The sequence below is a fragment of the Triplophysa rosa genome, linkage group LG18, assembly GCF_024868665.1.
Source record: "Triplophysa rosa linkage group LG18, Trosa_1v2, whole genome shotgun sequence".
NCBI lineage: Eukaryota > Metazoa > Chordata > Actinopteri > Cypriniformes > Nemacheilidae > Triplophysa > Triplophysa rosa.
This window is the reverse complement of record NC_079907.1, coordinates 13,654,778-13,798,956: the sequence shown is the minus strand read 5'-3', so window position 1 is coordinate 13,798,956 and position 144,179 is coordinate 13,654,778. Positions and strand designations below refer to the sequence as shown.

General features: G+C 39.9%; 4 protein-coding genes across 17 annotated transcripts in view; 2 read left to right on the top strand and 2 right to left on the bottom strand.

Annotated features, from left to right (window-relative positions):
• baiap2l1a (BAR/IMD domain containing adaptor protein 2 like 1a) overlaps nucleotides 1-19,620 on the bottom strand; it is a 28,062-nt gene extending 8,442 nt beyond the window's left edge. For all 5 annotated transcript variants that reach the window (XM_057358676.1, XM_057358677.1, XM_057358678.1 and 2 more), the window contains exons 1-10: nucleotides 19,394-19,620; nucleotides 18,683-18,758; nucleotides 18,444-18,530; nucleotides 8,225-8,286; nucleotides 7,515-7,586; nucleotides 6,832-6,966; nucleotides 4,368-4,520; nucleotides 4,054-4,209; nucleotides 3,767-3,881; nucleotides 3,477-3,690 (exon numbers count right to left, since the gene is read on the bottom strand). In XM_057358676.1, the coding sequence (XP_057214659.1) occupies nucleotides 3,477-3,690; nucleotides 3,767-3,881; nucleotides 4,054-4,209; nucleotides 4,368-4,520; nucleotides 6,832-6,966; nucleotides 7,515-7,586; nucleotides 8,225-8,286; nucleotides 18,444-18,530; nucleotides 18,683-18,758; nucleotides 19,394-19,444 (1,121 nt within the window). In that variant the 5' untranslated portion in view covers nucleotides 19,445-19,620. The remainder of the gene's footprint in view (nucleotides 1-3,476; nucleotides 3,691-3,766; nucleotides 3,882-4,053; nucleotides 4,210-4,367; nucleotides 4,521-6,831; nucleotides 6,967-7,514; nucleotides 7,587-8,224; nucleotides 8,287-18,443; nucleotides 18,531-18,682; nucleotides 18,759-19,393) is intronic.
• tmem130 (transmembrane protein 130) lies at nucleotides 18,789-24,641 on the top strand. Of its 5 annotated transcripts, none has more exons than XM_057358685.1 (8): nucleotides 18,789-19,138; nucleotides 20,787-20,869; nucleotides 20,955-21,126; nucleotides 21,229-21,371; nucleotides 21,489-21,573; nucleotides 22,309-22,511; nucleotides 22,955-23,073; nucleotides 23,815-24,641. In XM_057358685.1, exons 3-8 carry the CDS (start codon nucleotides 20,987-20,989, stop codon nucleotides 23,971-23,973), a joined length of 849 nt encoding a protein of 282 aa, XP_057214668.1. In that variant the 5' UTR covers nucleotides 18,789-19,138; nucleotides 20,787-20,869; nucleotides 20,955-20,986; the 3' UTR covers nucleotides 23,974-24,641. The 5 variants fall into 5 exon arrangements, with proteins under 5 accessions (XP_057214668.1, XP_057214667.1, XP_057214665.1 ...); XM_057358684.1 differs by lacking the exon at nucleotides 18,789-19,138 and adding an exon at nucleotides 20,601-20,715; XM_057358682.1 differs by lacking the exon at nucleotides 18,789-19,138 and adding an exon at nucleotides 20,605-20,707 and having other exon boundaries at nucleotides 20,958-21,126.
• Nucleotides 24,642-31,382: 6,741 nt separating this feature from the next.
• nptx2b (neuronal pentraxin IIb) lies at nucleotides 31,383-38,044 on the bottom strand. 2 transcript variants are annotated; one of them, XM_057358877.1, is made up of 5 exons: nucleotides 37,208-38,044; nucleotides 35,265-35,484; nucleotides 34,828-35,075; nucleotides 34,171-34,350; nucleotides 31,383-33,780 (listed from the first exon to the last, which is right to left on the bottom strand). In XM_057358877.1, exons 1-5 carry the CDS (start codon nucleotides 37,622-37,624, stop codon nucleotides 33,553-33,555), a joined length of 1,293 nt encoding a protein of 430 aa, XP_057214860.1. In that variant the 5' UTR covers nucleotides 37,625-38,044; the 3' UTR covers nucleotides 31,383-33,552. The 2 variants fall into 2 exon arrangements, with proteins under 2 accessions (XP_057214860.1, XP_057214861.1); XM_057358878.1 differs by having other exon boundaries at nucleotides 35,265-35,478.
• Nucleotides 38,045-41,401: 3,357 nt separating this feature from the next.
• Nucleotides 41,402-121,608, top strand: trrap (transformation/transcription domain-associated protein). 5 transcript variants are annotated; one of them, XM_057358721.1, is made up of 72 exons: nucleotides 41,402-41,414; nucleotides 42,407-42,587; nucleotides 42,810-42,859; nucleotides 42,944-43,054; nucleotides 43,145-43,249; nucleotides 43,490-43,573; nucleotides 43,677-43,733; nucleotides 43,822-43,947; nucleotides 44,462-44,539; nucleotides 45,089-45,177; nucleotides 45,321-45,417; nucleotides 45,521-45,659; nucleotides 46,008-46,086; nucleotides 47,002-47,236; nucleotides 47,345-47,675; nucleotides 48,731-48,828; nucleotides 48,974-49,162; nucleotides 49,411-49,602; nucleotides 50,107-50,272; nucleotides 50,359-50,615; nucleotides 50,697-50,897; nucleotides 54,094-54,245; nucleotides 56,008-56,207; nucleotides 56,478-56,695; nucleotides 56,996-57,193; nucleotides 57,269-57,529; nucleotides 57,612-57,773; nucleotides 57,887-57,983; nucleotides 58,173-58,294; nucleotides 58,671-58,841; nucleotides 59,536-59,604; nucleotides 61,046-61,066; nucleotides 61,644-61,763; nucleotides 61,996-62,115; nucleotides 62,309-62,473; nucleotides 62,571-62,752; nucleotides 62,878-63,076; nucleotides 66,506-66,634; nucleotides 67,199-67,465; nucleotides 67,870-68,076; nucleotides 68,675-68,833; nucleotides 68,917-69,048; nucleotides 69,178-69,288; nucleotides 69,370-69,516; nucleotides 72,405-72,618; nucleotides 73,330-73,455; nucleotides 74,361-74,507; nucleotides 75,690-75,895; nucleotides 77,458-77,579; nucleotides 77,960-78,173; nucleotides 78,715-78,894; nucleotides 79,207-79,353; nucleotides 81,425-81,544; nucleotides 82,228-82,515; nucleotides 82,775-82,912; nucleotides 82,995-83,098; nucleotides 83,400-83,535; nucleotides 85,689-85,880; nucleotides 88,754-88,949; nucleotides 89,131-89,396; nucleotides 93,036-93,136; nucleotides 97,310-97,511; nucleotides 98,663-98,824; nucleotides 104,361-104,451; nucleotides 104,554-104,753; nucleotides 105,818-106,079; nucleotides 113,187-113,412; nucleotides 113,578-113,795; nucleotides 116,543-116,727; nucleotides 117,503-117,706; nucleotides 119,320-119,514; nucleotides 119,815-121,608. In XM_057358721.1, exons 2-72 carry the CDS (start codon nucleotides 42,488-42,490, stop codon nucleotides 120,097-120,099), a joined length of 11,520 nt encoding a protein of 3,839 aa, XP_057214704.1. In that variant the 5' UTR covers nucleotides 41,402-41,414; nucleotides 42,407-42,487; the 3' UTR covers nucleotides 120,100-121,608. The 5 variants fall into 5 exon arrangements, with proteins under 5 accessions (XP_057214704.1, XP_057214703.1, XP_057214702.1 ...); XM_057358720.1 differs by having other exon boundaries at nucleotides 48,968-49,162; nucleotides 75,693-75,895; XM_057358719.1 differs by having other exon boundaries at nucleotides 48,968-49,162.
• Nucleotides 121,609-144,179: the final 22,571 nt, after the last annotated feature.

Sequence of the window (144,179 nt, the reverse complement as noted above, 5' to 3'; positions counted from 1 at the left end):
GTCTGACAATGTAGTATGGAATGGGCGATCATATTAGGCTAATTGAAAACATAAATAGGACGTCAGCAGATGTCATCTCCTGCATGAGATAGTACTGAAAACTGCAGTTTACCATCATTCACAATTACAACTTTGTGAATAGACTGATGTTGTCTTTCAGACAAGCTCAACATTAAAATGCGCCACTTTTAATGTTATATTATTGAAGTTATATTCGCTGACAGAGAGACAGAGAGCCGCGACTCCTGATACGCGGACAGTATGAAATGCGTGCATCATCCACACTCGCGGCGCTTGCTTGCGCATCCAGTGTCAAAGCACAAAAACGTGTACACCAACGAACAAGTGGCATTTTAATGTCATACGAATAAACAGTTTTTAAGTGTAATGCACCGCAACAGTATGGTGACCTCCAAATGACAGTTACGCCACTGCATGCGCGAGTCATTTTGCGTTTGATCACTGACCACCGACATTAGAAACGCTGAAGAGCGATCACGCATCACAATGAAATGAGATTAATGATAACGGTTGCATTAAAAACTCACGCAGGGAATCATTATTTACACAGCCATGAAAAGATTAATGCAGAACTTAAAAACATACAACCGCTGAATGAAGAGAAAGAGAGATGCGCTTGCAAAACTGAACATTGATCAGGCACAATATATTTGTCTATTAATTTTCCTATTAGCCTACTTTCGGGGATCGACAGGTAACGTCTCAAAGATCGACCAGTCGATCACGATCGACGGGTTGGCGACCACTGGTGTAAAGTGTTATCATGTTACTATAATAATTAGGCTATGTTATATAACTATTGTATTAATTAATTATAGTAGTCTACATGTTGTTGTCAAGCAGAGAAAGTTTGCAAATAGTTTTACACAAAAAATATCAGCTTTAGTCAAATCGAATGATTAACAGATTCACACAAATGTAAAACATTTAAAGGGGTCATAAGGCGCGAATACGTGTTTTTCTGTGTCTTTGGTGTGTTATAAGTTGCCCATGCATGTATTAGACATTTTAAATTCCAAAAATGAAAGTGTCGGAACAAAAGATGCATTCTATCTAAAAGCAAATGCTCACCCAAACCTGCCTGAAAGGTCTCGTGTAACCACACCCCACAAATCTACGTCAGTTCGTGGTATGGTTTGACTAAGACCGCCCAAATGTATACGCAAGTAAAGTGGGCGTACCTGTCAGTAGAATTGCTATGGTAAGAGGTGTTACATTTCCCTCACACGCTTGGGCTTGCAGTATTCAACCATTCACTACGCACTGGTTAACTGGCCAATCATAGCACACCTCGCTTTTCAGAGCGATGAGCTTTGTAAAAAATTCACGCGTTTCAGAGAGGCGGGGCAAAGAGGAGATAAAAACATGTACAGTATGTGGAAAATACAGCGCTTTTAACCTTAAATCATGTATACACATTGCATTACATCTAAAACAAACCATAATATTAGTTTTAGCTGTGTCACATGACCCCTTTGAGTCATTTTGACTTGAACTTTTTAGCAACATTAACTTTTCTGAGCTGGAATAATGGTTCCATGTTTCTGACCATTTAACCCTGTTAATATTGGGAGAAATATGGCGAGGCGTGTTTGACATACCGCGCATTTCAGAAGTGAATGCATACGTCATATGCTGACTCTGTAAACATTTACCATGAAAACATCTTCACATAGCAAAAGAATGACCTCCCTTCATACCAACAGCTCACTGATGACCTCATGGAAAGTGACTTAAAGGCGCAGTTCTTGAAAATCAGCGGCCACTAGCGTTGTACTATAGTTTTGCAATGAATCTCTGAGTCATTTACTCACCCCTCCCTTTCGAAGTATGACGGTGGCCGCAACAGTAAAAAAAGATGTCGTCTACTGAGACAGCGGATAACAGTGATACAAGCAACGATGTTTCTTTACAAAGGTAAGGCAATATATTAACGTAATTAATCATTTAACATGTATTCTATTGCGAAAGTTACTGTTACAATTCTATAATTAGATACTGTATATTTCTTGCGTGCTATCTAGTACACGCTGAGAGTAGTGAAGTAACTAAAGTTAGCTAATCGTAAATAGCAACGCTGTTCAAAGCGTTTGATCTGACAGCGACATAGGCAGTTAGGTGTAAGTTAGTAGACGTTTGTCTCCCCCTTTGTAAAGTCAGGAACAACCGGAGTACGTACTGCAGGGACGGAAAAACATTATTATTCGGAGGTTATATGGCCATTTGTATAAAATGCTAACGTTACCGTTTCAACAAAACAGGTGTTTGGTAAACATTGAAAAAGTGGAAACATTGAAAATGTTGAATTATCTTACCAGTCTAACGTTAGCAGAAAACAGGCAACTTCGGCATCACCTTGAAAACATTTGTCTTTCAACAGTGCCTTCCATCTGGTAATAGATACACCGATGTTTATCCTGGATTTCTGCCGCCGTTTGTCTCGAATTCGTCTGGCAGCATCACGTTTGCGCTTCTTTGACAGAGATTCACGCTCTGTCGGCTCTTGTGCACAATACGCATGGTCCTCCATTTTATCAAAACTTCTAAGACAGAATAATCAATTGCTTCAGCTAGACGACGACGACTTCTCCTTCTCTCCGTACTATGACTTACTACTTTGTGCGTCTTCAACTCAGTGATGACGCAAGCTGCGTCTAAAAAAACACACGAAGAAGACCAACATATACGAAACACGCTCTGTAGAGCTGTTTGTCCGTTAGAGCTTACTGTACAAAACATGGCTGCGCGACATAACAAATTCCATGTAGATAGGCCCGCTCCCTATGTAGATACAACTGGTTTATTCTAAGGTAATAAAAACATAACTTTTCATTACGTAAGGTTTTTATACACATCTAAAGACACAGTTTTGTATGTTATATTGCATTTCTGTTAATAGATCATACAAAACATCCCGCACTGGACCTTAACTTAAAAAGACTTTGGCCCGGTTTCACAGACAAGGCTTAGCTTAAGCCATAACTAGGCCTTAGTTAAAGGGATTTTTTACCGAATTATATCTCGTCAAATCAATTCAATACTGTCAAAGCAATAAGACAAATGTAAGTACAGTATTTGTAAAAAAAAAAGAAAAAAAAAAAAAAAAAAAAACTGTGATGCTGCATTAACTAATGTTTACTGTTAATCTTTTGATATTAATAATGTATTGGTAAATGCTAAAATGAACAAGAACCAAAATGAATGAATGATGTAGAATTATTGTTAGTTCATGTTAGCCAATGCATTGACCAATGTTAACATATACAACCTTACTGTAAATAATTTTTATAAAAAGTATTTCACATTACTAGTTTTAAACATTCAGACATATGTCTTCAGAGCAAAAAGGTTTTTTAAAATCATGAGAAACATTTCAGTTTCAAGTGACCCTAAACTTTAGAATGGTAGTGAATATACTGTATGTTTACATATGACAAGGAATGGCCTGAACTTACTGTCCAGCGTGTTCTAGTTCTCCATACAGCCATCCGTCCCGCTCCTCTTGAATCAGCAGTGTAATGATGTCTCCATCATCAAAGCTCAGCAGAGTCTCATTATTCCCTGCGGTGTGGGGGAAGATAGTTTGTACCCTGGTCTTTTTTCCCATATCCATCCCGCTAGACAAAGACGTAGATCTGGACATGCCATTTCCATCTAGACTGTCCTGATCTGTTGAATTCAAAGCAAGTGTTATTTACGTAGAAACATATCAAACAAGATGAAAGCATGAGAGCATTGGGCCTGCCTGAGTACTGCTCGGATGAAATGGGGCTTCTGGGAGCGTCCTGATAGAACATGTTGGCCAGTGGGCTCGTGTGGGCTTTGAGCGACGGGGCTGGTGGCGGATTCACTGAATTGTTCTGATGTGAAAATAAACATATCGACAAGGGTAATAAAACAATGTGAAAAATGTTAGAGTGGGATATGAGTTAAAGTCCAAAAAGCCAATGCATTTAGGCTTTTTGTATATTTGCCAATTGTGTAAATTGTGTAATGTCAATGAATGTATAGGGTGTTTTTTGTGAGACTGACCCTGCTGCTGCGTGCTGCCATAGGCGAGGTCTCGGGTATGACTGACAGTGGGGTCTGAAGGCTCTCAATCATGGTATTCACTGTGTCGGGCACTTGGGTGGCATCGGTACACTTATCCTGCCAGCTGGGAAGTTTTACAGTCAGCATCTCTTTGGCCTGTGGAAAAATCAAACGGTTTAATGGAAACCAAGCAAACCGTGTTGGCGGACCACAGTCATGTAAAAACATAAATTGACTCCCCTGGTTTAACATAAAGAGATGGTGAATTAAATAAATGTAAGCTCAAACTAAATTCTTCATTTTATGTAGGTCACCTTGTCATGAAATGCTGTTAGTTCATAAGTGAAGGCACAGTGTTTATCCACTAGAAAACAGAATCTCCTCTTCTCCTCCAACAGGGCTTCCCTGCATCCCTCTGCAATAAACGTCTGCATGTCTGTCTGCCGGGATGTGATGGTCTCTAAACACTGAAACCCATAATCAGAAAATATTGCTGAATCACATAACTAGAATCACGCAACTTGTGTCAATGATAATCATTGAATAACACTGTATCATGATGACTGATTTGCACACATGAATAATCCTTGAAAACATTAAAATACTGATAAGAAAACATTAACATAATTGTCTACATTTCTCTGAAATCACAGTAACTTGCTTTCTATCAATAAGTCAAGATACAAAATGCTCTAATGCAACCCTTGCTTATAGAGAGCAAGTGCAAACAAAAATAAATGTTTACAGTACATCTTTAGTGAATATGCAGACTATGAAATGCAACGTAACACTGCCATAATATCATATATTGTGATAGAAGTCCTAGAAATGACTGTGATGTAAAAACTGATAGTCACATGCCTCCACATAACATGATGGTGTGTTTCTAGAAGGATAGATATACAGTGGAGAATAAAAATATCACATTTAACAAACTCAGAAGAATGCACCAATATATAGGCCAGTAATCGTTATCGGCCTATAAAGGCAATTTAATAGTTTAAAAACAGCCGATTAACAGGGCCGATGTATCCTGTCGATGAAAAGAGGACAGGAAAATGCAATGAATTTGTTCTCTGTGTAAAGAAAATGTAAAGAAACATCACCAGTTTGATGTTCAAAATTAATAGTCATTATATGAATTAATAGCAATTAGGAAGTTAAGAAATAATTTAATCTTCAGAATCGGTATTAGCATCGGCAGATATCACTCTGAATAATCGGCTATCTGTATCGAAGAAATTTAGTATCTGTGCATCTCTAGAATCAACATTTCAACATTTAAAAAAGGCAACCCCACATGTAGTCATTGTTTTGTGAGTAACTCGTTTTTCAGACAGTGGAATCACTGCTTTTATCCAGCAGTGCTTTAAAATGACACTAGAAACACAAAGAGCTGTATCCTTCTTTACAGGATAGCCCTTCCTCTAATACCTCTGGGTCTAAGTTGTCATAGTGACCATGAACGTTTCTTGTTTCCTTGGAGTTGTTTTCTGTCATTCGTCAAAATCATTTTTACGTCTAGTGGTGGATGACTAAAGTTTTATGTTACAGCATGGCATTTAAAACCGTTTGTTATTACTTTAGGATTTGTCAGCGGCATAAAATGACACGTTTTTGGAGGCGATCCCAGACACAAATGACGTTATATGATAAGCAATAAAGACGCGCCGTTCAAATGACGTCATAATGTAGGTAAATGAATGAACCGGGCGATACTCAAACCGTTTTGGTGAACAAATACTTTCGTGTTGAGTAACAAGTTTTTATAAATGCTTCTCCAGCCCCACCCAGAATGATGGTCTGGAGTGTGCTGTTGTGCTTACAATAGTTTCATAAGACTTTCTCATTTCTCAGTTAGACTCGCTGTGATTTGTAAATAGCAACCAAAATGATGGATGGACTAAAAGCACACCATTGTTGGTTTCTTTGTTAATTTCAATTTGCCTTCATGCCTCTGTCAAAACAGGACTGAAATACATTCATAAGCAAACATGTTATGTAAACAGATTTTCACTGCTATTTGTTCAAAGAAGCAATGACCCTTTTAAAAGAAGCTCAATGGTGATGATGAGCTAAAACAAACTAGTATTTAAAAATTAAAAAGTGCATTTTTTTCAAATGTTACAATTAAGTTCTGTCCAGACTGGACTATTGCAATGCGCTACTAGCTGGACTTCCTGCTTGCACAACAAAACCTCTACAGATGATCCAGAATGCAGCAGCAAGAGTGGTCTTCAATGAACCGAAGAGAGCACACGTTTTTACCAAAAAGGTAAAAGATCGCTCTCACGTACCTTCTCTGCGTCGGTTACACATTTGTGGAATGATTAGCAGATGATCAGCAGATTCTGTAGCCATCTTTAAGAATCGGCTGAAAACACATCTCTTCTGTCAGCACCTGACCAATCATTTCTGACTTCTATATCTTTTCTACTCTATCTATATATATACAGTATATATATTTAAAAAAAAACTTAGCTCTGAATACTGTAGTAGGCTTTGTGAGACATGTCTTATTGCACTTATGCTTTTTGTTGTCCTAATGCTGACCTAATTGCTTCCATTGTTTACCCAACTTGTAAGTCGCTTTGGATAAAAGCATCTGCTAAATGAATAAATGTAAATGTAATTTAAAAATATTTTCACCTCTTCCAGTTTCTTATGTACAACAATAAATAATCCAATGCAGGCTAATTTCCAGGAAAATTATTAAGACTGATTTTTGTCCAACTATTAGGTCCGATAGCATTATACAGTAATACAAGATGCACTTACCTCATTTTCTTTGACTTCATATTTAGACGAATGCTTCCCTTGACTTTTTCTGCGCATTTTCTTCAGGTCAGCTTGCGATTTGTCCAAACAGTCTTGTCTTGTTTTGTGCTCTGACTGATATCTTTTGAAAGTGGCCTAGATGGATTGTAAAATCAATGAATTAATGAAACATTCCAGCTCACGCAGGTGCATGTCATATTTGCATATTACATATCGCTGCTGTCCTTCTGAAGCCTTGTATCTCCATATTTTGTGTGGTTCTTATTTTTTTGCCAAAAATCATTATTATTTGTCACCCTTTATATTTGTCACTGGGTTTTGCAATATATAACCAATAAAACGTATTAAAAAGTCAACTTTGACACACAGTGTTTTTTCCATTTCCTGAAAAACTCATTTGGACATCCGAGGTTTCGGAAGGACAGCAATGATATAGGCCTATAAGACTAAGATCTGAATCATATGTTGGCACCAATAGCCCTGTGGTTAGCGCGTCGAAATATAGCGCCAGTGCGCTCACGGCGACCCGAGTTCGATTCCCGACTCAAGCGTCCTTTGCCGAACCTGCTCCCCATCTCTTCCCAACGATTTCCTGTCAGCTCTATACTGTCCTATCCCAATAAAGGTGTAAAAGCCCCTAAGATATAACTTTTAAAAATAGATCAAAATCATACCATACTTACATTCATGTACTTGATGTCCATATCTGTTTTCTTTTCCAGTTCGGTGATGAGCTCTCTGTGGAACTTCTTGAACTGATGCAACAACATCAATGACAGAGGAATAAAATCAATAATGGTGATATTACATTGAGGTAAATTCCCCAAATCAGAAGCCGTGACTATGTAAAGATCTAAAAAAAGGCTTTTCTTATCTTCTGGGGTTAAATATTCATAAAGGCATTCTTTGTATGTGAATACCAATGTGAATACCAAAGATTTTCTGATAAAAAATGTTTTTCAGGGTGTACAGGGAGAAATTCTCTTAAAGTCTCTTAAAGAGAGCGAAGGGTCAGCCATTTTTACAGTCACATACCACAGATAAACTCAGTTCAAAGAAAAGCACACACCTTCCCTAAAGCAACAAGTGCTGGTATATGATTTATATAAATAGGAAAGTATAGTACAGATCTTCAAACAAACCTTATTTTCAATCATGCGACTATAAATGTTTGAGAACAAACAGACTTATGTCTTATTTCTTTAATGCTAATACCATATTTAGCCAGACACCTTTTCTCATTGTATTCCATTAGCGCTTCTCTCACTAGCACTGCCCTATGAAAACTCTTTTTATATATTTGTATTGGGACACGAGAGCATTACAAAGTCCAATGTCACCTAACCTCTAGCTGCCTAGTAGTTCAAATAAAAAAGAAATAAAACTGACTTACAGATTCCTCCAGTTCCAGTTGGACCTTCTTATGCACTTCTGAAATCTCCATCAGAACCACACCTGAGAGAAAGTGAAACATTTATGAGTCTTAAGCACTGTTGTAAATATTTCTAGGCATGTTTGTACCTCAACTTGAATAAACACTTTAAAGCAGCCTTCAAACATCTTTCCAAAGACATTCCATTCCTGATTTATCTAGACTTCACAAACCCCAAGTAATTCCCATCCATCCTTGTGAGTGAGTAAATAAAAACGTTTTCATATTTTAGTTTTCTGGTCTAGTTTTCAGCTTTTCAAATAAATTTGGCAAATATTAGTCTGACCTTGAGCCATGCAAGAAACTTTTATCAAAGGCATAGATAACTGTCAGCTAACACACATATCATGACATACGCTTCATCCAACATCTTTACCATCAGTGTAATAATGACCAAGAGAACGTCTTTTAAAATGTAATGTTTTTGGCAATACATATAGACTCTTATTAAGCCACCAAAATGAAAATACCAGAAACAAAACCACGTTTTTGTGACAGGTGCAGGTAGGGATGTAACGATTCACTCAGCTCACGATGTGATGCGAGTCACGATTCTGATCTCACGATGCGATTTATTCACGATTTACTCACGATTTATTTTTACAAAATGAGTTGAAACAAATTAGAAATGAACAACTTCCCTTGCATTCTTTCTTAAATGCTTCACGTTTCTTTGTATGATAAAATAATGTTTTATTAGTAAAACTAAACTGCAATTTTATAACAAATTAATAATAGAAAAAGTCTCTTTAATATAAATAAACTAATACTGTCTGAGCTTTTCTTGGATTTTTTGCATTTAAGAAATATCAGCATGTCCACGTTTAGATTTGCAGTGAAAATAGCGGCCCCTGCTGTTCAAAAAATGTATTGCGATTCAGTTCACACCTCAACCGATTTGAATCGTCACTCATTATAACGGATTTTCAACCGGCTCACGGTGAATCGTTACATCCCTAGGTGCAGGTGGACTAAAAGATGGAGACTAGCTCACCTCACAATATCCAATGAACATAAAGCTTAAATTCTATTGTCATAGGGACAAAATGTGGCCCATACTGTGTATATCTACTGTATAATCAGTTGAGTGACATTTCAGCATGTCAGAGCACCATTAGCTCCGTTTACAGTTGGGATTGTTTTTATAAACAAAAGTGAGTGAAAGCAAGATGTGCATTATGGCTGACACACACAGTAGTTTTAATAGCATTATTAGCATGGAAAAGTCAGCAGGGTGAGCTGGTAAATGCGGTCTTTGTACTGAGAGTGCCAACAGATGCCCAGAGATGACGCATAAGGGAGCACAACCTTACAAAGATTACAGAACCCTGCAAATGGATTACCATTAGGTCTCCAAAATCCCCAAAACCTACAGCTTTTAATGTTATAGATTTAAAATCAATATGAAATGTCAATATGAAATCTAAATTGACCAGATTTGTTTTTCAAAGGGATAGTCGCCAAAAAAAAAAGAAAATTCTATCATTTACTCACCCTCAAGTTGTTCCAAATCTGTATAAACTTTGTTGTTCTGTTAAACACAAAAGAAGATATTTAGCAGAATGTGGGAAACTAAACAGTTCTGGGGCACCTTTGACTACCATAGTGTTTTTTTTCGCTATTATGAAAGTCAATAGTGGCCAAGAACTGTTTGGTTACAAACAATCTTCCAAATATTGAAAGATTAATAAAAAAAATTGTGTTCAACAGAACAACAAAGTTTATACAGATTTGGAACAACTTGAGGGTGAGTAAATGATAGAATTTTCATTTTTGGGTGAACTGTTCCTTTAATGCATGTTCCTGTTTTACCAGTGCCTGTCATTAGTGCAACTTTACTTTTCAGTTGACGTTATTAATCTCTTTTTAGCCCCTTTTCTCCAACCAACTTGTTGTATTCTGGTATTTAGTGCCACTTTCCATGATCCAATCTGATAACCGTCCAACACAATCTTACAGGAATTTGTAACTATTTGAGGTGGCTAATTTGTCCGATCGTACAGTTTGATTTCGCGCCAGTGATGCTGGGTTTAGGGGTGGGGTTAGAGGAGGGGCTTCAGTTTTGCATTTTCTAATAACCACACATTTTTGTACGATTCACAATGTACGATTTCATACAAAGTAGCCACCTCGTAAAACAGTTATGGATACCTGTGAGATCAGGTTGTCCCGTCATCAGGCGCGTATTAACGCACAGGCTTGCCTCGGCTGCAGCCTAGGGGCCCCACCTGTTTAGGGGTCTCTGGTTGGCCATTTTTTTTATTTTTAAGAGTAAATATTACGAGATCATGTAAATTACATGTCATGCAGTGTGTAATGTTGCCGTGTGTGAATGTAAGCAGTCTGCCAAGTTTTAAAGCCGAATGTGAATGAATAACAAAGTTATTGGCTTGGAAAAAAGGGAGTCGACTCAAACGAGTCACGCAAACGAGTCGTCTCCAAGTCCGATTCGCGAACTTCCGTGGATTTACATCACTACATACAGTCCCCGCCTACGTTTTGCTAGGACTGCCCATGAAAACGTCTCTCTTCTCCCACAAACACTGTAGCTCGTGAGCCTCGTTTGAGGTAGACCAATCATAGCAGACTAGACCATCTGACCAATCACATCAGAGTAGGCTGGTGGAAAGGAGGGGATTAGATGGATGATTCGCCGAAGGAATCATTTGAGAGTCAGTCAAGAAGTAAGGTAAGAAAAACTGCCTATTATAACAAAATAATCGTGTTTTACACCTTGTTGGACAATACATAAACCAAAACAGGACCTTTAAAATCAAGGAATATTTACTCTTTAAATGTACTTCAGCACAAACAAAAAATAGACCCTCCTTGACCCATAAAAAATAAAACAAAAATTAAGCCGGTAGTTGGATAGATGTGACATTTGGGTCACATCTGTCCAATCAACTGCTGGTGAAATCATGTCAATAATTTTCATTTACTTCACTGCAATTGCTAGATGGCATAGCGGCAAAATGTCCGAAAGAAAGTATAATAGTGGAGCACAAAAACGAAAGAACAACGTGACTAAGATAGCAGCAGGAGGACTGGCAGTTCGCATTGGCTAACATCGGCGCTGCGGTTGAAACAACAGCTGCTGCAGCAGTTAGCTCATCATGTCATCGTTAATATTTCAGGGAGTCATTATTATTTTATAATTAGAGATTAGAGATTGGAGATTAGTATTTGCTGTCTGAATGTGTGTGTATCCGAGTGCGATTGTTCCCGACGCCCCTCGCGGCGTTGGTTTGGTGTCTCAGCTTGATTCTATCGAACCCTGATGCGTTTGCATTTATCTTATGTCATCACGAATGTGCATGACACATAGTACACACTATAAATTAACTTTTCTATTGTATTCTCTTTTATATTTACTGCAGTATATCTTTGTTCTATGTTTGTTCTAAAAAAAACTTCCAGATAAACCCACAACCCCAATACTGTATATGTGGCATTGCACAGTCCTGCATACAATTTCCGTTCATTTTCAATGTCTTTACATATTGAAAATAACAAAAAAATATAAAAAAGTAGAAATATCTTAAAAGTGCAATAATGGTCAATAATACATTGCTCACTGAATTTAATTTACATTTATATTATACTACCAGGAACGTGTTTTTTTAAATATTAATATAATATTGGTAATATTATAACTAAAGCAATAATAATTCTCAAGGGTTAGGCTATAGAATCATAATGTTGAACTGTGTAAATGTACATTTTTATATAGTATATCAATGAACATTATAGTATACATAATGGAAAATGTAGTCAGCCTGTCATTATATTTTAAAACAAACCATGGTACACAACGGATTATCGATAGTATACAGAATATCATTAAAATACATTATGAAATGATATATATACAAGATAGTAAAAGTCATGGAATAGTTATACATGATAGTATACATAAGTGTGATGGTTTCGCTTTAGTTGAAAACTGTTTTATTTAAACATTATTTAAACTATTTTTTGCTAGATCCTTTCATTGTGATTTTTCCCGCCAATAGGGGGCGGTGTGGCTCAGCAACGTGACATCATCAAATGCCGTTCTTTCTCTCGCCTCTGAGCTTTCAAGTGCACAAGTTAGTTTTGCAACGGGTTAATACGGAGAGAAAATTGTGCCTAAACTTAACAAACAAATCCAGCGTTTTGCAAACAAACGCAACCTTTTATGCAAAAGAAATAAACTCTGAAACAAACAGAAAGCGTTTTACAAATACATAATGCAATTCGAGAGAAAATGCAAAAGGTGTACCATATAAATGTACTGTGTTTAAGTCTCACCTTTTTATGAGATTCTCTCAGCTTGATTTTCTCACAAATGTTAACGTGCAGATTTTCTCACAAATGTTAACGTGCCGATTTTCTCACAAATGTGACCGTGCAGATTTTCTCACAAACGTTGCCGTGCAGATTTTCTCACAAATGTTAACGTGCAGATTTTCTCACAAATGCATGTGCAACTTCCTCTTACAAAACAGCAGGTGGTGCTATTGGGAATTTGACACTAGTTTCTATAGGAAGAAGCCATGAACATTACCTTGCGTGCCACCCTTGCCAGTGCCAGAAACTGAATTAATTTCATTCATTAAGTTTCATTCAGTTAGTCTCATGAAATTTATTGAAACTGTTAATAATAATCAGTTGCTGTTCTTAATAAATAAATAATGAATTATGCATTGGTTTTAATATACAAATAACGTACAACAAACTGGATGCATTTGCAATGTTGTCACCCCTTCCACCCCATCTCATTCTCTCGTTCTTGTTTCCCAACGGTTTACATTCACAAAACACACTACTTTTACAAGGATACTTTCGGGAATTTTGACATAATTTTGTGTTTATATTAGGGCAGGCACTAGACATGGGCAGGGGTGGGCTGAACCCACCTAAATGTCTGTCTTGCCCACCCAATGAGAATCAAAAAATAACACCAAAAATTGTTGTATTTTCTATTGGCTGAAAGCAACGTCACTCTTCACTCCACTGCTCTGGCTTTAGTTTGTAACAGAGAAGCATGCTACATGCTACAGGTGGAAGCAAAATACTGTGCAAAGGAATTTTAGACGCACTGCACATATGTAAAATTAAGCATGTAAAATTAATTGTGCAGTAAAATAAGATTCATTTATTCGTTTTTGCGGTCTTATTTTGTGCTGTTAACAAACAGCTATTATTTGCTTGCAATATATAGGCTAGATTTTAACCTATTGACTTTCAGTAATGACTGAAAGCTCCATCTTCCGAAGCTCCCGCTTCAGAAATAAATATGTGTCTCTCCATCTCAAACACCCCAATTCACGCTGCAGGTGGTAGCGAAACAATGTGCAAAATAGTTTAGTTTAGGCGCGATGTGCGCTCACGATACCAAATGAAAAACAGCAGACACGATGTAAAGTTCATTGTGCAGTGTAATAAGATTAATTCATTCAATTCATTAAACGAAATTAAACAGAAATCAGTGATCGTTCAGAGATGGGGAATGTTCTTAGCCCGCTTTCTTTTGTAGGCTTCTATTTATGTTCAGTTTACTTTAATGTGTAAAACATCAATGAAATTACTATATAATTTATACACAATTACTATATAAAAGGCAATAATCAACAAGAATTATTTTTTGTTTTAACTCGCAACTCGTAACTCGCAGTCTTTTGTAATGAATGCCTGTTTGTTATATTTATAACATCATTGTCACGGTCCTGCCTTCTTGTTCATGATTTTCTAGTCGTGTGGCAGGATCGTGACAGGTCCCTTTGGTTTAGTGTGAGAAAGCCATGGGGTGTTTATCTTTTGACACTCCATGTGTTTTCTCTGTCCTGTCATTGGCCCCGCCCCTCTCTTTTCCTGTATTGCTTCCCTGCTGTGTTTCATTACCCTCACCTGCCCTGTGTTATTATCCCTAGTTTGTGTCCCCTATTTGATGCCCTCTTGTCTATTGTCCTGTGCGTGTTCGTCTTGTTGGTGTTCCTGTGCCTCAGGTTTGATGTTGTGTCATTCTGCTCCTTGTCAAGTCAAGTACCTTAGTGAGTGTTTAGTTTAGTTAATGTCAAGTGTTTCCTAGCTTAGTTCAGTTTTAGTGAGTCTGTGTTCTGTTGTACTGTTATTCTGTTTTGTTATTTAACCCCATTGTAGGTCTTTGTTTTATGTTTAATAAATCCTTTTTGTTACCCCTTACCGCTGCCTGCATCTGGGTTCTCTCCTCCCAATTCGTGACAATCATAAATCATTTAAATCCTGCATGTATTGCAGTCATATACTGCAGTGTTTGTTGAATTCCAACAAAAGCAAACCTCAAGAGTGACTGAGAGCATGATAATAAACTAATTTTTAAAAATCTGGGTTATTTCATAAAACTCTTTTTTTACTTTTTCTAACATGTACAAACATTAGTTTTGTGTTGCTTAAAACTAAATATGAACTTGTTTTTTGCGGTGTTTCCGTTTTAAAAATACAGATCGTCTTTTCTGTTGTTTTGACCTGTTTTCTCCAGTTCATTTTCTCCAAATAAATAAAAAGAAATTATATGAAATTTGGGAGAAATGTTGTCAGAAGTTCACAGAAATAAACAAAAATGATCATTTTACCAAAACACATTCTTATCAGAACAAAAAGAAAATACTTTTGAAATGGACTCTTAATTTTGTCTGCAGCTATACTGTCTGTGTGGTTGGGGTATATGCCCACCCAGGATATCTGTTAGTCCACCCTTCTGCACCTGAAAGGAACCGGGCCTGGTTTATATGTCAATTTTTTGTAAGATTTTAGTATTTTGCACGCTTTCTGAGATGCGACTCGGTTTTTAGTAATTTTTCTGCATGGAAGTTGCATTGATACATATGTTTGACTTTTATCAATAGCAACTCATAGATAAAAAGTATTTAACATTATGTCAAACACTATGGCATTAAAGTAGAGAGTTTTCTAGGCTATAAAAGATGAAAAAGCAAATAAATCGTCGTGGCAGTTGTTTCAGTCAGTCGTCTACATTGTTTGGTTGCCATATGCCTATTTAGGTTTAAAATGAATGCTGCTATTTTTTTTGGCTATTTCAAGCTAATTGGGCAATTTTTGCAATAAAATAAACCAGCACAAAAAAACTGTAATATAAATGTAAGTCAAACATTTGAACTATCTGCTGTTTTGGGAGAAGTTGCATAATTGAGAAAATCTGCATGGTCACATTTGTGAGAAAATCTGCACGTTAACATTTGTGAGAAAATCAAGCTGAGAGAATCTCATAAAAAGGTGAGACTTAAACACAGTACATTTATATGGTACACCTTTGCATTTTCTCTCGAATTGCATTACGTATTTGTAAAACACTTTCTGTTTGTTTCAGAGTTTATTTCTTTTGCATAAAAGGTTGCGTTTGTTTGCAAAACGCTGGATTTGTTTGTTAAGTTTAGGCAAAATTTTCGCTCCATAGGTTTATCGTGAAAGTAGTAGCAAAAGTCAAGGCGGGAAGATTTGAAACTGCAGTGACAGATTTGAGAGGTTGTGGATGCAATTCAAATCTGAATCTAGGAAAACGTGTAAATATGTGCTATGCATTTGTATCTGCCAATGTATTTTGTAAATGCCAGTTTACACATTTGTGACATATTTTATGCAACTTCAAATTCAGAAGACAGATTTGTGAGTTTTGTCCATGAGTGCAAATCTCAACATTCAACTTCAGTTTTTTATTTTACAAGTTTTCACATTGGGGCTGTGAGTGTACATGTTAGTTTACAGGTACAAATACTTACTTTACAAGTTCACAAATTAAAATTTACATGCTCTCAAGTTTTGCTACTGAAATACCTTCATATATGCGCAGCGCAGAGTAAACAACACTTGGCCTTACTGTATGTTTACTTACAGAGCTTTCTGCTGCTTGCAAACAGACTATTTATCAGGACTATTTTTAAATCTGGAAACATCGTTTTACCATTCATTTGCCGCTCTGATTCCACTCGCAACGCGCAAAACAATGCAGGCTCACTCTTGCTCAAATCCAAGGTAAATTACCAACGCTATCATCTCTTACATGTGTTATATTGAAGTAAATACATTGTAAACGGCTAAAGCGCAGGGTTCGGTACCCTGGTGACCACCTTAATCCGCCCCTGCCCGTCCTACATTTTTGTTGTGAAATATCTTGTTTCACTCAAAGTTGGATTAAAAAGCGAAATGGGTAAATAACACCAGAATGGGATTCATCGCACATCCTCTTTGTGATTACGCATATAATCGGTGTTCTAAATCATTTTAAAATTCACATTTTTGAAGAATGTATATCAATATTTATGTTCCATGAGATTTACGATAGTGACTGATAGTACCCTTTCTGTAAATTGTGCCCTTTAAGCAAATCTAAAATGCCTTGGGAAAGCACGTGTTCCACTTTAGACACCTCAAAGTAAATACATTTAAAGAAAACCTCAATAGTTAAACATTTCAATAAACGTTTGGGTCTTGATTCTACTTTGTATTTCATGGGCAATTTACCTAGGGATATTTTTGTTTACAGCAGCATTTGTTTGGGTTTGCTTGCTGATGTTAAAATGCTTTCCTAAGTTCAATTTAGATGCACAACTATTGGAAAGCATCACAATGATTGAAAAATAAACAGTGCAGCTATAAATCACAGAAAGAGGAAAAAAGTATTTCAGTATCAGTTTCGGAGGATTAGAGTGAAAGTGCTGAAGAAACATTCACGTCTGACAATGGCAACCCAGAACCTTCTTAAAATGGCAAATGCATCTACCTAACACAGCCCAGTATCTGTAACATGTTTATTGAGAATATCACATGTCTACATACACCGCGGGCCCCCTTACATAGAATTCGCCATTTTGTTTCTACAGTAGCCATAATTGGACAAACTGCTTTACAGAGCATGTTTTGTAAATACGTTATCTCTTTCGGCAAAGAAGTGAAAACGTGATGACATCTTAGTTCTGTGTTAAAGGCGGGGTAACCGATTTCCTAATTACGCTTTATACAACTGAGTCGGGCCGAGTACCAAAACAACCTTGTAGCCAATCAGCAGTAAGGTGCACGGTGCACAGTGCACAGGACGGACATTAGCCGAGTGCTGACGAAAGCGAAAGATGGGGGTAGGGGTGTGTTTGTTTTGGTGATTTGAACATCAACAACGGCTAAGAGAAATCAGACACCCCGCCTTTAACCACCATAGTGCTTCGAAAGGGAGGGGTGGAGTGAGCCGTTGGTTGCAATTCTCGATCTCACCACTAGATGCCACTAAATTTCATACACTAGACCTTTAAAAGAACAAAAGGTATTTTGCATTTGGATGTTCTTGGGCTTCATTTTAGAAGAATGAGTCAGCGTAGGAAAGGGGTGGTGACCAGACTGAGCACCTCTCACATTCCTGTCATACAGTTTCAAATGTTTGGATTTGAGCCACAGAGAAATCACTGTGTTAAAGGAATTGTCCTGAGACTTGCTTTCACCTATTCTGGACCTCAGGCTGATAATGTTCATATGTCAACAAAGTGTCAAAAGCAACCACAAGCCATGCCTTATATACACAACAGCTTATCATAATAGAGGCTAACATCACATCCGCTTGCAGAAACAGATATGAGCCATGGTCTTATGACTCCTGCATCGAAGCCGTTTGGATCATAATGTTTTTTGGGGGGGGGTTTAGGTGTGAGTTTGGATGGTCCTTTGGAGCATTTGAGCCATGACGACAAAATCTCGCAGCACAGCTGTTTGTTTTGTGTGTTTGCTGCCAGTCTGTGCAATACATGTGAGAGAATTCACACGTCTGGTGGTCATCTAAGTTGTCTGGGAGGGTTTCCTAAACGTTTCACAAATCGCACACATCTGTTTTTGTGCAAAATACAGATAAATGTGAAGACTTGAGCTTAATACACGATTGTCATTTTCTCGGCCCAATCCCAAATGACCAAAAAGATAGCAATATGTAAATCTGATTAAAGCTGTCAGACAATATAAATTCAACTGTTGCCGAGTCACAAGAGACAAGAACCAAACCTGTCTGAGGTGTATCACGTGAATGTGGCTTACGCAGACTTTGTATTAAAAAGAGGAAAAAACTAGCACTCAGTATTCCAAGACACGACAATGACTCATCAAACAGAAAATGTTAAGTCACTTTGTGCAGACCACGACTGTATCAGCAAGTCATACTCACCCAACTCTCTGGAAACCGGTGATACTGCAGCACTTTCCCCAATCTTTGAGACAGCGTCAAAATATACCTTTCCAGCCAGGGTCATCGCTGTAAGACACAAATAGCTCAAATTGATTAACAGGTATGTTATTGGAAGTATTCTCATATTTTTGCCATTTGATCCATCATTTTATGTTATTGTAGCATGTCTTTCATTCACATAGAGCAACTCCTTGATGTGCATGAGATAATGTGGTTACCTGCCACTGATTTCTCATAGCTCTTCCCCAGGTTGACTAGATTTCGCAGCCCTGGATTGAACTGCTCCACCACATTCTGGAAAAGCAGGAAACTTTTTAAAGTTGTTGCAGAAAGCTGTTTGTTGTGGCTGAATGAAGCTTCAGCAGCTTCAACTACTGACACAGTAAAATGCATGCGCTGTCCTTAAGACTGCCCAACCATGTCATTGCTAACTGAATGTACAACAGAGATTTATTACACCTTTGTTTGACTAATTTCTAAATATAGCTCCATTGTTGCCGTTTAATCATTTACTTTTAATTGCCTTTAATTCAATTTCCTTAGGAGATCAAGGTCCATGTAAAGTCAATCCTGGACCCTGTGCCTCTCTATTGAAATGGCCGACAATGTAAATCTGGGCAGTTCCTCTGTTAATTCCCCAGGCACACACCCAAGGCAAAACAATGAACTGTCAGGTATGCAATAACAGAATCATTGCAGCACAAACAGGTTTCCGACCCAGAAACACAACAGAGCAACAGTAATACGCATTCGTGCTTATATTTTGTAACTATGTTGAACCTTTTTCATTATTAAACTCAGTTAAACAACTTTCACAAGTCTGAATTGTATAACAATGACGAATAAAGAAAGACGAACTAAGCTGTCGAACGCCTCTCTCGCGCGCGGTACTTTGATGTCATACACCGAACAGTTAAAGTGAGTTGTACCTTATACGTGCTCTCGGTGAGTTTATTCACGTCGTCCGGGATTCGAGACATTTTGGCAGGTGGTCCTAAAAAGTCCTCAGTGATTATGTGTTTGTTTCGGCTTCCCAGTACGAGCGCTGAGCTTTCGTCGCACCTGTTAAAATTATGTGTGAACGCGGATAGAGAAAGGGGCGCACATGCGCGCTCTCGGTGAATACAACACCGCACTGATTGACTGAAGGAAGATGAAACCTTTCTGAGCAGCAACCTCATGCCACGCGTGGGATAGGTGGGATCGGTGACGTCACCGGTTGACTTTCTCCCATTGAACACAATTTTACAGTCGAATTAAATACTGGTAGCCTACATGGCTATTGATATGTAACTTATGATAGACCTTGGCATTTTATAGTACATGCAACATTATTTCAAAACATTGAAATAACAATATCACAATAGCCTAATAATAATAGAATATGTGGGGAGAATCAACATTGGTAAAAATATATGGAAATTTTGTATTTATTTATTATTTTATTTATTATTTATTAACAGTTCGTTACTATTACTCTAAATACTGAAACTTGACTTGTTTTCGAGCTCATTTGGTGTTGCCTATAAAAATAGATTACAACTGTAGCTTTACATGTTTTAATTTGAAAGTCACGTGTAAATCGAAGACTGATATCAAATTGATGAGGTATCAAATTAATAAACTATTCGGGACTGTCTGCAGTACACAAATGTAAAGCGCCACCCTGTGGCCATTTCACCCCTAAGACAACCACGTGTTTTGGGGCGTTTACTATTGTATTACCATAGTTTTACTACAAATACTATGGTTAAACTGTGGTTATTGTAATGAGAGACTATAAAGTAAATTTGTTGCGATTATGGATTTACTAGAAATAAAACCAAAACAATAAATGTTTACATTTTCATAAAAAGAGATGTCTTCTTTATTCATGAACAAAATATACATTTGTATTTAAAGACATTAACATGAATATATATTTATATTATATTTGAAATGGTATGTTTTACTTTTTGTGCCAAGTCTCTGACGTTTGGGTGGAATTCGTGGATTTGTTACGTTTCTGCATGAATTATATTCTTTTGCAACACAATACACATCCTTTATATAAGGACAAGAATTCACGTGGATGTGATTTCAAGCCTTTACCAAAGAGTGTGAAAAGACATAAATGTTGAACTCTGTTGTAAGTCACAAGCCGTCGTTTAAACCCATTTGAAGAGCCATGCTGAAGAGTCCACATGAACTGGTGAAACACAGTTTATAGTTCAGAGTAAAATGAACATGGGCCCCCATTATAGGTAATCAGGTTAGTTTTCAGTTCTTGTATTCATATTGAATGTGGAATATTTCAATCATCTGCGCATTTATTTCCGCCAGGATCTGGAGTGTTCTGCTTCACACTTTTCTCTCACTCGTCTCTGTTGCTGTTGGCATACCCGACAACTTAATCCATTCATCTGGTAAGCTGACTAGTCCTCTAATGTCTTTTGGCTTGGCTGTCACTTTGGTGTTTATTTTTGCCACGTTGTTTCTATTCTGCCACAGGAGATGTGACAGGAAAGATCACCTTCCGTCAGATGGAGGGGAATTACACATATTTGCGGGACAGTGGCGCTCTGGCCTCATGCGTACCCACCCTGGTTACTTTTGATCTCCTTGACCTAAGGCATAACTTTCGCTCTGCGGTTTTCAAATACACATGGGACTTTGGCAATGGGTAATCTATGTCCTAGCCATTGTTTCACTTACGTAACTAATTTATACTAACCTTAACCTAAAACTAAATCTAAACCTTTAACTATACTGTCATTGTTTTTAGGGAAGTGTTTGAAGGCCCAGAGCCTTTTGTGCAGTGTAGCTACACCACACCTGGGAATTACACATTTAAATTGAGGATTGGAGCCAACATAACCAAACAATCTAGAATTACCGGGCTGTACACTATAGATTTGACTGTGTTAGGTGGGTGCAACATCACTATCACTTGTCATCAGTACTTTTATTTAAATCGGTACAAAGTACTTACAGTGTTAACATGTCAAAGATCAGCTTCCGGCTAAGTCTCCTTTTGTTTTGTAGATGCCATACAAAGCATTGAATTGAGAGGACCATTGAGTTATAACGTGGACCAAAGTAGTAGTCTGTCCTTTCATGTTGGAGGAAGGTAAATACATTTAAAGTATAGCTCAACTGAGAACATTATTCATTTTTTCTGGATTATTTTATTATGGGTCAATGACGTATTGGGATTTTCCACATGCCAATTTTAAAATACAAACAAATAATAATATTCATTGCAGTTATTCTAACATTAAGAATGTGGTGTACACATAAATGCAGAATTTTTTTTTAAATTAAGCGATTTTAGTGTTTTTCATTTATGAATTGGCCATAGCCTTAAAAATGTCATGTTGTGCAAACGTGATTTATCTTACAGTTAATTAATTTCCTTGACATGCTTAGCAATTTTTTACAAATCTTTAGTTTTTAAAGTGCTTAGAAGCAAAGTATTTGCATTTCTTTGAGTTAAGTAATTATATTTTTGTCTTAAATGAACAAAATGAACAAACTTATTTTTCCTGAAAATCACATACAACTGATGCACTCGTAAAATAAATGTGTTCATTTTAACACACTTTATGTGTTACTTTCAACACACATTGTGTTGATTTCTAACACAAGTTTTGTACACATTAATGTGTTGTCCTTAACTGAACACACAGCTGTTAGAGTTAAAGCATACTGTGGTGCAGAGATTCATATTTCAGCCACAAAATGTTATATATTTTATTTTTAATTTAATACAATTATTGATATTATTGGTCGCACCACATGAGAAGTTGTCGTTATATGTCATTGACACTTAATATATTTTGTTTTTTTCTATAATGTGTTAAAGTCCTCCGGTTTGGTACTGCTGGAGAGTTTTGCCTGATTGTCAATCACCCAGTCCAATGTCCTGCGAGTCAGTCAGACTTTACGAAAACATATTCAATCTGAGCTACACCTTCACATCAGTAGGAACGTATTGCTTAGAAATCAGCGTGAGAAATAATATCAGCAAGCTTCAGACATCCTACAACATCCACGTGCAGGACAGCCGTAAGTATAGCACATTCATTCAAAACATTTTTGTGTGTATAAACAGTCACTATGGAGAGTTGCCAGTACTGATTGTTGGCATGTTGTTAAACAAAGGGAAAATAATTGAAATTTGAAGCAAAACTGCATGCTTATTTATGCATCTGACAAGTTCGTTTATCTGCATTTCCTGGGAATTAAACCCATGACCTGCTAGCGTCATGCTGTACCAGTTGAGCTACAGAAAAAGTGGCCTCACAATGAATTGTAATTTGACAGCAGCAGTTTTATATCTGATTCATTACTCATGCTGCACGCTGCTGAACAACTACCCAGCAGAGCACTTCTTACATTTTCAGACAGATTTTTGACTTTGATTTTTATTTGATTTATTGGTTTTATTTCAAAATAAACAATGTTGGTAATTTTGGTAAGCTCACAAGTAAATAATCATTTTTCCTCAGCTGTGAATCACCTCATCTTTATTTTGCCCTGTGCTGCAGTGATTTTTGCTACTCTCATATTCATCTCTGTCTCGGTGTGTTGTCCACTGCAGGAATCGGGTTTTGTATGTAACACACTGGTGAGTGATTCTCATCCTGAAAGATAAATATTTGTATTTGTTGTCTTTATGTACATCTGGATCGCACCATTCAGGTTTGTCCACTAGAGGCTGATATACACCAGTTTCGTGAGGATTCAGCCCTTTGGATTTACAGCCTTTTTATTAGATATGTTAGATAAGTGTTGGGCCACTAGTGACAATGGTTGTATTTGGCGTTTTTCTAATATGATATTTGATCACATATCCTATCAGCATAACAGTTTAAGTAAAAGGTTGAATTGAAAAATAATTTTTGGTACATTTAGCCTACTTTTGCTTTAAAGGGATAGTTCACCATCATTTACTCACCCTCTTGTTATTTCAAACCTGTATGACTTTCTTTCTTCTGCAGAACACAAAAGAAGATATTTGGAAAAATACACAATAGCAGTGAATGGGTGCCCCTGTTGTTCGTAAAACCAACATTTTTCAAAATATCTTCTTTTGAATTTTTGGGTGAACTGTCCCTTTAATGACAAGAGTAATTTGTGCCAACCGATGATTATCCCAGCATGCTTTGAGAATGTTTTAATTTGTGTCCTTCTAGGTAAGCATGAAAATTACACATTTTGTACAAAGGAGCTGATTGTCGCAAAATGTACTTTAGTCACACATAGTGTGGAATTTGTAATACTTCATTAACATTCGTAGATTTGATTCCCAGATTGTCATGGTTTTACCAAGTTACATTGGTGTACATTTTGTCTTTTTTTGTATCAGGAATCAGATATGAGTTATGATGCTGTCACAGACATTGAGATGCATGCCAAGGATGCAGCTTCCCCATTGAAGGATAATTGTCCATTACAAACATCTTCCAGAAGAAATGAATCACAGTCCCTTCTTCATCAACAAGGGATGTACAGTCAACCCTGTTAATTCCATCTGGTCGATAGTATTTTTTACAATGAGCTTTCATTGTATTATCTTGCTTTATTAAATAGCCATTCACGGTTATCAAGTAGGCCTACCCTATAGTGTCATTAAGATCTGTATGACTTTTTGAAGATATTTTGAAGAATGTTGGTAACCATTCAACATTTGCCCTTATTGACTTCTACAACAAAAACACTGACACATTTCTCAGAATATCTTCTGTTGTGTTCCACAGAGAAAGGGGTAATACAGGTTTTCAACGGCAGGAGAGTAATGAAATGATGACATAATTTTTTATTTTTGGGTGAACTATCTCTTTCAGAACAAGACAGAAGTGGCCATTTTTGAATCAAGTACACAAAATGTGCACTCACTAATGTTTCTTCCTGACCTTAGCTGTTGTTCCTTTTTTTCTGCTACTTTTTTGGACTTTTATTTTACACTTAAGTGGGTTTTATACTCCAAAAAGGTGTAAACTCTTTTAAATGGTTTTAGAGGTTGTTTATGAGGGTGTTGCAATTCAACAGTGTTTTTGGTCTATTCCGAGTTCAATTTTTAAACTTGAACATAATGTACAACAAGCACTGCTGTATAGAAAGATCATATGTCTTTGCTAGTGATTATTATGAGTTCCTACTGAAAGCTCTTTCTACTGGAATAAATGAATCTGACCTGTATATTCCTGCTGTGATGATCAATGACATTTGCCATCTGCACTGTGAGGTATCAGGAAGAGAAGTATTACAGCTCCACAAGGGACTGAAAAATACCTCTCTGGGTTAAAGGCTATATATGTGTAATGCATCATACTTCTGGTAATAACTGTGCCCTTCAGCGCAGCAGTAGCCGAGGAATTACTCTTGTCCTTGGAAGTGTAGAAGTAGTAGTGTGCATGTAAAAGGACACTGTGTTTCTTTAAAAAAAATCCAGCTTTTTCAGACCAATTAGTTTAACAATGTTATGATGCATATTTATTACTACAAGTATCTAGTGTTAAGGTAGTAAAGGCCGGAGTCAGATGCAGGGTCAAACAAGGGGTTTATTACAGAGTAATCCACAGAATCACACACAAGGAGAAACACCTTAAATAAAAGCAGGACAGGCTCGAGCGCTCTGCCAAGCAAATATGAGGGGAATGGTACAATAAACCTAGAGTAGCTCACTAGCATAGGAAAGAGTTCGTTTAATCCGGAGGCAGATGCGAAATCCCTGAGGGAGAGTCTTTGAAAAGTTCCGTGTAAATAAACCCTGAAGGGAGAGTCCGTGAAAAGTTCCGTGTAACAACCCAGAAAGGCGTATCCGTGAAACGCTCTGTGTAACAACCCCGAAGGGTGATTCCAAGAAACGCTCCGTGTAACAGCCCCGAAGGGCGAATCCGTGAAAAGCTCCGTGCAACAACCCCGAAGGGCGAATCCGTGAGATGCTCCGAGCAATTAGCCAGAGGAGAGAGACTGCGTGGCAACCCCGAGGATGAATGGTGACACTCCCGAACCGATCCCAGAGAGAGAGAGGGGTCCTCCGTTGGAGAGAGAGAGAGAATTCCCCCGGTAGGGGTGAATAGTGGTTCCTCCGGTGAGAAGTAGGGAAGCGGTAGCCTCCGGGCGTCCACGGAAATAACTCCACACAGCCAGCCAGAAGGAAACCCGAACTCACCAGACCCGCACCGCTCTGGGGAAACAGTGGAACACCGGGAAGGGTGCAAAGAGCTCTGGAGCCTGGACAAACAAACACAATTAGAGACTCGACAAGACAAGACTAGACTAGAACTAACGGCAAGACTAAAAAGGAAACAAGACTAGAAACATGCAGGGGGCTCACCTCGCCGCTGATTGAAGTCCACGATCAGAGCCTGGTCCAGGATGTCCCGGGATGGTACTCAACTTCTCTCCTCAGCACCATAACCCTCCCAGTCCACCAAGTACTGGACACCTCTGCCACGGTGTCGTATGTATAGTAACCTCCTCACCGTGTAGGTGGGGGAGCCATCCACTAGACCAGGGGGGGGGGGGAGGAGCGGGGCGATTGCTGGCAGGATAAAGTGGTGAGGAGACCACCGGTCTAACCCTGGAAACATGAAAAACAGGGTGGACCCGACCAAGAGTAGGGGGGAGTCTGACCGCCACTGGATTAACCACCTTGGAAATACGGAATGGACCAATGAACCTGGGCGCCAGCTTGCGAGATGGTGCCCGGAGAGGCAGGTCCTTGGTAGACAGCCATACCCGTTGACCACACACATAGGTAGGAGGAGAGGACCGGTGGCGATCAGTTGCTGCTTTGGTCCGTACTGCGGTCTGGGCCAAGACCCCTCTGGCCTTCTCCCAGGTGCGGCTGCAGCGCTGGACGAAAGCCAGAGCCGACGGAACTGCAGCGTCGGGTTCCTGAGATGGAAACAGGGGAGGATTATAACCCAGGGAACACTCGAAGGGAGACCTACCTGAAGCTGATGACGGGAGGGAGTTGTGGGCGTATTCTACCCACGAGAGCCGAGAGCACCAGGAACTTGGATAGTTGGATGTCAGACAGCGGAGCATTCTTCCAAGATCCTGGTTGGCCCGCTCGCACTGCCCGTTGGTCTGCAGGTGAAACCCAGAAGACAGACTCGCTGAGGCCCCGATCTGTCTACAAAATTCTCTCCAGAATCAGGAAGTAAACTGAGGACCCCTATCGGACACAATGTCGACCGGCAAGCCATGGAGGTGGAAGACGTGATCCACCATCAGTTGAGCGGTCTCCCGGGAGGAGGGGAGCTTGGGGAGGGGAACAAAATGGACCGCCTTGGAGAAGCGATCCACTACCATGAGAACCACGGTGTTACCACAGGATCGGGGAAGCCCTGTGACGAAATCAAGGGCGACGTGAGACCAGGGGCATGAGGGGATGGGTAAAGGACTGAGTAGACCAGTGGGCGGGCGGTTGGGTGACTTGCATTGAGCACAGGTCGGGCAGGCCAACACGAACTGTCTGACATCATTGGCCACAGATGGCCACCAAAAACGTTGACTGATGGCAGCCAACGTTCCCTTATTACCTGGATGGCAGACCAGTTTGGACGAATGGCCCCACTGAAGGACCTCTGAGTGCAGCGCAGCGCAGCCGGTACCCACAACCTGCCCGCCGGGCACCCTGCCGGCACTTGCACCCCTCGACCGGACCTTGTCACCCGCTGCTCGATGCCCCAGGACCCGTTTCTCCCTTAGTGAGAATGGTCTCGACCGGGGCCTCCTCCCCAGTGGCCTCGAACTGATGGGAGAGAGCTTCCGGCTTACGGTTCTTAGACCTGGGCCGGTACGAGAGGGTGAAGTCGAAACGGCCAAAGAAGAGTGCCCAGCGGGCCTGGCGTGAGTTCAATCTCCTGGCTGAACGGATATAGTCTAGATTTTTATGATCCGTCCAGACCAGGAATGGCTGTGCTGCCCCCTCCAACCAGTGGCGCCACTCACCCAAGGCCAATCTTACCGCTAGCAGCTCTCGATTACCGATGTCATAGTTACGTTCAGCAGGGCTAAGGCGGTGAGAGAAGGCGCAAGGGTGCACCTTCCCATCCTGGGCTGACCTCTGAGATAAGATTGCGCCGACCCCAACATCCGAAGCATCGACCTCAACAATAAACTGGAGCTCAGGATCTGGAATAGACAGAATAGGTGCAGAGACAAAACGGGACTTGAGTGAGTCAAAGGCTACCTGAGCATCCTGATTCCACCTGAAGGGTACCTTGATGGAGGTCAATGCGGTAAGGGGCATGACCGTTTGGTCAAAATTCCTGATGAATCGCCTATAAAAGTTGGCGAAACCCAGGAAGCACTGCAGGGCCTTACGGGAGTTGGGGGTGGGCCATTCGGTGACAGCCTTTATCTTAGCAGGATCAGCCTTGATCCCCTTCGAGGAAATTATGTGACCAAGGAACGTAACTGACTCGGCGTGGAATTCGCACTTCTCCGCCTTAACAAACAACTGGTTCTCGAGTAAACACTGGAGAACCTGTCTAACGTGCTGGGTGTGCACCTGGAGAGAGGGGGAAAAAATAAGTGTGGCGAGGGGGGCGTGGTTTAGCGAGGTCTGCGGCAGGAGAGAGAGCCGGGAGACGAGCGGTAAGTGAGTGGAGTAAATACAAACAACCAACACCTGTGTCTCATTCCAGTAAGGGCGCGGGGAGACAATATATAAAGACCCAGGAGATGCTCAACGGGGAGAGAGAGAAGGACTGCACACGGGCTGCCACGATCACGGAACCTCGTAGGAAAGAACGAAGGACTTTGCTGGATTATTATCTTCTCAAGCCAGGCTGAAGGAAAAGCCTTGGATTTATATGTTGTATGAATGGACTTTTTGTTTTCTCGTGTGGCAAAGCAATAAGAGCTCGTGTCAGTCCCTCCAACCTCGTCCTCTTCCTTCCTTAATATAGCGAACCCGCTACAATAAGTATATCATCCAAGTACATGAAGACAAATATGTTAATCATGTCACCCAGAACGCTATTGACCAGGTCCTGGAAGACGGCTGGGGCATTGGTTAGACCAAACGGAGAACCCGGTACTCAAAATGTCCCGTGGGGGTGTTAAACGTCGTCTTTCACTCATCTCCCTCCCTGATACGGATGAGGTGATAGGCATTGCGGAGGTCTAACTTAGTGAAGACCAGGGTTCCCTGCAAGAGCTCGAAGGCAGAAGACATGAGAGGTAGGGGGTACCTGTTCTTAATAGTGATGTCATTCAGCCCTCGATAGTCAATACAAGGTCGCAGGGAGCCGTCCTTCTTCTGGACTAAGAAAAAACCCGCACCAGCCGGGGAAGAAGAGCGACGGATGAGACCAGCGAGAAGCGCCTCCTGAATGTACTTGTCCATAGCCTCTCTTTCTGGTCCAGACAGGGAGTAAAGGCGACCCTTGGGCGGAGAAGTGCCTGGGAGGAGGTTAATGGTGCAGTCGTAGGAGCGGTGAGGAGGAAGAGAGGTAGCCCGGGACTTGCTGAACACCATGCTGAGATCGTGGTACTCCACCGGTACGCCGGTGAGGTCAGCGGGCTGTACCTGCGGGGCATAAAACACAGAAACAGGAGACGAGGCAGGCCCCAAACAAGACACATGACAAGACTGACTCCAAGAGAGAATAGAGCTGTTCTTCCAGTCCACATGAGGATTGTGCTGCACAAGCCATGGATGTCCCAGAACGATAGGGTTCTTGGGAGAATCGAGGATGTGCAGCACAATGCTCTCATGGTGGTTACCGGATAAGAGCAGACTTACACTGGGAGTGACGTGTGTGATGGTAGTGAGGCGGGCTGCATCAATGAAATTTCCCTCGGCCCCAGAGTCAAGTAAGGCGTGGCCAGTGTGGGGGGCAGGGGGGGTTAGAGGGGCGGCGTTGTCGCTGTAGCGTGAGTCGACCCTCTACTCAAAGAGCGAGATCAATAAGTGCCTCGAGTTCCTTAGGCATGTCCAGAGCTGCCAGCTCGTCAGCGATGCCATGATTCAGGCCCTCCAGGAAGCGGGCGCGCACTGCGCTTGCGTTCCAGTCACACGCCGCTGCCAGCGTTTTGAGGCGGATGGCATAGTCAGTTACTGACTTTCTGTGTTAGGCGGGATAACAGAGCAGCGGCTTCATCTCCCCGAGCCGTGCGGTCAAACAACTTCACCATCTCTGTGCAGAAGGAGGTCTTGGCATTCCATACGGTCACTCCCCATTCACAGGCCCGGCCAGAGAGAAGAGTCAGAACATAAGCCACTTTAGAAGTTTCTGAGGCATAGCGACGTGGCTGCAGGGTGAAGACTAAGGCGCACTGAGATAAGAATGCTTGGCAGGAATTGGGATCACCGTCATAAATTGGTGGGTTATTGGCGTGTGGTTCGGGCTCTTGGCGACTGGCGGCAGCCGCACCCAGTCGGAGTTCGTCGAGTTGGGCTGCGAGTTCGGAGATCTGGGTATTAATAGCCCCTACCTCTTGGACGGTAGCGTTTAGCTGGGTACTCTGCTGTCCCAGCATAACTCCCTGTTGAGCGAGAGCGGAGCGGAGGGAATCTGATCCTGCTGACTCCATAATGGTCAGTCCTTTCTGTTAAGGTAGTAAAGGCTGGAGTCAGATGCAGGGTCAAACAAGGGGTTTATTACAGAGTAATCCACAGAATCACACACAAGGAGAAACACCTTAAATAAGAGCAGGACAGGCTCGAGCGCTCGGCCAAGCAAATATGAGGGGAATGGTACAATAAACCTAGAGTAGCTCACTAGCATAGGAAAGAGTTCGTTTAATCCGGAGGCAGTTGCGAAATCTCCCTGAGGGAGAGTCTGTGAAAAGTTCCGTGTAAATAAACCCCGAAGGGAGAGTCCGTGAAAAGTTCCGTGTAACAACCCAGAAAGGCGTATCCGTGAAACGCTCCGTGTAACAACCCCGAAGGGTGAATCCGAGAAAAGCTCCGTGTAACAGCCCTGAAGGGCGAATCTGTGAAAAGCTCCGTGCAACAACCCCGAAGGGCGAATCCGTGAGATGCTCTGAGCAATTAGCCAGAGGAGAGAGACTGCTTGGCAACCCCGAGGATGAATGGTGACACTCCCGAACCGATCCCAGAGAGAGAGAGGGGTCCTCCGTTGGAGAGAGAGAGAGAATTCCCCCGGTAGGGGTGAATAGTGGTTCCTCCGGCGAGAAGTAGTGAAGCGGTAGCCTCCGGGCGTCCAGGGAAAAAACTCCACACAGCCAGCCAGAAGGAAACCCGAACTCGCCAGACCCGCACCGCTCTGGGGAAACAGTGGAACACCGGGATGGGTGCAAAGAGCTCTGGAGCCTGGACGAACAAACACAATTAGAGACTCGACAAGACTAGACTAGAACTAACGGCAAGACTAAAAAGGAAACAAGACTAGAAAGCTAACGACTGGAAGTCAACGAGTAGTAAACTAACGGACTGACAAGGAAGCGAGAGAATGCAGGAGGTTAAATAGAGAGAGACTAGATAGCGGGAGTGGAAACCGGTGTGAGGAGATTAGCGTGAGTGAGAACAGGTGTGTCCTGAAGAGAATAACGAGGGAGGCGGAGACTAAACACAAACACCCAGCACATGGCGAGCTGTCAAACTCTCCTCACTGTGCTAGACAAACACTAACATGTAAAAGACAGGACAAAACAAACAGGTGATCAGACCCGGAACCTGACATCTAGGGAAATGCTGTATTTAAGGACATTTTAGGTCACTTAAAGGGACACTTCACATAAAAATGAACGATGTCAATTTTTTTGGGTGAATTATTGTAATGCATTCAAGCTTGTTTGTAATGTCTTAACATTTATAGGAACTAATGGGGAGAAGTATAATTCAAAGCAACTTTTTTACAACTTTTATATTTAGACATCAGCATTAAAGGCATAGTTCACTTTAAGAACAACGGCTGCACCCATTGACTTGCAATGGTTTCGTGTCCGTACAATAGAAGTGAATGGGTACTGCCGTTGTTCGGTTACCAACATTCTTCTAAATATCTTCTTCTGCAGAATAAAGTACACTCTTAACAATCAAGGTGCTTAAAAGGTTCTTCACAGCGATGCCATAAGAACCATTTTTGGTTCCACAAAGAACCATTTAGTCAAAGGTTCTTTAAATAACAATCTCTTTCTTACTTTTTTATAATCTGAAGAACTTGTTTTTTCGCCACGAACCTTTTTTGAAACATAAAGTTTCTTCAGATGTCAAGTCATTCGGGTTTGAAACTACAAGAGGGTGAGTAAATTATGACATAATTGTTATTTTTGGGTGAACTATCCCTTCAAGAGCATTAATAAATGATGTATGTGATTACAAATTTTACCGACACATTGCAAATATATCACTTATTTTCTTTTTAGATGAAAGCTGCTCATCATACATCAAACATTACAGAAATCATGTATTTCAAAGCTCATAATGTTGACATGTGACTGCAGAGCACTGGTAAACACCATTATTTAAAGTGTTAATCATTTTAGGAATGTAAGCTGTGAGGAAGCTGGAGATTTTCTCTCCCCGCAGATAAAGGTCACAGAGAGCTGTTTACCTTGAGGAATCAAACATTATACCAACATCTAAACACTGTATTTATTAAATTCAAACACCACCTGCGAAACCTTTTAACCCAACTTACACCCATCTCAAACTCATTTTTGATGTTTAATAGTTAGATGGAGGTTTGTGAGATGTCTGTCTGTGACACAAGCTTTGGCTCAGGACTGATCTCATCCTTTAAGTCAGGCTAATGCTCTCAGAGCCACCTGTCTGACAGAACAGTGTCATCACATGTCATCTCCCTCATGTCTAACTTTCTTCTGAACAACACGGAAGAAAATATTCATGACCTCAACCACAGTTCTATCCGTTATATCTTCAGAAAACAGTCCTATCTCATTATGATATTTCCTCTTCAATATTTAGGTCAATTTAGACCACATGAACTAGGATGGAAATAAATATTAGAGCAGTGTCTGTTAGAACTTAAGTGCTTTTATTTAATGGTGCTTAAGGAATCATGTTATATTCATCGGGTTTAAACCTCAAACGAGGAAATGTAGCAGAACAAAAACAGAGCAAGATAAAAAAAAGCCAAAAAGTCTTGAAGGTTTTCATTTATTTTTCATTAGCAAAAACACAAATTCACATGTCAAGCAAACCCTGTAAAATAATTGGCACAGTAATCTAAACCAAGGCCTTATATTAAACATAAATATGGGTATCTTAAAAAATACATTACAAAGACAACACTAAATTACATTTATTCTGAAAAAAGTTGAAAAACAGTGCATACAAATATGATCATATTTAATAATTAAAGAACAAAAAAAGTTCACAATTTTTAACTGGCAGTCTTATTTATAACATTCAACGTCATTCTGCAAACAGTCAAAGATGGGCTTTGGAATTAATTATAAATGATTCTACAATGAGAATAAATAATATTTAAAAAATAAATATTGATTTATTCATCAAAATCTATTACAGCTGAAAGTTATTGCACATTAACACAAGACTGTGATTTTGACACTTGATCATAAAGGTACAACACTCCTCTACAAACATTCCTATTATCTGTTTCAAACCGTTAAATTATAAATCACAGACCAGAAGTATACATCAAAATGTGCTTAGCAGCTAGGCTACACTTTGTATAAAATAGACTTGTGGCCCTTGTTTTGTAACGAGAAAAGGTGTTTTACAATTCAATAGCTTTAGCTTTATAATGTAGGTATCCATATTTACTGTTTTTGGGTCTCCATTTGTATTTAAAAGGATAGTTTACAAAAAATTCTGTCATCGTTTACTCACCCTCTTGTCATTTCAAACATGTATTACTTCCTTTCTTCTGCAGAACACAAAAGAAGATATTTAAAAGAACTGGCACCCATTCACTTGCACTGGTTTTGTGTCCACACAATAAAAAAAGGGTGCCTAAATTGATGACAAATTCCTTGTTAACAGTATGAAGAATATACTTTAAAGCTCATGTTGATGGTATTTATACTTTATACATGAAGTGTATAATGCTGTTAAATTTATCTTTATGTTCTTTAAAAACGTTAATATATAATTTTCAATGATTGTGTTCAATAACATCAAAAGACATCTTTAACCGTCAAAGAGCCGGGTTTCACAAAGCTCGAGTGGCCATTTTGATGCGCCACCAAACACCTCAATGTTACTTTCGGTCCAGGCCACCACATTCCCAGGCATGTAGGATGAGCAGTTTGCCATAGAGACAATGTCAGTGGAACGCAGAACCCGATCCCAGATGTTAAAGTGGCTCAGCTCCCCCACAAAAGCCTGGTTGGCATCAAAGCGCCCACCTACTATATCCTGTTGAGGCCATAAACGACAGGCCTCGTTAAAACAACAACAATAATCACTTTTAAAGGATGTGCATTCGGATGCTAGCTCTACTGCAATATTGATTTCTGTCTGATGTCAAGTTTAATTAAAAATGTTTTAAAGTCCATTAATCAATAAAAAGGAATAAGAATATGTGTAACTGAAAATCGTAATTTTTTACCATAATTTTTTTTTAAATTACCATTTTAAATTTACCCAAATCTTAACTGTATCAGTTTCATTTTAATTTGATTTGTCATAATTATCAATTAAAAAATATCTGGCGACCCCCTTTAGTCTTTTTTTATGGGGGATACCTAATGCCTTTCTGGGGGGCTGCAGAAGATACTTATGTAAAAGATCTGATTTTATTCTCACCTGCTCTTGGCCAAGGATAATGACTCCACCAGGTTTGATCGGGTGCCAAGGAGCCAGGTTCTCACCTGAACCCAAGTTTTGGCCATCCTGGTAGGCTTCCCAAACCCCATCCCTAACAGTCCAAGTGATGCAGACATGGTGCCATCTCCCATCACCCAGTGATAGAGGCAGTCGCGCCACCTATTTAAAATAGGATGGTGTTAACAATATAGTCCACCTAAAAATACTCAAACCACCAGTGGTTATGTCATCCCCGGTGAGAATGCGATTCGTGAAATCCAGCAAAGGTGAAGATTATTTGTGAAAATTGACCTGAGTTTCAACCTGTTCCTGAATAAAATCTATTGTAATGGCAACAGAAGACTTTAAAAATAACTCCTACATTACTATTTACTTTATTTACTAATTATTTTAATATCGCTTTATATGTAAAGAAAGGAAATACGTGTGTAGAATGATACAGGGGTGAGTAAACGATAATACAATTTTAATTTTTTGTTTATTTTATTAGTGATTTTTTATACTTTCTCTTGTGTATATATAGAAAATGTTCAAGGCAGACGAAGGTAGATTTGCAATAGGTTTTTTTCACAACATGAATTTCCATAGATGTCATTATGTGAAAAACATGCTTTTCTTAACATGTTGGTTGTGTACCTTGTCATTGATGAGCAGTTCTGGTGGGTTACTGTCCCATTCGATCAGTACAATCTCATTTGCCTGCCCTGGCACTCCATAAGAAAAAGGGGTTCCAACACCAGGGGTTCCAAGGCTTGCCTTAAGCCACAAGCAAATAGTGAAAGCGTACATTTCTGGCAAGCTTCTCTTCACTTTTCCATAATGGTAATTTGTGCGTAGAGGAAGAGAGATTTTGAAGTTCTCTGGTGACTTGAATCCAACTTCCCCTGCAAAAAATGTGATTCTAGATTGATGAAGAAATATGGTAAAAGTCACCACAACAAAATAACCCCCTGAGCACTGTAAATCAAGAAAGCCCCACTTTTTAAAAATAAAAGAAACATTTGTTTTTGTTGATAACAATGATCCAGAATCAATGAAAATATACCAGAGAAAAAATAATGTTTTGTGCAAACCATTCTCAAGTTCAGAAATCCTGTTGGTGAGAAGATTGAGGGCATTATCTGTGCGTTGGCGATGAGCTACGGTTTCATTATGTAGCTGCGACTTCTCTGCCTTAAGTTCATTGACCTTCTTGAGCAGTTGATTCTCCAGGTCCTCTAGTCGACGCTGCAGTAGATTTCTCAGGTCATTAGGGAAGGAGGCACCAGAGATGTTGGCTCGCATTTGCTGTTGCTTTAGCAAATCAAATTAAAAGGACAAGGTTTTATGTGGATATACAGTATAAGTAGATTTGCTATAAGGGATTTAAAATAATTAAAGATCCAGTGTGTCATTTTTTGCTATTACAGTGTGGATTTATTGACAGAAATGCAATATAACATGCGTAATTACTGTATGTCTTCAGAGGTGTATGAGACCTCTATTTCTATCTACATACATCGCGGGTCCCCTTGCTTGGAATTCGCCATGTTGTTTCTACAGTAGCCCTAAACGGACAAACTGCTCTGAGCGTGTTTTGTAAATACATTATGTCCTTCGGCAAAGAACTGGAAAACGTGACGACACCTTAGTTCTGTGGCAGCCACCCTAGTGCTTCGAAAGGGAGGGGTGGAGTGAGCCGTTGGTTGCAATTCGCGATCTCACCACTAGATGGCACTAAATTTCATACACAGGCCCTTTAAAGGGATACTTCAGGCAAGAAACAAAATTTCCCCATGTTTTACTCACCCTCAAGGCATCCAAACTGAATATGACTTTCTTCTTGAAGAATAATGCAGTCGAAGTTAAAATACCACGTATCATTTTACTTCACTGACGAAAGCATGCCTCACAGAGGAGATGGCATCCTATTGGAACAAAACGAAAAATGTTGCGTTTGTCACCGGAACTTAACACGCCTGCATCATTTGCCAGAAAAACAAGCCTCTGGTTCACGCGCAGCAGAGGGATAACAGAACCTAGACATTAACGTTAATAGCGCTGTCAATATGGATATTTCTCTTAAACAAACACATCGATTTGCTTCAGAAGACTTTTGTTGAGACCACGGAGCCGTGTCGAGCAGTTCTTTGATCGATGGATGCACTTTTTGGAGCTTCAAAAAATTGACCACCATTCACTCACATTCTACCGCTTGGAAGAAAAATGATATGGTATTATTAGTTCGGCTGCATTATTCTTCAAGAAGAAAGTCACATTCAGTGAGGATGCCTCAAGTAAAACATGGGGAAATTTTGTTTCTTGCCTGAAGTAATTATGCCCCATAAAATGTTGGGTTATTTCAACATGGGTTAAATTTCTTTGTTTTGTACTGTTTGACACAAGTTAATTTTTTCAGTCAGTTGGAAGATTACCATAATATGTCATTTATCACCTTGCATGTGAAAACCTATAGCTAGTCTTTCTTGTGATTTACTGTTTTTTATATAACATCCTTTTACAAAATGTGAAGAACATTCTTTGAAAATATATTGTTAATATCAATTGATTAAATGATTAAAATCATAGCGAAATTAATGGTTGAAATCATATTGATGCTTATTATCTCATTGATCATGGGACTTTTGCTTGATTTTCACATGCAGTTCAGGTCATATGCAAATCTGCCCATTCTTCACAATAATGCTTGTATTGCAAGTAAAAACTGCAAACTAAAACAGCTTCAAGAATTTCAGACCAGTTACATGTTAATGTTACAGTAGATGAATAAGATTGAGGTGACATTTAAGTGACACATTCCAGACACTTTTGGGACACCCTAAATAACTTCTCCATTTAAAGGACAGGGATGTACTAACTAACTGATGAGATAATCATTGTTAATCTTCAACGCCTCCCTATAATTACCAAACTAGACCAGAGAAACATCCAGCACAAGTGCACAATTTAATCTCTATATGTTGCACATGCAAGACGTGACAAAACCACACTTATTTAATGATAGGCTATATCTTACCTCTAGATTTTCTAATCGATCTTTTAGACTCTGCATGGTCTTTCCAAGAATGTCAATGGTGTCATTTGAGTGTTTAGGCACATCGTCCATCGTTTCCTTATTGCTTTTCCGAAAATATTCAGAATCAGACTCACATCGTGACAGTTTAGACGTCAGCTCTTTTATCGTCCCTAACTGATTCGCAATCGTCTCCTTTTGTTGTAATATCGTCTCTCGAAGCTGCATGACAGTGTTTCTCAGTTCCTCTTCTTGAACCGTTGCGCTCTGCACAGGCGGAGGTTGCACCGGACAACTTTTATCCACGTCAATGGGGATTGCAGTACACAAAAAACGCTCTCCCTTCTTATCTTGTCCATAGACAACTTTTACGCACGTAAATGCATAGACGCACAAAACCCCGGCGGCAAAGTGGAGCATTTTCTAGAGATAATAGCCTGTCGTATTGCTGCGAAGTTCACTGATGAGATGCACGGGAGTGTAATATTGCGTCTTACCTTAAACTACACACGTCCGTTAAGTTTTGTGATCAAAAACGACCATTGCTTTTAAAGTACTGAAGCCACACTTATGTCTATTATAAAGCCGTAGCCTACTATATTTGAATTTAGCCTATACGCCTCGACTGTCCGCTGACTGTGGGAGCACCTCTCCAAATTCAAAGGCGTTTATAGGCTACTGGTTGCGCGCGCCGTTTTAGCCTATTCTCTTTCAATGACAGGTGCGACTAAACTGTTTCATTAACTAAAAAGAAGTAACAGTTAAAATACTTTGTTATCAGTGCTGACGATTTTTTCCCACGGTTTTTGTTATTTTGCGTTTGAAAAACGAAAGAAAAGAAGATGAACGTCGTCGAGACAATCAACGTACGAGTCGTGCAAACGAATGAACTGGATTGGCTGTAGTGTTTACGTCAGTGGCCCTTCAAGAGCAGTAATATAATAACCCAAGTAATAAAGAAACAAAGTAGATCCGCAAATTAACAAGAGCAATTTAAACAGCAGTTAATTCATTATTTTTTTTAAATAATTCTGCACTGTATAAATGTTTTGCTCAGTAAAAGTAAACTATTAGGTATAGGTTTAACCAAAAAAGATACTTTAAGGTTGAGGTCAGAAAAATGTTTCATTGTCTTTGTAAGTAATAAATAAAGCACTTAGACCCCAACTACACCACTTCTCACTTTTAAGTTTTACCTGCATCTATATGGATGTTGACAAGATGAAGTTAAGTGAGATCTTGATTAGTCTTACAGATCACCTTGAGAGGTCAGGTCATCTGCAGTGCAGTAAATATCATAACAGCACAGCAGCACATTTGAAGCTTACCAATTAGGCTGTCACGCTGATATAGGGATCATTTGTGATTTTTTTCTGTTTACTCTATGCATGCAGAAAAATACACATTTCGATCCAAATTTTTCAAATTCAAATATTTATAACCAAACACCCTCTGAATAAATCTATAAGTGGAAAAAACACGCTGCTTTCCAGACTGGAGGTTGAACAGGATCGTGAACTTGGCTGTTGACCAGGGGTACTGCAGAGAAAATTGATGCTTATAGGAACAACTGAAAAACATACTGCTGAGGCTCCTGAAAACCTACCTACTGGTTGCAAAAAATAAACTGTAAATAGGGCTTGTAATAAATACTGTATTGATGTTAATTCTGCTGTGGTGTATACAATGAAAATAAATAGAAAAGTTGACCAATATGACATCATTTCTTATTATCAATTTTTAAAGTTCCAGTCACTGTCCATGACCAAATGTAAGCTAAATCACTGAGCGCTAATAATAAAATATGTTCACTAGAAAGAGAGCCCTCAAAAAGATGATTCACATTGTCTGCAAGAGAAATATAATGAATAGTGAGTCCATTTGTACTTTGTGTGCTTTTGTACTGTGTAATGTAGTTAATACAGACACAAATACAGTGTCTGAAATAGTACAAAAAAGTTTTTTTATGCTTAAAACTACAATGCATCCTCTTCAAGAGCAGTAGCCTATGTTGCCCATGAATAAAGCTCTTAAATGACTAAATGTTTCTAAAAAACAGTGAATTAACAGAACCCTTTAGCCTACAAGAAGTAGGTTACTTATGAGACGAGCCCACAGACACACACTCGTGTATCTCACAGAGAAAACCCAGGAATTAACAATGATGTGTATAACCTATACTCATTAAACGGAATAAATGAGAGCTCTGTTTATGATGGGAACACATTTGCTGTGAATGCGTGACCTTCTTTAGAGACAGTTGGGAGTGAGTCATCAGATTTCCAACAAACAAATTTTCTCTATGTTTTTACTGCATTTTACTTAAAGTAGTTTTAAGGCTTCCTTTCCTTAATTTAACATGTTCATTTGAAGTTTGTATGCAGTATTTAGTATTTAGCTTGCTGAACAAAACAGACCTTCATGTGTAACAGATCTCTTGTCTAAATAGTATATTGACGGTTTCGCCGGATACATGTGCCTGGCCCAAAGTTAACTTTGTTGAACGGTCTGCACCAAATAATATACATAGCCTATTTATATTTTATTTAATTCATATTAATTTATATAAATATTTTTTGAATAATTGTATTAAATAAACAATTTGTTGAATTTTATTGTATTTTTAAAATAAACAATTTATCGTGTAACTTTGTCGCACTTAAGTAATGGTTCTACTAACTCAAAATGCTAGCTAATGTACAGTAATTTACTTGTTAGTTCTTTTGCTTGTTATTAGAAATAATCAACAGTGACTCTTTATTTGCGGAGGTGAACAGGATGTTAAGTTTGGGACACAAAAGCATGCATGTACACAGTAACGTTTGTTTATGCTCATTTTTTTGCATGTTCTGTTGGAGACAGGATTTGATTACTCCTATGCTTCGAGCCGACAGAAGGGCCATTGAAATGATAATGTAACCTTTTACCATCTGGGCTGTTAGAGCTTCACCAGGATTACATCAGCTACCACTGCTGTAAATTGTACTCACTCATTTGAAAAAGTCAGTGCGGTATAAACTACATTTCAACATAAAGCATATTGAAGATGTTTTAGTGTCTCACACTCATACCACACTCACCACACTCCACCTGCGGTCACATTATCAACTGCACTGCTCTGAAAATAAATTCATATGCATCTATATAAAAAATATTTAAACATAGAAGCAATAATCAAACTTAAAGCCATTTTAAAGCACAAGCAAAATATGTCATAAATGTAATTCTGTTGTGTTTACAATTTGCAAAAACATTAAATATAGTTTATATGGTTATATATAGCTGCTATACACGTCAGTGTCCAACTACACTTATCTTTATCTGCTTGGGCACTTGTGTTCTTGGGGGTAACTGGCTTCACCCACTAACAATGACTTCAATAGCAATTGCAAATTGTATACTTTCAGCAAAATGGCTAAGAAGAGTTAGTTTAAAAAGACTTAACATCTATACTTCCTGCAGATGCTAATTGTTGGTTTATCATGCATCGAAATACATATGTTTTTAATAGTGGCTTCGTGTATTTCTGGAGGTACCCTGTCTGTTCATAATTCTGCTTTTTGGTCCTCCTTTTCAAACTCTCCCAACTCCCCCAAGTGGTCATGTTGTGTATTTGCATAATATCTGTGCATTGACATGTTTACTCAGCATCTTTATTTATAAATGGAAGCAATAAAACAGACCAATGCAGCAGCTCTATAAACGATGTAGAAGCATCGTATATTATGTCAGTATTCCAGATAAACCTGATTCAGCTTAACGTGTCCTGTCCATAAATAATTATAATAATTTATTTAAATACATTAGGTATTGCAAAAACGAGACGAGAATCGGTTATTTAAAAACAACTGTGTTGACTGGGGTGCATTTTTTTTAAAAATTAGACGCTTATAAGCCAGTTGAAAGGAAAACTGTAAGACCATCATTTTCGATGGTCTTCTAACACTTGCTTCGTCTGGTGTGTCCTTCCGCGCGGGTCTATATTGCTGTCTAAATATGAAAATCACTGATTAGGACAACACTCCCGATACCCTGTCTTACTTCCAATAGACTCATTTGAAAGTATACAATTAAAACAGTAATGTATATAAAATACAAGTTTTCACACAACTAGCAATAGATAGGTACGACGGATTGATTTTACACCCTGCACTAAATTTCATTCGGTCTAGCGGAAGTTCATTTAAAACTCTTTCCTGTCCCCTTGCTGGTAAGTTGGTGCTGTTTTATTGGGAGTAATTTAGCAGTGTATATGCAAAATGAGCGAAAAAGTCTGATATTAGAATCTGGGTGGGATAGAAACTGCATAGGATATTTACACTAATTCGGGTAAAATGTGAAAAGGTTGAGTTCTGCGTGACTTTATTGTGACTTGATGCATGTTAGCAGGCGGCTAGTCAGTTAGCGACAGCGGGCTCTTTGTAAATGGCCTGGCGTGCAGCTTGCATACTTATAAAAGCACAAACATTTTATCATTTAGATGTGTTTAAATTGTTTTCATGTTAGCTTTTTAACTGAGGAAATTATTCACCTTTTAATGTTAGATGTTATGTGCTCGAGCGCATCATATCTCGTCAGTGAGCGTGACTGCAGTAGGCGTGTTGTTGCAGTTTGGCGCGCCCACCGCTTCCCCAAAACTAACGTTACCCATGAAGTTATAGACTAGACATTGTGCGGCGTTGGTCTGAATGACATTGTTTTATTTCTTGTTTTGTGCATTTGATATTTAGTATAAATGCAATGAATTGAAAGCATTTGTTATGTAGTGTCAATGACGACGTTGTATTGGACACAAGGGCAAGGCTCCTAGTTAGTTTCTTCATATGCGTGTCAGAACCAATCACTGACATGCCTGTTATAATGAATAATTCAGTAACAAAAAAGTTTCTTATAAATATTGTAATTTAATTGTTTGGACTGCAATGGTATCATGGTCTACTTAAAAGTGCCATATTAATATTATAGATATTGATTATAATTCAGCATCGGTATGTGTATTAAATTTGTTAAACACTCCCTCGATTGCTTTTGTATAATACTTACATTTATGCATTTCATTACAGCAAAACTAAACTATATTCATCTGGTAAATTGATAAATATAAAGTGTTCTTATAGATTATCAGGTCCCTGTACCATAATTAGGTTATGCACAGAACAAAGTGATATTTTGTTTTTCATTTGTGTTTACTGTCTTAAAAAGACGGCATGAACTTCTACTGAGATCAGCGCAGACACCAGTCTGCCCCAATTCAGCTCAATCCTGTCTATCCCGGCGGCCACCATGTCCTTTGTGCCCACCCCGAGCCCCACGGTGGTGGATCAGACCACCCTCATGAAGAAGTATTTGCAGTTTGTGGCTGCGCTCACTGATAACAACACACGTGAGTGTTTTATTTTGCTTAAAATAATTTTAAAATATGTTTTCTCTTGTATTATCTACGCCTGTTAGGACATATATAAATGTGACCGACTGTTTAATGTGTATATAATGGGCTTTGTTTCAATACACCTGTGATGGGGCATGGGTTGAAAAGTAGTTGCGCATGTGCTTGTGAACACAAGATGCAGTAACTCACAGTTTCATTTCTCCTTTTAAACATCAGCGGATGAGACCAAACTGAAAATGATGCAGGAAGTCAGTGAGAATTTTGAGGTAAGCCCTTATATCTTATACAAAGCTTGAGATGCAAGATGGTATCCTCACATGTCTTGATTTCTATTCTTTTATTCTCCGCAGAATGTAACATCCTCGCCACAGTATTCGACTTTCTTGGAGCACATCATCCCTCGTTTCCTAACATTTCTTCAGGATGGAGAAGTCCAGTTCCTTCAGGAGAAACCAACGCAGGTGTGTTACTGTTGAAGTCATATCACTATTCTTCATTGAGGTCTTATCCAATTCAATCAAAGTCGGGTGTTTTTGTCTTATTCGTTATAGCAATTAAGGAAACTTGTTCTGGAGATCATCCATCGAATACCAACTAATGAACACCTGCGGTCTCACGCCAAAAATATCCTCTCCGTCATGTTCCGCTTCCTTGAGGTCAGCTTGCTTTGCCTTCTTACCCAGATTTTTTAGCCATGATTTCTAGATGGTGACAAGTGACTTACAAATGAGTCAGTACTCTATGACAATATTTTGTGTTGAATATTAAAAATGTTACATTATTTTGTGTTGTCTGTTAATTTCATATACTTGATTTTTTTAAAGTTCTTTTAGTTTTATTATTGATTCTGACCGTGTCAGAGACACTGAACGTCACCTCTGTATTTCATCATTCAGATCGAAAGCGAAGAGAATGTGCTCATTTGTTTGCGCATTATCATTGAACTGCATAAACAGTTCCGTCCTCCGATCTCTCAAGAGGTGAGATGAAGCCCTCTGGTACTCTATTATGCAGGACAGAGTTTGCTCTTCCGTGTTTTAATATAGTTTAATAAAACGCACTCATGACTCCCATCTCTTATAGATTCATCACTTCTTGGACTTTGTGAAGCAGATTTACAAAGAGCTACCTAAAGTAGTGGTAAGCAGTTTTTGTATTTAGTCACTTAAAAGTATTTGCTTATGTTGGGCTTTTACAATTTTGTATAATAATATTTTCTTTCTGTCAGACAAGATACTTTGAGAATCCTCAAGTTATAGCAGAGAACACAGTGCCGTCCCCAGAGATGGTGGGTATGATCACCTCAGTTTTGGTGAAGACTGCGCCAGAGCGTGAGGACAGCGAGACCAGGACGGTCAGTACACACACTGTAACGCATTACAGTAACCTTAATTATCTGTGTAGTGTTGAGAAATATGATCAGCAAAGACACAATGATGAGAGCGATGTGCTTTAGTCCAGAGAATGGTACTGTGTGTGTGCTTTTGTGTGTGTGTGTGCGCGTGTATGTGTGTGTGATAAATGTACCAATAAGCCTGGGCGCTGAAAGTAAAACTGATAAGATCTGAGTGTCTGTATGCTGATATAATTTGCATTAAACAATTATTATTTGCCAGTATTATAGTTACAGCTTCGGACCATTTGTTTGCATTCATTGAATCTTTCAATGCAAATAATTAGTTATCTTTACAGTTTATAGACAGTAGAGGGTGCCAAGTGCCTGCTTATGATCTTCTGTGTAGCGTAGTGTTAAAATTCTAGTCTTTTACTCTCAACACCACTACAAACGGTCATGTATGTTTTTAAAGAAAACTGCTTTGAATCGTTTTTCTGTCTCTAACTAGTTGGTTTTATGTCTGTGTCCTCAGCATACCATAATCCCCAGAGGATCGCTGTCACTCAAAGTGTTGGCAGAGCTGCCAATCATCGTTGTGCTCATGTATCAGGTAAGGGCTCATACAAACATCCATTTACGACTGACTTAATGCCAACCATCCTTTGTAAACGGACAGTGAGGCATTTTGCTCCGTTCTAAAGGATGTTTTCAATAATCCAGAAACCCTTCTTGCCATTATTTGACTTTTTTCAACACTGTGGTGGTTGTCATAAGTGTAGCTTATTTATTTTTGTCGATGTCACGTTAAGTTTGTGTCGGAAATCAATTTAGATGTTTTGAGTCGGAAAAGTTGAAGCATGCATCTGCTGGATATGCAGTTTTCTGGATTGTTAGGAATCAACCAATCAAAATACAACGTTTGTTTTATCGTTTTGACATTTAATTGACCAGTTGTTTTTTGCACACATTTAGAACCCTTAAATATCACTAGAAAACAGACTCTGAAAATGTGCCAGACATGATTTCAATGTATTAGATGTCATAATGTTTTAATTTGTTATAGGTAAGTAATTATTGCTGTTTAAATAGTGCAAATCTTGTTTTAATGTAAAAATGCAAATTTCACACTAATTGTTTTTCCATCTGATGTCTTTCCTAGCTGTACAAACTGAACATTCACAACGTGGTGTCAGAGTTTGTGCCCCTTATCATGAACACCATCATGCTGCAGGTGTCTGCACAGGCTCGGTCAGTGACCCCTCGCATCTCTTTGAGTGTGTGTGCACATGTGATTGTGTGGGGTGTTACATCATTAATGCACTGAAATGGCTTGTGTAAATGCTGTTTAACATGCGACATTTCAGGTTTTCCTTTATTTATGTCCACAACAGGCAACACAAGCTCTTCAACAAGGAACTTTATGCAGATTTCATCGCCGCTCAGATTAAGACCTTGTCGTTCCTCGCCTACATTATCCGCATCTACCAGGTAAACTAACACAGGCCTTTAGAAACCAAAGATCTAGCTGTCTAATGAAACATGCTTTAACCAGTGACTGATGTTAAAATGTGTGTTTATACGTGTGTGTCAGGACTTGGTCGGGAAGTATTCTCAGCAGATGGTGAAAGGGATGTTGCAGCTTCTGACGAACTGCCCCCCTGAGACGGCTCACCTGCGCAAAGAGCTCCTGATCGCTGCCAAGCACATCCTAACCACAGATCTACGCAGCCGTGAGTCGCCCTTCGCACAACGTTCTGCAGATTGTTGCCAGCTAAGATATGCAAAAACGTCTGCTATTGTTGACACGGCCGCATCTACTGTTAATTATGAAGCCGATCTTCACGGGGTGCCCGTTTGATACGTAACGGCGGCATTCTCCTTGAGCATCGCCTCTCGATCAATAGCATTCGAGAAGAATCTGATACACTCTGCTAAATCATTAGTCCTGTGGAGAAGGTTAAATGAATCAATGAGAAACTCACTGTTGAGACTTGGCATTGATGTATCTCATGGTTCTTGGGGCCTCTTGCTATTGTGGTGGGCTTCAGAATTGGTGACGGCATCTGTTTTTGTTGCAGAATTCATTCCATGCATGGACAAGCTTTTTGATGAGTCGATACTCATTGGATCTGGATACACTGCGAGAGAGACGCTAAGGTAAGAACGTAGATTAACCACACCCACGTCTTTGAAGCTCATGCAGGTGCGAATAAATCTGTGATGGATTCCAAACCTAGACAATGTTGTCCAGTATAAAAAAACAACATGTTCCTATTGTAGTGAGCTCAATTTTGAGTCATGGTAGGTTTGCTTTAGATGCTAAAGGCTTTTCCAGAAGTTGATACTTAATTTTGGCCAGATTCCAAAGACGTCATGTAGTTTTCATAGAAGCTAATTTGGGATAGCTTTATTTATTATTTGGGATAGGTATTCATTTTTGAATGTTTACTCTGTATTGTATAATCTCTGTTAAAAAGTTGCCATTCATTTAAAATGCTGGCTTTAAAGACAACAAAATGTGTAGAGGCAACTCGCAAGGTTTTGGATTGGAGTCATAGATGTTAGTTTTGTCATCCCTCCCTAACAATGCTTTCTGTACTGCTGGAGGCCACAATCTTTTTCCTCCCAAGTTTCTGTGCAAAAGCAATTGGGAGCTAAAAGTTGGGTTTCCATCAATGGCAGCACATCAGAATTGATAGTTAATGGTGCGTGACTGAGCTGAGATGCCCCACTGGGCAGAGGAGATCCAGGTGTCTATCTTCATGTGCCAGGTTCTCCTGGCGCTGCCCACTGTCTGTCTCCCGGCCCCAGATGTCATATGCCTGCCAACATCTCCCACTTTTCATCCACAGCTCAGCCGTCAGCCTTCAGCAGGCAAATTTGGCGGGACTTGCGATGTGTCAAAGTCATTAGTGTCATTTATACAGAATCTTTGACTCGACCTCAACTAAAATCTGACCCAAGATATTAACAGCAAGAGTTATTTGCATTGTAGGCATGTTTGTGATTTTTTTTTTTTGAGGGCATTTTTTGCTCTTGTCTAACACAAAGAGTCTGTTGTTCACTTTTTAGGCCCCTGGCATACAGCACACTAGCAGACCTGGTCCACCACGTAAGACAGAACCTGCCGTTGACGGACCTATCCTTTGCTGTGCAACTGTTTGCAAAGAACATCGACGACGAGTCACTCCCCAGCAGTATTCAAACCATGTCCTGTAAGCTGCTGTTAAATCTTGTGGACTGCATCCGATCCAAGAGCGAACAGGAAAACGGCAATGGCAGAGATATTCTCATGAGAATGCTGGAGGTGAGATGGGTTACGCTGTGTGTTTCTGATCGTAATTGTCACAGTACACAAAAGATTATACGAAGCTGATCTGATGCGTTAATTTATACAATTATTTGATTCCTCCAGGTCTTCGTGTTAAAATTCCACACCATTGCACGCTATCAGCTGGTGTCCATCTTCAAGAAGTGTAAGCCCCAATCAGAGATGGGTGTGGCTGACCCAGGGGCATTACCAGGAGTTCCAGCCACTCCCACTGTAGCTACGCCTGCATTGCCTCCACCTGCACCCCCGACACCTGTGACCCCAGCTCCTCCTCCATCCACGGCCTTCGATAGACCTGGGGATAAAGATGACAAACAAACTTTTCAGGTGTCAGATTGTCGCAGTCTGGTTAAGACCCTAGTATGTGGAGTGAAAACCATCACCTGGGGCATCACTTCTTGCAAAGCTCCTGGAGGTGAGACGGATGTACCTAGAGCAGTGGTTCTCAACTGGTTTAGCCATGGGACCCACATTTTACCATGGTCATCAAGCCGCGGTCCACTTTTTAGGACATATGTAGTTTGTTTAAAAATACAAGTGACTGTCAGAGCCTCCGACATGTTGCGCATCGGGCTACCCGGGTTCGATTCCCGTCTCGTGGTCCTTCCCCGAACCCACCCCCTTCTCTCTCCCACTTCGCTTCCTGTCCTCTCTAACAAACAGCTGTACAATTAGAGGCAAAAATGCCGAAAACAAATTAAAAAACAAAACAAAACAAAACAAAAAAACAGTGACTGATACTAAAATACTAACACAAATTTGTGACTAACTTTTTGACTAATACTGATGAACGAACAGTCTGTAAGTTAAGTTAAGGCTATTAAATAACAGTCCCAAACTAGTTTTTTAATAAAATTGTTGGTTTTAGCCGCCACCGTTATACAAGCATATACAAAATAACATAAAGCAAAAATAACATGGCATTTTGGGGTTATGGAAACACGAGTTACTATGGTCAATACACAATATTAACATGAACTGTTAATGAAAGATGAATATGAATATCATACCTTCATGTAAATCCTTCCCAGCTAACACTTGAAGTACGTTAACCGTTACAGGATTTTTAGGTATTTTACTTTAATTTCACACGTTGCCTGCTATGCTCGTTTCTTTTGTGGTTCAGTGAAGAAAGTGCGCACTTCCACATTTGCGTAAGTAGCACTGTATAACGTCTGACAGGACAGGACAGTTTTTCTGAGGTGAAACACTTTTTATTTCGTAACAAGTTAAGAAAATAACGATAGAATAATGACACTGGCATGGGACAGCGAGCACTCACTCGCTCAGGCATCTGCCAACAGCTTTCGCGCACGTCTTTCAAAATAATAAAAAAGTCTCTCATCAGGAAGACACTTAGAATAGCGTTTTTGATTGTTGATGTTGTTTCTTAGACTCTACACTGTACTCTTAGACTGGTCAGTATTCCTTTTGAATGACTGCGTGTTTGCTTTTCGTTTTGTATCACAGAAGCTCAATTCATTCCCAACAAGCAACTCCAGCCTAAAGAGACCCAGATCTACATCAAACTAGTCAAATATGCCATGCAGGCCTTGGACATCTACCAGGTACAACCATCTGCTGATGTGTCATAAGGACTCACTTAGTTTGCTCAGATGTGCTCAGATCAGCGAGCAATTCAAAGTACACATGATGCTGAGAATTACAGTTTACAGATTATCACAGAGCCAACCCCCTTTTGGCTAGGTACAGATTGCCGGCAATGGGCAGACGTACATCCGTGTTGCCAACTGTCAGACGGTACGGATGAAGGAGGAGAAGGAGGTTTTGGAGCACTTCGCTGGGGTCTTCACCATGATGAACCCTCTCACCTTTAAGGAGATTTTTCAGACCACCGTCCCATACATGGTGGAGCGGATATCTAAAAACTATGCCCTACAGGTACTGATGCTAGGGAGGGATCAGAAATCCAAAAAATCTTGAATTGCCTATCTTAATGGGACATGAGCAGCTTGCAAGTCTTATAAAAGTTGCTTATTTCAATCAAACATTTAATGCATTATTTCTCTGATGTTGATTTGTCATATACTACTATGGGCATACGACGCATGCAAAAGTTGCAAGTGTGCATAGTGAACAAATATGTTAACAATTGTGATTGTTGTTTTATTTGCTTTTTTATCCATCAGATTGTAGCAAATTCCTTCCTGGCTAATCTGACCACCTCTGCACTTTTTGCCACCATTTTGGTTGAGTATCTTCTGGAGCGACTGCCTGAGATGGGCTCCAACGTAGAGCTATCAAACCTCTATCTCAAACTCTTCAAACTTGTCTTCGGTTCGGTTTCTCTCTTCGCTGCGGAAAACGAGCAAATGCTCAAGGTGAGCCTTTCCTCGATGTTATGACAAATAAATATGCAGAAGAAAGGCTAATAAACGCCTATATTGTCTTTGAGTCAGCTAAGATGCTTATTAAGAGTGTGAAGAAAGTAATTCAGTTTTTCAAAGCGAGGGATCGCTCACACCCTCCCGGCTCTTGCGACACTGCTATCTAACGCCTCCGCGGCAGTAGCCTTGCGTCATTAATTTTAATGCGTTCTGTCAGCCCTTTTGATGAGAAATGACACGTGTGCCTGAGATTGACAGGAAGGACCAGAGTGAAGGTCACTTTGAAATACTGGAATTGAACAGGTTCCTATAGCTCGCTAAAATTGTAATCTGATTGTGTTGAAAACGATGTGTTTTAGCCAAAGGTTTTTCTTTGCACAGCTTACTGTATTAGACTAATACATTGTTGGGAAACAAATTGGATTGATGATTTGCTTTATAAAATATACAAGTTTATTTTTCTTCAGAAAGATGATTGAATTTCTCATTCTCTTGCAGCCTCACCTTCATAAAATAGTGAACAGTTCCATGGAGCTGGCTCAGTCAGCCAAGGAGCCCTACAACTACTTCCTGTTGCTGAGGGCACTGTTCCGCTCTATAGGCGGGGGTAGCCATGACCTCTTGTACCAGGAGTTCCTGCCTCTCCTGCCTAATTTGCTGCAAGGTGAGCAGATGACCGACTGTAGGGTGCTTCAAAATGAATTGAAATGTTTGTCAGGATAAGGAGTCACTACCTTTGGCATGTCTTAGGTTTGAACATGCTGCAGAGTGGCCTTCACAAGCAGCACATGAAGGATCTGTTTGTAGAACTGTGTCTCACAGTTCCTGTGAGGCTGAGCTCTCTTCTGCCTTACCTGCCCATGCTCATGGATCCACTGGTGTCCGCACTCAACGGTTCTCAGACTCTGGTCAGCCAAGGGCTGCGCACGCTGGAGCTCTGCGTGGACAACCTGCAGCCTGACTTCCTCTATGACCACATCCAGCCAGTTCGAGCAGAGCTGATGCAGGTAAAGCCACTGAAATGATGACATCTAACACATCTGAAAGTGGGTCTGTGTTGTGACTGAAGTGTTGACGTTTGCAAACAGGCATTGTGGCGAACGCTTCGTAACCCAGCCGAGACTATTTCCCACGTGGCTTACAGAGTGCTGGGCAAGTTTGGAGGGAGTAACAGGAAAATGCTGAAGGAGTCGCAGAAGCTGCAGTACGTTGTGACTGAGGTTCAAGGCCCAAGCATCAAGGCAGAGTTCACTGACTGCAAAGCTTCCATTCAGCTGCCCATGGAAAAGGTGATGCTTCTTTATTTTCATACAGCCAGTGTTTCATTTGAATGTCACACATGATATACATTACACCTTCGATAAACACATACTACATACTCAAAAGTTAATTTGTTCACCCTATTTTTTGATTCTCCAAAAAGCAAATATATCTATCGTGAAAGTAATCTATGGGATTCTGGGGGTTTATACATGTCTTTTAGATTAGACACTATATTCTTATTTATAGGAAAACGTGTAAGACTTTCAAAGACAAACTTCATTTTTGGCCTGTCAGCTTTAGTAAGATGTTAGAAGATTTGGAATTACAGATTCCAACAATATATCGAGCCAATAATCGGTATCGGTCGAAAGCCATTTTTCCCATTATGGGCTATCGGCCAATAGTTTAAAAACAGGCGATGATCAGAGCCGATATATCCTGTCAATCAAAAGAGGACAGGAATATACAATGAATTTGTGCTATGTGTATAGAAAATGTTCAGCAACATCACCAGTTTGATGTTCAATTTTAATAGTCATTACGTGAATTAACAACATTCATAAATCCTCGGTATCGGTATAATCGGGTATCGGTATCAATGGAGTATCTGTATCTGATCATTTAGTATCTACTCTGTACTGAGTATCTGATAATTTAGTATCTGTGCATCTCTATTTGGAATCATGGGTGGCTTTTATAAAATATTTCCCTTTATAATTACTAACTTTTAGAAAGTCACATTGTTGACATTTAGAAACAACACATGGTTGAGAAAACAAAATTGTATTTTTTGGCTGAACTATTACTCCAGTAAGAAAACGATTCATATTTAATAGAACATTGCCAACACTAGGGCTGTCACGATTATGAAATTTGATTGACGATTAATTGTCTAATAAATCATTGCGATTATGGCGATTAATTGTCTGTTTTAGGGCTTTGACGATTATGGCGATTAATTGTCTGTTTTTGAGCTTTGACATTTAATTCTCATAGATTTTTGATTCAGCGATTGAAACGACCATATTGTTCTGAATACAAGACTATGTTTTTTTCTTGGAAAACATAGGAAAAAATTGGGTCATCATATATTTAAGGTTTAGGCTTTTACCTGTCAATAATACAACCACCAAATACTTGTAAATTGATCAGGTGTGAATTGAAGCCACCATTAAAATTCTATCAGTCATAGAAAAGCTTCTAGTCTGTTTTTTTCTCACTTGCAAGACTACAATAAAATTTTACTTGTGTGTTAATGAAATTTTGGTAGACTGGTTTTCACACTGAGATTTGCTTAAATATTAAATTGTACTGCATTTGTATATGTTTTAGTTTTTTTTTAAGTGATTGTGTTGTGGTGGTACATTTTACAAGTATTACCATGCTTTAGTAACAATATATACAATAAAATATGCAGATGCACTACAGCTCCCCCCAGTGTCTTCTATAGAGATGTGCAATAATTGCGATGATCTGAAACCATCGCGATGAGGTCAAACAATCGCGATGAGACGATTATTTAATAATCGTGACAGCCCTAGCCAACACTATTGAAAAATTGTACGTTGGGCGAAATGAGTTCTCGCACAGACTGTCCCGCAAGGCTTCTTATAGAGCCATACGAGATTGTCACGTTCTCCGATACGTCACTTTTAGTTTCAGGCTTGCTCAGCAGCAGTCTCTATAAAAAGAAACAAAGCCACTTACTTTAATGTGTCAATTTGCCCTCAATATGCGTGTGTGTGGGGGTTAGAAGAGCGATTCTCGTGTAATGAATCCTTGTCAAAGAGGAGTGTGTGTGCAGAAAGACATCGTCTTCCTCAGGTAATTAAATAGATCATCAGGCTGTAAGATGTGCTCATCTCCCCCCCACACCCCCCCAATCAATCTCTCCCTGCTGCGCAGACGGGATTATTTACTCCAGCTAATGGCCCTTCCTGCTGCTCCTCGCTGCTTGGGAAAACAGAAACTGTCATTTCTGTAATTGTGTTCACTCCGCAAAGATGGATGCCGCCGCCATTGCGCCGTTGCCGCTTAATTTCATTTGCATTCGCCCTGCGGTTGCCACAGGCATCAGCTGCTGTTTACAGCAGCCCAGAGACTGGCGATACGTGCTTGGACAGGCTACCACGCCGGCCTCGCTCTTCATAACTCACACTGTCCCCCACTGGACTCTATGCAGTTGTGATCAGTTTTTCCAAGACAATGCTGGTGCGGTTCGATTTCGTTCTTCCCCCTTTCCAGGTGGTTTGTAAATGAGAGTAAACACAGCCGAGTTCTGTAAAGCTCTCTGCAAATTTGCTGCTGTCTGAGACAGATTGGCTTCAGTCAGGGCTGATGGTGCTAGGATGCTAAGTCTCTCGCACTCTCTGCGTGAACGCTTGATTAATCTTCATTCTCGTGGTCGCCTTGGAGATCTCGCCCGTATTCATCTGATTTGCAAACATCATGCTTTTAAATGAGGAGAGTGAAACGTGCGCTGAAGGGCCGTGACTCCAATGTGGAGGCCTGGAGCATTTGAAAAATGACACGGCTCGTGTAGAAGGACCTCTTGGGGATCGAACATGTGTACAAGGTTATGTGACATTTATAATGATGTCTCAACACGGCAGAACAGCTCAGGACCCTTAGGAATTGTAAAACAGTGCTGCAGCACCAGGTATGGCCCTCTTTTCCTCAGCTCGTGTGTCATTTAGTTCACCTTTTTCAAGAGCACAGGAGTATCAGGAGGAAGATAACAGATCTACTAACGGGTCCTTCGCTCTGAAATGACCTGCTGCCTGTCAGTGGTCACGGCATCTTCGGTTATAATTCATCACGACAGCTCCGTGTTTCTGGTTTCTCTATTCTCGAGTGTCAGTAATTAGCTCATCTTCTCCCTCGATGTGCCCCGCCACTTTAGCTTGTCTTTTTATAATTTAGGGGTTGAAGAGGCATCCAATCACTGCTGCCGAATGTTTTAATGTGTGATGGGTCTTTAAGTGTCATCGCAGAGTATTTCACTCAAGCGTGCAAGATGAGTAGTTTCAATGTGCAACGTAACTTGAATGAAAACCGGTTTATCAGACGTGTAAATTCTTGGAGATTTTTAGCAGTTTAACAGGTCACGTTTTGGGGTTTTTAATTCGAGTCATTCAGTCTTAAGATGTTTAGTATTTCTTTTATGAATAGGCATATTTGCTCTATTTGTGTTTAACACTGATGTTTTTCTGATGTATTTAGGCCATTGAGACCGCACTCGATTGCCTGAAGAGTGCCAATACTGAGCCGTATTATAGACGCCAGGCCTGGGAGGTGATCAAATGCTTCCTGGTGGCTATGACCAGCCTGGAGGACAACAAGCATGCCCTTTACCAGCTCCTTGCACATCCCAAGTAAGACCACCACTTAAACATTTGTTTATGTGTTCTATATATTTATGTACTATACAGGTGCTGGTCATATAATTAGAATATCATCAAAAAGTTGATTTATTTCACTAATTCCATTCAAAAAGTGAAACTTGTACATTATATTAATTCATTACACACAGACTGATATATTTCAAATGTTTATTTCTTTTAATTTGATGATTATAACTGACAACTAATGAAAATCCCAAATTCAGTATCTCAGAAAATTATAATATTACTTAAGACCAATACAAAGAAAGGATTTTTAGAAATCTTGGCCAACTGAAAAGTATGAACATGAAAAGTATGAGCATGTACAGCACTCAATACTTAGTTGGGGCTCCTTTTGCCTGAATTACTGCAGCAATGCGGCGTGGCATGGAGTCGATCAGTCTGTGGCACTGCTCAGGTGTTATGAGAGCCCAGGTTGCTCTTATAGTGGCCTTCAGCTCTTCTGCATTGTTGGGTCTGGCATATCGCATCTTCCTCTTCACAATACCCCATAGATTTTCTATGGGGTTAAGGTCAGGCGAGTTTGCTGGCCAATTAAGAACAGGGATACCATGGTCCTTAAACCAGGTACTGGTAGCTTTGGCACTGTGTGCAGGTGCTAAGTCCTGTTGGAAAATGAAATCTGCATCTCCATAAAGTTGGTCAGCAGCAGGAAGCATGAAGCGCTCTAAAACTTCCTGGTATACGGCTGCGTTGACCTTGGACCTCAGAAAACAGGACCAACACCAGCAGATGACATTTCTGGAACACCATTGACTACCATAGTAGAAAAATTATTGTATAACACAAAATTAGATATTTTGAAGAATTTAGTAAAACAAACAGATTAGGGCACCTTTGACTACCATTTACATTTTTTCTTCTATGGTAGTCAACGATGCCCCAGAAATCTCAGTTGCTAACATTTTTCTAAAAATCTTTCTTTGTGTTCAACAGAACAAAGAAATGTATACAGGTTTGGAACAACTTGAGGTTGAGTAATTCATGACAGAATAAAATTTTTGGGTGATCCTTTTGAGCCAATCCCTGTTTGGGAAACCACCCCTTAAAGGGTCACATTACACAGCCATTGATCTCCACGCTGAGGCTATATGACTGTACTTCATCTGTTTACCCCAAAAGCCAGTCGCGGCTGAAATAACCATCCGACGGTTATATAGAACGAGAGCTGTCACCGCCTTCAGATGTCTTGATTCATGACATCCTCTCTCCCTGTTTCAATGTGCCACATTACGTCGGTCACCATGAAAGGGATCCTTTCAGAGGACTGAATGCTCTCTTAATATCGCAAATGCCAGGCTGGATAATGAAGTCTCATTCGAGTGGCGACGTTATGAATTTGAATTGATCTGGCCGCTGTGCCCGCCTCTCCTCCGCTTGGCCTTCTCCCTAAGCCAGGCCTTTTAAATAGCGATAATGAAATAGAGCGATCCATCACCACCGCTACTGGCTGTGGCATTATAAAACACAAGCCCGAGCACGGATAAAACACACACTCCATCACTGTGGTGCTATCAGCCCGGGTAAATAACCAAACATGAGACAAAACGTCAGGCACACACAAAGCCGGTGTCCCGCGGGGCTCAGCTGTCCAAACGCAAAGAGCTTTTTATGCCCGGTAATCAAATCAAATCGTCTGATTGGGTTATTCAGCCTCGCGTGCATGTAATGGAATGACTATATGAATGTGATGTGACTTATAAGCTAAATCTTTTTTGCTGGTTTTCAACAGCTTTACTGAGAAGTGGATCCCCAATGTGATCATCTCTCACCGGTACAAAGCCCAGGACACCCCGGCACGGAGGACGTTCGAGCAGGCTCTGACAGGGGCCTTCATGTCGGCTGTCATCAAGGATCTCAGGCCCAGCGCTCTTCCTTTTGTAGCCAGCCTGATCCGGCATTACACCATGGTGGCTGTGGCGCAGCAGTGCGGTAAAGAGTCTTTCTGGTGTTTGTTTTTCCATATTGAGGTTTATGTGATTGTTATCCCAAAAAATAAAATTCTTTCATCATTTATGTAAGACTGACTTTCTTCTGCAGTCCAGAAATTGAGATATTTTGAACAACATTGGGCCCCATTGATTTCCATTATATGGGCACAAAACCAATTTCTCAAAATATCTTCTTTTGTGTTATACGTTAAGGTGTGGTTTGTGAACTATCCCTTTAAGATCAACAATAACTTTCAATGCCATGTCTTAGGTCCCTTCCTGTTGCCGTGCTACCAGTCGGGCAGTCAGCCCAGCACGCCGATGTTCCACAGTGAAGAGAACGGCTCTAAAGGGATGGACCCGCTCGTGTTGATAGACGCCATTGCTATTTGCATGGCCTATGAGGAGAAGGAGCTGTGCAAGATTGGTGAAGTGGCGCTGGCTGTCATCTTTGATGTTGCTAGCATTATCTTGGGCTCTAAAGAAAGGGTGAGGGCTTTTCTTCTTTAGTTGTGAAATTTAACATTTAACGTTTTTTGCTGTATCATGCATCCTTTATTGGTTACACGGGACGGCATAGATCTATCAGATCAAAATGTATTACTTGCAAAAGAATAGTGCCTACAGTCAATCCTAACAATTGGATTTGAAAATCAAACCTGTATTGGGTGCAGTGGGAACAAAGCCATTAACACAGAATGTGGGCTTTTTATTGGTGTTATTGGGTTTTTATTGCATTATTGACATTTATAAGTCTTGTGTTGAATTACAATCTGATTTTCTCTTCAGGCATGCCAGCTGCCGCTGTTCTCCTACATAGTGGAGCGACTCTGCGCCTGCTGTTATGAACAGGCCTGGTATGCTAAGCTGGGTGGTGTGGTGTCCATTAAGTTCTTGATGGAGAGGCTTCCTCTCATCTGGGTGCTGCAGAACCAGCTCACCTTCCTCAAAGCTCTGCTCTTCGTCATGATGGACCTCACGGGAGAGGTATAAACATTCCCTAACCCCTAACTGTCCTGCATTTTGGGGTTACCTGCAACGAATCATAATGCTCCCTCTTAGGTATCTAATGGTGCCGTTGCCATGGCCAAGACGACGCTGGAGCAGCTGTTGATACGCTGTGCTACTCCTCTCAAGGATGAGGAGAAGACAGAGGAGCTCCTGGCTGCCCAGGATAAATCATTCCACTTGGTGACCCATGATCTTGTTCGAGAGGTTACCTCCCCCAATTCAACAGTCCGTAAGCAGGCCATGCATTCCCTGCAGGTGCTGGCTCAGGTCACAGGCAAGACTGTCACCATCATCATGGAGCCCCACAAAGAAGTATGTCATCTACTCCAATGAGATTATGAATATTAAGAAAGTACATTTTTTCTGTTTGGCTAAAGTTTACATCTCTGTCTAGGTGCTACAGGATATGGTTCCTCCAAAGAAACACTTGCTTCGTCACCAGCCCGCCAATGCTCAGATTGGCCTGATGGAGGGCAACACATTCTGCACCACCCTGCAGCCTCGTCTCTTTACAATGGACCTCAATGTGGGGGAGCACAAAGTGTTTTACACAGAGGTGAGGCTGAAACAAAAGGTGTTAAAGTGGATTTAATATAAAAAACAAAAACAAAGCATGATAAGACATTTGAAGCGCTTTATCTCTGAGCTCCAGTGTCTTTGATTCAACAGTTGCTGAACTTGTGTGAAGCGGAGGATGCCGCCCTGATGAAGCTGCCGTGTTATAAAAGCTTGCCGTCATTGGTGCCGCTCCGCATCGCCGCCCTCAGTATGTGTTCTCCTTGTCTTACCAGTTATTAGTGTTAGAAATCTCTGTTGCGCAGAGCCATATTGATATATGCAAATGTATTTGGTCTCTGCCACATTAATAATAGTGAAAAACAAGCATGTAGTGCATATGAAGGCTTAAGTTTCATAATCTTCATGCTTTTGCTTATTCTTCCTTGCGTCCGAGCAGATGCCCTGGCGGCGTGTAACTACCTCCCTCAGTCGCGAGAGAAGATCATCGCCGCCCTCTTCAAGGCCCTCAACTCCACTAACAGTGAGCTTCAGGAAGCTGGAGAGGCCTGCATGAGAAAGGTCAGCCCTCTCTCTTCACCAGCCTCCTTTTCTCTCCCTTTGTCATGTCTGTGGGTTTCTTCCGTGAGCTCTTCCTTTGCCTGCCGACTCTAATGAGTTCTGCCAGAAAAGATCAATACAGGATGGAGTGAAACGAGCAGAGAGGAAAATGAATTTGGCCTTGATGCATCATCTTGGTGCGAAAAACCGAAAAGTTGTCTGTCTCGAGTTGACAGGACTATAGTAAAAAGCTGTGATTAAGGTGCCATTATTGTGTAATTTTCCATGTATGGAGTGTGAAAGTCTATATTAAGCAGCTTTGTCTGGACTATTAAATGGCCATACATGTGGTTTTAAATCCAACTAAGGGAGTGTTTCATGTTTTTGTGTTTCTCAGTTTTTAGAGGGAGCCACTATCGAGGTGGATCAGATCCATACACATATGCGTCCCCTGCTGATGATGCTCGGAGACTATCGCAGCTTGACGCTCAACGTGGTCAACAGACTGACATCTGTCACTCGACTCTTCCCAAACTCTTTCAATGACAAATTCTGTGACCAGATGATGGTATGTCGGCGCTTTGAAAGAGTTCACAAGTCCTAGGAATAACCTCCGTCAACAACATCTGTGATATGCGAAAATCATTTTCACTTGTCTCAGATTAGAACAATACAATGAATGCGCTGAAATGTACAGGCTTAAAATGGAAGTCTAAATGGGCATTCACACAGACTCACTTTTTTTGCAACATAACAACTGGAAATCACTTGTTTTTAATATTTCTGGTGACGCGAGGATGATGATCAGCACGGTTTTTGACGTGACGTAGTTTAGTAGTTTTGTTAGTTTTACTTTTTATGCCAAAATATAGTCATGTGGAGCACAGACGGTAATACTATATGCTTTCTAATATTGAGCAAAAGTAAGAAATGTTGTCTCGGCGATAAATTAAATTCAGGAAAAATTCATAAAAAATATTCTTACAAATAAATAATAAATAAAAGCACTAAAATTAACATGAAAACTAAAAATAAAAAAGCTAATTCAAAATATTAATAAAACTACAAGAATGCTGAAAACTAAAACTCTGCCGATAGCATGCTATATAAAGCTTTGATAAAGCTTTGTTTGTCATTTATAAGTTACTGAAAATTGCTGTTTTAGAGTACAGAGGATTACTTCTTAATATACTTATGAATGAAGTAGAGTATAGTTCATTATTCTATGAGTCTAAGCCTCCATGTGTTTCCTGTTCTTGCAGCAACATCTACGCAAATGGATGGAGGTGGTGGTGATCACACATAAAGGAGGCCAGCGCAGTGACGGCAGCGTGAGTAACAGCTTGTTTTTGCAATTAAATTAAACGTACGCCAGGGTTTGTTGACTCTTGCTGCGGCATCTTTCACTCCACGCCCCTTCTCCATCAGTCAGACATGAAATCGTATTTTTTTTCATTCAAATATCTGTCAAACTTCACACTGCCAGCATCCTCATTTTTTAGCTCTGTGCATAACAAGGGATTTGTAGATGCAGAGAGCTGAACTGGATCACCCCACTCCGACTCTGTGAGTGACCATATTACAATCAATGATTAATTAGGCGCCAGCCGCCCTCGGCTCTGCTCGGAGTTCTGGATCCTGGTTATCTTGTTTGACAGATAACCTTGTAGAGGAAGAAAAGGTGAGAGGGGGCGGGAAGCTTGCTGTTTCGGATAAAGCTGCCATTCTTTTGGTCTTTTTCTTGCCCTGCCTTTCTCTAAAATGTATTGTAATTACATGCAAATTGGCCCTCTGTTCCTGCAGTTCTTAATATTCTTACAACATTGACAGAACGACCGTCCATACATGACAATGAGGCAGGGTCAGTCAGCTCCAGAGGTGTGGGGTGGCCCCGAATGCTCCTTCCGGAAGTTAGTTTAAGTCATAGTGATATAAAGAAGGTCAAATCAAGGATAGAACGCAGAACTTAGGATCTTTATGAGAGTGCATGCTCGGATGAGGCTTAAGAGTTTTTATTCTGTTGTTTTATTATTTGATTGTTGTAAAAATATCTGACAGGGGCCCAAATATGGTAAAAATATCTGACGGTGGCCCAAATATGGTAAAATGAACATGTACATTTCTTTTGTACATGTGTGCATGAAAAACACATTTTGTTATAGTTCTATTACAATTCTGGGGTGCTAATTATTGTGGTAATTTTTATTTTCATGTAGCATCAATGTTTTAGTGTATATTTAGCTCAAGTAAATTTTGAGCTTCTATCATTAATTAAGATATATTGCTATTTTCCAATAAACAAAAACACATTATAAAACATACTTTAAAATTTATTTTTCAATGTAATACAGGGAAGGTGGGATTAAGCGATCATGGGTGACTATGTCTGGAACATGATTCGTGAGGACAGTATTAGTCATGAAAGACAAAAACGATCAAATGTACACTTCTGAAGTTTTTGACGACTCATTTTTAGTAACTGTTATGTTAAACTGTTCTATGAGTAATAATACCGAAATGTATAAATGAGTGAAAATATTTTTTCGGGTTTTTTGTACCGTCGATGGTTAAAAAACAATCGTGTGATTTTCGTGTTCAGCATGTTAAACTTCATAAAGAGACATGAAACACAACTTTTCAAAACATTTTCATTGTGTAATCACATCATACACATAAGCACCATACATTGAGTCAAACGCATGCCGTTGATCCATACAGTGCTCATTACCCACACTGCTTTGCTGATTGTTTGTTGTCTCCTGTTTGGCGCAGCCTGCCATGGAAGGTGTAGAGGTGAGATGGTGGTCCGCTGTGTGGTCCTCACCGGCTCCGCTCTCATTATACTTGTGTTTTTACTTTGTGCTGGTGCAGTCTTTGTAACTATACCTCTGTGTCTGTCTGTGGTGTTGTGATTGACACCTGCGTTTCACATTGGAGGTCCTAAACCTGTTACCATATGATGCCCCTTGGAGTGTTTTTCAGGAAAACAACCTGTCTGAATGTAGACGGTCCCTCCCACTTCATATTCAAACTTTAGAAACAGTTTATATGTCGGCGCCAATAGCCCTGACATATAGTGCCAGTGCACTTGCGGCCCGACCTGAGTTTGATTCCCGTCTCGAGCGTCCTTTGTCAGTCCCACTTCCCTTTCTCTAACCAAAAGTTTTCCTGTCTGTTCTCTACTGTCCTATTAAATAAAGGCAAAACCCCCCTAAAATATAACTTAAAAAAAAAAAAAACAGTTTATCTTGCCTCTCAGACGTTTCCTGCAGATGTTCTTCAATATGTGTCACAGGAGGTACTCCAGGGTTTCCACTGATGGGTTACCACTAACCATCACTGTGATGCGTTCATCTTTATTCCCCTACAGGAAATGAGAATCTGTTCGGCCATTATAAATCTCTTCCACCTGATACCGGCTGCTCCACAGACGCTGGTCAAACCTCTGCTGGAAGTGGTGATGAAGACTGAGAGGGCAATGCTTATTGAGGTACAAAAACGTTTCCGTGCTGCATGATTTGATGACAAGAACTGTTGAGTGTAGTAGCAACTGGAGCTTGCCTTCACATTTAGGTTCTTGAGGCTTTAACTGGTCCTATTTGATTACATGGTGGTCAAAAGGCACGTTGACACAACGCAAAATAAATACATTCGATTTACAGGCCTAGAATGCTGTTTAGTCCAGTGTTACGGTTTTATTAAAGAGTCTTGTGCCTCCATAGGCGGGCAGTCCCTTTAGAGAACCACTGATTAAGTTCCTGACGCGCCATCCATCACAAACAGTGGAGCTCTTCATGATGGAGGCCACGCTCAATGACCCACAGTGGAGCCGCATGTTTATGGTATTGTTGTTTTCCTCTTTTCTTACTTCATATAACATCGTAGACTCAAATTATGCCTGTCTGATGATGTTAAAAATGCTGTTTCTCAACTTACATTTACATTTGTGGTTCAAGTTAATTATTTAAAAAGCATGCCTCTTCCTTGGTAAGCTGCAGAAATGCCTGTAACTTTTCACCATTCTTCCCTTTACAGAGTTTCTTGAAGCACAAAGACGCCAAGCCACTTAGAGAAGTGTTGGCTTCTAATCCGAATCGTTTTGTCCCTCTTTTGGTTCCGGCTGGTCCAGCAGCGACTGTGAGGCCCGGGTCACCCTCCACCAGCACGGCCCGTCTTGACCTGCAGTTTCAAGCCATCAAGGTGCCCCATAGTCTCTTCACTGAACCTATTGAGGTTTACTGTCATGTAATTCTCTTCTGTAGAGCCTGAATTGTTAATAAGTATTCTTGCACTTCAGATTATTAGCATCATAGTGAAAAATGATGAAGGCTGGTTGGCTGGGCAGCACTCTCTGGTCAGTCAGCTCAGGCGCGTGTGGGTCAGCGAAGCCTTCCAGGAACGCCACCGCAAAGACAACATGGCTGCGACTAACTGGAAGGAGCCTAAACTACTGGCCTTCTGTCTGCTAAGCTACTGCAAGTAAGTGGTTTTCAAGAAATTTGTCATACAATTTCTTTCTCTGTTGAATCTTGGTTTAATAACTATGGACACGTATAAAAGCCCCATTCCTAGGTTTAAAACTGAAGTTGTGTGTTATCCCTCAGGCGCAATTACTCTGAGATCGAGCTGCTCTTCCAGCTGCTAAGAGCCTTCACCGGCCGCTTCCTGTGCAACATGACCTTCCTGAAGGAGTACATGGAGGAGGAGATCCCTAAAAACTACAGCATCACTCACAAACGGGCGCTCTTCTTCCGCTTTGTGGAGTTCAACGACCCGCACTTCAACGATGAGCTCAAGGCAAAGGTGAGGTTTCGCATACATCTGCCACCTGTGGAAATTTATCATGATGGGAGACGCTCTCAATTATGTACTTGCGATGACCTCAGATGTTTAATTACGAGCGTGACTGATACAGCGACACAGTCCAGTGTTTCTGCGCTCCACTGTCAGCATTACAATAAGCACCTTTGTGGCTAAATTTGTGAAGAGAGGACTGTGATGCCGCTGGCCATCTAATCCGGCTAACAACCAGCTCCTGCTGAATATGTATAATCTAGATTGGGCGGCAGCAGTGGCTGGCCATGCATAACGCTTGAATCTCTAAAGCTTGAAGATTCACAGTCATTCACATCTTTAAAGAGCGCTAATGAATATCTGGAGGTTAATCCGTTTATTTACCCTCATGCCATTCAAAACCTGTATATCACTATTTCGTCTGTGAAACACAAAAGAAGATATTTTGAGACATGTCTTTGTTGTTTTGTGTCCATACAATGAAAATCAGTGGGGGGCGATGTTGTTTGCTTACCAACATTCTTTAAAATATCATCTTTTGCGTTCTGCAGAAGTAAGCCTTACAGGTTTGGAATGGCATTAAAGAACAGTAGCAGCTCGTAGTCAAATTGTCTGTGCAGTTTTGATGGCTAAGCCCGTTTTTGCTTTTCTAAATCACCCCTTGCAGCCAAACACACGTCGCATCCCGAGCATTCCCCGGGAGAGCTCAACAGCTGCATGCTCTTTTACACGTTTAAGGTGATGTTTGCAGGCAGATGGAGCCTCGTGGTTTGGATGTGATGGATCATGCAGAAGAGGGGTTGTTGTGATCTATCACTCATGTGAGCGGTAGAGGGTTTATTAGAACGAGGGGTAATAAACGAACACCTGCGGTCCGATGGCCCTCTGATAGAGCAACTTATGTTTGAACAGACCCGCTGGAGGGCACGCACCGCTGCAATTGACAAAACAAAGTAGAACCTCTGCTAAAGGGAAGCACGGAGCTAGTTTTATCTCATGGCTTAAATCACAACTTGAAAAAGTTATGACATGGTTATTATCTCTGTGTTGTTTATCTTAGCTTGATAATGTAGAGCGGGGAAGAAGTCATTAGTGTTCAGAGACACTAATTATACAACACGAGAACTGAGGTCTGGAAAGTCAAGGTTGAGGGAATTGGGATCTTTGAGTCTTTGCAAACATACGGTCATAAATAGTCCAGTGTCAGGAATATAACGTTCATCAGAGTGATTAATATCACTGAGCTGCACTGTGTCCGGCCCGCTCTGTTCTGTCATTGTCACTTCTTCTTAATGGCTTTATATCTCTGAGCTGCCAAAGTTGAGCATTTATAGAGATATAATCAAATCATGGAATTTAAAGCGTATGCTTTAAAACCTTAAACATATCAGTCAATTCATTGATCTTAAGCATTGGCAGTTTGAGGTCAAATTATGTATTTTTCTTGGAATATTGCATATCGGTAAATAAACCATGCCTATTTAAATGGCCATTTATTCATTTAGCAGGCTCTTTATACAACGTGGCTTATAAATGATGGTGAATTTACCATTTTACCAGTTTACCAGTGCTAATAATAAGTATATGTTTGCAAGTAGGGATCTATGTTTACTATGGCTGCAGCTAGGGCTGCTCGATTATGACAAAAAACATAATCACGATTATTTTGGCCAATATTGAGATCCCGATTATTTAACACGATTACTCATTAACTTTTAAAACAACATAGAAAATAAATAACTTTGCTTTTAAACTGTGAATTCAATTGAAAAATAAATGTAAAGAAATAGCACAGCTGAACCACTGTAAAAGAAGGGGGTGCGCTGTGGATTTATACCACGAGAAAAGAGAGGATCCTTGCAAAATGGAATGTGGCACAATAATCGTTTTACCTCAATTATTTTGTTTTTGTAATTGTTGAAGCCAAAATTGACGATTACAATTAATTTTCGATTAATTGCACAGCCCTAGCTGCAGCTATCGATTCTTTTACTAATCGAGTATTCTACTGATTTTCCATCGATTAATCAGGTATTTGGATAATAAGTACTTTTTCTTTATTAAAAAGCAATACTAAATATACAAGAGAAAATAAGACCGGTCTCTTAAAATGAGTAAAACAACTAATTTGTTTCCTTTTTAGAACAATTAAAGTTTTTATTACTGAAATAGCATACATTAATATCTGTGAAAACTAAACCCATTTAGTACATTCCATTGCCATATTAAATTCAAAATGCAATATAATACAAACATGAATAAAAATAGAAAGAATAATTTCAGAGGTAAACAACTAACTTCAGCTTATGCATGGTGCATTTAGTTTATCTAAATTAGTTTTAGTTTCTTTTTTTTACTATTGAATAGTAATATACTGTATAGCCTGTGACTTTTATTTTGGCAGGTTGTCGGAAGACGCTTATTTTTTAATATAAAAGTCTGTTTCTTCACTCAAACAATAAAATGTTCGTGAAATAAACTCTCAGAGCAACTCTGGAGGTGAAGTTCATGTGTTCATGTCCTCATTCAGCGCAGACAAATTCATCAGTTTCACGCGTGTAGCACGTTAAACTGTGCAGTTCATTCACAGTTTGATGGACTCAATGCAGCCGGAAAACAAGTTTCACTCGCAAAATAGACTAAAACAGTAAAATAGCAGTTCACCATTTCAATAAGCTATCACTTATTTATCAGCATGAGAAATACGTGTGAGCATGTGAAGAGACTAAAATGCGTGTGTCTCACGGTGACTGCGGGAGACTTGAGGGCTCTCACTAAATCCTTGGTGTTTCGAGTCTGACGTCATCACGCAACAGTGTTTTTTTTGGCGATTTTAACAATCATAGGTAGTTTAGCTGGTTAGAGTAAGGTTAGGGTTAGGGTAAAGGCTTCATAAGACTTTAAAGACCAAGGATTTAGTCAAAACCAACAAGCCACGCCCACGGATCTGACTCGAAACACCAAGGATTTTGTGAGAGCTGAGACTTGAGAGCCCTGTAACATGAATAGAGTTTAGCGGGCTGTGCGTCAGTAATAACGGTCCGTGGGGAAACGCAATGCTCCGTGTGTGGATTAAACAAAGCTTCGAGGCAACAAAATTTGCCTCGATGATTTTTTGTATTCGAATTACTCGAGTTACTCGAGGAATCGTTTCAGCCCTAATGTTTACAAGTTTAGAAGTAGGGAGCTGTGTTTGCAAGTTTACAAGTAGGTAGCTACACTTATGAAGATAGTTATACATCTACACTTCTTTCTTTATTTCAAGATTTTAATTCAGTGGTCAAATTTCAAAAACTGTCGTCTGTATCATCAAAATCCAATTCGATCAACATCTATTGACAACATTTTTTTTTGAGAACAGAAGTACAGTTTGTTCGTTTTTTTTATTGGTCAGTATTGATAAATTTTTATTCCACGTGGTTCGTGTTTACTGTGAAGGTGTTGCAGCACATCCTGAACCCAGCCTTCCTGTACAGCTTTGAGAAAGGAGAAGGCGAGCAGCTGCTGGGGCCGCCCAATCCAGAGGGTGACAACCCTGAGAGCATCACTAGTGTCTTTATCACCAAGGTAACCAACATTCAGCCAGCATCTCCGGTCTGTAGTGGAGTTACTCAGTCTCTGTTCATCAAATCACCAAGATCACCTAGTGTGACCTCTGGCTGTTATTTTACTGGGAGAAATGTCAAGGCCACACTAAAGGTCCAAGTGTTTGCTTTTTTTAAGTTAATGCGATGAGACCCGAAGGTGGAGGTTGATGTCTTCATTTATTTCACACTTTAAATTGATTGTCTCTGGCCTCCTGGCTGTAATCATAGCAAAGAGCAAACCAATCAGTCTGGTTGTTTCCAGGGCATGTGTTTAATACATCAGACAGGAGAGGAACCTTTGATTGTTAAATGAATAACTTTGAAACCTGTATTATGTTGGCCTTTGTGTTCCTCTCCTCATTATTTTATTTTCTCTTTCCACCAATGTATTTAAAAAAAAGAATGAGGAATTAAGTGAATTGGTGATGTGACCAAATTTGAAAGTTCTAAATTTGAAGATCTGAAAAACCTATATTGATCTAAATAAATGGTTTAGCATGATTTCTCAAAATCCGAAAGCATTTTCATATCCTCGTTCTTCCAGGTGCTGGACCCTGAGAAACAGGCGGACCTTGCAGACTCTTTGAGGATTTACCTACTTCAGTTCTCCACTCTGCTGGTAGAACACGCCCCTCATCACATCCACGACAACAACAAGAGCAGGAACAGCAAGCTGAGACGTCTCATGACCTTCGCTTGGCCATGTCTACTCCCCAAAACCTGCGTGGACCCCGCTTGCAAGTATAGCGGCCACCTACTTCTGGCTCACATCATCGCCAAGTTTGCCATTCACAAGAAGATTGTGTTACAGGTACTAGAACCAGAAACTGAAGTAGTTTACATGTCTGTTTACCATATGACACATGTGCGCCAAGTTTGATTTATCGCATTGTATTTCCCCAAATGTCAGTTACCCAATCAGAACAGACCTGTGACTTCTGGTTCATGACCGACTAGTTCTAGCATCTTAGAAGTGTATAACAAACAGGACTGTAGCAACTGTAGGAGATATAATTCATCTTAACTTAAAGTACCTCAGTTACTCAGTTCTTCAAAGGATTTAATAGCAAAGTTTCAAGGGTACCATTTAACACATCCAGTGGTTGAAATGCCTGACGTTTACACCCTGGCGAAACCAAAGTAGTTGACTTCAATTTGACTGCAGTCTAACTTCTGCTGTAAACTGCAACTCAATGTCGACGTGTTTGTGTACAGGTTTTCCACAGTCTTCTGAAGGCTCACACCATGGAGGCCCGTGCCATCGTCCGACAGGCCATGGCTATTCTGACGCCCGCTGTACCCGCTCGGATGGAGGACGGCCATCAGATGCTCACGCACTGGACCCGGAAGATCATTGTGGAAGAAGGTCACACGGTTCCTCAGCTGGTCCATATACTGCACCTCATAGTACAGCACTTCAGAGTATGTGATTATACTTCACTCATGCACACAGCCATTGAACATGTCCAGAGTTAGTGATTGTATTTATGGCCTTGTTTGTGACTAGGCTTGTCACTGTTCTGGATTTTCTCTACATGGTTATGTGTATGTAATAATATTTCGTAATTATATTTGTATATTTATTTCATATATTTATGAATTGATCATGTGTAGTACCAACAAGATATTAACAATATAAATGTTATTAATATTATGATTATTATTAATCCCAGGATATTGTTTTTCCCCTATTTGTGACCTCTGGATAATATCACTAAAAAGTATTTCTATATTTGATAATCTAATATTTATGTATTTGCTCTGAAATTCCTAAAAACAAAAATTCTCTTAGAATTGTAACCTTATTGTGTCAAGTTGTTTTAAGAAATACATATTATGCAAAAATATAAATACTGTAAAAATCTGGTTAGAAATACTTTCACACAATTGTATGCTAGATGAACAATATTTTTTTACTTTCTATTTTAAAGCAAATCTGTAAAAAACTGCAATATTTAACTGCATTTCATTTACTACTGAATTTATTAAAACATCAGGATTTGCTTTGACCCCTGTACAGGTATATTACCCTGTTAGACATCACCTGGTTCAGCACATGATCAGTGCTATGCAGCGATTGGGCTTCACACCCAGTGTGACTATCGAGCAGAGGAAGTTAGCCGTGGATCTGGCTGAGGTCATCATCAAATGGGAGCTCCAGAGAATCAAAGACCAGCAGGTCGGTCACCAGAAAATGAGACTGTTTCTGTTGTATATTTATTTGGATCTTACGCTGGCCGTTAATCAACTTTATTTTTGCAGCCGGAAGCCGACACAGATCCGGTTAATGTCGGCGAGGGCACGAGCGGATCTACCGCTGTAAAGAGAGTAATGTCTGTGGACTCGGCGCAGGATGTGAAGAGATTCCGCACGGCCGCTGGAGCTGTTGGCACGGTGAGGAAACCTTAAACCTCCCGCGGCCCGCGTGTGACCGCTGTAATCAGTCTCTCACTCCTTCAGTCTTGATGGACTCTGCCATGTTTGAATACAGCAGCTGTATTGTGTTTGTGTCGGTATGCGCAGGTCTTCGGCCGCAGTCAGTCTATGCCGGGCACTGAGGCTCTCCTTACCAAACCTGTGGAGAAACAGCACACAGATACCGTGGTCAACTTCCTCATCCGCATTGCATGCCAGGTAAAGGAAGTGCTCTCGCTTTTGTTTGAGGAAAATCTCTATTACAGCTTCTTAGGTTAAACCCTTGCTCTGCTTTCGCAGGTCAATGATAACACTAATGTAGCCGGCGCCCCCGGTGAGCTGCTGTCCCGCAGATGTGTGAACCTGATGAAGACGGCACTCAGGCCGGACATGTGGCCCCGTGCTGAACTCAAACTGCAGTGGTTTGACAAGCTCCTCATGACTGTGGTGAGTCTGAAAGTCATTACTTACCAAAAAATGAACCTTTTTCTCCTTTGTCTTTAAATGCTTTTGATTTTAAGGTTAAACAAAAAATGCCTCGATTTAAAAGTGAAACAGGATATTTAACAAAGAAAACATTGAATAGCACATTTTCCGTCAAGAGTTGATTGGGTTATGAAAAGTAGCCATTACTTGTTGGGTTTTGGAGGATAGGTGTTGAAAAGTACAAAGAATATTGTCTTGTCAGTTTAAATGAAACAAGACAAATGTCCTGTTCAAAAGTTAAAGAGTAAAGTCTTCATCCCGGAGAAGATTTTGTGGTGTTCCTGTCATTTGTCATATCTCTTTCCTCTCACATCTCTCTTCATTACCTCCAGTGCCGTTCCAAGAGCAGTTCTGATGCCAGCCAAATCGATATCCCCACTCTTATGACTGATTTTTCATTCTTTGGAGTTCACTGGTGTGACTAATTCAGCTGTCATATGAGAGAACAGATCTCAGTGTGAGCTTCAACCACCTGGACTAGTTTTACTGTAACTTCCCGTCTCTCTCTATCTCTCTCTCTCTCTCTCTCTCTCTCTCTCTCTCACTCTCTCTCTCTCTTTCTCACTCTCGGTTCTTCTCAGGGCCATATAGTTTTGCTCTTCCCTATGCTGATGTTGTACTTAGATTAAACCACTTTGATGTGGCTGTTCTTTTGCCTTTGCTTATGTGCAGATCCTGCTGGGAACTCCTACTTTAAAGTTTGGAACTCGTAATTATGATGTGATTTTGGTTCAAATTGTGCATTCGTGCTATGTTGCAATTACCGATTTCAACATGTAAAAAGCTTTGAGTAGAACGTCACGCGTCTCAAAACAACAGTAATTACGATACGGCGTGAATGCTGCATAATATAAACACATTAGGCAATTTCATGTTTGGTTTTCTCCTTTCGCTGAGGAAAAGAAACAAAACGGATTTTTGGCACTAGTGCAATAAAATGAGAATGCACATTAGGTGTGTAATTGATTCTTCGTGCATTTTGTCATTCTTGTGTTGCACTACAGAATGATGGGAAATGTTCGGTTGTCTCATCAGCGGGCTGAATGAGTAATATTATCTGGAAATCTTGGTAGCTAAAAAACTAAACTTAACATTTGCAGGGTTTTTCCTGGCTCAAAATGAGGCGGAGGTGGTGCCATCCTGTTCTTGTACACACACACGTAGGCCTACCGTACCTTTAAGTGGCTTAACCAAAGTGACTTTGAGTTTGACATATTAAAAGTTCTAATAAAATTAGATAAAAATGACAATTATTAAGTTATATAGAACATTAATTTTATTCAACCAAACAAAGAAATGTTTTTTAATCAAATAAAGCTTTTTTTTATCATTTTCAACTAACTTTTCAGCCCACAACTCAATTAACCAGTCTTACTAAATGAGCAAAGCTCATTCACATCTTTCATTCTCTGTGGTTCACTTTTAAATGACTCAAGGACCTCTTATATTCACTAGTGACTGAAAAGTTCAATAGTTTAAATTAATCGGTTCAAATGAGTCATTCTAAACACAATGTGCGTTCATACTGGCGAACTCGCTGTGTACAGTATATGCTGATTCAACGATTCAACTGCACAGCTAAAGACATTACAATGATGTATGTCATGTTCATTTTAAAAAATTTCAAGAAATTAAACGTGCTTGGATGCAAAACAAACAGCCGTGAAACACAGCCAGCTCTTGTTCTGCAACTCTTTTTAGCGCCTCGGTGTGCTGATAACGAAACAGTGCCTCCACTGTGGCGTAATGTCGCAACTGCAGTTACAAATGACAGTCTGTTAAATGCATGCAGCATTTCTTGTGAAGACTCGCAACATAATTTTGGCGAGAGCCTGAGGCGGCAGACATTTGACGGAGGCGGCCGCCTCCAATTTCTCTATGCAGGAAAAACCTTGCATTTGAAATAACAGCTTTGGTGCTTTGGTAATATTATATTTGGTTATACCAGTCTGGTTTCTTTGTGATTATTTATTTAACACCCCGATCTTTGAATGTTAGGTCTCAAAGAAAGAGTTTCCCACTGGTGATAAGGACATTCATTTACAATCATCTCATTTATATTGTTGCAAAATGACTTAAAGGCAGCAAGCTTGCATGCTTTTTTTCTTGTGTATGTGACAGTCAGCTGTCTATCCCAGACCAAATTCTGACAGTGAGTGACACGTTACATTTTTGCTTAAATTGCATTTATATTCTCTTTATATGTTGGAATCAGCCTAAATATTGTCAATCAAGAAGACCGCCATGCCTCCATCTATATTTCTTGATTTTCAGAGTGGGTTAATGATACTTCCTGTGGTATGAGTTTGACAGGCAGGTCACTCAGTGTCTGTGCCCCAGAGCTCTGTGAGGGAGTGAGTGGCTCTGTTCAGCTCTATCTTATCCAAACTAATGAACAGCACCACAAATCCGATGGGCTTTTATCATCTCATTGTGCTGGCTTGTCAGTGATTAAAGAACAGGATTTTGAGGCTGGGCTTAGCTTTGTGCACATCTGTCTACAGGTCCCCTGGCCCCTAGGGGCCACATCTAACTCTGTTGTCAATATTACACAAGTCTTACCTTTCTGTGGCCCCTGAAATCTGATCAACACTGTTTTGCTTTCATTGTACCAGGCGCATGCCCTTTTTTGACATTAGGAAATGAATAGATATTGAATAAGAAACACTAGTTTCCGTTCATTTTAACAGTGGTTTTGTCTTACTATGCACTGGAATTTGAGGAAATAGAACATGTGCATTGAACAATATTGCTGTCTTGAAAACTCCTTAAATCTATTGTTAAATCTATTGCAAATGTAAACGTGCCCGAGGTACTCTGTTTACCATCTCATCCTGTTTTTCTTTTAGGAGCAACCCGCCCAAGCAAACTTCTCCAACATCTGCACAGGGCTGGAGATTCTCAGCTTCCTTCTGTCAGTGCTTCAGCCTCCGGCTATCCTCGCTCACTTCAAGCCCCTGCAGCGCGGCATCGCGGCTTGCATGACCTGCGGGAACACCAAAGTGTTGCGTGCCGTGCACACCCTCCTGTCCAGGCTTATGAGCACCTTCCCTACAGAACCCAGTGAGTAGACCGGCCACGATTGATGTGATAGATTCTCCTGGAGGTCTCGTTTGAGCATAGCCGTGGATATATGTAGGGCAAACAATGATACCCTCATTTGATTTAAAGTACATCCGCAGTGCAGGATACAGTCTGGGGGAATCATTTTACAGGCTTGTGTTATGCTCCGCAGCTGCCAACAGACAAATAAACAGCTTGACTTTCCACAGATAAGAAATGACAAAACTGAATGGATTTGCTTGTTTTCGACATTCTTCATAAGCTGTAGATCACTAGACCTCTTAGGCGGTGTGCCATAACTTTACACTGGAAATACGGTAGCTGCATAGTTTGAGGATGTTGGTCGATTGTAGTGCATATTTTGTAGTGCACACTACATAGTTGACACTACTCAACAATGTATAATCTAGCCTGCACCTCATACCTGGTGCATAATAGATTGTAGTGCATGCTAATGTATTTCTGTGTAGTAGTGCAAACCACTTGTAGTGCACACGGAGAGTACACTGTGTAGTGTGTTCTTGATTGGAGGGTTTGTGTCTTGTAGATTTTTTACTAGCGTTTACAAAACCAAAACAAGACCCTCATTTTTATACCGTATCCTCAAAGTTTGTAGACTAGACCCATCCAGGTTGTGCTTGTTGTGTTTACTGTGAGAGGTTGGGGGCATTAAAACATTTTCTCTCAATATTTTTTGTTTCTTTTCCTCAGGCACATCCTCGGTGGCTTCAAAATACGAAGAGCTGGAGTGTTTGTACGCTGCCGTAGGGAAAGTCATTTATGAAGGCCTCACCAACTATGAGAAAGCCAGCAGTGCTAACCCAACTCAACTGTTTGGTGAGAAACTTAATAACATCTGTACTTTCAGACCAAAGATTCTGATATTCTGAAAAATGCGTTCCCCGATATCAAACTGATATTAAAGCTCATCAGAAAATCAGGTCTTTTCGAAAACGTTCTTGTTAGTTTGGAATTTCTTGTCGTTGATTGTGTTAAAGGACCAGTTTACCCAAAAATCAAAATTCTGTCATTTACTCGCCCTCAAGTTGTTCCAAATCTGTATAAATGTCTTTGTTCTGATGAACACAGACTACTATGGTACTCAATGGTGGCCAAGAACTGTTCGGTTATAAGCATTCTTCCAAATATCTTTCTTTGTGTTCATCAGAACAAAGACATTTATACAGATTTGGAACAAGCCGATAGTAACTAAATGATGACAGAATTTTTATTTTTGGGTGAACTTTCCCTTTAATTTTTCATTACCTCTTGTTTACACCGATGCATTTCCAATTCAATATTTTCAAAAGGAACCCTCATTTCACAGCTTAAATCATCGATGGAACCAAAAGGTGATAACTCTAACAGTTAATAGAAGTTATTGGTGTTTGATTTCTGCCCAAAACGGCATCATTGGTCAATAAAAGCCTTGCGATTCCGCTCTAACAGTGCTCTAGAGTTACGTTTACCCCTGATGTACTGGATGCATCTCCATCGGGGGGGGGGGACTTTTTTCATTTATCTTTCCTCCCCAGAGCCGTGTTCCAAGAAATACATTACTCATGCCTTTTTCCCCCGTAACTCGGTTAGATTTCTCCCGAAACGTCCTTGTAATACAACGACAGGGACAAAGAAGCTGCACCCAAAGTCATTAGCAGGCACGTGTCGTTCGCTGTCCCTGACAGCGTCGCACGGACTGGCACGTGCGTCGTGTTACAGTTTTCTCTCCTCTCTGCTTCCAGGAACGCTGATGATCCTGAAGTCGGCCTGCAGCAACAACTCCAGCTATATCGACCGTCTCATTTCCGTCTTCATGCGCTCGCTGCAAAAGATGGTGAGGGAGCACTTGAGCCCGCAACCCAACCCCGGAGCCGCCGAAACCAGCACAGGTGACTATTTCAGAATGTTTCAAACACTTTGCACAAGCTACCGAATGAATCCCTGGTGGCTGCTGATTCGAAGTAAACACGTCAAGCTAATTCGATATAGCACGCTTGGCTCAATTTAAACAATTTGGCCGTTGGCCCATTCTGACATTTCAGAAGGCTTTAAAGATTTTAGTGTTGGTTTATTTTGGGCAGTATATGGAAGCCAGCTGGGCTAGGTTAAGATCTATTGCTTTGTCAGGTCATCTTGGCAAAGAACTGGCAGTCTGTCTTAAAGTTAGCCTTTTGACATCAAGACGGAAAATATCTGCGCTCACCAGCACAGCCTTAATCCTCCTGTCTGCAGTCATCTGGAGGAGTTTAAAAAGTGGGAAGAAAGACAAAAAGACACGTTGTCACCTTGGAACAGAGCGCGAGGAGGAATAATCAGACTTCAGCATGTGGTGTCCATATTTGACCACTGGGTGCTGCAGGAGGGCTGATCAGATGTCCTCAGACTGGCCCACAAATCCATTCATACTGAGAAACATCTTCTGTGATTGAAGTAAAAAGTCTCCCACTGTGTTCAGTGAAATATAAAATCCAGAAAATCCCGTGCGCTCAGCGGTTCTTCTAGATGCTATTATGATTTTTAAATGGTACACGAGATGGGATTGAACAGACATGCGCACATTCGGCATGTCTAGAAGACTTCAGAACGCAATGTCACCCTTACGGCATCACCCAAGACCTCCACACAGCGTGAGCCGGAGTCGAACTGGAAATCAGCCTCTAACATATTCTCCCCCAAGGGTTCGAGTGATCAGAACAATCACATTTTACCTTGAGCAAATCAAGCAGAAAATACATTCAGAGGCCAGACTAAACTCATAATCTTGTCTCCTTCTGCTCACCGTGCCAAAACTTAATCACTTTCTACAGTTTTTTGGCAAGGCAGAATTTTGTATTTTACTATTCATATCCTCATCTGTCTTTTACAGGTTTTGATATATGTTCAGTTTGCGCATTTGAGATTTATGTAGCACTGACTGAACCTCAGCCTGAGGGTTTGAGCAAGTTGAGGTTCTCCTGGTTATTAGGTTTGGCAAATAACAGAATGCAGAAAATGCGAGGCGATGATAGTGTTTCGTGATAGTGTCAAATGCTTCTTTCTTACTGCGCGCTCTCATTCTTGTGTGCTAAATGTAGTGACAAGCGAACTGGTGATGCTCAGTCTGGATCTGGTGAAGACAAGGTTATCGGTCATGAATATGGAAATGAGGAAGAACTTCATCCAGGTCATCCTCACCTCCCTCATTGAGAAATCTTCAGATCCAAAGATTCTTCGAGCAGTGGTGAAGATTGTGGAGGAGTGGGTTAAGAACTCTGGTAACCCCATGGCCACTAACCAGGTAAACATCATGATTTAATGAACTCTCAAATGCCTTCTGTAATCCAAAATCAAATTTGTTGAAATTAAGATGCAAATGTGTTTCTGAAATCCCTAAAATTTGATCGGCCACATTTACAAGCCAGTCACATTTGTTATGTGCTCAGAAACTTCGTGAAGTAACATTGAGGATAGCTAGAAGGGTAGAAAGTTCACCAAAGGTTGTGCTCTGCCTGGCTGTGTGAAGCACCTGCACTTCTCAGAAAACCCCAGCATTATGAAAATAGGATTTAAAGGTTTGTTTTTAACAAGGTCCCTGAATAGTTAGGTCTGAAGTTAACGGTGTTCTTTGTTCATTTCAGCTCAGCTTGTTTTGTGAACTTGTCACAACACAGGATCACAGATCCAAAAAAATGTGGTTTCTCACTTCACATGCAAAGGGCAGTCTTATAATGTATAATATTTTATTTGTTTTGCTTCTATGCATTTATTATGTATTATGTGACATAACTGACTGTAAAGTTTAATGATTCATCTGGACAACCAGTATTCAATAGAAAGCTTCAATAAATGACACTTTTATAGCTTTAAAGGGATAATTCAGCCGAAACTGAAAATTCTGACGTCATTTATTCACCTTCTTGTCATTTCAAACCTGTATGAGTTTTTCTTTTGCAGAACACAAAAGAAAATATTTTGAAGAATGTCGGTAACCGACCAGCAGCAGTACCCATTTACTTCAATTGTACGGACACAAAACCAACGCAAGTCAATGGGTACTGCCATTGTTCGGTTACCAAATCTTCTTTTGTGGTGAAAATCACATTTTTAAAATTTACATTATATAAAAATTAGTAATGTTTTTATATAACATGCTGTAAGGCAAACCGTGTGCACATTTATCAGTCAACACCATTGCTGAGTATATTCTCTTTAAAACTTCAGTTTACTCAAAAACAAGGTTTGAGTCCGTCCACTCTCTACATTACAAACATGTTGACCGAGCGGATCAGGGAGCCTGAGTTTCATTCAAGCTATTTTAGGGCATGAAGAAATGACTTTCACAGGACAATGTTGACTTTCATTTTGATGATCAAAGATTAGTTTTAAAGGATTAAATGATCACCTACATGGGGACCAACAGAAACCAAGGTTGAGGTTTAAAAAGCCTAAATAAACCCTATTATTAGACATGAATCAGGCTATATATAAGACACGTCCCACTTCTGTAGGCTTGCTTTATAAACCAGCCTTGGTTTACTCTTTGAATGCATCAATGTTAAACATTTGAGCCTAAAGCTCACCCCGCTGTAAATGAGGTGTTGTGTATTTATCGCGCTGTGGCCTGGACAGCCGAACCCAGGTGTCTGTTCTGTTAGCTCAAGGCGAGAGAGCAGACAGGGAGAAAAAAGAGCCGAGCAAAGGTGCCACACAGCTCTCCCGATAGATGAAAGATAAATGGAGTGTATCAATCTGACCCCCTTTACCAGCACCCCACACCTCTCTTCTTTTAATCCCTTTTCTTTTCAGGAGCTCTCGCTCTCTCTCTTTATCTTCATTTCTCTGTTCTTCTGTCGTTCCTAGGTGCCTAATCCAAGAGAGAAGTCCATTCTGCTGGTGAAAATGATGACCTACATTGAGAAGCGCTTTCCTGATGACCTTGAATTGAATGCCCAGTTCCTGGACCTCGTTAATTACGTCTACAGGTAATTACGACGATTAATCACGGGGTCTGCCGCCTGCTCCGGCCCACCATTTATTGCCATTAGCAACGAGACTGCGGATGCCTGAGTGGGTGGCAGGTCGGGGGGGTTGATCGCTGAAGTGGGGCTGGAGGCATTAGGGGGGCCTCCCCCACCCTGGGTGTGAGAGCGTTTATCTTTTGGCAGGTACAATTCATTCTTGTATGAACCCATGGGCCTAAATCAACATCTAGTGCTGGAACACATGATGTGTGTTTGGTATTGACTTGTTTTTTTTAAAGACCTACAGTGTTTGGTCATGCCTTATTTAATAGGGTCTCAGAAGGTAAAAGAAATATCTCGCGGCATGTTTGTCTGAAGCATTACGTGTTGTTTTTTTGCAGAGATGAGAATCTCTCAGGAAGTGACATCACATCAAAGTTGGAGCCTGCATTCCTCTCGGGGCTGCGCTGCAGCCAGCCGCTGATCAGAGCGAAGTTTTTCGAGGTGTTCGACACTTCCATGAAGCGACGCGTCTATGAGAGGCTTCTTTATATTTGCTGCTCGCAGAATTGGGAGGCCATGGGCAGCCATTTTTGGATCAAACAGTGTATTGAGGTACAGACCATTCTCATATAAAGTCTTTTATTCACTTTATTTATTTCATGATCTCATCCAAACATCATAATGAGAGATTATTCGGCTAAATTTGCTCATAGGTCACTATTCGGCCCTCTTTAGTTTTGTTATATTCACTCTGATGTAACAGTTCTGTCTTTCGGCTGCTCGCACAACTCACAATCCATCTCGGCCACAATCAATGCCGCTCTGGCTGGTGAATTATTAATGCTGTCCTACACATGCCGGCTGTGTGCACCATGCCATGATGGAGCAGAAGAACATTCACATCTGGAGCTCCTCAGCCCACATCAAACCTTTAGAAATATATGCTAGTGTCATAGCCTCTCTGTGGTTCAAAACGGCAGCTGTTAAATGATGTGGGTGGGTGCCATTTAAGTGTGAACGTTAGCTGCTTTTCTCCCCGTGGAGAATCTGTGGCGAGCCGCATGGTGTGATCTTCACATAAGGAGCAGCTGTTTGCATGCGCGGTTGAGGAATGGTGGCAGTTCAGAGTTTGATTCTGTCTTCTCTTTCACAGCTGCTGCTGGCTGTTTGTGAGAGGAACACCACCATTGGCACCAGCTGCCAGGGCTCCATGCTTCCCTCCATCACCAATGTCATCAACCTGGCTGACAGCCATGACCGCGCAGCCTTCGCCATGGCGACGCACATCAAGCAGGAACCTCGTGAGAGAGAAAACAGCGAGACCAAGGAGGAGGTCAGTTGTGGCGTTTTGTACATACAAACATTTTTACACGTTTAATCTTAATCTATTTATTTTTTATACAGTGCATGATGATGACTGATAATCCGATTTCAGTGTTGCCGATTCCAATAATTGATACTTTTTCTTTTTAGCCTTTCTTAGCTAAAAAGCATTTATTTAAAAAACATGAAATGTTAAAACAACGTAAAAAAAATCCTCTTGACCGAAGTATTAAATCCCATGGCATGGGAGACCTTCTGTTGATGTAACGAGTAAACAAATTTTTCCCCACATTTGGTGTTTTTGTGACCTTTTTATCTGGAGGATGTGGAGATTGACATCGAGCTGGCACCTGGAGACCAGACCAGTCTGCCCAAGACCAAGGAGCAGGCGGAGAGAGACTCGGGCAACCAGCTGCACATGCTCACCAACCGCCACGACAAGTTCCTGGACTCCCTGAGAGAGGTCAAGGTGAGACATCACCCCAACATATGCCGCCCTCACGGCACCCTCAGGTATCGGAAAAATAAAACAAAACTATACAGCTTTGTCTTTTATTTTTAAAGATTTGTTGGAATGAGCAGTTTCACACACGAAAGCCATTTGTTGTGGTTTATTTATTATGCATTAGTTTTCTGGTTCCTTTTATCTCTACATGGCTGCTCTCTCATAAGCATCTCTATTAAGGCGTGTTTGATCAGGGTAACATGGGATTCCGTCTCCGAGTGCTCTGAGGTCACGGCGTCATTGATTTCTGTTTAATCCTGGACACGGCGCTGTTTTATATGCACCTCTCAAGCAGGCTTTAGATAAATGATGAAGTGGAAGAGTTCAAAGCCCTGACCTTCCTCCGTCGCCCACCGGAGCAGCTGTCAGGAACCAAAGCACACATTTGAGTTCTGACTTATGCTAACAGCTCGATTCCTCTTACGGTCAGAGGGCCAAACCTTTACCTGCGGTTATGCCCTTAGAATTATTCAGTGGCTAGAGGTGATGACCAGTCATGCATAGGAAAGTAAAGCAGTCCCTTATGAAAAGTCATTTTTCAGGAAGAATTTAATGTAGCTGGTTTATTTTGCCCTTGAACGGGCTGCGTCGTAGGTAAAGGGGAATTCGTAAACGTGTCTTCACTTTAAACCAGGCTTGTTATTGGTATTATAGGCCCGGTTTCGAAGACTAGTTTAGTCCCAGACTAAAATAAATGTTAGATCTGTCTATAATGAAAATAACTTGCCCTGACTTATCTTAAAATATGTCAGTGCCTTCGGTTTGTTTCAAGATACACATAAGTAATGTTTTTCTAAGGCATTTTAATAAAAATGACTAAAATATCCTAATTTTACTAAGGCATAGTCCTGGATTACGCTAAACCTTGTCTGTGAAACTGGGCCTAAAAGTATTAAAACAGTGTTCATTTCTGTTAATTAGAATGTAATAAAATATAAGACTAAATATTGTTTGAAAACTTAAATTAAAATTTGAAATGTTACCTTGGCAAAAAAAGTTGAGGCATTTAAATAATTAATTAAAAATAAATAAAAACTAACCTAAAACGGAACAAATAAAATTAAATGGCAATAAAACAAAAAAATAAAACGACAAAAGCACACAACATTTTTCCTAAAAAAAAATTTGAACTAAAAATAACAAAATAAAAATAAATAAATTAAAATTTGTGTACTGTATTCTATTGTGTTATGGTCTCTGTGTACTGTTGTTGCTGTTTCTGTGTTCTGGATGCTCCTGTCACCATAACAAATTCCTTGTATGTGCAAACATACTTGGCAATAAAGCTCTTTCTGATTTCTGAAAATAAAAGCCTATTCAAAATATTGACATTATACTATACATGTATATATATAACATAATACTGCTTACAAATCGAAAGTGAGAAAATATGCATCAGGCTTTTTTATAGGTAACTAAAAGTATTAAAACTTTTCGGTTAATTACAATTTCTAATTAAATATCAGATTAAATATTATTAGAAAAACTTGTTGTTTTAGCAATCAAATTAAATGCATTAAAGTTGAGGCATTGAAATTATTAATTGAAAATAAATAAAAACTAACCTAAAACTATATACTATAGTAGAATTAAATAACTATATAAAAAATAAATAACATCGCAAAATTAATCAAATTACCCTCACCGCCTAATTAAAATGAACAATATAAAAATAATAAAAATAATAGCCTATTCAAAATATTTACAGTAAAAAAATTAATAACTGCTTACAATTTGATAGTGGGAAGAATATGTGGGTTGTTTTAGTGGTTGTATTTTTGATTCCCTCTATGATACTGAGATTTGATATCTCAAAAGTACATTGGTAGCATTTTTTGTGAAATCTTCACAAGATTAATTTTACGATATATGAAAACGCTAAATGCCTGTTGCTAGATTTTACAACCAACACAAATAGTTGTAGCAGGTCTGTAAATCACGTAGGCATAGTTATCGCCAATGTGATGATCTCTGATTGGCTAAATGCCGGCTGATGTATGGTCTATTACTAAATAAACCTCCTGTGTGTGTTTAGACGGGAGCGCTGCTGAACGCTCTGGTTCAGCTGTGTCACATCTCCACCCCGCTGGCTGAGAAGACCTGGGTTCAGCTCTTCCCCCGCCTCTGGAAGATTCTGTCAGACCGCCAGCAACACGTGAGTACCTCTCTGTCCCAGTTTTCAACAGATGTGAGTGAAAACCTGGCCTTTTTCAACTGAACTCTTCATCTAAACGCGAGACTGCGATGGCTGCGGGTTTTCAACTGACCTTTTGTTGTGTTTAAAACAGTCTGTTTCGCTAATAATAGTGCATATCAGCGTGCGTCGTGTTGTTAATGGTGTCAGAGGTTATGACTCTATGGTTATGTTGTAGCCCTGTGAGTGATGGGGGGCACACGCGCTGTCTTCATGCCCCCATCACTGAACTTAAGCAAGCAGCATTTGCTAATGAGCGGAAATGAAACCTTTTATGCAAATATAAGAACGTAATGGACCAGATGTCTTAAGTATTAGAAATCTCATTAAAGGACTTTAATTTGGAATGACACTCAAACATTCAAAATCGAATTCTTCCACTTTTTACGACTTTGCTTTTGCAGAAAACTAGGACGTATTTACTGCGCCTGCCCAACCCAACTCGTTTTCTTTAGAGTTGGCATACCTATGAAATATTAATAATGAATTTTCATTGATGTTTGGTGTGTGAGGAAGAATGTTTGATGTTTTCAGCATCAAAAGATACTTGGGTTATTTATACTTTTATTCATTCCGGTCTTTGTTGTTATTTTCTGATCAAACTCACTAATATATTTATTTATAATATTATATAACCACTCCAGGCGCTGTCAGGCGAGATGGGCCCGTTCCTGTGTAGCGGTAGTCATCAAGCTCAAAGGGACTGTCAGCCCAGCGCCCTGAACTGCTTCGTGGAGGCCATGTCTCAGTGCGTGCCGCCCATTCCCATCAGGCCCTGCGTGCTGAAGTACCTTGGCAAGACGCATAATCTATGGCTGCGCTCCACCCTGATGCTGGAGCAGCAAGCCTTCGAAAAGGGCCTCAGTCTGCACATCAAACCCAAACAGAGCACCGAGTTCTACGAGCAGGAGAGCATCACACCTCCACAGCAGGTACAGTGATGCGTAAGCTCTTCAGTCTCTGCCATCATTGATATTCCGGGCACAGCATCTGAAGGTTCCTCTGTGTCACCTGGAATTAACTTGTCCAGTGAATTTTCAATCTCTTTATTTTTGACCTGTGTCAGCGAGTGCAGTTTGATGTTTCCTAGCATTCATGCTGCTTATGCTAAGCAGTCTTATTGGTCCGCTTCTGAATATGGATGTGTTTGTCCCCTATATTCTTTGAGGATGCATTTTTCATATTCCCCAGGAGATCCTGGACTCGCTGGCCGAGCTCTACTCCCTGCTGCAGGAGGAGGACATGTGGGCAGGGCTGTGGCAAAAGAGATGCAAGTTTCCCGAGACGAGCACAGCTATCGCTTACGAACAGCACGGCTTCTTTGAACAGGTGAGTCGGAGTATGAGTGAACCATCCCTTTTGTATCTTCGTATATATAAAGACACTGACAATAATGGTGGTTGATCACCAGGCTCAAGAGACCTACGAGAAGGCGATGGAGAAGGCTCGCAAGGAGCACAACGCCTCGCCCGCCATCTTCCCAGAGTACCAGCTGTGGGAAGATCACTGGATCCGGTAAGTTTTTTTTTTTTATGGGAAGTTCCTGTAAAACCTCCGATTCAACCCTTGAGGCCACCTCTCATTAAGCCTGTCTGACTCATCGCGCTCCCGCTCTTAATTTGACATACTGTGGTTTTGTGCCTAGTTAGGAAGAGGTGTGATACCACTAGTTTTTACTGGACCTTATTTTCTGTCCTCACTTAATGCAAAATAAAACAACCCAACATGCCCGTTCTAACAACATTCGCTTTGCGTAATGCAACATAATATAAAAAATATTTAAATGTTATAACTTAAATGTTATGTTATTTTGTAGTTGTTCTAAAGAGCTGAACCAGTGGGAACCTCTGACTGAGTACGGACAGTCTAAAGGACATAATAACCCATATCTGGTGCTGGAGTGCGCTTGGAGAGTGTCTAACTGGGCGGCAATGAAAGAGGCTCTGGTGCAGGTAAACCCAGTTAGCACACACAAAAGTGAATTTTTGAAATGAAAGTGAAGCCTTAAGCAGTGAGCGGTTGGTTGGTTGCAATTCACAACCTTGCCGCTAGATTTTACTGACTGGACCTTTAAGCAATGAAACTTTGTTACCTCAATGAGAAAACCTCTCAATTGAAACACTAAATTTTTTTTAATACAAACTCAAATATGGAATCTTCAAGGATGCTTTTGGCTAGAAAGATTTTTGACAGTGTCATCATACTTTTACTTTAATATAAGATATCAATACATCACACAAGGGCTGTGCGATTTGGGGAAAATATGTAATTGCGATTTTTTTTGACAGACATTGCGATTTGATTTGCCATTTAATGTCTCTAAATCAAGCTTCAACTCAATATTGTCAATAGTGTGCTGCACAGTATGGGTATAGTTACCCTGCTGAAAAAAACAATCAAAACCATTAGAGAAATTCTAATTGTTTCCATTAAAACCTTTACAAAATTCATTTTTGCAGTTTTGGGTTTTATTGATATAGGATTTACTGTTGTTCTATAGGTTGCCAACTGCCAGATTACGCCACACCAATAGAATCCAAATACCAGTGTACACTATTATAGTTTTCATTAAAACAAATACAACACCCATTATAACACTTAAATCCATAAAATGTTTTATTGTATTGGTGAATTATTAAAATGGTAAATAGGTTACACAGTTTGATTTATACATTTTTAAGTAGGCCTATTTGGGATTTTAACAAGTAGACAATTTGCTGAATGTTTCATTTCATCCAATTGAAATTAGTAAAGCAGTTAGATAGAATTTACATTTGTTTGAAATGCAGAGCCAGGCGTGAGTTGACAAGCCTCGTCCATATTGCCAGATGCGCTTGTGGAGACATGCGGTGTGGAGCCGGACTCAAGTATATACTTTACCACGTGAACACCACATGAGCACGCCCCTGTGGGTGGCAAAACACTCAGCAAAATGACTGCATACAATATCAGGAAACGCAATTCCGCTTGACACTTAAGTGTCCAGGAACACCTGATTCCTTTGTAAGTCGTAGAGAAGTGGTAAGGATCCCCGTCGAGTCAAGCTGCTTGTAATTTCAGCAAATAATTGCGTGTTTTAGTCCCAGTTTCTTTGTTTCTCCTATTGTCCTCAGCCATTTTGCTGGGTGTTTTGCCACCCAGGGCGTGTCCCGACATGTTCACATGGGAAAATGACATCAATGCATACCCTCTATAGCGGAGACGCGCCGCATGGGGCAGAGACGCGCGAGTATGACAGGCTGTTTGTGCGCGTCAAGTTTAAACGGCTCGTCCATGAGATGGGGCAGAGATGCGCAAGTATAACAGGCTGTATGTGCGTCAAATTTAAATGGCAAGACGCGGGAAGACACATGCCGCACAGGGCAGAGACGCAGAGACGCGCCAGTATGACAGTCTGTGTGTCCGCGCTTCAAGTTTAATCGGTTCCTCCGCGAGACGCACAACGCAGGGCAGAGACGCGCGAGTAATCTCTCTCTCTCTCTCTCTCTCTCTCTCTCTCTCTCTCTCTCCCTCCCTCTCCCTCTCCCTCTCTCTCTCTCCCCCCCTTAGTGCTAAACGCGAAAGCACGTGACTTTTATTATGCAGAAAGTGACTCCCTAACGGTGCTCGCAGAATTCTTTATGACTCTTCAGAATTGTAGCCTTGCCTTAGGTGGGTAATTTATGGGCTTCACTTCTAAAACAAAGTAGAAAAAGTGCGTGATGGGCCTGGACACATTATAAATACTCTTGGCTCTTGTTCAAGGAGACTTGGAACGAATTCATTCAGGTTTCTGTCCTGAGGTGACATCTAATTAAATTGTCCAGCCCGCAGACCTGCGCCTCCCATCCCGCCTTCCCCCCTCCTTTCGCTTTGCATCTAATATTTACGGATACGCGCTTGAATAATTACTCAAACATCTGCTGGGAAGTGATTTGTTTTCCCCGTTCCAGGGGAGGCTGCTTGGCAGTGGTGCTAGGTCTCAGGAAGTTTAAATGTCCCCTGTTTCAGGCCAGCCATAACACGGTGTTCACCTTTAAATATCGCGATAAGAACACGTAAATTCATATTGTCCAGACCTACTTTGAAAGCTCTTTGGTTCATCCTGTGGTTTTGTGTGTATCAGGTGGAGCTGAGCTGTCCCAAGGAGATGGCCTGGAAGGTAAACATGCATCGCGGCTATCTAGCCATCTGTCACCCTGAGGAACAACAACTCAACTTCATCGAGCGGCTGGTGGAGATGGCCAGCAGTCTGGCCATAAGAGAGTGGAGAAGACTGCCACACATCGTTTCTCACGTGCACACCCCGCTGCTCCAGGTGAGTAACATCACACGCTCGGGCTGACAAACACCCTTTAACCAGACGTTCTCCAGCTGCGGTTTAATGTTCTCAATGTGTTTTCAACAACTTTCTTGAGCTGGGTAGCTCAATGAGAACACCACCAGCGACCTTAAACTTAATCGATTGTCAGTTTTAAATAATGATATCTCATAAGCACAACATCTGGTCAGGCATCACCAGCAACCACACTCTCAGGCGATCGTTCTCCGGCAGCATAGAGAATGTTTAAAACAGACATTTTTCTTATAATTGCCGTCGTCCCTCTATAGAATGTCTTTTTTTTCTTTTGTCAGACTCTTTCTCTCTCTTTTAGGCCCTTTGGCTCTTCTGAGATAGTGTTGACTGCTTCATTGTGGTGTTCAATAGGCAGCTTTTATTAATATTCAGTAGAAAGAAGTGCCTCCTGACTGCCACACGCATAATCAGGCAGGACACACAATGGGACGGAGGCGAGGTGATGTGCGCCTGTAGATTAGGGTAATGGGCGAGAGCCGGCCTCGTGCCATGTGCTCCAGAGACCGTCAGCTCTTTTGGAGCTCCCCTCTGATGTGATGGCAAATATTGCAGCCAAATGGAGGAAATTAGGCATTGGTGACGGTGGTTGTGTGACACAGGCTGTTCTGGATTGTGGCTGATGGCTCTGTGGCTCCATTGACTACCATAGTAGGAAAACTTGCTTGATAAAATTCTTTCTGTTGAACACAAAAGAAGATAGTTTGAAGAATGTAGGAAAGCAAACCGTTCTGGTCCAGTTTTGATTACCATTATAATTTTTCCTACTATGGTAGTCAATGGTGGCCAAGAACTGTTTGGTTACAAGCATTCTTCCAAATATCTTCCTCTGTGTTTATCAGAACAAAGACATTTATACAGATTTAGACTCAAGGGGGAGTAAATGAAGACAGAATTTTCAGTTTTGGGTGAACTGTTTTTTAAATATGCAAGGAAAAGAAGACCAATCATATTTCAGTATACAAATCTAAATATGCCAGGTAAAGCGGACCAATCACATTTCAGTATACAAATCTAAATATGCAAGCGAAAGAGGACCAATCACATTTCAGTATACAAATCTAAATATGCAAGCGAAAGAGGACCAATCATATTTCAGTATACAAATCTAAATATGCAAGGCAAAAAGAGGACCAATCATATTTCAGTATACAAATCTAAATATGCAAGGCAAAAAGAGGACCAATCATATTTCAGTATACAAATCTAAATATGCCAGGTAAAGAGGACCAATCATATTTCAGTATACAAATCTAAATATGCAAGCGAAAGAGGACCAATCATATTTCAGTATACAAATCTAAATATGCAAGGCAAAAAGAGGACCAATCACATTTCAGTATACAAATCTAAATATGCAAGGCAAAAAGAGGACCAATCACATTTCAGTATACAAATCTAAATATGCAAGCGAAAGAGGACCAATCATATTTCAGTATACAAATCTAAATATGCAAGGCAAAAAGAGGACCAATCACATTTCAGTATACAAATCTAAATATGCAAGGAAAAAAGAGGACCAATCACATTTCAGTATACAAATCTAAAAAAGACATAATTCAGTATTATGATGATGTCATCGCTGTCGGTTGCATTTTGAATACTAGGACAATGGGGGGTTTTCAGACTCTATGCTTACATTTTCTAACCAAAAAATAGATTGCGTCTTTCTGACTTTCTGTAAGTTTAGCAGTCTGGGTTGAAATGTTATTTACATCAGGTTGGGGGTTGAGAAAAAACTGTTTAGGAATGTTTAAGGAAGATAAATACAATCGAGCCTTGCAGGCACTTTAAAAACAGCAGCAATAAAGACACAAATGGCCAGTCTTTAGTCGAACCCTCTTTGTCCCAGAGCAATTGACATCACTGATAACTGAATTTACTGATGAATGAATCTGTTTACACCTGCACTGCTGAATGCAACCATACCTGAAAACCAAGTCCAACACGAGCGATTGAAAGGACGAGAGCACCAAGACAGAGAGAGTGAAAACTGCTCGTAATTACTTTTCCTCATCAGATAGTGTTTGATTAAATACCTGCAGGAAAATTACATTTGCATGATGAATGGCCACTTCCAATGAAGGTTATAATGTGCCATCAGCCGATATTAACAGATAATTGTGAAAAATATTGTATTGCCTAATTTATTTTGTTTTGGGGGGATTTGATTTGGCAAGTCCATAGACTGATTCAAGACATTTATCTTGTAAACCAGGTATTAATGTTGAATGGATTGTTTTTTGACACGTGCTTGTGTGTTTGGCGACTGCCGTCATTTATTATCCTGGCTTCCCGAATGCATAATAAACAGTCATGATATAAATCAACTAGCTCACATGATTCTCGTTCAGTTTGCGGAGGATAGCCTTTCGGTAACTAGAAGGTGTGTATTTGCAGTCTGATACGTTAAGGTCATGCATCAGGGGGTTTGTTGAGAATGGAGTGCATCTTTCGTGGTCCGTATTCTCTACTGGTGTGGTCTAAGAGTTGTCTGAGAGCACGATTAAGCGCAGGGAATAGACGCTTCTGTCCTCACTCCCTCTCTCTGCCTGGTCTCTGAGTAAATGGCTTTTAAGATACTTTGATCCACCCATTCGCCCGGCCACCTCAAGACTGCATTACTCTTTTTCTCTCTCAATAGGAATCATAAGCCTGTAGTACAGTCACAATAATGGATTTCAGTGCTGCGTGCGTGTGATATTTGGATCCATGGATCCAAATTTTTTAGGTTTTTTTTTTCGACGAAGGCTCTTGCAGGTTTCGTCCACTCATTAGATGTTTAACATGAAGCACATCCTCATGTTTGTTTCTGGAATATTCTGATTATTCTTCAGGCGGCCCAGCAGATCATCGAGCTACAGGAAGCTGCGCAGATTAATTCAGGGCTCCAGCCCACCAACCTGGGGCGCAATACAAGCCTTCACGACATGAAGACCGTAGTGAAGACCTGGAGAAACAGACTACCCATTGTCTCAGATGATCTCTCGCACTGGAGCAGCATCTTCATGTGGCGGCAGCACCATTATCAGGGTATGCTTGAGACATGTGTACAGTTTACATATACATATTAACCTTTTCCAGAGGATTCATTATGTATGCATAAGAATACAAAATAAGAAACTAACCACTCGACATGAAACTGATGTGTGAGTGTGTAGTTTTTCCTTCCTCTAGTGAACAAAATTCTGACCCTGTATAAATTCTTTCGCAGCCATTGTGACTGCTTACGAGACCAACACGCAACATGACCCAAACACTAATAATGCCATGCTTGGCGTACATGCCTCCGCGTCAGCCATTATTCAATATGGAAAGATCGGCCGGAAACAAGGTCTGGTCAATGTTGCCTTGGACATTCTGAGTCGCATCCACACCATCCCCACTGTGCCTATTGTAGACTGCTTCCAGAAGATCCGCCAGCAGGTTAAATGCTACCTGCAGTTGGCCGGTGTCATGGGCAAGAATGAATGCATGCAGGTGAGTAAACGATCAATCTGTCCAGTATTCCAACACAATCTCACGGGAACACGTAACTATTTTGCGAGGTGGCTTATTCGTATAAATTTTATTACAACTTCTAGGGGTAGGTTGCAATAAAGGGTAAAGACACTCTCCCAGCCATCAAACCAAAGAACATCAGGTTAACTTTCATGGTATTTATTGTTCAAAATAAATATAACTAATAGATAACAAGACTTTGATTTGTTGAAATGAATGTACAGACAGGCAGGTCTTTAGTCATACAAAGCTTGTCTTGAAGCGAGTTTATGATAGTGATAGGGTGACCCCTGGCCCAAAATAACAAACATAACAATTCTACTAAGTAAAAAGGGAGAAATAACAAACCTGTTAAGATGAAAAACAATACAGAAATTTAACCTAACTACTTTAACATAAACAAAGGCAAACGAGCTTCAAACCAAAAAGGGCAGCTCACCCCTGCGAATGAACTTTCTCTATTGCTTGTGTTTGGATTGATAATGTAATGGACATAAAAGAAAACTATACAGAATTATGTTGTGTTGGCCTGCGGCTGCCGGTGCCCCGAGCTCTACGACCGGCCCGAAAATCGTAAGAGGCTCCAATTCCACCAGCTATCGGACTTTTGAAAGCAAACATTCTTGGCAGCAACCAATCACCGTCACGGGGCGGAGCCACAAATGAACTCGTATTGACTGCGGGAGACAAAGTGCGAGAGAGAGAGAGAAGGAAACACACACAGTAAGAAAAAACTTGGCATCCCAAATCACAGTATCGTAACAGTTTGTATAATATTATTAGTGCGGTTTAGTGCGATCTGCTTTCGCATCAGTGATGTTAAGTTTAGCTGTCAGGTTAGGGGTGGGGCTTCATGCTGTATGAATTTATACGAATTAGCCACCTCATAACGTTGTTACAAATTTGTGTGAGATAAGCTTGAATATTCAATTCAATATAAAAAAAGGTGTAATATTAAAATATTAGGGATTGGAACATTGGATTCATGGTGCTATTGAGACAATAAGTGGAGATTCACTGATATTATAATAATAATAATAATAATAACTTTATTTTCTATAGAGCCTTTAAAGTGCATCTCAAAACGCTTTACAAGTAAAATTCAGTACAAAAACAATCCACAGTTGTGAAATTGAACAATAAAAATAAAAACATACAAATATAAAATACAAAAATCAAGTAAAAGCTACCATAAATAAATGTTTTAAGACGAGATTTAAAAGTACTAAGAGATTTAGACTGCCTTATCTCATTCGGCAAAGCATTCCATAATTTTGGATCTAAAGAAGAGAAAGCCCTATCACCCATCGATCTCAACCGGGTTGATGGAATAGTTAAAAGACCAGTTTCGGATGAGCGAAGGTCACGCACTGGAGTATAGGGAATTAAAAGCTCAGATAGATATTGGGGTGCAAACCCATGCAAAGACTTGTAAGTAAGCATTAAGATTTTAAAATCAACCCTAAACCTAACAGGGAGCCAATGCAAAGACTCCAAAATAGGCGTGATATGATCACTTAGCCTAGATCTTGTCAGGATTCTGGCAGCAGAATTTTGCACAACCTGCAATTTGTTTAGGGTAGCTTTAGAGACCCCAGCCAACAACGCATTACAGTAGTCGATACGGGAAAAAAACACAGAGGTGTAAATCAACCTCTCAGTGACGGAGCATGTCAACATCGGCCGTAATCGACTGATATTTCTAAGATGAAAGAACGATGTTTTGAATATGAGGCTCAAAAGTTAAATTGGCATCAAAAACCACCCCCAAATTTCTGAGTTTAGTTTGAAACTCTGTGGTGGAGCCGTCGACAGTTGTATTAACTGACACAGCCTTACGTAATTGATGGGGAGAACCAATGAGCATTACCTCAGTCTTATTACTGTTGAGACAGAAAATTTTGCGACATCCATTCCTTTACCGTAGAGATACATTTAGAAAGAAAATCAACAGGTACACAATCATTGGGCTTTATAATCGTTATCGGTCGCTAAAAGCAATTTTTCACAGTTTAAAAACAGCCGATAATGACAAGTCAGATACATATTTTCAATCTGAAGAGTTGAGGAAAATTCAATGAATTTGTGCTCCGTATACAGAAAATGTTCAGAAACATCACTAGTTTGATGTTCAATATTAATAGTCATTATACGAGTTAATAACATTCTGAAAGTTAAGAAATATTCATCTTCAGAATTGGTATAGGTAGATATCACTCTGAATAATCTGTATCGGTGGAAAAATTTTGTATCGGTGCATCTCTAAAAAATCTTTTAATATATAATGTAAATATAAGCTGTGATGTACATGATGTACAAATGTTGCAATACCTTAAAAATAGAAATAGAAATAGAAAAAATAGTATAGGTTAAAAAAAAAGACAAACACTATTAAGCGAAATTTCAATTATAATAATATGGGGTTTTAATTTTTGATATTGAATCTTTTTGCAACAATTTTTAATACACTTAACAGTATTATTTAAAGATTTGATTATGCATTCAACTTATTTATGCAATTGCAGAAAATGCAATTTAGTTTTTCTGTATCTTTACTGCTGTCAGTCTATTTTACCAAATCCGGTTTACAGTGTCAACCCACCTGCTCATTTTACTGTTACCCAAAGTCTCTTGATCCAAGTAACGCAGCTCTCATTAGGCTGTGAATGACTGCATTGCTGTCAGAGTAAGAAACGCATTGCAAACAGTGTAAGGAATGGAGCTCTTGCTGCAGCATTCGCTTAAGCCTGATTAATGGAGCTGCCTCAGCTGAGCTCAAGTCATTAAACTACCATTGGATTTAATAAGTCTCTCTCTCACTCTGCTATCACTTGGACCTGTTCTGTTTCTTTTATCATTGGCTCTGGCACACTCTGAACCACTGACTCTCACCTGGCACTCTTATATTGAGCTACAGAGATGTCTATAGATGATATAGTCTGTTGTCAGCAGTTTCCACTTTTGATGTTGAAGGAAACACAAGCTGGCCTGGTCCAAAAAATGACAGGGATCCCTGAACTGTATTACAGTGTCTTTACACAAATAATTTAAGGATTTTCAGTTTATTTTAAGCTTAAAATCTCAATGAAATCACATTTTTTTGCATTAAGTACGACTATAATGATATCAGTAGTTTGTAGGTGGCTTCAAGGATACTAGTGTACTCCAAAATGTTGACAAAGTTTGCATTTAGAAGACAACATCATTCAAAACCTGACGAAAATGGATTGCCAATTTTTATAACATCATCATGCACTTCAGCTTCTCATCATGCTGTGAGGTCAACTAAACACCGTTAGCTATTTTAAACTTCCTGTAACAGTGAAAATGACGTCAATGCATAGAACCAGTGCAATTCAGAGAGTCTTAACTTTAGATACTGTTAAATTTACCGTGTCTTGCATTCAAAAATGTAAGCCATTGTTTTGTAGACACATATTTCAAGAAAAACCTTTTCTTCTTAGCCATCTCAGAATATTGAACATCATCAGAATTCTACAAAAACTGGCGTATACCATGTTTTTTAGGATGTAAAATCATTCTAGGTGAGAATATGAAAAATTCATATCTGTAAAATAGGAGGAATTTCAAATGCAATCATTGTTATTGTGTTGTCAGGGTCTGGAGGTGATCGAGTCCACTAACCTGAAGTACTTCACCAAGGAGATGACCGCAGAGTTCTACGCACTCAAGGGCATGTTCCTGGCCCAGATCAATAAGTAAGAGTTGATCCCTGGCTTTGTTCATCTTCTCTCCTCTTCTGCCTGTCACTTTATCGAGCCTTCTCTTTATTTCCCTCTCGCGCGCTTTCTTCACCTTTAATCGACGCCGTCTGCGTTATCTCAGGTCCCGTGCGATCTGGTTTGCCCTAACATTAAAGAGTCTGTGGGACAGATCATTAAGAGCTTAGTTCTTGAAATGAACATCAACAACAAAGAGTCATTATGGGCGGGGTAGATAAACATCTGCGTGTTTGTGCCGCTAATCATCACCGCTAAACCTTAGACCAATAATGAGGTCAGAAAAGATATTAGCAGTCAATATGAGAATATGATGAGTAATTAACCTTTTATAGCATGTCTGCAGCAGAGGATAATGGTGCTGAGCTCATGATGAGTGATCATCTCTTGCAGCACTTCTATTGAGTGGCATTTTCATGAGTCGATCTCGGTGACAGTCTGTCATTTAATGGGTTCACTTTTTAGAATACAGTAGATTTATTTTTATTGCGTTCGGGTTAGTTGCATTCCAATGGCAGACGTTAAACAAACAGATACGGATCAGTGACTAATACAGATTTATGAGACAATGGAAAATCTAGTTTTTTATGAAAGACAAAGAATTGTTTATTTTTGTTTGTTTGTTTGTTTGTTTTCTTATCAATATTTGGTTTTAGTGAATCTAAAAATGTCTAGTGTAGCCATTAAATAAAGCTAATATAAATACTTTTTTAAACATTTTTAAGCTGCAGATTTATAAGTTGAAGAACTGTTGATGATAAAGCAAGCTGCAATTTTATGTTTTAAACAGAGATTGCAATATAGAGGCTAAATTTATGGATTTTCTTTGTGTTATAAATATCATAAATATCTTTGTGATTTCTTGTGGTTATTCCATTTGACATCCTGAACTAACTTTGCCACTTAAAAATATTTCGGAATTGAAAGAGTATGCTGACCTTTAAACACAGTAAAGATGGTTCTTCTCTGTGTGATATTTCCTGTTTTCTATTTATGACAATAAATGTCTTCCTGCATGTTGGTTAAACCACACTGACTTTGAATTGGCAGAGTTTTTCAAATGTTAATAATATTCCAGATAGGGGTGTAACGATACACTCAGCTCACGATTCGGTACACATCTCGATACTGGGTTCACGGTACGATACACATCTCGATATTTTGAACAAAATTAAAAATTCAAATAACATTTATTTTCAAAATATTAATATTTTCAGTACTTATTTTGTTGCACATACAACTTAATAAAGAATTTTAACATTTTAAGGCTTAACTGAAATTAGAATTAAGATCAAATTTTGATTTAGTTTTAGTCAGTCTTTTGACTAAAATACAATTTAGTTTTAGTCATCCCAATTTATCATAGTTTTAGTCTATTTTTAGTCGACGAAATCTACATTATATTAGTCTACTAAAATCTATCTGGATTAACTCATTTAATTGGTGTAATTAAATGTTCCATACAAAGATTTAACTGTTTCGACATAATTTACTTGACCTTGGAATTAAATGAAACCAGGTCATTACCTTTATTTTTCAGAAAAGTTGAGTAACTACTGGATATGCATTGTTGTAACACAGAGAATATTAGACCATGAACGACATGTAGCAGTTCATTCAGTCTCATTTTGACTCGATTGACTCGTTCGTTCAGTGAAGGGCGTGTTCATTCAGTACATTCAACCAATGAAACGCTCTGACAGAGCTCACACTCAAGCGCTATTGGCTTGTGTCTCTTTGAAGCTGCGCTGTCTTTGCTTGAGACCGTAATAAATGAGAAAAATCTTTCAAAAAGATATATTACATAAACCGTTTTACATTTCTTCAATCATGCAGATCACATACTTGTTTTTTAGCAGGTCATTCGATCTTTTAATATACAGTACGACTCACTTCATCACTTCTCTGATCGAAACAGCGCTGGTTTCTTGTCTTACTTTATGTTGCATATCACGTTATGCAGCAGCTCACGTTAGCGGATAAACTAACATTGGCATTTAAAAACGTTTGTGCTGCCTTTTGTAATGAGTTTCGGGGTGACTCGCCTGCAGTCACGCTTCAAGTTTGCTGTGTTTTAACGGCGATTGTGAAGGAAAATATGACGCTTTGGAAACCACTTGGAGACACAGATTGTGTTTTGTGCTTCTCTCTCTACCGCATATGTGAGATAAGCACTCGTGACATGCTGGCGCAGAGTAGGCCACGTCTTGACCACTGAACGAATAGAATTAAACATATCGTAAAATATCCCCATCTCTCTACGATGCGCATCGTAACATTTTTGCATCTCGAAATATCGTAATACGAAGTATCGTTACACCCCTAATTCCAGAGCAAAACTGCTTTTCTTTTAGCAATGATAATAGTTGCTTTTCCCTTTTGTTGCCTTGTCACAAAGAGTTCTATTTCTAAAAATGAAAACATGATCAAGTACCTGTATCTTTTTAAATTACATCCATGTTAAAAAAAGAATTTTGAGCTTAATAGATCAAGACTAAAGTGACCGTCATTTAACTGAACCATCAACTCATTTAGATGAGGGCCCCCTTAGCAACACCTGAGCTCAGTACAGACCCCGTCTCTTCATCTTTTCCCCATCGTGGACGAATTGATGGCGACCCCAGAGCCCGGCGCTGGATTGAAATAGCTTATTAAATACACGTGCTGAATAATTAACTCAATAGCAATTTGCTAAATCTCTGCGATCAGCAGAACTTTCCTCCAGTCTCAGCAGGGCCCTGATGCAATCATTACATTTTCACTCTCTGTGAATATTAACGTAGGGATTTGATAAAGCAGCGGAGCTGTCGGAGGAAGACGTCTGTTCGTATGCTCTTCAGGCCCGACTTTCAGTAAAGGCCAAGAGCGCAAACACATTATACATGTCCACGACTGACAGAACGCTTCAGTGGATTTGGGCTCCCCTGACTCCCATCGCAATCAAGTGTAATTCTGTTGCTTGCCACGTACTCATTAAAAGTTCTCATTATACGTGATTGGTTTAGTAGGTGTGTCATGTTGGGGTAACAGTTGGAGATGTGATGGTGAGGACGGAGGATTGGTGCATCGATGACGACTCACTGTTATAATGCGCTTTATTAGTCTCTCTTAGTTTCTGTTCTTAAACTGCTTCTATAAAGGGCTCTAGGTAAGATGTGCTCAGGGGACAGATTCTCAAAGCTCTAAAGTGGCTGGTGAAACAAAATATTGGACTCGGTCAGCTGATTTTTGTTAGGTTTTTGAAATAATGGTGATGTGTTCATCAAGATACTCCTTGTTGTCTGTTGAAGTTCCTGCAAAGACTGAATTTATAATTACGACTTGTTTCGTATGCCTTCTATTTACGGTTGCAGATGTTTTATTGACTTTAAATTGCTTGTGGGTCATTCCGTCGAGTGCCATTTGCTTGTAACCCTCTTCAAAATTAAACTTGATTTTTTTTAAACAGAATCTAAGAACGTGCATATTTTACTGTTCAAAATGTGTATTGGTCAATCTCGGGTTATTGGATGCATTTTTGTAACAGGACTGAAAGTAACAGGACTGAATTTTTAGCATAGAATTAGCAAAAAAAAATGTTTTTTTAAATAAACAAACAACCTCTAAAGGAATAGTAGAGGTTACAGGACTTTAAATTGACTATTTAAATTCAACACCCCCAGTCACACCTTCAAAATCATAACATACAGAAAAAATTACTTTTAGTTTTTCTCACACGGCCTTCAGACGATCCAGATTATGCAATTTTCTGTTCTGAAAATATGTCTTGTATGTTTCAAGGTTTTCAAAAGGGCAACAGGACTGAGTAAAAACTGAAATATATTAAAATGCGTATTTTGTCTACAATATTATGGGTTTCTTCTTAAAAAAAAAAAAAAAAGAGGTTATTTACAGCAAATGGGATATAGAATCGCACTAAAATCCAAATGAACGAACTAAGATTTCTGATGGATTTAATTATTATTATTTGATGGTATCAATACATTGATAGCCAAGATGTATAACACGTTTTTCTTGGTAGTGAGGGACAGAAATGGCACCAATTTGGTGCAGTGGCCCTTATGTTCTTTAGATCGTTGTGGTGTTGACTTTACGCACAAAACATCTCTCCAAATGCATGCTTATTTAAATATTTCCTATTTCTTCTTCCAGGTCAGAGGAGGCAAATAAGGCATTCTCAGCTGCGGTGCAGATGCATGATGTTCTGGTGAAGGCCTGGGCTATGTGGGGCGATTACTTGGAGAACATCTTTGTCAAAGACCGCCAACCCCACCTCGGCGTATCTGCCATCACTTGTTACCTACACGCCTGCCGCCATCAGAACGAGAGCAAGTCCCGCAAGTACTTGGCAAAGGTAAGATCTCTTAGTGGTTTGCAAATGTACTCATTTTAAAAATAAACTAATAATGTCAACCTGACTGATTGATTGTTGGATGTCAGAACTGACTAGTTGTGACCCGCTCTGCCACACTACTCATAAAGTGGCACAAATGCCCAGCGCAACCAAATTGTGTCTCTTAAACAGTTTAACAGCCATCTTGATTGTGTCAAACGTGCCCAGTAGACAGACTCCTTCAATTACCAGAACCACCAGCAGCGCTATCCCAACCAGAGGTTAAAAGCTTCATTCAACCTCTGTCAGTCCAATCTACACCGTTCTCTGTAGCCTGACCCCTCGCGACGCCCGCATAAGCCAACCAATAAAACACCCCGTGAACTCTCCCGTGGGTCGTGACCTGTGAACAGAGGGGCCACGGTGGCCCAAACGTAGTCACAGAGAACAACGTGTGCTCGCTTTTTCTCTCTGCTTTTCAGGTAAAGTGGTCAGCTCAGACGCACAGACTGCGTATTAATAGGGCAGCATCTTTTTTCCACAGGCCGGTAATTAGTTTTTACCATTAAACCAATTTACCATAACACAGAGGCATACTCGGCACTCATTTTTGGTCCAATAAACCCATTCTGCTCTCTGATGGCTTTGTTAAATGGAGGGCATATCCGTGTCCCAAAAACACGCATCAGTGTGCTCTCTTTCTGAATTAATGCAGTTGCAGCAGAGGAGATGCTTCGCAGTGGGACCGATGAACCTCCAATGATGGATGTAATTATATTATTAGACCCGATGATGGCTTTTGTATGGATATCATACACGTGGAAGCCTGCTCGCATTGTATGCCACATCAAACAGCTCCACACCATTTGGCTTTTTCCACTGCGGGGTTTAATGCGAGGAGCACATTAGATTAGGTCTGGAGTGCCGCTGGCCACTAAAGCTACAGAGATGTTGGCGTAGTTTAGGCTTGATTAATGAGAATGGCTGTTCGCTGGTTATGGGTAATTATTCGCAAGCCGCTCGGCCTACCGCTGTCCTGCGCTTAAGGTCTCCATCAGACCTCAACTTGACGTTCCTTCATAAAAGAACCCACCAACCAAGAGTAGCTTACTGGTGGAAGTGATTTCTCGGTTCCTTTCCTTAATTGTCTGTCTCTGTCTTCACTTCCTCAGGTGCTGTGGCTGTTGAGCTTTGACGATAAGAATACTCTGGCAGATGCTGTGGACAAATACTGCATTGGAGTGCCGCCCATCCAGTGGCTGGCCTGGATCCCTCAGCTCCTCACATGTCTGGTGGGCTCGGAAGGGAAACCTCTCCTCAACCTCATCAGCCAGGTTGGACTTCTCTCTATACTACCTTTTGTTAGCCGCACATTTATATTTGACTGATCTATCCGCTTTGGGCGATACGAATCTGTTAAGTTAAATGAACATATGAAAGGCCTTGCTGTCCGTCTGATTGAGATGAATTTCTTTTGCTCTTTTCAGCAAGAGACAGTGTGCCTTTGTCAAATTTATGCGTACTGCTTCCCTTCTGCCTTTTTAATTATTTATGCAAAGCATTGTTATTAAGTTAATATCAAACGCTCTCGAACTGTGGAAACAGAACCGCAAATTAAACAAGAGACTAATTTGCCCTCCTTAATGGAGTTTTATTTCCAAGCCATTTAAAGAGCTCCTGAACTTCAAAGAGGAAACAGCTGCTCCTGGGGATGAGAGAGAGAGGCAAAGAGAGAGAATTTAAAAGTTCACCCAAATATGAAAATTCTGGCATCATTTACTGTTGTTCCAATAGCGTATGCACTCTAAAAAGTTGAACTGTGATTTAGTAGATTTTTTGTGAAATTATTCACACTCCAAACAACTGAGTATGTTTTAAAGCTGTGAAATCAATAAATTATGTTGTTTAAATTGAGTAAATGTAATTAAAAAAATTAAAGGTACAATGCGGGATGTTTTGTATGATCTATTAACAGAAATGCAATATAACATACAAACTGTGTCTTTAGATGTGTATAAAAACCTTACGTAATGAAAAGTTATGTTTTTATTACCTTAGAATAAACCAGTTGTATCTACATAGGGAGCGGGCCTATCTACATGGAATTTGTTATGTCGCGCAGCCATGTTTTGTACAGTAAGCTCTAACGGACAAACAGCTCTACAGAGCGCGTTTCGTATATGTTGGTCTTCTTCGTGTGTTTTTTTAGACGCAGTTTGCGTCATCACTGAGTTGAAGACGCACAAAGTAGTAAGTCGTAGTACGGAGAGAAGGAGGAGTCGTCGTCGTCTAGCTGAAGCAATTGATTGTTCTGTCTTAGAAGTTTTGATAAATTGGAGGACCATGCGTGTTGTGCACAAGAGCCGACAGAGCGTGAATCTCCGTCGTCAAAGAAGCGCAAAAGTGATGCTGCCAGACGAATTAGAGACAAACGGCGGCAGAAATCCAGGATAAACATCGGTGTATCTATTACCAGATGGAAGGCACTGTTGAAAGACAAATGTTTTCAAGGCGACGCCGAAGTTGCCTGTTTTCTGCTAGACTGGCAAGATAATTCAACATTTTCAATGTTTCCACTTTTTCAATGTTTACCAAACAACTGTTTTGTTGAAACGGTAACGTTAGCATTTTATACAAATGGCCATATAACCTCCGAATAATAATGTTTTTCCGTCCCTGCAGTACGTACTCCGGTTGTTCCTGACTTTACAAAGGGGGAGACAAACGTCTACTAACTTACACCTAACTGCCTATGTCGCTGTCAGATCAAACGCTTTGAACAGCGTTGCTATTTACGATTAGCTAACTTTAGTTACTTCACTACTCTCAGCGTGTACTAGATAGCACGCAAGAAATATACAGTATCTAATTATAGAATTGTAACAGTAACTTTCGCAATAGAATACATGTTAAATGATTAATTACGTTAATATATTGCCTTACCTTTGCAAAGAAACATCGTTGCTTGTATCACTGCTATCCGCTGTCTCAGTAGACGACATCTTTTTTTACTGTTGCAGCGACCGTCGTAATTCGAAAGGGAGGGGTGAGCAAATGACTCAGAGATTCGTTGCAAAACTATAATACAACGCTAGTGGCCGCTGATTTTCAAGAACTGCGTCTTTAAGTAATTCTAAGTAACTCAAATATTTCTATTAGATGTATGTAAAAAATATCATTTGTTAAGTAAATACTTATTTATTTTCATTAAATAAACTTATATTTATTATATATATATATATATTTTTTTTTTTTTCTGAGATACTGAATTTGGGATTTTCATTAGTTGTCAGTTATAATCATCAAATTAAAAGAAATAAACATTTGAAATATATCAGTCTGTGTGTAATGAATGAATATAATATACAAGTTTCACTTTTTGAATGGAATTAGTGAAATAAATCAACTTTTTGATGATATTCTAATTATATGACCAGCACCTGTATATATGGGTTGTTGACTTGACATGGCATTTTCACTGTCACGCAAGATAAAAATGAATATGATTAGTATTGTCATCATTTAAAATGCAGAAAATGGTTAAGCAGATCTTTATCTTACATGGGCCTGTTGTTATAAAACTGCTTTGTTATTAGATTTTGTAAAATTTTGAGCCAAATCTCAAAATTGTCCTATGGCTTGACTGTCTCAGGCATGGTTCAGTAAATTAAAACTTTAATAAATTAAAAAGAAAAGCATAAAAATGTTAATAAATACATCAGGCATAATTTTACAAGTGTCTATTTTAGTAAATGGCAATCTTTTTAGCCATCACTAATCTTAAAATAGTATCATTTTCAGCAGTTTTGAAAGGATGAAAGCAAATTTTGGGAAAAGTCATTGGGAAAAAATAATGTCATTTCACAATTTCATACTGAATAAATAACACTGAAAAAAAAGAGTGTAATGATGAATATAGATCTCTCTCATGCTATTAAGAGATTTTTTTCTTAATTCTTGCCATGTCACACCATAGGACATTTTAGTAAAAATGCTAAAAAAACAGGGAAAGAGTTGACTAATTAAGTGACACCTTATATTTTCTGAAACTTCAGACTTCACCCTACATAAATATGTCTATTTTTTCTTCAGAAATGGTGTTTTACAAAAAATCATTTTTTTTACTGCTTATTCGTCAACTACCCATATATATTAATGTCCCACTGAAAACATCACTTAAATGATTTTAAAAGATTTTAAGTTAATACAGCTGTTTATTTTTGTGAAATTGACTATGCCACTGAATTAGAGTGTGACTCTAAAAAAAAATGCATGAACAAGGAGGCGTTTTGAAGAATGTCATGGTTCCATCCTTTATTTTCCTAGTTTTCTGAACCCTACATTTGGGTGAGAATAAAATATTTTTTTCACTCATCATGACCTCCACTCTAGTTCTTTTTGGCATCTGAGAGCGTCCATGGGACGTAGCAGATCAGTCAGACCTGTTTTGTGAATTGGAAAAGCCTGTGGAAAGATCTGACTTATAGGAATGATTTGTTCACAAACTGCTACTTCTCTTTTGCATAAGCCAAGGAGAGTTCGGTGGAAAAAGTTTGAAAGCTCTGGCCTCATTCATTGTAAATGCATAGAAAAAGACATTCCTCAAAATTTTCTCCTTTGGTGATGATGAATAAATGATGACTTCATTTTCCTTTTCTCGGGGTGGACTGTTCCTATAACCTACTTATGAAGGTGCCAAAATCCTTCTCTCGTTCACTCCCAAACGAGTTTTGCGTGAAGCTCTGCCTGCCGTCTCTCCTCACATACAGCGACTCCTAATCTCTCCATTCAACTCACAAGCACACATACACTAGAAATGCTTCACTTTGAGATTAAGTGCACTTGAATGCCAGATAAGCACCAAATGAAATGGATATGTGTGCACACCGTCATCTCAATTAATGGAGTTGTCAGGGCCGTTTCGGGAATGACACGTATCCTTGTCGAAGGATCTTTTGGTCTGATCTAATGGGGAAAATGTAGTTGTTTTGTAAAACTCTCGAAATTTTCAAAGGATGAAGCACCTTTATCTTGGGCTCTGAATTATTTAACTGGGCTCCTCTTGGCGGGATGTTTTAAAAACGTTTGCTAAAATATTGATGAAGGTGAGCTGCGGGGTGCCTCGAGATGAAACCGAGGCGAGGAAAACTCTCAACACCTTTATGCACGCACACATGCCCTAAAATATGATGAGGCTTTTCGCCAATTTTAGGGGCGATCTCTTTCCCTTTCGCCTCGTTCATTTTTAATGCCACACTTAACAAGCTCTTAACAGAAGGCCATTGCTGCTTTTCATGTAAAAGCCCATCTGGACGCGGAGGTGTCTCTTTACGCCTAAAGGCCAGGCTGCTTTCTGAAGCAAGCTTGACGGAGATCGAGTTTCCTCTCTAATGGCCTGCTTGAGCTGGGTGCCGTGAGACCTGAGAGGGGCTGCGGCGAGTTTCACGAGGAACGCTGTCTGATGCTTCCATGCTCGTCCTTATTCCCCTCACACTGATATGGACACATTCACACCCTCACATATATCACAGTGGTGGGGGGGGGAAAGGAGAGGATGGAGTGATAAGGGCAATTCCAGTGTTATGGATGTGACATTTTCAGTCAAAACTTGAAATATAAATTCTCAGAATGTATTTATTACTGCTATATTGAAGCATTTGTTTATATTTTACTAAACTCCAGATGATTCGAGACAACAGAGTATCAGTCTATGCATGACATTTCTGTTTTAAAAGAGGGCAAATTAATGTGTTATGGATGTGACAAAAAAGGATGCATGTTTTTGAGAGACGACATACTTTGTAGGATTTCTGTGAATTAAAATGTGCAAACCAGAAGCAATAATATCCAACACATGGAGAAGGGATGACTCTTTAAAGAACATAAAATAGTTATCATATTTTAATTTTCGTGTGCTCATTTATGACGAATATGGAGTGTTACGGATGTGACAATTGCGTTACGGATGTGACAATTGTGTTATGGATGTGACCTTTGCATTACGGATGTGACAGGTGTGTTATGGATGTGACTATTCTGTTACGGATGTGACGATTGCGTTACGGATGTGACGATTGCGTTACGGATGTGACAATTGTGTTATGGATGTGACCTTTGCATTACGGATGTGACAGGTGTGTTATGGATGTGACGATTCTGATACGGATGTGACAATTGCGTTACGGATGTGACAATTGTGTTATGGATGTGATCTTTGTATTACAGATGTGACAGATGTGTTATGGATGTGACAATTCTGTTACGGGTGTGACGATTGCGTTAAGAATGTGACATTTGCATTACGGATGTGACTAATCTTTTACAGATGTGAACATTCTGTTACACATGTGACAATTCATTTTCCTGACTATGGAAAACAAAAAAAATATATTCTTTTTCACTTCGTCACCTGTCTGACATTGCTCAGCCAAACAGGTTGCCACTCTAGGCATTGGGTCAACGTTAAAAGTGCAACATAAAATTGTCTTTATAATTTTGAAAATCTAATACAAGAAAAACATTTGTCTTTGTGTAAACGCATTAGTGTCATTCTGACAAATACATGAGCTCTTAGGCCGAGCATTAAACAGTATGAACTTTTCTGTGATCTTTTTCAAGGGCACAGCAGATTTCACTGTGTGTGTGTGTGTAGTTCTGGCTTGACAAGCTTTTAGCGAGTGTCATATTGAGCCATGGTTTTAATCTGCCCTTGATGTTTGTCCATCTCCTCGTTCCCCCTACGGTTTCATTTTCAAAAGCCTGCACTATCACCGAAAAGTTTCAAAACATGTCAGCAGCACGTTCCCCGTTCTCACTCCGACCGAGCCCACAGGGACTATCTGAAATGTAATCCGCCACTGTTTCTCTTAGGTTGGACGTGTGTACCCTCAAGCCGTGTACTTTCCCATCCGAACCCTGTACCTGACGCTGAAAATCGAGCAGAGGGAACGCTACAAGAGCGGTACGAGGTTTTTTAGAGAATTCACGTTGAACATTATAAAGCACAATCAAAGTAATCTTTCCTGTCTTTTGTGTTCTTGTATTGATGTTCGTTTTGTTTCAGACTCGGGCCAGCAGCAGCCAAGTTCAGCGGCGGCCCAGACCCACTCTGCGTCCGACCCCGGTCCCATCCGAGCCACGGCTCCCATGTGGCGCTGCAGTCGGATCATGCACATGCAGCGTGAGCTCCACCCCACCCTGCTCTCGTCTCTGGAGGGCATCGTGGACCAGATGGTGTGGTTCAGGGAGAACTGGCATGAGGAGGTGAGCTTTATGTTGGAGAGTGAAGGAGTTTAGGGATTTTCACAGTATCTGCCGTTTGTTTGAGCATTGTTTATTCATATAAACGCATTTAAGGGAAACTTTTATAAATCTGTTGTATGTTGGGGAAGACTTGAAGCAACAATTATTAAAACCGAATTAATGTTGGTTGCATAATGTATTTATCCTGGATAGTCAGGTGTATTACAAACAATGCAAAACATGAACAAGATCCCAGGCTTATGTGAACATTTCCCCCTGCTTTACTTTTAAGCGTGAAAAGCCCATTTTTGTATTCCAGAAGTGCTTACCTCTTAAGGCACATCAGCCCCGAGCACAAGTTAAACATGACGTGAATGCGTTTTCTGTCCAGTTTGCTTACGTTCTTTATCCCTACGCCCTGCGCTCTCAGCGCTACATACACTGAGCGGTTTTCAGAGGACCGGCTGACCAGATGAAAGCTGACAGGGGGAACGATTGGGGCTCAGTGAGGCTGAAAAGTGCTTTTGCAGGGCAGGTGGACGCAGGCACTCTGGCGCTAATCGGGCTTTGGCGAGGGGCTCGCCGTGATTGATGGGTAAAGAAGGATCGCTGGGAGATTGGATTTGCTGTGACAGGGCCGACGTGATGATGCGTCGAAACCGGACAGAAACTGAGAAGCGGGGACACTCCTGTGGGACGCTCGCCAGTAGAGGTTGGAAGGAAAGGGCAGGGATAGAAAGTTTAGCGAGGAGATTTGGAGGTGGAAAGAAATGGAGTGTTCGGCGGAGTAAAATGTGGGTTTCATTTTGCAGACATTGATTAAGCATAGTCCCAGACTAAATTAGTCAGCGATCTTCTTCACTTGAAGTCTAGGCGTATTCTCCACAGCAAAGACTCGTAGAGGTGGGATTTTCCTGATTTCTCTGGCGAACATCTGGGCTCTGAAGGATTTCAAGTTTTATCAAAATGGGTTGAATATGTGGAAATTACTTTATCCTTCATGGTAAATTGATGAAGACTGGTTAAACATTCATTTTCTTGTAGCTTCTCGCTCGCCTCACTCTTCTCTGTGTTTCTTTCCTCAGGTCTTGCGTCAGCTCCAGCAGGGCCTGGCCAAATGCTACTCTGTGGCGTTTGAGAAGAGCGGAGCCGTATCAGATGCTAAGATCACCCCTCACACGCTTAACTTTGTGAAGAAGCTGGTGAGCACGTTTGGGGTGGGGCTGGAGAACGTCTCCAATGTGTCCACTATGTTCTCCAGTGCGGCTTCTGAGTCACTGGCCCGTCGAGCTCAAGCGACCGCTCAGGACCCTGTGTTCCAGAAAATGAAGGGCCAGTTCACCACAGGTCAGAACACTCACCAACATCACCATATTACCATATATGTGCTCAATTTGACAAAAAAGTCATTCAAATCAAAACTCAAAACCGTTTGATGTAGCTAATGCGGCAGTCTCACTAGACTTTTCATTCCATTGACTTCCATTCATACACACACGACTGTGGTAAATCATACGCAAGCTCCTGTGAAGAAATTATGCATTTCACTGTGTTCCAAAGGTCAAGTTTGATCAATTATCACCTGCGAATCAGTTTCACGTGGCAATGTGTGAACAATAGATGATCGATACACCACATCTAGTTTTGTACAATACTGCTTTAAAATGTGACCCTGGATCACAAAACCAGTCTTAAGTAGCACGGGAACATTTGTAGTAAAAGCCAAAAATACATGGTATGGGTGAAAATGATCTGTTTCTTTTATGCCAAAATCATTAAGATAATGCTTCATGAAGATATTTTGTAAATTTCCTACCGTAAACAATGGTGCAAATATGTCGATAATAAATACGTAAATCTATGATGTGTAAATAAATAAAAAATTCAACTTTTTTTTCCTGGTTGCTGTTCATATACGCAGGGCTCTGCTAGAAATGTTACATTCTGATAGTAGTATAAAGTAATTGTTATGGTCCATAACCAGTTTTAAGGCTCATTAAATTAAACAATTAAATAAAGGAAACAGACCGAACATATAAAAAAACCCACAACACCAGATTAATTTCAAAACGCCTCCATTTTAATTTAAATCAACGAAATTCAATTCCTTAAAAAAAACAATATAACAAATTCACATCAATTCTTATAATAAAAGTCAAACGAATCAATAACAAGAAAGAAAACCAAATGTAGCAGTCAACGGGTAGGAAAACTAAGAAAACAGGAACCCTAACTACACCTGTGCTCGGAATAAGGTTCTTACCTGGCTTCCGAAAAAAGAATATCAACCAGGTGAGTCTTCCGGGCAACTGCTTCCCTAGCTCAGCTCTAACTAAATAAACAAAACGTGACCTAAAAATAAATACTTTACCCGCTGCTGCTAAGTTAAAAAGAAAACGAAGTTATTACCTAAAATCCAAGCATAATAAAACAAAACAAAAATAATCCAAAGAGGCGCTGGGAGAGACCTCCACGAGAGCAACGGGAATGGAGAACCGAGAGACCGAGACAGACGCCATTGCTGCGTTAAAGCCTTTTTATATCCTCCCCGATGACGTCACCTAATTATCGTGCAGTAGGACTTTTCCACAGCTCCTCCTAAGGACTCAAAAATATACATGTCACATTTTCGTAACAGTCATATAAAAAAAATCCTAGTAATAATAAAAAATTATAGTAATAACATTGCTGAATTCTCACAATCAGGTTAAATCTCAGTGTGCAAAACCAAAATTATTTCGTTTTACGTTTAAACGCCTCAAATTACGTTAAGCGATTTGGGTCTCGAATGCAGTTTTTATTAGGGGTGCGGGAAAAACTTGATTCTTAGATGCATCGCGACGCGGACGATTCTGAATCGATTCACGAATGTCAAAAAACGATTTTCTAAATGTTAAATATTTGGCGGAACTTCACATAAGAGACGACAAAGATGGCAGAGAAAGAAATCCGACCGGCTCAGTTAACGTTAAAAGCTCATGTATGGAAGCATTTTGGGTTCTATGAAGCTGAAGGTAAAAATGGCCTCGACAAGACCCACCTATGCAAGTTGTGTCAAGCTTAAACTAAAATATTTTGGAAACATGAGAAACCATATTAAAGTCATACTCGGTTATTTATTTGTGTATAAGAGCAGCTTAGTATTTTACGAGTTATTCTGAACATGCTGCAGTCATTCACATAACAGGCAGTCATTGCACATAACAGGATGATGTTGCCTAAATGTCTGTTATTTTACATTAGTTAATATGACATACAGAAGTCTGCATTCATTTACTGCATTCTGTATGCTGCTACAGGGCACTCTTTTCCTGTCGGTTCTTTGCAATGCTGGCAAATGTAACTTTCCAGTTGACTTACCAAATCACTTCCATTTGTTCTATTAATAAAGGATATTGGAAGTAAAATCGGTCTGGGTAATTACAAATACTTTGATTTTAATAGTCACTCAGCAAGAAAAAGAAAATTTGAAAAAAGATCGAGAATCGTTTTATCATTGCATCACAGTCCTCTGAATCGTAATCGAATCGCATCGTGACTTTCCTAGAGATTCCCACCCCTAGTTTTTATGTTGTCTCATAACTGTCAGAACATCTTTCTTCATCACTTAAAGAATCACATCCTCCCTGCACATTTACACACAATCTCGCTCTTGTCTCTGATCTGCTCTGAGTTAACCACACGACTCTCTACCTCACCGGTTCAGAGAATAATTGGTTCTGTGAACCATGTGATTAGATTTAATGGAAAGATGACTACAGACAGCGCTGTGCGTGAATCAAGGTGCCGTTGACTGTAAAGAAATTACACGGTATACTTATCTAAGTCCGCATGCTAACCTATAATGTTTGTTACCATTTCCAAGGAAAAACAAAACACTAAAACAAAATAATAGCTGATTTTAAAGGCACCATGAATTCAAAATTGCCATTTTTATGGAATATTGATGATCCATATAAAAAAAATCATGTGTCATCATAATCTTCAAGGAAAAACATTATTTTACCCGTCCTCGCTACATCGTCTCAGCACAGGGGTGGGAATAAATTCACTGTCCAACTTCCATACCTTCAATTATCTAATCCCGCTCTTCTTTTTTCTTATTCCTTAAATTGTTTCTTTTTTATTCTGACTTTGTTTTTATGTTTATGTAGATTAGTGGTTCTCAAACTTTTTTGTTGTAAGGCCCCCTTTGTGTAGAGTGCATCGCTTTGCGGCCCCCCAAATAAAGACTTATAATCTTAAATGTAACATTTTTATTTAAACAAAAACATATTCGGTTATACAATGCTGAAACATCAATTCTTTTGTCTGGTGGTCTTATTTTTCTGATGTTTGATTGCATAAAATCTATGATCAATTTCTATATTTCATAAAATGCCACAAAATCTGTGGCCCCCTGGATCCATCTCGGGGCCCCCCAGGGGCCACGGCCCCCAGTTTGAGAACTACTGATGTAGATTAAAGGTGAAGTCTGCGGTTTGTTTCACTGACCAATTGGCACCAAACGAAAAATAGGATTGGTTGAGACAATATCTGGCTATGTCTGGCTCGGCTGTTTCACAAATTTGTTTGGTGCTGCTTGTAAAACACAAATCACACACTTCACATCAACTCTGTAAATACCACTTTTGGACTTTTAGTCTTTGAAAGAGGGCTGTGTTTTTTTTTTTTGTGACTTTACCTTTCAACTCCAAATGTCAGAACCTTCACTCTCCCAAAGATATTTGTTAAAAATCTCTGAGTAGGGGGAAAGTTGGCACGGCTCTTACCTCCGGCCAGTTTTGTACACATTGCACAACAGTAACCTTCCAGTACCCCTGGCTCTCTGAAAGCAGAACATGTGTTAAAACAAACCCCCCCGGCTGTCCTTTGCTTAGGAGAGCAGAATGTGTTTATACTTCCCTTTCCCCATCCACCTACAGTTCCTCCAGTAAACCTTGAATTCTAAAGTTGTTGCATCTCTCTCCAGATTTTCAGCCCTATCCAGAGGCATGTGTGTGTTTGCGCCCTAGAGGATTGTTAGGGTTGTAAAGTGTAAAACAGATGTTGTGGTGCCAGCTGTCTCTGGGCAGTGAGGTGTGGCCAGTGCCCTGGGTGCTCTCTGCCTGCCTGGCATCACATGCCAGCGGGAATGAATTTTGGAGGGGAACCAGAAGAGCAAATAGCTCCACCACACTTTTTCTGTGTATCCTTCTCTCCTTTTGCTGTTTCTACTCCCAGACTCTCCATTTCCCAAATGCTGGTTTACTCGCACATGGGCAAACAAACATGCAGCGCCATTCGCCAGGAATCCTTTAATCCGATCATAAGCATACCATGTGCATGTGTTATTGTTTAGAAGATAATGCTGTTTCTAGATATTTATGAAAAGTTTGGTATTTGCTCTGCCTTATGTCGTTTTAAACTCGTATGAACTTTTTAAAACTTTGCGCAGAACACAAAAGGAGTGAGCAAAGTGTTCAAGCTGTTCGGTTCTATTCAGTGAAAGTGAATTTACTGTACTTTCATTGTGTGAAAAAGGGCACGTTAGAAATCATTTAAAAAATCTTCTTTGGTGGAGTTCCAAAGCCCAGGTACATATAATTTGTCATGGCACGAATGTAAAATATTTGGCAACACATTACAATATGGTTGTATTTGTTAAGATGTAATGCATTAACTAACATGAACTAACAATGAACAATTTCGTTTTTAGCATTTATTAATGTTATTCATTAATGTTAGTTCATTTCAGTATAACTATTAATGTTAGTTTATGTGCGTTAACTAATGTTAACAGATACAACCTTTGATTAAAAAAATGTAGTAGTAAATGATTAAATAAACAACATGTAAATGATCAAATATACATGAATTAAACATGAATTAAAATTAATAAATGAAGTAAAAGTATTGTTTATTGTTAGTTCATGTTAACCAATGCATTAATTAATTGTTAAACAATACAACCTTATTGTAAAGTTTTACCAAAATTGTTAATTTTGTAGTCTTTAATCTTTTGTTTTTATTTACAAATGCTGCTTTAAAGACTGCTGATGGTTTTACGATATTGACCATAACCGCTGTAATTAAATCCATGGCTGTCAATACTGTGCTAATGCTGCACGTCTTTAAAAGAATAAATAATTTAGCACCCATTTTAAAATCCTACACTACAAAGAAAAAAGTTAAGTCAAAAATTCATCTTGAAATATTTTGAAGTTGTGTTTTAAAAAAATAATTTTTATAGATATTGCGATAATATCGTTACACTGTACAAACATATTTTTAAGATGAAACAACAAACAATGAATAAGTTACCTGGTTGACTTTAAAATTTGAGTTAATTCAACTTAAAAATATTAGTCAACTCAATGAATTTGATGGAAACTCATTGTGTTGGCTAAAATTTTGAAGTCAAAATTTTAAGGCAACCAGGTAACATGTTTTAAGTTGAACCAACATTTTTAACAGTGTATCGTTAATCTTTTAACATGACATTTAACAGGACACAATTCTTTTTCATGACAGACATAATATAAAGTAAGACTAACATTGTCTGCGCACGCTGATAATATTTCTGAAATGTGTTACTGTAACGAGGTTACGTTGTCGTGTGCATTGATATAAAGCATATGCGCGTGTCTGCAGGCCTGGAGCTGTTCAGGGCTCCCGTCGCGCTCTACAATGTGTTCACTCAGGCGTTTCAGTGATGGAATTTAAAGCAGAGAATTCACAGGAGACAGCTGCACAGCGAGCAGCGTGGGCAGACGCCCGTCGAGGGGCTGTATTTTTAGCGCTCGGCCAACTCCGCCGTCCCAGCATTATTAGGTGCATGAAACATCCGGCTTCGGTGTATCTCATTCACAGGTCAGAGAGCAGGGACTTTGTTTTCCACAGCAGCGGGGAGCTGAAATCCCCATGAGCTGAGCTGATCCCGGGTCAGTGAGACAGGTGGAAACGGAGCGCTGAAATCGCACTCCACCCCCCCCGCGCGTGTACGAAAACCTATCCATTTATCAGACGAGAACTGCACTGCCCAGGAGGCGCTTGTGAGCGGCATTATCTAGGAAAACTCCTTACTTCAGGGCCCAAGCGCTGCAGGGGACGGACTGCTCATTTTTTTCTAAAATGATTACGCCGAGCCAACCGCTGTGCATTCCAAGTCAAACCTCTTTCATATGCTCACTGGTCATTAAGCACCTAAACACTCTTAAAGAATGTTCAGAAAGAGCCGGATTACAGACCGTGTCAGATTTTATAAGACGTTCTGATTCAGGGTGTGGAAATGGGCGGAATCAGTGTCGCTTATGGCTGTCCGCTGCTAATCAAAATGTCACACGGACATTGACATTATTAGCGGTGTCATGCGAGAGCATTGAGGTTTCTTTAAGTGTGACTCATCATTATGTGCCGTGGTCTCATCTCACTGGATTTACTCTTGACATGAGTGCCATCTCAATGCATGAAAGCCTCTTAGGTCGAAATGTTCAAAATGTTGTCCGTCTGAAATGAAACGCCGAGTCCTCGTCTGCATTTATGGGGTTTTATTAACAGCTGTATGAAAGTGGAGCAGCTTTTAGCCTATTTGATGAAGACGTTCTGGCCCAGAGGTTGTCTCTAAAATTGGGAACGTGGCTTGCATTCCGACCGTGCGCACTCTCCGGTTTAATGCTCAATGTCATTTAGAAGTTGCATTGAGAGGTTAATCTTTTTTCGCCTCGTTCATGAACCTTGCTATCAGCACCTTCGCATCACAAGGGAGACCTGGGAGGAAGTGCCCCCCCTTCTGTTCGCTGATCCAGAGATAACATCTCTCTCTTCACATGCCTCGTCTACCTCTTTCATACCTAATGTATTTCTTTCATTGTGTCGATGTGAATGTGGCTGGTTATGTCTTAAAGGGATTTCGATTGATTCACCCTCAGTATATGACTGTGGAACACAAAAGAAGATATTTTGAGAAATGTTTTGTGACCAAGTCAACGGGAGCCAATGTTGTTTGGCTATCAACGTTCTTCAAATGATCCTGATGTGTTCTTAAGAAGAAAAAGCCATACAGATTTGGAGTGACGTGTGGTTGAGTAATGATAAAATAATTTTTATTTTCGGGTAAATGTGAACAGGCGGGACAAAAATCTGATTGGTCAAAATATTCGATTTGTGCGTTAGACCTAGAACAGACCTTCCACTGTCGCCAGTATTGGTCAAACAACAACAGAAGTTAAAACCTATCACTCCTTCTGATGAATATTATTCTTCTGTTTGCTGAATGTTTACATGAATAACTCGGAAAACCCTGAAGCCGTGTTTGCTCTCTTGAAAATACTGGAAGGGCTGCGTTGCATTGTTTTCGTTTAATTCTATTATATTTCAATTCTCTAATTAAATGTGTTGGAAAGCATATCCATGTTTGCCATTCTCATTCTCTTCCATGTTAACCATTGAAATCTCTTCATTTTGTGACTCTAGATTTCGACTTCAGCGTTCCCGGCTCCATGAAGTTACACAACCTCATCTCCAAGCTCAAGAAGTGGATCAAGATCCTTGAAGCCAAGACGAAGCAGCTTCCCAAGTTCTTTCTGATAGAAGAGAAGTGCCGTTTCCTTAGCAACTTCTCAGCCCAAACCGCTGAAGTGGAGATCCCGGGAGAGTTCCTCATGCCTAAGCCCACACACTATTACATCAAGATTGCCAGGTAACAATCAATACGCTCGCACTAGGACTTGTAGGTGGCCATTGCGAAATGATTTTTTTATTGAACTTTTGCCTCCCTTTGGAGTTCTTAGCAAGACTCCTGCTGAGACCTTAATTCTCACTGATTACTTCATCACTTACCCATCATTCTTACCTCCCTCCTAAGGTTCATGCCCAGGGTGGAGATTGTTCAAAAGCACAACACAGCTGCTCGTCGCCTCTACATCCGCGGGCACAATGGAAAGATCTATCCGTACCTGGTGATGAATGACGCGTGTCTCACCGAGTCCCGCAGAGAGGAGCGTGTGCTGCAGCTCTTGCGGCTGCTCAATCCCTGTCTGGAGAAAAGAAAGGAGACCACCAAGAGACACCTTTTCTTTACAGGTACTGCAGCCGTTTGAGATCAAAGTCAATTCGGTTTCCCTCAAATGGCACTTCTATTGTCACTTGAACATCTATAGGTCTCGGTTTTATTGTGAGGCCCGTGATGGTTTTGTGGAATAAATGTTGATATTTGAACCTATATATCTGTCAGTTGAAGGGCAGCGGGTTTGGCTTGTGCTGTTTTTAACTCGGTCTACGAACACATGCAGACAGACGTCTTCGGTCGTTGAGTTCATCTGGTATAAGCATTGCCTTTAGAACAGCATGTCCAGTTAAATATAGTTCAACTTAAACTTGGTTCCACTTCATCTGTTTTTAAACACCAGAACATGTCCCATAAACACGTCTGTTCCGTGTCCGATGGATCCTAAACCAGCGTATTTACACCGTATTTTTCTTTCAAACCTACGCGGACAATAGTGGCATGTATATATTGAGATCTGAATAAGTTTTGACTGCTGCCCATTCGCTCTCGGTGCCAGACGGAATAGCCTAGTTGCTCTCAGACAGATTGAGGGAGATGGCGAACAGAGGAGAGATTGAGGTGAGAAGTAGCAGAAAAGAGCCGTGCGGTGTTAACAGAAGAGGAATGAGGGGACGGGAGCAGAATGAATAAAAAATAAGGTTCCCAGTTCCCTGTGGAGACGGAGGGTGGAAGATCTAAATTGTATTTCTAGTGAAAGACACTTTAGAGATAAAACTGTCAGGTCGGAGGTCAAGGATGGCACACGGTTGCGGAAATTCAGTTTTGGTCTGTTTTACATCCTATCGCTTTTGTGAATCATGAGAAAATAGGTTCATTTTACACAGGCAAGCAATCTGTAAATATTTAGGTTACATAACGTCGTGGCGATTTGTTTGTTTATACAGTATATAATTGTCATGTCTTTTTTTGTTTGCTTTGGTGTCCTTCATTAAATCAATTGTAGATGTGTCAGGTTTTGTTGTTTGTTTATATTTCCCAGTGGTTGTGCGACATGCTTTTTTACTCGAGAGAGTTCTGTGTGTACGGGTGTTTTCGTGACACCTCTTGGCTCGTGTTTTTCTTGTTTTAAAACGATTGACTGAAAACGCAGCAAATGACAAGGTTGTTTAAACAGGTGAGCAGGCCTTTGGAACGCTCAGAGGCATTTTAAAACTTTCAAGGTTAAATCTGATGGTTCTTTGTTAAAGTCATATAGAATATATTAAAGGTCTAGCGCAGGGGTCACTAACTAGCGGACTCTGGTCCGAATGCGTACTGCGAGATGCGTCCGTCCGGACCTCAAAGACTTTTGACAATAAAAATATGAATGCCTAACATTATTTTCTAATGCAATCAAATTTATACCAGGCACATCAAGGTCCACTTAGTAGCAGTTTGGGTCCTACGGCGCCACGGACAGTTAACATATGCGCACTGTCGCTACGTTCAGACGTCGTTGAGTGAAGAGAGTCGAGACAGACTCGCTGCACAGCGTGCAGACAGATGTAACTGTCAGTGACTGAAAAACAATGTCCTTTTCAAAAGTTAGAAAAGTTGACGCCGAAAACCATGTTTTCCGAGATGAATGGGTCGAGAGATTTGCATTTATTCTTCCTGCATGGACATGCACGAGACCGGTTTGTCTCATTTGCTCGGAGTCTGTTGCGGTTGTCAAAATTGGAAACGGCATTATGAAATTAGATGTGGACACTTTGAAGAAACTTACCCGCAGCAGTCCGAGGTAAGGACACGGAAAATATATGAGCTCAAAGCCCAGTAGTAGCGATCTACACGGGTCCTCCCTCACTCACTTACTGCCCAACAACGAGCATATGAATGTTCCCTAAGAATACAGTGGATCTTAGGAAAACATAACAAGCCCTTTACTGATGGGAAAAAGGTAAAAGAGTGCATGGAGGCTGCGTGTGAAACACTTTTAGAAGGAAAATAAAGACATGAACTAAAATAAAATATTAAACAAACCCCCCTTTCAGCTGCAACAGCCACAAGAAGTGCTTAAATGTTATCAGAGAATGTTCAGTCACAACTTGATGCTGCTATTTATTAATCTCAGTTCAGCAGAAAACAACACTTTAGTTTTCTTTTAAAGTTGTTAATGTTGAAATGAATGTATGTTTAGTGCAGGTTTAGAGATTAGGGCATTTTGCACATTTTCCTTCATTATATTGTTTTCAGACATTGTTATGCCATCGTATAGATATAAAAAAAACATCTTTTCATATTTTTAGGTATTTAATTGTCCGGACCTCGGCTGGTAAGGAGGGTTCGTTTACTGGACCTCAAGCAATTTTAGTTGAAGACTCCTGGTCTAGCGTGTGAAATTTAGCGGCATGTAGTGGTGAGGTTGTGAATTGCAACCAATGGCTCACTCCACCCCTCCCTTTCGAAGCATTAAGGCAGCTGCACAGAGCTAAGATGTCGTCACATTTTCACTTCTTTGCCGAAGGAGATGATGTATTTACAAAACGCGCTCTGTAGAGCAGTTTGTCCGTTTAGGGCTTCTGTAGAAACAACAAGGCTAATTCCATGCAAGGGGACCTGCGGTGTATGTAGATAGAAATAGCTCATTCTAAGGTAATAAAAACATAACGCTTCATTATGTAAGGTCTTTATACACCTCTGAAGACATAGTTATGTATATTATATTGCATTTCTGTCAATAGATCCTCCAAAAAATGACACACTGGACCTTTCAGAAAGCATTTAACAAAAGGGTTTATAGCTAACATCTTCTCTAAACCTCCACCTGTTCTCTTTCTAGTCCCGAGGGTGGTGGCCGTGTCTCCTCAGATGCGGTTAGTTGAGGACAATCCGTCATCTCTGTCTCTGGTGGAAATCTACAAGCAGCGGTGTGCTAAGAAGGGCATCGAGCATGACAACCCCATCTCGCGCTATTATGACAGGCTAGCCACGGTTCAGGCTAGAGGAACTCAAGCCAGCCATCAGGTATGCCATGAATAGATGTGCTTAGGTACGAATTTATCCCAGAGGAAGTGCATGTCTCACTGGGTGACTCTCACGGAACTCGTCGGGAACATGTCTGGGGCGTTTCGCCTCTAAACGGAAAGAAACCTTGAGATAAGAAACTTTGGTTCATTTTACAATAAAAAAATGTCATTTAATTGGACTTGTTTTTTATTGTAATAAAGGAAAATATATTTCTCTAATTTGTCATAACAGTGAAATCTGATTATGATAGATGTAATAGGAATGTAATTTAAATTTATTTCATTAATTAATTAATTAATTAAACATTAAATTGAATGTACTGTATATTATAATATAATATATAACATCTAATTATAAAAATGTACAAAAAATCCTCACCAGAACAAGCACAGAGAATATGATGCAAAAAAGGGAGTGAAATGAGATTTGAACACGTTTTCATGAGTTTGTTATATATATATTTTATCTTTTGTAAAGTATTAAAAAAAATTAAATAATGAAACAATAAATGCAATATAAATATAATAATTGTAATACAAGTATAGTAAAATCTAAATGTAATGTAACTATATTATATAGAAAGTCTAATTCTAAAAATCTACAAAGTCTAAAATCTAAATGTAACACAATTGTCTTTAACAAGAACCAACACAGAGAATAAGAAGCTTCAAAAAAGGGGGGTGAAATGTAATCTTAAAATGATTTCATGAGTTTTACCCCATTTGTGATTTTGTGAATTCAGAGCAATTTTCTCATTTTGCATGTTTTGTAGGTTCTGCGTGACATTCTGAAAGAGGTCCAGGGAAACATGGTTCCTCGTAGCATGCTGAAGGAGTGGGCTCTGCACACATTCCCTAACGCCACCGACTACTGGACCTTCCGCAAAATGTTCACCATCCAGCTCGCTCTACTTGGCCTGGCCGAGTTCATGCTGCACCTGAACCGTCTCAACCCAGAGATGCTGCAGATCGCACAGGTAACTGATGAATGACTCCTGAAACTCATCCTCCGTACTAGGCGCTTCATTAAACATACATATGGACCCTACAAGTTCAAGGTCACGGTACGGTGTTGGTTTCAGTGTTTTGCATTGGTAACACTGCTCTTGCAGCGTTCCGCGTAAGGTCAGAGCCGGTCCGTCGAGTGCATTTGAAAGTCTTTATTAGAAATGATTGTCAACAGGCGTCCCATCCTCTGATCCTAATCTGCCGCTTTCTGACAGGCAGAGAAATGGGCAGCTAAGTGAGTATAGTAAGCCCCCATGCTGCCAGTTCCACTCCACAGATCTCATTAGGCACCGGGAGATTACCACGGCAGGCAGAGAGGACCAGCAGATATGTGCTGTCGTTCTCTCACACACACACTTCTTTTCTGTATCGCTTCCCGGGTAGCTTTCCATTTGACTTCAGATATTGAGTTTTGTTGAGATTGTGCCTGTACGTTATTTGCTTGAATCATATTCTAATACTTATATATGCCATGATGCTTAACCCTCTTACTGTATTTAAAAATTAAAAATGTACTTTTTATTTTATTTGTATTTTTCTTGACCAAAGTCATGAAGCCTGGTGCCCATACCAAAAATATATTCTTAGTGTTTTAGGTCAAAATGGCCTGAAGTAATAAAAAATTAAATATTACATTTGTTTTAGGGCAGTTTCGTGCAAATGTCAATCAACAAAGGTTCACCCAACTTTAAGGTATTCACTATATATCCATGTTAGGTCTCAAAGTTTTTAAAGCACTTTTTTGTGTTTTTAAAGCATAGTTCTCCATAGCAAGGCAACAATAAATTGTCACATTCATAACGGCCCGTATCCATCATAAATGGTCACATGAAAATAATGAACAGTAACTATTTTATGTTCTTTAAAGAGCCATCCCTTCTCCAATAGTTGGATATTATTGCTTCTGGTTTGCGCACTTTAATTCACAGACATCCTACAAAGTATGCTGTCTATCAGAAACATGCACGCTTTTTGTCACATCCATAACCCCTTCATTTTTCCCTCTTTTAAAATAGAAAGCTCATGTATAGTATTTTCTGATGTCTGGACTCAACAGGGGTTTGGTAAAAGTTAAACAGATGGTTCAATTTACTAATATAGTTTTGACTGAAAATGTCACATCCATAATATTAGAAGTGCGATTTAATTATTTTAACATTTAGGCTCATTTTAATTGGAATCTTAAACATGTTACCTCTCGCATCTGCACTCAAGGACATAAGAAGGCAAATGTAGGATTATATTTTTTGATTTTTTTAAATGCTGACACAAGACCACAGTGGGTGTAGGATCAATACATTTTTGTGGTTGGATGTCTACAACACTATCCAGTTTTCCAGCGCGCTATAGATTAGCTGTTGTCTGATGTTGGTCCATCAGGTCCCACATGAGCAAACAAGCTCTTTTCCCAAATTTGATCTCCTTTCCTTCACTGGAAGGAAACGAACGACTCGGCGCCACTTGATATCCACATCCTCAAAGTTTCTGGTACATTAGCTAGAAGATTTGAGTTTCTAAATGACAAGGTCGGATTTGGAGTTTGTAGTGCGTTGGTCATAATCTGATGTAAATCTCTCAACAGGACACAGGAAAGCTCAACGTCTCGTACTTCCGCTTCGATATTAATGATGCCACCGGTGATCTGGATGCCAACCGGCCCGTTCCTTTCAGGCTGACCCCAAACATCTCTGAGTTCTTGACCACCATCGGCGTGTCCGGACCCCTCACTGCTTCTATGATTGCAGTGGCGCGCTGCTTTGCTCAGCCTAACTTCAAGGTATGAATAAAGTGCACACGCAGCATTTTTCCCCCTCGTATTTTTCACAATTGCAGCTTGTCAGATTGTATGATGTTCCCTAGTGAGAAATTGGGTAAAAAATTGAGAACGAAATCTGTGCGAAAGAGGGGATTTTGTGAGCTGCTCACTCTTCAAAGCGAAATCGACATCAATTTTATTACGTACAATATGTGAAAAGAATACTAATTTATATGTTGTTTATGATGCATATCATATAAACAAGCTAATATCTTGTAACTAAACAAATCTTTTTAAAGCACGCCAATTACTTTTGTTCAGGTCGATGGCATTTTAAAGGCGGTCCTTCGAGACGAGGTCATCGCTTGGCATAAGAAGACTCAGGAAGACACGTCTATGCCTCTGTCCCCAGCTGGACAGCCCGAGAACATGGACAGCCAGCAGCTGGTGTCTCTGGTCCAGAAGGCCGTAACTGCCATCATGACCCGCCTCCACAACCTGGCGCAGTTTGAAGGCGGTGAAAGCAAAGTAAACACTCTAGTGGCGGCTGCCAACAGCCTGGACAACCTCTGCCGCATGGACCCCGCCTGGCACCCGTGGTTGTAGACAGGCGTGTGACGAACATCAGGGCAGTCTTTCAGATATATGTGCATCTTGGAGGAAATACAATACTGTGAAAGTGACTTCTTGAATGTGACCGAGTTAAATTGAGTAAACGTATGCAGACGGAAGGGGCGTAAATAATGCGGCAACTGTCAGTTAACAAGCAAAGTGATACTTAAGATTATCTTTGTTTTTCTAGATTTTCCAGTATAAGATACACGCAGTAATTACGGTTGGCTTTGTTCGGTTAGACAGAGACTGTTGTTAAACTGATGAGCTTAGTGAAGTGCTTTTGTCTAGATTGTTGTTGGCAAGAGACGCTATAAGACGACATTTCGGAAAATACGGTTTCCACAGCCTTATCCCAGACTCCACACCGGAACAAGCACGGCAACAATGATTTTATGCAATTCCCATAATGCTCTACTTTCACGCCTCCGCCGTTTCTTTCTGACTGACGGCAGCCTGAGGGATCGTCTTTTAAATTCAGAATTAACACCCAGCAATGTTCAGCGTGTTGTTATGTGTCAGTATGTCATTATTTAAAGTTATACATGGGGTGTTTCTTTTTTTTTACTTTTTGTACATCATGTAAAAATAGCATTGCATCCATTGCTGTATACTTTTCTACAGGTTTGTGCTATTTAAAGCTGTGATGCGTTTACTTTGACATCATCATACATGCTGTCACAGACTACTCTTTTATTTTTTTTCTGGAAGGCAGAGACCTTTGAGCCTTAAAACAGGGGTAGCCCTATGTTTAGCCAATTCTCAGTTAACCAGTGTCCAAATTCCAGCTCTGAGATTTTGGACTTTACGTTTGTAAAACTGTCCCAAAGCATTTGTATCTGACACGCCTAACATTTTTGTAAACGTCCCTGTATTTTGTAAAGGTACAAAACATTGTGCCAACTGAAGAATAGTTACCTCTGCAGTGTAAATATGCATTTTGTTTTAATAAAATGCTCTTTTTCAAAAAAACCACCCTTTGCTCTAACTGTGCTGTCTGTGGACGTGTTACCCTGTCGTATGATGTGTTTTTGTGTGTCTGCGGGTGGTTGATTGAAAAGGACACTTACTAAAAGAATAACCTTGTCTGTGGCTGATTGTCTGAAGGACAGGAGGACCTGAAGGACAGCATGCTGGTCAGGTCAGATCTTTCCCCGTCTCCGCTCCTTTATTACACCCCGTCAGTATATATCGCCAAGCGCCGTCTTCTCTTGAGTTACGCGTGCTGTCAGCTCTGGCTTCAATCCCATAAACCATCGCATCACCCTGTACGTTTCCACAGCCCGGACGCTTATCCCTCTTCTTCTGATCTCTCTCCAGCCTCTTTCTGACATCAGTCAGGGACGCCGCACTCACACTTTTGTCCTCCTTTTGAGGTCTTTTGGTATCAGACGGCCCTGGAGCTGATGTACAACTGTGTTGTGAAAGAGTTGTGATATTTGTGTAACTCAGTGTGGTGGAGGTGTCGGGACCTCGCTGAGGTTTGATGCCCGCTGCCTCCCATCCTATGGGCAGTTGATGTCTAGACTGAATCTGATAGGAAGACTCGTGGAAAACAAACAAACCACCATTGCTTCTGCCAGTAAAATGATGGCAGGAAGAAAATCTTGATCTAATTTTAGTCGCTAGTGTGAATCATTATTCCAGATTAAGTGAGCGGATTGACCTTGCATAGCATTTATAAGGCACCAGCTGCAGATGTGCGATAAAATACATTGATATTAAACGCTAAGATGTGTCTAAAAACAAGCATAACATCTTATTTCACACTCTAGACCATTTGCAGCAGCTATCGTGTGTTTGTGTCACGTGTGTTAGTCTTATCCTCAATCTAAACAAGCATGCCCTGAACCGAAGAAATGTAATTTATTGCTTCTGCGCAGGATTTGAATTACAGTTGGATTATTTTTGCTGAATGGCAGAATTTTTGTATAGATGAGCGACTGTTATATTCTGCCCTTACAAATTACTGGCAGAAGTTTTCAAGGTAATGTTCTGTGATGCATTATAAGCTAAAAGTCATTTGAAGGAGTCTCACGGGCCGCACAGCTGAGCGGATTCAAAGCCCAGGGAGCTGATGTATAAACGTTGCGTACTTAAAAAACAATTCCCGTGGAATTGGGTTACTTTGTAATGGTTGCTCCGGTTTGTTTTATCCACAGGTTAGGAGTGGAAGGATTTGGTCAATCTTAAAATGATTTTATTTATGAGTGTTAAGTTCTGTTATTTGAAGTTGGGACGTTAGGCTCGTAAGGATTTTTTGTTTCACAGATCTGGCAACCCTGTCAAGCCGGTCCGTTAACACTCAAGAGCAAGCTGTCTGTGTTTGATGATGAAAACATATTTGTTGTTGTGTAAACTCAAACATTATATTTGTTACACTAACATATGACAACAACGACAATTTTTCGGGAATTAAAATGCACAGCCATGGCTGCACAGCAAACTGTCGGTACATTCCAAATGGGATATATCGCCCTCCGAAGGGCCCTTCGGAGTGAAAACGATCATGGCCGCCATATGAAGGGTCGTTCCAAACCGAAGTGCTTATAACTGGCCACTTCAAAGCACCCTTCGGAATGAAGGATTTCGAAGGGTACAACTGATGGACACTTCGCGCCCCCATGATTCTTTGTGCAGATTCTTTGCGAGCCCACGATGCCTCCTTATGGGCACAGAATGATGACGCAGAAGGGCACTTCAAGAAACAGTTGTTTGGTCCCCTACACCCTTCAACCCTTTTAAGCTCTCACTCTGGGGGGTATTCCCTTTGAAGGGCTTAGGCCATAGGGATGAGCCCTTCGAAATGGAACGCAGGGTGAGAGTGACATCAGAGGACTGTTCCAAGATGGCGGACACATCTACGTGCCTGGAGCGCTTGAATGAAGCATCTAGTTATTTATATCTATGGTTTTTTACATGTATATAAGGATCAGGGGTGCACAACACGTACTACTGAAAAGTGAAACCCCGCCCCCTTAAGTTTAAAATTAAATTAAAATTCATTTTTGCCAAGGGTGGTTTCTGTCACGTTAGTTCTTTGTATATTATATATTAAGTGTTCGTTCTTATAAGAAGTTTGGGGGTTCATAAGATTTGTGCGTTCGCGATTTAGTCGTTGGGGGACTTTGATACCGCGGTGTGGCCTCACCTTACGCTCATTACTGTGTGCTCTGCTCCAAATGACATTATTTTGCCTCATTAAAATGCCATAAAATTGCGTGAATATTTGCATTCCCTACAAACACTCTTGACTGGACTTTAACGATAAAATGTACGCAAAGTTCTATAGACATTTCATCGGACGCACGTGCCTGACCCCCAGTTAACTTCCGGTTTGTGTTTGTATTAACTATAATTTGTATTATTATTTTACTATATAATAATTGTATTAAATAAATGATGTGTTGGATTTTGTTGTATGTTCATTTTATTTTAATACACAATTTGTTGAATGGGTCCTGTAGGTTGGTCGCATTTAAACAAACCATATGGTACATTGACATCTAGCGTTTGAGCTTGGTATCACAGTCTAAATTCAAAATATTGGAGAGACCAGTTTAGCGAAGTAACGGTTCTTCTCGGTTTCTTTTGATTGTTATCAGAAATAATCTACAGGCGTTGCTTGTGTCTATTGTTTGTGAATGTGTACCGGAAGGTAAGTTGGGGTCACAAAAGTGCGCATGTGAAGTAACGTTTGTGTATGTTGTTAAGATGAAACCGTCTATCCAGTATCTCAGAGATTACTTATTTTTGTAGGCTAACCTGGAAGTAAGCGCCCCGCTGGTTCCCTCGACCGAAAGCCTGTAGAGCAGTGGTCACCAACCCTGTTCCTGGAGATCGACCGTCCTGCAGACTGCAGCTCCAACCCTGCTTCAGCACACCTGTCTGTAATTATCAAGCAAACCTGAACACCTTGATTAGATAGTTCAGGTGTGTTTGATTGGGGTTGGAGCTGAAATCTTCAGGACAGTCGATCTCCAGGAGCAGGGTTGTTGACCACTGCTATAGAGGGTATGGACGTGTCATCACTTTACCACATGAGCGCGCCCCTGTGGGTGGCAAAATGACTGCTTACAATATCAGGAAACACAATTCCACGCAACATTTCAGTGTCCAAGAACACCTGATTCCTTTGGAAGTTGTAGGGAAGCTGTAAGAAACGCTGTTGAGTCCAGCTGCTTGTAATTTCAGCAAATAATTGCGTGTTTTCGTCCTGGTATATTTGTTTCTCCTATTCTCCTCAGCCATTTTGCTGGGTGTTTTGCCACCCATGGGAGCGTGTCCCAGGGAGTGTCCCGACATGTGCACGTGGGAAAGTGACTTCAATGCATACCCTCTATACTCAGTACTACCACGCTAAAATCAACAACTCACCTAACTCTCGTACTCTCTTTAAAACCTTCTCTGCTCTTCTTTGGCCGCCTGCCCCCTCACCTCCATAGGGCTTAACAGCTGATGATTTTGCGTCTTTCTTCGTAAAGAAAACGACCACCATCAGCAGTCAGTTCTCTGCGCTGCCGCCTCTTGAACACGCCCAAACCCCCAACACATGCTCGCTCCCCTCTTTCTCTCTCCTATCTGAAGACGTTTCCAAGGTCATGTCTTCTAACCACCCAACTACCTGCCCGCTAGATCCCATCCCCACATCCCTAGGTTCTGTCATGAAACATGGCTTTTCCTATCACTGCTATGCGGATGATACACAGCTCCACCTGTCATTTCAGCCTGACAATCCGACTGTTTCTGCACGCATTTCAGCATGCCTGAGCGACATTTTGCTCTGGATGAAGGACCATCACCTGCAGCTGGACCTTGCAAAAACAGAACAGCTTGTAATCCGGTCCGACACAAAGATTCATCACGACTTCTCCATTCAACTGGGCTCATCAACCATCACATCTTCCAGAACAGCCAGAAACCTGGGAGTGGTGATCGATGATCAGCTAAACTTCACAGATCAGTTTGCCAGCACCACTCGGTCCTGTAGATTCATCCTCTACAATATTAGGAAAGGTGGACCTTTCCTATCCGAGCATGCTACGCAAGTCCTAGTCCAGGCTCTTGTTCTGTCCAGACTGGACTATTGCAATGCGCTACTAGCCTGGGCTTCCAGCTTGCACAACCAAACCTCTACAGATGATCCAGAATGCAGCGGCAAGAGTGGTCTTCAATGAACCGAAGAGAGCACACATCACTCCTCTCTTCATTAAGTTACATTGGCTCCCTATAGTCGCTCGCATCAAATTCAAGACTCTGCTCCTGGCCTACAAGACCACCACTGGTTTGGCACCCCCTTATCTTCATTCGCTAATGCAGACTTGTGCACCCGCCAGATCCCTACGCTCTGCAAACGAACAACGTCTTGTGGTGCCATCCCAAAAATTAAAAAAATTACCTTCTCTGGATCGGTTCCACATTTGTTGAATGATCTGCCCGCTGCTACAAGATCAGCAGATTCTGTGGCCATCTTTAAGAATCGGCTGAAAACACATCTCTTCCGTCAGCACCTGACCGATCATTTCTGACTTCTATCTCTTTTCTACTCTTTCTATATATATATATACAGTATATATAAAAACACTTAGCTCTGTATACTGTGGCAGGCTGTATGAGACCAGTTTTATTGCACTTATGCTTTTTGTTGTCCTTATGTTGTTCCAATTGCTTCCATTGTTTTCATGTGTAAGTCGCTTTGGATATAATAACTGCTAAATGAATAAATGTAAATGTAAATATGCATTATTTGTGAGATTCATATGCGCGATGACGTAACGTCCCAGCCAAAGGAAGTAGTTGCTTTCAGCAACTTCCGTTTTAAAGACACAATGAAGGTTCAAAATCACAAGCGGGTTCTAACTGGTGTGTTTTATGTCACTGATTCAAACGTGAAAATATTTAGAGGTTTTGTTAGCCACAGACCTTATTTCAGGCGCTTTACCCATTCAAAAAACCCTTAGACTTTGGGGGCGATGGAACCGGAAGTCTTAAAATGCTTACTTGCTTCTGGGGTTTGCATACAAAAATACGTCATCTCTGAGGTACTCCATAGGCCTATATGAAGCCCCAGATATCAGAATTCAAGATTTTCCCAACCGGTTTTAAACTGAACAATGCGGCTTCATTTGATTTTACGGAATGCTTTTACGGTTGGATAAACAAAATGTTTAGTCTGAGAAAAAAATTATTGTGTGGCCAGTTTAAAACTCTGCGCTCCTCTTTGAAGAGTTTCTTAAAAATAACCTCAGCTAAACTATTACTTTCATTGCCCAAACTTTCCAGAGGCTCCTCCTGAGATCAGTTCCTCTGTCTTCGGGTACTTGTCAAAAACACTTCACGTCCTAAACCAATTAACCAAGCTCTTCTCGAAGTGCCCTGGTCTCCTGGCAGGCTCAGAGGAGAGGCTGTTTTGTGTCTGACAGGAGCTACCCTCTTTCTTCCTCCCCGTTCGCTGATTGAATTTGTTTGGTAATATGAGGATTGCTGTGTTGAGGCCAGATTCACTGCGAAGTGAAATTGGACAAGGGCATTGGCGCTTCGACGTGTAAAACTGTCTCACCTTGACAGCTGGCTGAGTGCATTGGGAATGCCTGCAGTGAGCACCTGAAAGGACCACACACGTCAATTCATTTAGTCCTCGTCTTTAGGATTCAGGGAATGACATCATGAAGAAGTGCGAAGTCCAGGTTTGTTAAAGGGACGGTGCCTCTTTGTAGGAAGAGTGTTAATTTTAAACTAAATTGTACAATACTGTCTCTTCCTTGTGTCTGTTAGCTGCAGTTTGTTTTTCAATTTGTAATATAAAGGATAATATAATAATAATAAAGATAAAACGCATTAAATTGCTTTAATAGGCTGTACATCTCAAATATGGCTTTCATTTTCCATAAAAGAAATGAAGTCCTGTGGTTGGAACTCTGGGTGTGTAATGGACACTGTTTTCTTATTGTATCTCAAAGAAACACTATGAAATATATATTTTTTATAACTGACTTATAATATTGTCATTATGACAATAGCAGATAATATCCTGCATGTGGGTTAATTAGATAAAGTACATTAAACAATGCATTGCCATGTTGTTTTACTTCATTGCAGTCATTATGCCCAGACTAGCCTGTTCGTCTCGAGGGACTGACACCACGAGCATGTTAAGTCCGGCTCATTTCCACCACCAGTGAAGGGAAACATCTCCTTAAGGTGTGTGTATGAGGGGCAACCCTCAGGGAAGACGCCAAATCACAACAGATGACACACTGTCTGGAGACCTGTTTTTAATGCTTAGGTGAGAGAACATAGTTTAACCCCTTAGCGGTTCTACAGTCTCTTTTTGATTTGTATTTGTACCACTGTTGGTACGATGGAAGGATACGGGGATAAGAGAAGGCTTGTTTAAAATGATGCACAATATGGGAGTTGTTATTAAAGGGATAGTCACCCCAAAATAAAAATTCTGTTATGAACTACTGTTCCAAACCTGTATAAATGCATTTGTTTGGTTGAACACAAAAAATAGATATAAGGTAGAATGTTAGCAACTGACATTTCTGGGACATCATTGACTACCATAGTAGGAAAAATTGTATAAGGTGCTGCAGAACTTTTTGCTTTCCTAAATTGTGTTAAATAAATAAAAAAGTCCTACTATGGCAGTCAATGGTGCCCCAATGTCAGTTGCTAAAATTCTTCCAAATGTCTTTGTGTTCAACAGAACCAAGAAATTAATACAGTAATACAGGTACGAAATCATGGTGCTATATATGGGCAATTTCATGCAAATGTCAACCTTACGATGAAAAAAAACCCACATATTTACCATAGTCTTTTTTAAAGTTTTTACAGCATGGTTTTTTTTTGTTATTTTGTCACATCCATAAAGGTACATATTCCTCATAAATAGGCACATGAAAATTGAAATATAATAACTATTTTTATGTTCTATAAAGAGTCATCCCTTCTCCATTTGTTGGGTATTATTCTTTCTGGTTTGCAACATTTTAATTCACAGGAATCCTATGTATGTTGCCTCTCAAAAACGTGTGTTCTTTTCTGTCAAATCCATTTTCTCTCTTTTAAAATAGAAAACTTGTGCATAGACTTATATTTCTGACGTCTGGTTTAGGAAAATATAAATGGATGATTCAATATCCTGGTGGTAATAGAGAAACACTTTCTCTAAATTTTGAATACAAATGTTGGATCCGAAACGCTGGAATTGCCCAAGTGACATAACTGCCTAAAAAATATCAGTGCTGGAAACGAAGCTGTACCTGTTTAGGGATTTCATGAGGTCTTTAATATCCATAACATAATCCTGTCTCATTACCGTACCGTATGTGTTTGGCTACATGCACTTTAGTTCAACTTGTGGAAATTTGGCATGTTTACTTCCAAACAAGCGCTTTAATGTGGTTAGCTATGATAAAATCCAGCTCTATTTTCTCTTAATGTTTTATGCTAAACAGCAGAGCAGCTCAGGACGGGGCCAAATGACTCTATATTCTGATATCCTGCTGTATCAGCAGCCCAGCAGTGTGTCGTCACCCAACTGACTGACGCTTCTGTATCCTGAGATTATAGTCTTAATGAAATATTCCCTGCTCCATTTCTCTTTATGGCCTGTAATGATTATTAAACTGGGCTGTGGCGGGAAAGCACAATAAAAGCTAATGATATAGCCAATGGTCTAGGCAAGCTGCATCAAAATACCTGAGATTTCTGCGGTGGGAATCCCTGATTAAATCTTTAATTACAGGCTTCATACTTCAATGCACCGAGGACTCTTCTCACATATTTGTTTTGCTTGGGCTATTTGTACAAATGCTCCACTGTGGTTATTTACCATGGTTTTTCAGAGATGCGCCCGGTCGGCGTGGTTGGCTTTTATTATAAGATTGCGGCCCCAAAGATTTTGGTTTAACCTTTAATGCGCTTGTTTGTTTCTTTCTTTCTTTCTCAGTTCTTATTCTCCCACACACACCTCATGCAGAAAAATTACTTGAATTATAGAACAACTGTTGTGTTGTATGCTCTGTTGTTTATATGTTAGTGTCTGCGCTAAGGAGGACTTCTATTTATCCTGCTATTTTATTTCCATAAAATAAACATCATACTACATCATAGCAGCACTAGCTGATTTCTCCATATGCATAAACCATTAGCTTCTATTACAAGCAATGTGTTCAAGCTAATGAGCAAAGCGTCTCTTCCCGGAGTGAGCAAACAACAGGAAAATCAACTAAACCCAGTTTACAAACAGCAAATCCTCCGCCCTCTTATAGGTCAGACCATCTTTACACATTTCAGCTACCGCCGACTGGCACTGCCAGCATTTGTATGTAAGCTAGAGTAATGGTCTCAGATGGGGTTGTGGGAATGGATGTTACACCTCCGAATTGGTTGAAAAGAGTTCACCCAAAAATTATCTTATTTACTCATTTTCATGTCATTACAAACTTGTATGATTGTTTTTATTTAGAACACAAAAGAAGATATTTCAAAGAATGTTGGTAACCAAACAACATTGGCCCCCATTGAATGGACACAAAAACCACAGAGACATTTCTCAAAATATCTTCTTTTATGTTCCACCAAAGAAAGAGTCACATATGGGTTTGAATGACATGACAACTTTGATTTTTTTCTATAGTGCCCACAAGGAATAATTGACCCAAAATTATTTTGCACAGATTTTTGTTCCGAACTTGTATGACGCTTTGTTTAACGGAAGACTAATAGGCTACTTTTGAATACCATAATGGTTTCAAAACATAAAGATGAATAAATCATTTTAAAAGATTTATTTTCTGTGAAATTCTTATTTTTGACAGTGATATATAATGGCTGCTAGCCTATGGAATCCCAATCCTGCCAAAATTAAAAATGAATCAATAATAAGTAATAATAGATAAATGCATATGCAATTTTAAAGTAAACAAAAAATGGATTTCTATACTTTTAATTATTGTAGTTCACATTTATTTATTCATTTACTAATTTTTGTATTTGTTTTATGCATTTATGTTAACATTTGTGTAATTCTTCATGTATTTATTTACACATTTATTTTATTTAAAGAAATGTAGAAATAAATAAATGTGGAAATACAGAAATGTTTACATGACTGCATAAACTAAATACAAAAATGTGAAAATAAATATATAAACAAATGAATGTTTAATTAAATTAATTAATTAAATAAATCTGGGTAAACTATTAAAAATTGTAATAGTTTAAACATTTTAATTTTCCTTTTTTCATAATTTATTTTTGTATTTATATATTTTGAATTGTGGAGGATTAGGGTTTTGTAGAGGGGCTACATGTTTTCTGATCAAAACTAAACCTCTTTTAAAACCGTGCTTATTCTGGAGACAATGAAATGTCCTCTACTGGAATGACCCATTTAAAGACGTCATCAAATCGAAAATGAAGCATCATTTTTTTACATAATTTGCATAACTTGTGCTTGATTGACGCATCTGATTATTATGTTCAATAGAGCAGAGAGGACAACAGAAAGCATATACTGTATGAATACATCAAAAATTGGAGAATGTCTTTCCTGTGCTGCCTTTGAATTGGAAAGTACATCTGCTTCTATTTTCATCAGTGGGCTAATGTAATGTCATGACTAATATTATCCCAATTGACATGACAGACACTATTTATTTCTTAATACTCTCAGAGGGAAGCTAGCTCAGCGGTGCTTTTCCATCTCACTGATAGCCATCAAACTGCGGCCCTCATTTCAAACAGGGCTCAGTCATCACACGGCTATGAGAAAAGGAGGGCTTACATTCACACTATCCAGTTCCTGTAGCCTTGAGAAAAGTCAAACACAACACGATTTTACTTTGTTGTGCTTCACAACAGCATAGCATCTAACAACAACGTAGATGCAACCAAACGACAATTTTTTAATAGATGTTGATATGTTAGGCACTAAATTATTCTGGCTATGATTATTATCCTGATTCATCTCATCAAAATGCGGCTGTTATTTTGGAGTCATAACCTCAAACATGCGCATGCTCCAACATGTTCAGCCATAGTGTTCATGCTGTGATTTTCGAGTCTCGAGGCTTGTATCATTTCCAAATTCTGCTCCCTACATCTCTTTCTATTATTTTTTGTCATCTGTCTACTATCTTGTAAAAGGTACAGAATTGTTCTGCTGTAATATCATGCCATGGAAATGGGGCACATATACTGTACACTAATGGTGTTGAAACTGCTGTCAGCTGTAGCTGAAGGTAGAGCTTATTAGTCTGTTTAAAGTGACAAAGCCCGCTCTCTTCACTTTAAACAGACTAATAAGCTCTTTGCACTACCTTACATCTGCACTGTTGTATATTTCATCTGCCATTACCTATCTTTTTTTTCTTTTTTTTAAATATCCCTGCTTGTAATAGTTGTATTTGACATACTGTATATGTATAATCTGTATTTATATGTATTTTTAATATATATATTTTATTCTGTGTAGTTATTTGTATGCACCATGGGTCTGAGTGTAACTCAATTTCAATCCTCTATATGTATGTACTGTACATGTGGCAGAATTGACTTGAACTTGAACTGAAGGAGGTGTATTATACCTGGACAAAGCTATTGGTTATCGTTCCTATTCATGTCAATGAATAAACATTTTTGTTCAGTGAAATCAAATAAATTACTTGCCTAAATGTTATTTTAATTACTTAAATAAATGAAAATTAAAAATATGAAATATGTTTAAGGCACAAAAAATATTTAACTGAAAATAAAAAAGTAAACTAAACGAAAATAAATTAACCTTATATAACAACATAAAAAATAATAAATAAATGAAATGACAAAGCACATACCCTAACCATGTAACAAAATTGCTAAGATAAACTAAATGAACAAAAACTAAACCTACAAAAATAAAAGCTAATTCAAAATAAGAGTATAACAATTACACTGAAAAAAAATACAACAGCTTTGATAAATACACAATTTGAATTATTTTACAGATACTTGTTGGACACAGTTGTTTTTAAGCCAATCCTCTGAGACCTCAAAGCCATGTGACTAATTTCTATATATTTAAGTTACTTTTTATTATAACGTTTAAAAAATATATTTAATATATAGTATATATATATATATATATATACATATGAAATGTACGATGCGAAAAAAAAGTAATTTTACAGAATTTTATTATTTTTTATTTTTTTACAGATTGTTCATGCATAATGTCCAAAAACTATAAAAAAAACAATCTGGCTAATTCGAATGAATTCCTATGACCTTGTTTGTACGATTTCATACAGTTTGCTTTCACCCCAGTGACGTTTGATTTAGGGGTGGGTTTAGGGGAGGGGCTTAAGTATGGGTTTTGAAATTATCATATGATTTTGTACAGTTCACATCAGACGAATTCATACAGATTAGCCACCTCGTAAGCGAATCTTAGCCACCTCATAAAATAGTTACAAATTCCTGTGAGATCAGGTTAACTCTTGTCAGTGCAACGCTTCACTGTTTTTCAGTGGTTATATAAAATGCAATAAACATCTTCAGGTGATCACAATGAAACTATTCCACTGATTTTAACACCATTTCAACTGTTTTTTATTACAAATGATGCTCCCTGAATGTGGCACATATCAACTGAACCTGCCAAACATTGACTTCTTGGTCTATCTGTCAAAGGCAAGCAGGAAAATCATGATAATCGTAATATGCTATTCTTACATATATTGAATAACTTCCAAGAACTCCTTTTGTTGAAGGTCTTAGTGTTTGCAATAAAATCAACCCTTTTTCTCTACAGCACTGCTTGAAGAAGACTCTTTAGAGTAGAGCCTGAGAGAAATATTCTAGATTGTTCTTGCACATTACTTGTTCTGAAATGTTCTTCTTTACAGAGATCTGTTCTTACTCTGATTAGCTGTGTTATTGCTTTATAGTCTTTCCACTGTGATTACAGCACTCTGGGTTGTGTTGTTACTAATTTGTCTTAGTCTGAGCTGAAATAGATGCATAAACACTGCAGTTCAGTATTCGTCAACAACCAAGTTATTCAAGTCTGTTAATCATGTTCTGTCCTATTTTGTAAGAGAAACTGTTGGAAACACTGACTGATTGTTAGTTATAACACACGATAAACTCATATTATTACCATAGTTATAAAGTACATTGTCTGCATTGCAATGGATTAAGATGGTCCTTATTAGAATACATTATAAATGCAAGCTTCATAAAAAGTGTTTCCCTATTCTTTCTTGTTGTCAAAGGACATTTGTTAAGGGGTTTTGTCAGAATAGCAAAACACATCCAACTGCATGTGAATGCTTGCATTACTAGCGATGCTTCCTTACTTAATGGACTTACTATATACTTCCCTTTGGCTACTGTACCCTCACCAGACGGAGACAACATCCTATAATTTGCACGTTAATTGAAAAGCACAGCTGAGCTGAAGCGCTGGCAAGCTAATGACTAATGTTAGATTCTGATTGTAAATTTACACACGTGCATTTGATTAACATTTCATCGCAAACATTTGATGCTTATTTAAGAAGAAACCATTACTATTCATTACACATCAGGCAGACACTTTACCTCAGCAAATGACACATTTTGTGCCTAGCCTATTTCATAATTAAAGTCACCCAGCTAACATTCAGGAAACATTGTTTATGGTTGCAAAAACAACCATATGTTTGTTTTGTTTGGTCATAAGCTTCAGCTGATTTGATTGTAGCACAATCACTAAGCAAAGGTTGAACTTTTACACCCTACTAAATGGTACAAGGGTGAACGAGAGAAATGAATACTCTTAATATGTACCGTTGCCTCAGAAGGGTCAGAGTCATATAATCATCCGCAATAACATTCTTATCTGCCCGGAATTGTAGTTACACTAGACGCTGGGGACAATTGTCAAATTAATCAAGGTGTCAGGTTATGGTAGGACAAATAACCTCATTCGCTGTGTGTGTGATTGGTAGATTGCACCTGGACACTGTACTGTGTCTATAATTAAAAGCAGTAATACAGTTGTCAATGTCAATAAATCAATTCTTCCTCTCTGCAGGATACAAGAGGAATGGCCTTGCCTTTGACTTTTAGTTATAACCATATATTTTTATTTTTCTCCTCATAGTGCACCTGTCCTTAAAATTCTCCCTGGTATTCATTTAACATGAGCTGAAATACAGTAGTTGTGAACACACACATTTTTGTAGCATACTGGCCAAGTTTTGGTTAACCTTGGTTTAGCCCAAACGACATAGTCCATTTTTTATATTTGTTGTAACAGATTTTTTTATATTTATAACAAGAATTTATAGGTAGCGTGTCAAAATGTAAGTATTTTATAAGGTATGAAAATTAGGGGTTTACAATATACTTCTATTGTCAATAACTGTGATATTAAAAACCATAATGATCAATATTGTGTTAATTCTACATCATATCGTATCGTAAACTATTCAGCACCTATTTAAAATTTTATCTTGGTTCCAACTCTCTCTCTCTCTCCCTCCCTCCCGTGATTCATTGACCAAATAAAAATGTACAATATAAATAAACAAAATATACACAATATTCCTTAGAAATAAAGAAAAAAATATATAGATACAAGCGCTGCACCACCGGCGCCAAGCCCACACTCTGCCCAGCATACCCACACTTTACCCAGCGTCCCCACCACACCCAGCCCACACTTCCCCCAGTGTACCCACAGCATGCCCACACATCCCCCAGTGTACCCACAGCATGCCCACACATCCCCCAGTGTACCCACAGCATGCCCACACTTCCCCAGTATGCCCACAGCATGCCCACACTTCCCCAGTATGCCCACAGCATGCCCACACTTCCCCAGTATGCCCACAGCATGCCCACACTTCCCCAGTATGCCCACATACAGCCCACACTTCCCCCACATGCCCACACACAGCCCACACTTCCCCCAATATGCCCACACTCCCCCAGCATACCCACAGCATGCCCACACAGGTCGAGAAGAATAGGTGACAACAAAGTAAAACCGCACAATTTACATAAAAGTATGGAATACGGCTACAGCATGCAAAGACTCCACGCCGGTGATCCCACAACCTGGCTGCCGAGCAAAGCTGATAGAGGTGTAAGTAGCGATATGTAACAATAACCAAAGTTGCAGCTATGAGAGCGCACAGCCACAAGAACAAAATGCACGTGAAACACAGATATGTTTGAACAACAGCTGAGAACATGACACAATGTACACTTCATATATACAAGCACGATACGTGTCACTTGGGATTCATCACCTTGTCACCTTGCAGTCCCGAGGCGAGTGTTTTATTGGATGAGCCACTCAGTTGACATAGCATACTCTGCCTGCCATCCCTGACGCGGCTGAAATGAGACAGTAGAGCAAAAGTAGATGAAATTCAGTGTATAGGAGGAACAGATCTCAGAAGTGACAATGAAAGAAAGAATGTAATTTTGTACTTACCTTGTTTCTGTTTGTGTATATACAGTATACATGTATTATAAACCCCTTTAAATTGCACTACATACACGGCACTTTTATTTTATTTTATTTTATTTCATTACTAAAATAACATTACAGTTCGTTTGTTTACTTACTTCCACAATTTGTGCACATGGTTGCAAATTGAAGTGTGTAAATGCGAAGCACGAGGTTCGAACCTGCGACCTCTTGCACCAGTGACTTGCAATTTTATCAGGTGTGCCACTCAGTTGATGTGCTTGACCCAGCAGCGTTCAAGGCAAATGGCGCTGTCTTGAAACTGTAAGGGTACATTTGGGACTGTAATATGGTGACGCGTGTCAAATTTAGTGCAGATATATCATACGGTTCAAAAGATATCACGATTGATGACAAATTGCAAAATGGCGGACAGGCCGATCATCCAATCGTGACAGAATCGTAATCGTACGATCCGCCATGACACAGGGAATCCGTAGACACCGAGATCTCGGTTTTCTGACAAACATTTCAAAAGTTACGAGCAAAAATAGCAATTTTTCAAATCTCGCAACCCGTAGGTGGCGCTGTAATTTTATGTTGTTTTTTTACCATAATTCAAATATAAATGTGAAATCTCTAGAAAAAACTGTAAAATTCCGTAAAATATATATTTTTTATAAATTCTGTAAAATTAGTTTTTGACAGGGCTGATTGTGTTAAAAAAATATATGTAAAAACAGTGATATTCTGGGGCCAGAAAACTACTGTAAAATAACATTTTTCATGTTATTATACACCCACCTTCTAACTTTTGCAACCTATTTCTGTAATTTGACATTTTTTACTGTATTTCAAAAATACGAGAACATTTCGTAAAATTATATATATTTTTTTTCACTGAGATTGTTTGAATTCATACAAATTAGCCACCTCGTAAAATAGTTAAAAATTTGCCATGAGATTGTCTTGGCCTATCCGGTATATAATCTTATTTAAAGCCAAAAGCAGAAATAAAATATAAAACGTTTCTCCTGCAAATTTGGGCAAACATGACTTAGCCCAGAACTGTTGAGGTAAGGCATAAATTTTCCATCTCTTCTGCCGTTGCAGTATCTCATATAAATGAACAAACCTGACATGCCCTGGCAATTGAGACAAATGAATACGTTACAAGTGTGCAAGTATGTTTTTGAAATGCATGAGTACAGGCGGAGAGAGTTTTCCGTGCATGCTCTCAGGTCCACTGCAAGTGGGTGGTAAATTGACAGCCAGTAGTAATTACAGATCATGGCAGTGATAGCCCTTTAGATTAAATCCCAGATTGTTTTCAATCAGCCATTTACGAACATGCCTCGTCCCGCTGGGTGTGGAAGGATGCCAGATAATTGGAGTTAGACCTTCGAAGGTGTTTTCCACTATTAAACGGCTGAATCAATCATTGGTATTGGGACGTTCAACTCCCACTTCAATCCTTTACATAAGTCATGTTTCATGGACTAAAAATGAAAGTGGCTTTCATAACATTGTCTACAAAAAGTATATATATCTTGTATATATCTTGTCATTACATTGCTTATGCTTTCTTTAACTTCAATACAATTACAGAAAAGCTGAAGGTGATGTGGAGAGATGCTGTGTACCCTCCTGCTGTCCTGGCCCACAGACACCCAATTGTATCAGGTTAGTGTTAAGCAGGAAGAGTGATGTTTTGCTGAGTGACAGCATCTCTATCATGCCAAAATAGTGTCAGAGGCTCCAGCCCACATCAGTGTCAGCTATCAGCCTGACGAATGAGACCGCTCCTGTAGAATAAGACTTTAGCCTACAGTACACATTAACTGGTGTACATTAAAGGGATACTCCACCCAAAAAATTCTTTCATAGTTTACTCACCCTCAGATTGTTTCAAACCTGTATAATTTTCTTTGTTCTGGTGAACACAGAGAACGATATTTGGAAGCATGTTAGCAATTTTCAGTTCTGGAACATCATCCACTACCATAGTAGGAACATTTTTATGACATTTTTTTGTTCTGTTGAATTTATGAAAACAAACTGTTCTGGGGCACCTTTGACTACCATTTCATTTTTCATACTATGGTAGTCAATGATGTTCCGGAACTAAAAATTGCTGACATTCTTCCAAATATCTTTCTCTGTGTTTATCAGAACAAAGTCATTTATACAGGTATGAAATTACATAAGGGTGAGTAAATGATGACAGAATTGTAATTTTTGGGTGAACTATCCCTTTAAACATGAGGGTAACACACAGTTTCTGCCAATGTCATATTAATCTTGAGTACCTATACAGTAGTATTGTATACTTCATATCTTTGAAGAGTATTTAGTTTGATCAAATTTATAAAAGACAGATACAGCTGTACGATTATTTCCAAAAAAAGACGACCTCCTGGAACTCGTTTTATTTCCAAAAAAAGACAGGGAAGGTGGAACTACAGCACGAGCACACAATACATCATCGCATTGATTCACTATAAGTTCGTGTTGTTTACATTATCCACGTACACAAACAAAACACAGACATATGACTTAGTTTGACTTACCGCGTGCGGTTCATGTCTGGCACCTTTTAGCGCTGGCGCGCCATCTATCTGTTTCAAACGATCTCCAAATCCAGCGTTATATCCACTGTTTATATAACATTCATCACCGAAATGCAGTGAGCAAACAAACACAGCTAAACTTCCATCAGCAGAGTGAAGCGGCATTGATGGGCGTGCTAAGAACCCTTGTTACGAAACGGGAATCCATGTTCGAAAAAAACTTTCAGAAACCTGTACGAACCCTGAATCAATCACAGAAAATCTATGTCATACGTTCAACTCGTTTTTGAACAAGTTTACCAAGTTTGAGAAGCCAGGACGTTTAACAGTGTAAAGAAGTCAGAATGCATGAAATAGCATGTTACCTCTGCTTTAACTCATGTCAATAAAATTGATTTATTAATAGTCATATTATATATGGTAAAGAAGTGTATAAGCACGTGTGCACCCATTGCCAACAAAACACAAACATATGACCAGTGTTGGGCGTAACTAGTTACTAAGTAGTTAGTTACTGTAATTTAATTACTTTTCCCTGGAAAAAGTAAAGTAAGGGATTACTCTTATTTTTTCTGTAATTTAATTACAGTTACTTCTGATGTAATTAAACTAAATACTTTGTGTAATATATGTGTGTGCAACAGTGGAATTGACATCAAAATTCAGAGTCTAACTTTAAAATCTGTGCTTTAATGTATAATTCTCACATTTGTAATATTTTGGTCAGTTAATAAGAGTACTTTATGTAGTTTAATATTATTTATTTGAATGAATAAAAAGAGCCCTTTCATGCCTATCCTTGAATCACTTAACTAATCAAGGTTGATATAGGATTGTGGCGAGGAAGGCGGGACGGGAGCCGTGGGGCGGGGCCGGTGGCGTGAGTGATAATGGAAATCAGCTGTGCGTGCGCCGGTCCCGCATCGCCCACGGAGGAGATTGGGAGCATAAAGGGAAGAATCGACAGGACTGCCGACGGGATAGAGGACCTGTAATTTGTACAGTAATCTAATTACACTATTGAATATGTAATTAGTAACTAGTAATTCATTACTTTTTCAGAGTAACTTGCCCAACACTGCATATGACTCAGTTCTACTTACCGCATAGGGTTCATGTCCGGCATCTTTTAGCGCTGGGACCGCTCCATCTATCAATTTCAAACAATCTCCAAATCCAGTGTTATATCCACCGTTTATATAACATCCATCACTGAAATGGCGTGAACAAACAAACACACACCTCTAACTATCGCAAGAGTAACGAGCTGCAGCTGCAGGTCCACAGCGCAGCCAATCTTGACGGTAAGCAGGTCTCGCTCAGCAGTTGACGCGTGGGGGGGCTATTTCTTTTTGCCTTGCTGAGGGCATGCTTTTCCGGGAGAATTGCCCAATAAGGAACTAAGAAAAGTTGTTCCGAAACTGATTTTCATGTTTGAAAAAACGTTCCGAAACTTATACGAACATTTGGGGAGTGTATCGAGCACAGAAATACTACGTCACACGTCAAACTCGTTTTTTGACAAGTTGACTATGTCAAGCATGAGAAGACAGCACATTTAACATTGTAAATAAGTCAGAATGCATGAAACACCGTTGCATACCCCCTTTAAAACAAACATTACAGACGATTATAATAAAGGGAATATGTGTCACAGCGGTACAAAGGACTCAGATGCAGGAGATGAAGGCAAAAGAAAAAAGTTTATTTAAACCTGAAAAAGTGCCGGGTAATAAGTCAATCGCACAGTCATACGGGCGGTGCGGGGGAAGAGATGCCGCCCGGGATCTGCTGCGCACCGCTCTCAGATCGTGATAAGCCGGGGGTACCCCGGTAAGCACAACCGGTTCTTCCTGTAACAAAGGAACAGACATTAAGGGAGACAGGGCGGCAGATAAACAGTGCGAAGAACAAAATTCACTCCATTCGGAGACCAAACTATTTCTCCAGTCAACGCGTGGGTTGTATTTAGAGAGCCAAGTGTGACCCAGAACGATTGGAGCGGAAGGTGACTGGATGAGGAAAAACTGTATCGCCTCTGTATGATTTCCAGATGTGGTGAGGGCCAAAGGACCAGTGATAGACTTAATGTCGGTGAGAGGGGTACCACAGAGCGTCTGGGCAGAGATGGCGGGAGAAAGTGGGTTAAAAGGGATCTTCCACTTTCTGGCTAGTTCAATGTCAATGAAATCACCCTCCGCTCCAGAGTCGACGAGGGCCCGCACTGAGTGGCTCACTCCCTTCCACTGGATAACAGCCGGGAGGAAAGTCCAACAGCGAGAGGAAATGCTGGTAGAGGTACTCCTTTCCCTATGGGGCATTGTGCCATTGGGGAGATGTCTGCTGAGTGGACAGGAGGCCACCGAATGTCCAGGTTCGCCGCAGTACAGGCATAACCCGTTGGTGACACGACGACTGCGTTCCTGTTTGGAAAGTCGGGTCCGGCTGACCTGCATGGGCTCCTCCACAGAAAGAGATGGTCGAGGCGGTGAGTGGTATCTGTCTACGGGAACGCCCGCAGACTCCTCCACCCGATCGTCTCTCCAGCGCTGTCGAGAACGAAGACCCAAGCGGAATTCTACCCGGATGGCGAGGTCCATAAGTCCATCCAGCGTCGAGGGAAGTTCCAGAGAGTAAACCTCATCCAAGATGCGATCCGCCAGACCATGGAGAAAACGATCCCAAAGCGCCTTATCGTTCCATCCACAGGATGAGGCCAGGGTGCGGAATTTAATGGAATAGTCCGAAACCGATCCGCTACCCTGCCGCAGTAGCGACAAAGACCGAGCCGCCTCGTTCCCCAGTGCAGATTGATCAAACACCTTACGAAGTTCTTCAATTCCTCAAATGAGTCGCAACACACGTTCTTATTGTCCCATGCAGCCGTTCCCCACTCTCTGGCGGCACCAGTCAAATGCATTATCACAAAGGCCACCTTGGATTGCTCGGTGGAAAAACAGGAAGGTTGCAAGGAGAACGTCAGGGAGCATTGAGACAAGAAGGGGCGACATGAAGTAGGCTCACCCGCGTAAGGAGCCGGTGGGATGAGGCGAAGCTCCGGTCAGCGGAGGACAGGTCTTTCCTCCTCGTCTGGTGCTGCACTGGTTGAGGCGGCCGCCTGGTCTGGGTTTGATCGAGGTGTTGAGCAATGGCGGCGAGTTGCTGTGAAAGGGCAGGTACTCCCTGCCGGATCTCCGCTACCTCCAGCTGCTGCCGACCCAGTAACACACCCTGCTTGGTGACCGCTAGACAAAGGTCCTGATCTCCCGCTGAGTCCATTCTTGGTGGCATTGTACTGTCACGGCGGTACAAAGGACTCAGATGCAGGAGATGAAGGCAAAAGAAAAAAGTTTATTTAAACCTGGGTGAAACAACCCAGAACACAGGGGGACAGGGTATTCCTGACCCGAGAACACAAAAAATAAACAAATCAGCAATAAATCCAGAGAGGGCGAGTGTGCGCCGAATCCAACTAGTAACGGGAGCAGCCGAATGGGAAAGAAAAACGTCCAAACCGGCTTCCCAGAGCAGCAAACTGGTATCAGCGATACTGGTAGAAAGACAAAACAACAGACCGTAATCCAACTGGTTACAGAGCAAAGAATACAACGCCACGACTAGTGAGAGAACAAAGTGGCATAAATAAGGAGACCTGTAATGGGAAACAGGTGTGAGTGATGACAATTAATTAGATCGCTAAACAGAGACCAGGCGGGGGGAAGTAGAAATGATAGTCTATGAATGAAGACAATATAAGAAAAAATAAAAAAAAGAAACAAACAAACTTAACAATATGTAAAATATCATGATTCATTGCTGTATGTATAGCTGAAGCTAATGCTAGCAGTGTTTTGCTAAGAGAAATTCGTGTGTGTCACTGTTCACAGCTAATTTACAATCTTTACATTTAATTCTTGTTCTAACATTGCTTTGTTGAGGGCCGGCCCAGCCTCGTTGGTGCCCTAGGCAAGATTTAAGATTGCGCCCCTCCTACACAAAATAAATAAATTAATAAATAAAGATGAATTTTTTTAAAGCAAAATTCATATTTATTTTAATATAAAATGAATTGTGGTTAACATAAATAGGAAGTAAATAAATAACAACTACAAAAATTTGTAATAAAAATGTTTCTATTTACCTTTTCATTGTTTGAAAATAATGTTGCAAATAAAATAAAACCAATTGTTTTCTTAATAATAGGCTACTGTATTTGAATATTGGAGCTCATAAAACGAATATTTGATTGTTATTATTATTTAGATAAGGGTTAATAAGAAATTGTTTTTAAACATTTTGTCAACCTCTGCGGAAATGCTGTTTTGGATTTTCTTAAATAAATGACACATGCTATAGTGCCACACACTTTTCAGTTCACTTAGTTGAAAGCAGTAAAATATAGCACGCATCAGTGTTACCAGTAGGGTGGTTCTAAATAAATTCACGGATCTTCCCGTGATCGTTTCAACACGATACCGCAGCGGAGAGGAAGAGAAAACGCGCGTTGTAGAGTTGTTTGTCCGTTTAGGGCTGCTGTACAAAACATGGCGGTGAATTCAATGTATGTAGGCCCGCTCTGTACGTAGATATAAATAGCTTATTCTAAGGTATTACAAACTTAATGGTTCATTACGTAAGGTCTTATACACCTCTGAAGAAATAGTTTTGTATATTATATTGCATTTCTGTCAATAGATCCTCCTAAAAATGCCGTATTGTTCCTTTAAATTATTTGTGCGAGTAAATTACATGCGAAGTCAATGCAAAGAAATTTACGCAATGGCGATGTGAATGACGCGAAATGGGCTGCGAACGTGTTTAAATCGCATCTTCCATGCAAGTTGAAAAAATTCAATTCGGGCGAGAAATTTGCCTTGCGGGAAAATAACGAGCTATTCCCGCGAGTAATAGAGCAAGGAACGCGATTCATCGCGTTTGGTCCAAGTACACCTGGCTGCAGGCTGCAGTACGGGGCGGTGCTACATATGGGGGAGGAGCTCCACGTGGAGCTCCGCCCTCAACACATCCCATTGGTTAGCAGGCGGGGTTATTGTTAAATACGGCCTTCATGTGTCGCTCTGCCCATAACTCTTCCCATTGGTTACAAGGAAATGACGTTGAAACCAGGAACTGAGGTTAAAAACATTGTTGTTCGACTTAGTGTGGTGCCGTTCAAACCGATTGTTATATAAACTCTGTATTTATTTATTAATATAAATAGTATGATTAAAAACTTAATACAATGAAAGTTACTTCAGGGGAAGCGTTTCATTCATTTGTAAGTTTGTAAGCAAGAGTCTTTGTTTACAGTTTGTTTCTCATTTTTCATTTAACAAAGTATGTCCATGTATTTATTTACTGTCCTTTACTTGTTTTTATTTAATATTTTTATTATTATTAAAATTAATTTAGTCTATCATTTATTATCCTACTTTTTTCTATTACTGTTATAATCCAGGGATTTTCAAACTGTGATCCGAGGCCCTCCAGAATGTTCTAAAATAAAATTTTAGAGAAATATAAAGATAAAAGAAAAATGACAAAAGTCTACTGAACATTATTACTGTTTCATATAATATGTAAATTTTTATTTTTAAGTGAAGAAAATTTCTAAGAAAACAGTCCAAAAACATTGTTTCTCTTTAGGTTTATACATGCATAAATTTAATAGCCAATTAGTGTGTTGCCTTTATACAATCATGCTTATTATTTATCTAACATAGCTTCAATGTTCCTTGTCTATAAAAAAACAAGCAGACACAATTACTGAATTACATCATTCACTTTATTTCAATTACAGCAAATGATTAAAATGTATACGAATACAGCAGGATTAAAAAAAATACTGCAACATAAGCATATATAACAACATAAAATTACAACGATAAACAGCTTGCATTACATTTACATGTGTGTAAATATGTGTCTACACATACAATTACTGGCAAGTAAAACAGCTGTCTGGCATTGTCAAACAAGCATTTTATCCATCAATAACATATATTTACGACAGGGCAAAATGTGGTATTTAGCAGTTTTTGAAGCAA

Excerpts from the sequence above, each read along its gene's own strand:
- tmem130 (XM_057358681.1), top strand. The coding sequence starts at position 20,685 with ATGAACATGGGCCCCCATTATAG. Across the intron at positions 20,708-20,786 it reads AACATGGGCCCCCATTATAG|GATCTGGAGTGTTCTGCTTC; the intron begins GTAATCAGGTTA and ends TATTTCCGCCAG. Across the intron at positions 21,574-22,308 it reads TCCTTTCATGTTGGAGGAAG|TCCTCCGGTTTGGTACTGCT; the intron begins GTAAATACATTT and ends AATGTGTTAAAG.
- nptx2b (XM_057358877.1), bottom strand. The coding sequence starts at position 37,624 with ATGCTCCACTTTGCCGCCGGGGTTTTGTGCGTCTATGCATTTACGTGC. Across the intron at positions 35,076-35,264 it reads GATTTCTGAACTTGAGAATG|GGGAAGTTGGATTCAAGTCA; the intron begins GTTTGCACAAAA and ends CATTTTTTGCAG. Across the intron at positions 33,781-34,170 it reads TTATCCTTGGCCAAGAGCAG|GATATAGTAGGTGGGCGCTT; the intron begins GTGAGAATAAAA and ends TGGCCTCAACAG.
- trrap (XM_057358719.1), top strand. The coding sequence starts at position 42,488 with ATGTCCTTTGTGCCCACCCCGAGCCCCACGGTGGTGGATCAGACCACC. Across the intron at positions 61,067-61,643 it reads CTGCCATGGAAGGTGTAGAG|GAAATGAGAATCTGTTCGGC; the intron begins GTGAGATGGTGG and ends ATTCCCCTACAG. Across the intron at positions 73,456-74,360 it reads TAACCCAACTCAACTGTTTG|GAACGCTGATGATCCTGAAG; the intron begins GTGAGAAACTTA and ends CTCTGCTTCCAG.